The sequence below is a fragment of the Gossypium hirsutum genome, chromosome D05 (assembly GCF_007990345.1).
Source record: "Gossypium hirsutum isolate 1008001.06 chromosome D05, Gossypium_hirsutum_v2.1, whole genome shotgun sequence".
Classification (NCBI taxonomy): domain Eukaryota; kingdom Viridiplantae; phylum Streptophyta; class Magnoliopsida; order Malvales; family Malvaceae; genus Gossypium; species Gossypium hirsutum.
In genome coordinates this window covers 558,437-680,332 of record NC_053441.1, presented here as the reverse complement: position 1 = coordinate 680,332, position 121,896 = coordinate 558,437, and the positions used below count along the sequence as shown (strand labels likewise).

The 121,896-nt window shown below is 33.4% G+C and overlaps 15 protein-coding genes, 1 long non-coding RNA gene, 1 other non-coding gene and 2 pseudogenes across 19 annotated transcripts in view; 3 read left to right on the top strand and 16 right to left on the bottom strand.

Moving 5' to 3' along the window:
- Positions 1–282: 282 nt before the first annotated feature.
- LOC107907470 (late blight resistance protein R1-A-like) lies at positions 283–2,957 on the bottom strand. The gene has a single exon (NM_001326995.2). The coding sequence runs from the start codon at positions 2,899–2,901 to the stop codon at positions 307–309; it is 2,595 nt and encodes an 864-aa protein (NP_001313924.2). The 5' UTR covers positions 2,902–2,957; the 3' UTR covers positions 283–306.
- A 1,453-nt stretch (positions 2,958–4,410) lies between these two features.
- On the bottom strand, positions 4,411–4,484 carry TRNAR-ACG (transfer RNA arginine (anticodon ACG)). Its single transcript has one exon. It is a non-coding gene; the product is annotated as a tRNA-Arg (tRNA).
- A 7,425-nt stretch (positions 4,485–11,909) lies between these two features.
- Positions 11,910–14,725, bottom strand: LOC107907471 (late blight resistance protein R1-A-like). The gene has a single exon (NM_001326996.2). The coding sequence runs from the start codon at positions 14,723–14,725 to the stop codon at positions 12,140–12,142; it is 2,586 nt and encodes an 861-aa protein (NP_001313925.2). The 3' UTR covers positions 11,910–12,139.
- Positions 14,726–16,844: 2,119 nt separating this feature from the next.
- LOC121217416 (uncharacterized) lies at positions 16,845–17,819 on the bottom strand. The gene has a single exon (XM_041092985.1). It carries the CDS (start codon positions 17,634–17,636, stop codon positions 17,211–17,213), a length of 426 nt encoding a protein of 141 aa, XP_040948919.1. The 5' UTR covers positions 17,637–17,819; the 3' UTR covers positions 16,845–17,210.
- A 4,955-nt stretch (positions 17,820–22,774) lies between these two features.
- LOC121217980 (putative disease resistance RPP13-like protein 2) lies at positions 22,775–24,505 on the bottom strand (annotated as a pseudogene).
- Positions 24,506–25,621: 1,116 nt separating this feature from the next.
- Positions 25,622–29,069, bottom strand: LOC107907472 (ADP-ribosylation factor 1). Its single transcript, XM_016834870.2, is given in 9 exon segments — positions 25,622–25,908; positions 26,244–26,374; positions 26,489–26,536; positions 26,902–27,013; positions 27,897–27,915; positions 28,564–28,626; positions 28,800–28,838; positions 28,947–28,961; positions 28,964–29,069. Coding segments are annotated over 9 exon segments (546 nt in total). The 5' UTR covers positions 29,049–29,069; the 3' UTR covers positions 25,622–25,874.
- Positions 29,070–30,932: 1,863 nt separating this feature from the next.
- Positions 30,933–32,083, bottom strand: LOC107907475 (uncharacterized protein At4g14100). The gene is made up of 2 exons (XM_016834872.2): positions 31,298–32,083; positions 30,933–31,222 (listed from the first exon to the last, which is right to left on the bottom strand). Exons 1-2 carry the CDS (start codon positions 31,773–31,775, stop codon positions 31,113–31,115), a joined length of 588 nt encoding a protein of 195 aa, XP_016690361.1. The 5' UTR covers positions 31,776–32,083; the 3' UTR covers positions 30,933–31,112.
- LOC107907474 (pentatricopeptide repeat-containing protein At5g04780, mitochondrial) lies at positions 32,045–34,318 on the bottom strand. 2 transcript variants are annotated; one of them, XM_041092984.1, is made up of 2 exons: positions 32,212–34,318; positions 32,045–32,111 (listed from the first exon to the last, which is right to left on the bottom strand). In XM_041092984.1, exon 1 carries the CDS (start codon positions 34,316–34,318, stop codon positions 32,576–32,578), a length of 1,743 nt encoding a protein of 580 aa, XP_040948918.1. In that variant the 3' UTR covers positions 32,045–32,111; positions 32,212–32,575. The 2 variants fall into 2 exon arrangements, with proteins under 2 accessions (XP_040948918.1, XP_016690360.2); XM_016834871.2 differs by having other exon boundaries at positions 32,216–34,318.
- Positions 34,319–38,508: 4,190 nt separating this feature from the next.
- Positions 38,509–40,207, bottom strand: LOC107907476 (transcription factor MYB36). The gene is made up of 3 exons (XM_016834873.2): positions 39,950–40,207; positions 39,695–39,824; positions 38,509–39,498 (listed from the first exon to the last, which is right to left on the bottom strand). The coding sequence occupies exons 1-3, from the start codon at positions 40,083–40,085 to the stop codon at positions 38,685–38,687; spliced, it is 1,080 nt and encodes a 359-aa protein (XP_016690362.1). The 5' UTR covers positions 40,086–40,207; the 3' UTR covers positions 38,509–38,684.
- Positions 40,208–44,259: 4,052 nt separating this feature from the next.
- On the bottom strand, positions 44,260–51,745 carry LOC107907477 (uncharacterized; annotated as a pseudogene).
- Positions 51,746–53,801: 2,056 nt separating this feature from the next.
- LOC107907478 (FGGY carbohydrate kinase domain-containing protein) lies at positions 53,802–61,352 on the bottom strand. Its single transcript, XM_016834874.2, has 15 exons — positions 60,976–61,352; positions 60,087–60,166; positions 59,782–59,899; positions 59,481–59,659; positions 58,632–58,714; positions 58,344–58,528; positions 57,389–57,450; positions 57,092–57,185; positions 56,882–57,001; positions 56,444–56,563; positions 56,250–56,370; positions 55,997–56,153; positions 54,810–54,882; positions 54,387–54,514; positions 53,802–54,127 (listed from the first exon to the last, which is right to left on the bottom strand). The coding sequence occupies exons 1-15, from the start codon at positions 61,235–61,237 to the stop codon at positions 54,005–54,007; spliced, it is 1,905 nt and encodes a 634-aa protein (XP_016690363.2). The 5' UTR covers positions 61,238–61,352; the 3' UTR covers positions 53,802–54,004.
- Positions 61,353–65,589: 4,237 nt separating this feature from the next.
- LOC121217414 (uncharacterized) lies at positions 65,590–66,978 on the bottom strand. Its single transcript, XR_005913517.1, has 2 exons — positions 66,672–66,978; positions 65,590–65,782 (listed from the first exon to the last, which is right to left on the bottom strand). It is a non-coding gene; the product is annotated as an uncharacterized lncRNA (long non-coding RNA).
- Positions 66,979–67,514: 536 nt separating this feature from the next.
- Positions 67,515–70,665, bottom strand: LOC107915420 (chromatin modification-related protein EAF1 A-like). Its single transcript, XM_016844581.2, has 6 exons — positions 70,023–70,665; positions 69,567–69,832; positions 68,741–68,926; positions 68,463–68,543; positions 68,163–68,220; positions 67,515–68,092 (listed from the first exon to the last, which is right to left on the bottom strand). The coding sequence occupies exons 2-6, from the start codon at positions 69,699–69,701 to the stop codon at positions 67,530–67,532; spliced, it is 1,023 nt and encodes a 340-aa protein (XP_016700070.2). The 5' UTR covers positions 69,702–69,832; positions 70,023–70,665; the 3' UTR covers positions 67,515–67,529.
- Positions 70,666–70,991: 326 nt separating this feature from the next.
- Positions 70,992–72,402, bottom strand: LOC107914731 (xyloglucan endotransglucosylase/hydrolase protein 22). The gene is made up of 3 exons (XM_016843743.2): positions 71,979–72,402; positions 71,687–71,880; positions 70,992–71,592 (listed from the first exon to the last, which is right to left on the bottom strand). The coding sequence occupies exons 1-3, from the start codon at positions 72,249–72,251 to the stop codon at positions 71,187–71,189; spliced, it is 873 nt and encodes a 290-aa protein (XP_016699232.1). The 5' UTR covers positions 72,252–72,402; the 3' UTR covers positions 70,992–71,186.
- A 2,908-nt stretch (positions 72,403–75,310) lies between these two features.
- On the top strand, positions 75,311–81,517 carry LOC107907480 (probable xyloglucan endotransglucosylase/hydrolase protein 23). The gene is made up of 4 exons (XM_016834876.2): positions 75,311–75,520; positions 80,532–80,607; positions 80,694–80,889; positions 80,981–81,517. Exons 1-4 carry the CDS (start codon positions 75,311–75,313, stop codon positions 81,369–81,371), a joined length of 873 nt encoding a protein of 290 aa, XP_016690365.1. The 3' UTR covers positions 81,372–81,517.
- A 9,170-nt stretch (positions 81,518–90,687) lies between these two features.
- On the bottom strand, positions 90,688–91,921 carry LOC121217412 (nicotianamine synthase). Its single transcript, XM_041092983.1, has one exon. It carries the CDS (start codon positions 91,838–91,840, stop codon positions 90,977–90,979), a length of 864 nt encoding a protein of 287 aa, XP_040948917.1. The 5' UTR covers positions 91,841–91,921; the 3' UTR covers positions 90,688–90,976.
- Positions 91,922–100,903: 8,982 nt separating this feature from the next.
- Positions 100,904–102,786, top strand: LOC121217411 (CASP-like protein XL3). Its single transcript, XM_041092982.1, has 3 exons — positions 100,904–101,444; positions 101,526–101,655; positions 102,514–102,786. The coding sequence occupies exons 1-3, from the start codon at positions 101,290–101,292 to the stop codon at positions 102,760–102,762; spliced, it is 534 nt and encodes a 177-aa protein (XP_040948916.1). The 5' UTR covers positions 100,904–101,289; the 3' UTR covers positions 102,763–102,786.
- A 3,057-nt stretch (positions 102,787–105,843) lies between these two features.
- Positions 105,844–110,732, bottom strand: LOC107907481 (4-coumarate--CoA ligase 2). Its single transcript, XM_016834877.2, has 5 exons — positions 109,377–110,732; positions 108,143–108,341; positions 106,551–106,764; positions 106,356–106,458; positions 105,844–106,242 (listed from the first exon to the last, which is right to left on the bottom strand). Exons 1-5 carry the CDS (start codon positions 110,370–110,372, stop codon positions 106,132–106,134), a joined length of 1,623 nt encoding a protein of 540 aa, XP_016690366.1. The 5' UTR covers positions 110,373–110,732; the 3' UTR covers positions 105,844–106,131.
- Positions 110,733–119,162: 8,430 nt separating this feature from the next.
- Positions 119,163–121,896, top strand: part of LOC107907484 (pentatricopeptide repeat-containing protein At5g64320, mitochondrial) — a 4,175-nt gene continuing 1,441 nt past the window's right edge. Inside the window, exons 1-2 of one of the 2 annotated variants that reach the window (XM_016834881.2) lie at positions 119,163–119,346; positions 119,649–121,697. In XM_016834881.2, the coding sequence (XP_016690370.1) occupies positions 119,747–121,534 (1,788 nt within the window). In that variant the 5' untranslated portion in view covers positions 119,163–119,346; positions 119,649–119,746 and the 3' untranslated portion in view covers positions 121,535–121,697. Of the gene's footprint in view, positions 121,698–121,896 lie in introns of both variants that reach the window. The other variant, XM_016834879.2, reaches the window with a different exon arrangement.

The window sequence follows — 121,896 nt, the reverse complement described above, 5'->3', positions numbered from 1 at the left end:
CGATACAAATTGGTCATAACATAACCTATTAATATTCTAAAAATTGAAATTTATAATATATTATTTTTAAAAGGTTACAAATTTTTAATAAATAAATGTAATATATTTTAATTGATATATGAGATAAAAAGTTAATTATTATTTATAATAGTGATCTCTCATACACAAAAATTATTACATAATTAAGTACACAATCCAAACCATGCTTTAGAAACCCAAGAAATATATATCAGGATCTAACATCAAAATAAAAAAGAAAATTAGAAAAAAAATATTAATTTCACAGTTTAGCCACTCTTCTTGTCATCAAAAATGTATTTGGACTTCACATTGTTGCACATTTAATTGCTCAAGCTCTCGTCTCAAGCAATGAGAGGGAGAATTCACCTTTACGTGGCGTATGTAGTGGAGATGCCTAAGCTGCTTTGGAAGTGATTCTAGTTCATGGCAACGAGTGATGGTCAACTCTTCAAGGCTGCCAATGGCTCCATCACCCATCCTCCAAGTTTTAACAAGTATTTCTTCCATGAAGAGGAATCTGAGTTGACGAAATGAGTTGGGTTTCATTTCCAGCTCGGGTCCCCTAATAGACCTTTTAAGCAGTTTCAACACCTGAAGGCGATCCAAATACTCCAACATTCTCATTACATCGTCAGCAACTAGGTCTGTTTTTACCAAGCTTACCTTAACGAGACTTGTTGGGAATGTCCTTGGTACTGGAAACACAGCACGGTTGATAATCTTTAGTTTCTGAAGACAACCCAGCTTGTAGAGCCTTTCCAAGCATCTCTTTGTGTTCTCCATTTCTTGGCTATTTAATGACAACTTAATCAAGCTTGGAAACCTGGAATGAAATATGAGAGCTGCCGTGTTTCCATCAGGAGTTATTGTTGAAAGAGTTTGGAGATGCCATAAACATTTTCGAGATTGATCAGAACGTTTAGGCAACATTGTGTAAGGAGGCAACAAAAGATGCCTTAAGTTTTGCATTCCCCAAATCCCACTAGGCAAGTATGGAAACATGACACAAGTGTTTTTAATATCAAGTGTCTGTAGATTAGGGAGACTAAACAAGGTACGAGGAAGACGGTTCAAGGAAGGATGATTGAGCTTCAAATACTTCAAAAGACATGAACGCTTTATATTTTCATCAACCTTGGAAACACTCGTAGACCCTACATCCAACACGGTCAGACATGGGGAGCGATCGAAATCCAATTTAGATCCTTTCGAATCATGGCTATCCCTGTCGTGAAAACAAAGCAAAGTGCATATGTCGGGTAAATAATCCTGATTATTAGACAAAATGCACCTCAACTCGTGATGGATGGAAAGCCTCCATGGCCTCCATGGCGTGTTATTACTTGAACGTGATACGAACTTGGTGTGAACTTGAAGAAACCCGGTGCGTTCACTTTTTAAAACGCAGAACATCCTCCAAATTTCATGGATTCGAAATTTTCTTATACCACCGTCTGATCTCTTTCTAACAACCTCTATCAAGCTTAGACTAAATAGGTCTTCCAAGTATCTCCATGCAATTTCCTCTGCTTTTGATTCACCTTCATCCTTTACGAGTTCCTCTGCTACCCAAAGGTTGATGACTTGCCTTGCAAGAATTTCAGATCCACTAGGGTAAGCACCCAAATAAAGCAGGCACTTCCTAAGGTGTTCTGGTATAGTAGTGTGATAGGTCAAATCTAATATCCCAAAACATGGTGGACTGTCTTGTTGATTAAGGTACCAACTGACGTTGCTAATTATATCTACCCACTGCCCATATCTTTTATCTCTGTCTAGTAAAGAAGCCAAAGAGACAATAGCAAGTGGAAGCCCATCACACTTGGTGGCAATCTGCTTCCCGAGGTGCTCTAATTCTGGATAGCACCTTCCATCTTTGAAAACCAGCTTTTTCAAGAGAGTCCACCTCGACGTCTCGTCCAAAGGATCCATTTTATGAACGTGATCACGTGATGAACTTGCTAGTGAAGCCACCCTTGTTGAACGAGTAGTCAACAACAATCTACTTCCATGATTTTCGTTAGGGAATACCTTTTCCTTTCTTAAAGTCTCCCATAGTTGAGTTTCCTCTACACCATCGATGACAACGAGATATTTCTTGCCTTGCAAGAAATTCCTTAGCTTCTGAGCCAAACTCACATCATCCAGTTTCAACGTCTCCTCCCCAAGTGGCATCAGGTCCTTAAGGATGTCCAACAACAGGTCCCTCATGCTATATATACTCGGCACAAAGGCCCATGCAGGATGTTCAAACTGCTTGCTCATAGTCCGATAAATCTTTTTGGCTAGAGTCGTCTTGCCGGATCCAGCCGTCCCAACAATTGAAACAACCTCACGCGTCAATGCTTTAGTCAGCAACATACTGGTCACTTGTTGAATCGCAACCTCGAACCCCTCCACGTTTTCCTCCTCAACCTCCCTCCTTTGCCTCTCCAACCACTCTGAATTGCGCTTGGGCCTGGCTACTTGGCTTTCAAGGCAATACTTGTTTTTGTAGCTATTAATTTCTTCAATTTTCTTCTTCATCTTCCTAACTCTTTTTCCGATATCACGAAGCTCTAAAACATGAGGAACAGCATTAAGCCACCTGTTGGGCCATTTCCTTTGGTTTTGGACATGTTTTGCAGTTTTATATGTGTTGAAGATGCCCTTTGTCTCGGGAACTAAACTCCGGATTTGGATCAGCCACTCTTGCACCGTGTTATCTTCCATGAAGATGCGATCATATGATTCGTATTGCTTGAGGCTCTTCTCAATAAATTGCAGCTCACTATGAAGTGATCGGACTTGTTCAGGGGCTCCTTTAATCAACTGAACTTGTTTTATTAGGTATGGGATCACAAAATGTAAAAGCTCGGTTACAAGATGAATGGATTCCATCCTCGCTAATTTTTAGTCACTCAATAACAATTTTGCCTCTGCTATTTCGGAAACTGGACCTTACCCTTGCAGTGCATTTATAAAAGGTTAAGATTAGGTTAAAACATGACATTAGTCCCTATATTCTTTGTAAATTTAGAATTTAGTCCCTATACTTTTATTTCTAGGAATTTAGTCCCTCTACTTCTCAGATTTCAAAGTTCAAGTTCATTTGTTAAAATTATTTTATTAAATTTATATTCATTACAATGTTATTGTTTTAGTTAGATGGCTATTAAGTAAATATTTTTTTAATTTTAAAATATCACATCAACAAAGTACAATACCTAAATTTGAAAAATAAAGAAATTAAATTTCTAATAATAAAAGTACAGGAACTAAATTTTAATTTAAAAAAGGTATAAGAACTGACGGCATATTTTACCCTTAAGATTAATATTCAAGTAATTAAATCTAATCATATCAAATGAAGCTTCTACGAAAGGATAATTAACATTTTATATATTAATGTTAGTGGAAGTGTGAATGCATAATCTTAATTCTAGTCGAATTAATTTATTTTATTTATAAAAGTATGTAAATTCATTTCATATTTTTAAAAAATATATATTATTTTAACTTACATCAGTGCTGTTATCATCTAACTAAAAAGTCAATTTATCTCCACAAAAAATTGCAATTTAATAAACTTATTGAATTTTCAATTTAGTCTTTAAATCGAGAGTTATTTTATTTCTTCATAATCAATTCTATATTTTCATTCAATTTACACTTTAAACTAGATTTAACTCTCTAATTTTACTTAAATCTCTAAATTTTAAAATTTTCACAATTTAGTCCCATTACTCAAAATTTACTATTTGTTCTACAATTTAATCCTTTTTTGTTTCTAACTTAAAAATCTATCAATTTAGTCTCTAATACTAAAATTATTCAACATAGACAACACTTAAAACCTCAATAATTTCTAAAATTTTGACATGAGTCGGGTAGTATTTAACACCGAGATTCAAAAAACATAAAAATTACAAAAAAAAAGACTAAATTGACTAATCAATTAAACTTTGGACAATGGCTTTTTCTTTCCTTTTTCTTTTCTTTCTAAAGGCCGTGGCTTTTTCCTTCCTTTCTTTCCTTTTTCTTTTCTTTCTTTCTTTCTTTTATCATTATAATATAATATAATATAATATAATATAATATAATATAATAATTAAGATATAATATTATAATATTATAATATATGTTTTAACTTTAAATTTTATAAATATCTTCATTCTTATGCCGCCTCATTTAATGCCAATGACATAATTTCTTATTTAGTCCCTTAAGTTTTTCTTTAATCTATAATTTAACTTTCACCCTATATGCAATTTAGTTCTTATACCTAATTACTTTTAATTCGAGCAAATTCACTTAATTAAAACCTAATCAACTACACAAATAGTCCGCTATCCCGATCATGATTTTCCTACCCCCAGAGGGAAAGGTCCTTCCCTTTTGGGCCGGTTGTGGGCGAGGAGGGATTCGAACCCCCGACACCGTGGTTCGTAGCCACGTGCTCTAATCCTCTGAGCTACATGCCCCACCTCGTCTCCACTGGATCTGTTCCCAGGAGTACCCTAAAAAAAAGGAACCTTTTCTCTCCCCAGCCATTTCGGGTTAAGAAGATGTGATAAATATTTACGAGTTTGATTTACGGGAATAGAGTTTCGGGAATGCACTTTTTTTTAAAATTTGGTCCTTTTCTCTTAATTAACTACGGAAACGTTAAAATTTTTTAACAAAAATTTAATACCACCTTAATAACACTTCGTAAATACTTATAAAAATATTTACGGCTTAGTTTATAAAAACTAGGTCTCGATATCTCATATTTCTAAAACCACTTGAACTTAATAAATCACTTATATAACATAAATTATCAAATCAAAAACCTTTTTAAAAATTACATTTGACTCATAAATATTAAATAATAATATTTACGAACTTACTTGTTGAATTTGGTGGCCCCGAAACCACTGTTTCTGACACCACTGAAAAACAGGCTGTTACATGACGTGTCACGTGTACCTCTTATTGAAGTACAGGAACTAGTTTCAAACAGTAGAAGTGAATGAAATTTTTGACAAAAGGACCATTTTGTTGTTTGAGCTAATGTACATGGATCAATTTGTCCATTTGTTGAGTAATTGAGGCAAAATGTAATCTCACTTTTAGTGCAAGAACCCGAACGGTACTTTGACCAACTAAAGAGATGAAATTCGAGAATTGAGTATGCTTAAATGCTCACCAATATTGTCCTATTTCACAGATGAAATTAATTGGGTGGTAATCATGAAATTGAAAATCATAAAACTTTCAAGGACCTACACATTTGGAAAAAAATTTGCATTGAGTACAATATTGAGTATAGCCCACTTTCAACTACAATCATAAATGCAATTTGGTTCACGAGTCATCCTTATCTTCACATTTAATAAATTGAAGCATTAGTTTTAGGTGGTGATTAAATGCCCATTGGGAACATTAAGAAAGACAAGGGAATCATAACTTTGATAAATATGGTCATTAATTTGACAGATCTTGAATAATGTAACACTACACCAAAACAGGTCTTTAGTGGCGTTTTTTAACGCCACTAAACGCCGTAAAAAAGGCCGCTAACGAAATCGTCGCAAACGTTTGCAGCGTTTACAAACAAAAATGCCGCTAAAGACCATGTTCTTTAGCGGCGTTTTTTTATAAGCGCCGCTAAAGAACATGATCTTTAGTGGCATTTTTTATTAAGCGCCGCTAAAGAACATGCTCTTTAACGGCGCTTTGTATAAAAACACCGCTAGAGATCATAATCTTTCGCGGCGCTTTTGTACAAAAACGCCACTATTTTTGGGTTTTTATTATATTAAATTTTTCATTTTTTCAGCCCTCTTGTAGCAACAAATCAAAAGCTACCACATCTAAACCAGCTAAAAGCAATAAATTTATATAATATTTCAAATTAAACGAATAAAATAATATTAATATCAATAAATAAAAGTGAATTCATATTATTTTTGCAAAAATGTTAAAAGTTAAAATGATAAAAATATTTATGCAATACACTATGACGGCGGAAGTTGCGACTGAAACATCTTCATCATACTCTGAAGCTGCTGCTGGAGTTCGTCGTACTTTCTGCTCTGCTCTGCTTCTCTCGATGCCGCCTCAGCTTTAAGTCGTAGCTGAAGTTCTTCATATTTCTTTTGAACTTCTGCTTCTCTCGCTGCAGCCTCTGCTTCCCTCGCTGTCGCCTCTGCTTTAAGTTGTAGCTGGAGTTCTTCATATTTCCTTTGAACCTCAGCTGTGGTCGCTTGCATCTGAGTCATCTGGTCTTTTAACCTCTGAATTTCAGCTTGAGCCTGACTCCCCAAAGCCATGTATTGCTGCGAGCTGGATCCAAAATATTGGGTTGGGCTAACAAAAGATCCTTGAAATCGAACCCGACCATACCTTTAGGACCCAAAACTTTAGTAATAATCCGGTTATCAATGTCTTCAAGATGAACAAAACTATCACTAGAAGCAATCGCTTCGTACTCCGCCTTTTTTTCCTAATAAATAAATCACATAGTTAGGAACGCAATATATATTAAAAAACATATGCAACATAACAATAGTCGCATTACAACCAATGAATTAAACCATTAGAAAATAAACACTATAAATAACTAAAACAAGTCAAATCGTATTAAGTAAACATACCATTACTTCACCAGCTTCAGGAGTCATGGGAGATCCATCTTTCTTCCTATGTGTAATTTCAAAAAGTTGAAGGCGTCTAACTTTTTGACCGGACGACAGTTCCTACAATATAGTAGTAAAAATATTATTTAATGGAAAGATATACATATTTGACAATATTAAAAAATTAAAAATACCTCCGCCTCAGCTACACATGCAAAACTTCTCGACCCGACTGTGTGAGTGAATTTTTGTTTCTGCATGATGCTTTTTCCAACTTGTTCACGATCCTACGTTATGAAATTTTTAGTACGTAAATAGTAAATACTATAAACCAAAATAATTACAATTGTTTGGAAGTACGTCATACCTCGCCTTTCTTCGAATGCCAAAATTTAACCGCATCTTCCCATTGGTACCTCAACATACCCGGCGGGACATTTTGCAATTTCTCATTGAGGGTTGTTTTTGTCTTATAATAATTTTTCTTCAAAGTACTTTTATTGTCTCTCTATCTTTTTCCCAATGCCTTCCTTACATAAGCATCCGAGACCTCTAAAGCAAACCTCGCCTACAAAAAACACAAGTCAATAAAGTAAATAAAAATGAAACTATTTCCCAAGCATTACAGATGACATTAACATTTTGTTACCTTAATATTATTGAGGGTTTGGTTTTTGTTGCTATCGGCATTTGATGCCATAACTCGTAGTTGATAGGCAACATATTCGCATTTCGTGCTAAAATACCTATGTATCCTGCTAAAAGTCGAGCTTCTGATCCAACAGGCTGACCAAAACTGTTTCGTCCAACTTTGACATGCTCAATTGGATCTAACTCGTACAACTCTCTAAGTAGCGTACGTCCTCGACCTCTGCGCGTCCCACTATTTTCAGCTACAAATGGTATATTATAATATAAGAATTTGAGAAATAAATCAATTATAAGTCAACACACATGTAAATTAAATGTAAAATTACTTTGAACTTCTGTAGGATCCTCAGGTGTAATCAGAACATTCGAAGATCCAATTAATATAGAGAAAATGCTAAGTATTAAAGCGTGTACAGAGACGACGCCGTTTAACAAAAATTTTAAGACACTTTCACGGTGTTTATTGAAAAAACGCCACTATAGCTTGTGTATTTGCGGCGTTTCTTGACAAGTGCCACAAAGAATGAAGGTTCTAATCTGAAACGGCGCAGTTTTGCTCAGATTTAATGCACATTTCTGGCGCTTTCCTTTAAAGCGCCACTAAAAATTAATTTCCTAAAGTTAGACGTCGACGTTTAGCCAATATATCAAGTCACTTTTCACGCGTTTCATAAACAAATGCCACGAAAAATTAACATAAACGGCGTCGTTTAGTTAATATAGAGAAAATGCTAAGTTAAAAATCGTGGACAGAAACCGCGTCGTTCAACCAAAATTTTAAGTCACTTTTGCGGTGTTTCTTGTACAAACACCGCTAATTGTTAAAGTTCTAATCGAAAACTGTGCCGTTTTATTAAGCTTCAATGCAGAGTTCTGGCCTTTTTTAAAAAAACGCCACAGAATAATTATTTTACTTAAACCAAACGGTAACGTTTTAAATAATTAATTCTAAACTTTTTAAGTAATATTTATAAGAATTATATAAAATTATAAAGTTTAGGTTTTCTTGTCTTTTTTGTTTGTATTTTTATTTCATTTCTTATAATTTGGTCCTATATATATATCCAAAATAATTAATTATACCTAAATATATATCCATCCATATATATATCAATACTTTTTTTAACTTATTTATTAATTCTATTTAAACTAATATTAATTAAATACATCAATTGGTTTAGATTAAATTTTTAAAATATATTTTAAAAAAACTAATTACTCTAAACCCAAAACCCTGATCTGACCCTAAAATCCCTAAACCTTAAATCCCAAACCCTAAATCCATACAAGTGTCCACCAAGCATTGCTATTCCATTAACATATGTAAGTTTAAATAGAATTAATTAATCTGTTTTTTATTCTATTTATTGATTTTTTTCTATTTCTTTAAGAATTATTGTTTTATCGTGCTTTAATGTGGTGTTTTATTAATTATTTCAGATTTTGTTGGTTAATAATTTTTATTTATGTTCAAAAATATAAGAACATATTTAAAATATAAATTAAAAAAACTAAATAAGATCTAAACCCTAAGTCTCTAACTGTTAACTTTTAACCCCTAACCCTATAACCCTAACCCTAAATTCATACAAGTGTCCACCAAGCTTTGTTATTCCATTTACATATGTAAGATCTAAACCTAATACCCTAACCCGACCCGCCTAAATCCCTGGCTAAACCATAAATCCCTAACTCCTAACCCATAACGTTTAACTCAGCTCCTGACCCCTAAACATTAAATCTGATCAGCTCTTACATCATATATATACACTCCTGATCAATTACAATAACCTTAAAATAGCAACCCGGCCCTAAATATGACCTAGCTAAAATCTTAAATTAATAATCATATATATATTATACTAAACCAAGCACTAAAAATACTGAACCGAGATGGGATAAGATGGGGATATCCTTTTGGATATAGCTTATATCGATTTTGAAGAACCAAATCTTCACACAATTTTAAAGAACCAAATTAATATTATCTCTTTTACAATTATATAAGAAATTAATTAATATATAAATTACAAAACACTAGTTAATCTAAACTGTAAACCATAAACCCTTAACACATAACCTCTAAACCTTAAACCCCAGCCTTTAAACTATAAACCATAAACCAAATACGATAAACTAAATATATAATAACCTACATTATATAGTGCATGGTTAAGACCAAAACTCTGCGTTTTGGTTAAGATATTTTCCGGCGCTTCTCAAAAAGCGCCGCTAATACTATGCTTTAGCGGCGATTTCTCGTGGACGCCACTAATTCCAGTATACATCAAGACTTAAACGCTGCGTTTTGGTTAATATATTTTGCGGTACTTCTCAAAACGCGCCGCTAATAGTATGCTTTAGCGGCGTTCTCCCGTAAGCGCCACTAATTCTAATATACCTTAAGACAAAACTCTACGTTTTGGTGAGCATGCTTTAGCGGCGTTTTCCAGTATGCGCCACTAATTATTGTATACATCAAGACAAAAACGTTGCGTTTTGGTTAAGAAATTTTGCGGCGCTTCTCCAGACGTGTCGCTAATAGTATGCCTTAGCGGCATGTTCCCTTTGCGCCACTAATTCTAGTATACCTCAAAACCAAACTTTGCGTTTTGGTTAAGATATTTTGCGGCGCTTCTCACAAAATGCCGCTAATATTATGCTTTAGCGGCGTTTTCCCTTAAGCGCCACTAACTGTAACATACACCAAGACCAAAACGGTGCGCTTTGGTTAGGATTTTTGCGGCGTTTTCCCATAAGCGCCACAAATTCTAATATACCTCTAGACCAAACTCTGCGTTTTGGTTAACATATATTGCGGCGCTTTTCGTAAGCGCCGCTAATACTTGCTTTAGCGGTGGGTTTTCGTAAGCACCACTAATGCTAATATACAGCGAGACAAAACAATGCGTTCTCGTTAAGATTTTTGCGGTGCTTTCGACAATGCGCCGCTAATACTTGCTTTAGCGGCGTTTTATCATAGTCGCCACTAATTCTAGTATACATCAAGACCAAAACGATGCGTTTTGGTCTTGAGATTTTGCGGCGCGTGATGGTAAACGCCGCTAATGATGTTCTTTTACGGCGTTTCGCAAGAAGCGCCGCTAATGCCTGATATTTAGCAGCGTTTTATTTTTTGCGCCGCTAATGCGCGATTTTTAGCGGCGTTTGTCGTCCAAACGCCACAAAATATGCCGCTAAAAGCCTGTTTTGGTGTAGTGTAAGGTTTTCCTAATTTATTGCATGCTACCCATTTTTCTGTTTTATTTGATAAATAATTTTGTTTTTTACACACACATATATATAATTCTAAAATTTCATGTTTACGACTTGCCTTTATATGATTTCACCTATAATGAATCAAATGCAGTAAAAAACAATATAAATAGTGAAATTTACAGGACCAGACTGCTATTACAAGATTTTGGAACTGTTAACATAATGAAGCAAAATAGGAAAAATACCAACTTTATGAATTAATGAAGGGTGGGTATGGTGCATACTTCATGTAAAAATTGTAAAATAAAATCAGAAAATATTGCACTAAATATATATATTTTTTCATATGATATATAATTTATGCATTAACTGTGGGTATATTTACTATTTTAGGGCCTCCGAAGTTGGTAACATGTAGACCTCAAATGCGTTAACGGAAGGATGCTGTGTTCATATAAATAGGGAGCTAATTAGCTATAGTATCATGAGATAACATTAGCAAAATTAAAAAGACTTTACATGTTTGGAGACTAAAAGCTACTCTTGGAGTCCCCTAGCTAGCTTGGCAATAATGTTTAAAATCCACTTAATTTCAATTTTTTCTACCCTAAGTTTACATTTTAAAAAGTTATAAAATAGTCATTAAATTATTCGAATATTTTCTCTTTCGAGTGGTGCTGGAGGTGAGAATAGAAAAAATCATACAACAACGATTTTAACCGTTTAATGACTTCAGTGAAATCTTTCAAATAATTTAATGACCATTTTATAATTTTTTAAAGTTGGTGACCAAAATATAAATTTGCAATTTATTGAAGTGAAGTCAATAATTCATACAATCATGCATGACATGAGATGCCGATGATCAGCCCCTCATTAATTGAATTATTAAACAATATTAAGATAGAATCAATTGGCATGCCTTTTTAAAAATCGAAGATGATGTGTTGAAGGTGGTTGTACTAAATTATAAACATTGGTTACTCATTTAAAGTGGACTTTCGCAACTTAATTAGTTGAGTTAACCTTGTTCATATTTCTTAATCAGTAAAATATTGATGGCTTATAAAAATTAAAAATTAAAACCAGACTTTCGCAACCTGCTGCTGCCGGCATCACATTGCACTTCAAACTGTGTTCCTTTTCAAGGGTGTTGTGTGACACGTCCATCCACCCCTTTCCTTTGATTCTCAATTTCCATTTATGACTACTTCTATATTTCCATTCATAACTGTTTTTCCATTTGTGATAGAGATTTTACACATTTAAATGATTGATATTAAGTCTAAATTGTTTAGGCATAAATCTTTTTTCTCTTCAATTATCACTAATGGTTTTTTTTGGTAAGTTTTAATTATTTATAAATCATATTAATGATATATTGACATGCATAACTTAAAATTGATGTTTTCATCGTACACGTAAAAATTATTGTATAATTTAGCTTACTTGAAGATTAAGTTCATCGCTGTATAAAATCTATTCGATTAATTGATAATCGAAACAAAGATAAATTAAGTAGACAATCCAAACCACTCTTCGATAATATATATCAGGATATAACATACAAAATAAAAAAGAAAATTAGAAAAATGATTAATTTGACTGATTAGATGCCTTCAATAAAGAAGCCACTCTTCTTGTCATCAAAAATGTATTTGGACTTCACATCGTTGCACACTTGGCTGCTCAAGCTCTCGTCTCAAGCATTGAGAGGGAGAATTCACCTTTACCTGGCGTATGTTATGGAGTTGCCAAAGCTGCTTTGGAAGTGATTCTAGTTCATGGCAACGAGTGATGGTCAACTCTTCAAGGCCGCCCATGGCTCCATCACCCATCCTCCATGTTTTAACAAGTATTTCTTCCATGAAAAGGAATCTGAGTTGAGGAAATGAGTTGGGTGTCATTTCCAGCTTGGGTCCCCTAATGGACTTTTTTAGCAGTTTCAACACCTGAAGGTGATCCAAACACTCCAACATTCTCATTACATCATCAGCAACTAGGTCGGTTTTCACCAAGCTTACCTTAACAAGACTTGCTGGGAATGATGTCCTTGCTGTTGGAAACTTAGTTAGATTGATAATCTTTAGTTTTTGAAGACAATGCAACTTGTAGAGGCATTCCAAACATCTCTTTGTCTGCTCCATGTCTTGACTATTTAAAGTCAACTTAATCAAGCTCGGAAACTTAGAACCAAAGATGAGTGCTGCAGTGTTTTCATTAGGAGTTATTGTTGAAAGAGTTTGTAGATGCCATAAACGTTTTTGATGATCAGGACATTTAGGCAACGTGGTATGTGGAGGTAACAAAAGATGCCTTAAGTTCTGCATTTTCCAAATCCCACTAGGCAAGCATGGAAGTATAACACAAGTGTTTTTAATATCAAGTGTCAGTAAATTAGGGAGACTAAACAAGGTACGAGGTAGACTGCTTAAATAAGGACTATTCAACTTCAAATACTTCAAAAGAGATAAACTTTTTCTGCTTCCATGAACCTTGGAAACACATGTAGATCCTAAATCCAACACTTTGAGTCTCGAGAAATGTTTGCATTGTAATGTCAATCTATTTGAATCAAGGCTAGCCTCGTTGTGAAAACAAAGCAAAGAACATAAATGGGGTAAATAATCTCGATTAGACAAAATGTACCTCAAATCATAATGAATGGAAAGCCTCCATGACCATTGCCCGCTAATAAATGGATGTGATCCGAACTCGGTGTGAACTTGAAGAAACCCAATGCTTTCACTTTTGAAAACACAGAACATCCTCCAAATTTCATGGATTTGAAATGTTCTTACACCACCGTCTGATCTTTTTCTAGTAATCTCAATCAAGCTTAAACTATTTAGTTCTTCCAAGTATCTCCTTCCAATTTCCTCAGCTTTTGACCTCATTGTGTCTTCTATAAGTCCTTCTGCTACCCAGAGGTTGATGATTTGCCTTGCATGGATTTCAAAGCCACTAGGGAAAACACCCAAATAAAGCAGACACTTCTTAAGCTGTTCTGGTATTGTAGTATCATAGGTTAAATCTAATATCCCAAAACTTGGTTGACTGTCTTGTGGATTAAGGTACCAAGTGACCTTGCAAATGATCTGCAACCAGTTCCCGTATGTTTTATTTCTGGCTAGTAAACTAGACAAAGAAACAATAGCAAGTGGGAGGCCAGCACACTTGGTAGCAATCTGTTTCCCGAGCTTAACCAGTTCTTGAGGGCATTTTTCATCTTTGAACACCAGCTTTTCCAAAAGTTCCCACCTTGCTTCATCATCAAGAGGTTGAATATTATGAATACGACTGCCCGATGAGCTTGCCAGTGAAGCCACATTCTTTGAGCGAGTAGTTAATAACAGTCTGCTTCCATGTTTTTCATTAGGGAATACCTTGTTCTTTTCTAAGGTCTCCCATAGTTGAGTTTCTTCTACACCGTCCATGACAATGAGATATCTCTTGCCTTGTAAAAAGTTCCTCAGCTTCTCACCCAACTTCACATCGTCTAGCTTCGATGTTTCCTCTTCGATCGGCATCAGTTCCGAAAGGATGACTAACAACAAGTCCTTCATTTTATATTTGCTAGGCACAAACACCCACGCATGATGTTGAAACTGGTTGCTAATACTCCCATAAATCCTTTTAGCTAAAGTCGTCTTGCCGGAACCAGTCGTCCCAACAATTGAAACAACATCACGCTTTAACGCTTTAGTCAGCAACTTATTGGTCACTTGCTCAACCGCGACGCCGAATCCCACCACGTTTTCCTCCTCAACTTCCCTCCTTTGCTTCTCCAACCACTCTGAATTGCGCTTCCGCTTGGCTACTACTTGGCCGTCATCGCAGTACTTCTTTCTGTAACCATCAATTTCCTCGATTTTCTTCTTGATCATATCAACTTTTAAAGCGATCTTACGAAGCTTTGTGCCGTGAGGCCAAGCGTAAAGCAACCTTGCCACCCGGGTCCTTTGGTTTTGGGTATGTTTTTCAGTTTTAAATGTGTCGATGGTGTCCTTTGCTTCGAGAGCTAAACGATAGATTTGGGTCAGCCACTCGTTCACCTTATTATCCTTCACGAATGCGCCATCATATTGGTTGAGGCTCTTCTCAATAAATTGCAGCTCATCCTGAAGTGATTGCACTCGTTCAGGAGCTCCACGAATCAACTGAACTTGTTTTGCTGCAAGTGGGATCCCTGCCCGTAAAAGCTCGGTTATTATAGATACAATGGCTTCCATCCTCCCTAACTTTTTAGTCACTCAGAAAACTAATTTGCCTTGTTATTTCAGAAACTGGACTGCTTGCATTTATAAGAATTTAAGACCTACCTTGTTTTTTTATTATAAGAAACTGGACTGCATTTATGATCTATTATTAACTATAGTTGAATTTATGAAAGTATGAATGAAAAAGAACTCGAGGATTTCATTTTCTGATTTTAAATTGCAATTTTAGCTTACATAAGTGATGTTATCATCCAACCAAAAAGTCAATTTTCATTTATTATTATATATATTTAAATCAAATTAAGCAATCATGCTTGACATGAGGTTGATATCCTAATGCTGATGGCAACTAAACATTTATATTTGATTTTTTTTAAATATAAAATCAAATTCATTAAATCAGTAAAACTGATAAAAAGAAAACAAAATGAAAATAAGTGGTACAGATTAAATCCAAATCAACCGGCTTACCCAATACACCCTTTTCTAAGTCCTATCTTATTTTCATCCTGTTGTAACAATTTATCAACATTAACAGTATGAATGATAAAACAGGATAAGAAATACATTCAAAGTAGTTTGCTTTCAATAAAGCAATGATGAGTAGACATGACTTCCACCGCAGAAAGATGGACTTTGCGATCTTTATAAAACTCGAGATGCACCGCACAAATTCACCCCGAATACCCACTGTCAACAGAGAGGGCCCCATCAAAATTACATTTAAACTTATTTGCATATTTGTACGGAACCAAATGCCCTATAGCATGCCCAAAAACCGCCTCCTTTCGATTTGTTGCTCGAACTTAATCGTACCACATCAATTACATGGCATACTGAATTATTATTTTTCTTACACTAAAAATAATGCATTTAATTAAATACTTATTCTATCAACACCTTAGTTTTAAACAAACCGATTTTTAAAAAATAAATTTAGGACTTTCAACTAATTGAAAATGATAAATGATTTCAATAAGTTGTTCACATGCTCAAAGTTGACTTTCACATGGCTATCCTTTTTTAATCAAATTCGCTTTCGAAATGCTTCATTTAAAATAGATGTTTTGGTTGTACATGTTTTTAATATTTTTTAAATTTATAGTTATTTTTTTTAATAATATCAATAATTTTTTTCAAATATAAACCAACCAAAGTTCTCAACATACAGAATCTTAATCTTGGTTGAGATAGATTAAAGTACAAGAATGAAGTAAAGAAAGACAAGTGAAAATGTTCCCAAATGCAGGAAGTCTTCACCGTGCATGTAACATAAATATGGATAAATTACATCCAAGATCACTAAATTAACAGTAAATTTATGTTTTAGTCACTTAACTTTAAAATGTTACAAAATGATCACTGTTATGGGAGGTGAATGGGATGCTATTCTTAATATTAAAAATCAACTTTTAATCAGCTTTATATGAGGATTGATATTGACGTTGCATGTAAGTTGGGAGCAGTCGAATCTGATTCCTTCACGCGTGGTGGAACAAATCTTTGGAACCTGCTGTAAGTAACAATTAGGCATCGCCATTGACGTTGCATTCCTTTTAAGTGTGTCGTATGACAGGTCCCTCCATCTGTTCCTTTCCTTTGATTCTCCTTTGATAATGGGGCATCTTATTCATTGATGGAAAAGTAGATATGCTGACTGATATTTCCTTACAGATGAGGAGGAGGATGAAAATAAAATAAAAATAATGGGAGTGAAATGGGTACTTTGGGCCCAAATCATACAGTTTTAGACAGCCTCATTTGAAACCGAAACTGAAGCTTCAAATTTGGGCTTTATAAAAGGAAAAACCACTCAATCATACCAGATTGGGCTGCAGATTTTGTGATCTTTCAATAAAAAAGAAATATATATATTCATGCAAATACTAGCAGTTTTTAGTGTTTTTTTCTTAGTATTTGGTACATTAATCACTTACAAAATTTTCATGTGCTTCATTTATATATTTACTAATTACTACATTTGTCATCATTCCAATCTTAAACTAATGTAACACATTTTCCCATTTTAGCTTTTATTCTTAAATACTTTTTAAAATGTTTATTTGACGTAATCCAAAACAGTGAAGTGAATTTCTTTGTGTGCATTTGACCAACGAAAATGAAAGGAGATTTAACATACATAATGTAAAGTACAAAATACAAGTTGCCATTCTTTTCATTTGATGAGGGAAAAAACTTCACTATTCGACTGTCTTCAATAAAGAGGCCACTCTTCTTGTCATCAGAAATGTATATGGACTTTACGTTGCTCCGCTCTTAATTGCTCAAGCTCTCGTTTCAAGCAATGTGAGGGAGAATTCACCTTTATCTGGTGCATGTCATGGAGTTGCCAAAGCTGATGTGGAAGCGATTTTAGTTCATGGCAACGACAGAGGGTGAACTCTTCAAGGCTGCCCATGGCTCCATCTCCCATCCTCCAAGTTTGGATAAAATTTCTTCCATTAAGAGAATCTCAATTGAGGAAATGAGTTGTCTGTCATTTCCAGCTTGGCCCCCCTAATGGATCTTGTTGCAGTCTCAGCACCTGGAGATGACCCAATTTCTCCAATGTTCTCATTACATCATCAGCAACTAGGTCGGTTCTCACCAAGGTTACCTTAACCAGTCTTGTTGGGAATGTCCCTGCTATTGGAAACACAGCACAATTGATAACCTTTTGTTTCTGAAGACACTCCAACTTGTAGAGGCATTGCAAGCATTTCTTTGTCTTCCCCATGTCCAAGCTATTTAAGGTCAACTTAATCAAGTTCAGAAACCTGTAATGAATGATGAGAGCTGCAGTTTCTCTATTAGGAGTTATTGCTGAAAGAGTTTGGAGATGTGGCAAACATCTGTCACAATTATCAGAACATTTAGGCAGCGTAGTTTGGTGAGGCACCGAAAGATGCCTCAGCTTTTGCATTTCCCAAATCCCACATTGCAAGCGTTTTACACAAGTATTTTTGATATCAAGTGTCTGTTGATCAGATAGGCTGCATAAAGAAGAAGGAAGACGTTTCAAGGAAGGATGATTTATTCTCAAATACTACAACACAAGTGAACCTTTTATGCTTCCACCAAGCTTAGTAACATACGTAGATCCTAGATCCAGCGCACTTGTTGGAGCAAGAGGCAGCAGCAGCAAGCTTCAGCAGAATGCTTGTGTAGCAAGTCTCGTGACTTGTAGAAGAAACAAAGCAGAAAACTCAAATGGATTTTGAAGCAAAACTAAAAATGGAGAGCATATGGATGAAAACTTGTTGAATTCATTCATTAAACTTCAAAAATGGCCCAAAGCCAATACATAAACAAGTTTACAATCTTGACAAAACAGTAGGTTGACCTAAACTTCACCTACTACCACTAATACACATGGTAACTTGTGCTAATTAGCTTGAACAAGTAAACAAAGCTGATTTATCAGCTCAATCAACATCAAAATTACATCAAGCATAAACCTAACATAGTTACAAAGCAACTAAGTTACATTACACTAACTTAAGATTACAAAATGAAACAAAACAGCTTGCTGACTAGGTAAACCAGCAGCTTCTGCATGTAGTGCCTTTGACAGTCTTGGTTACTGCATGCTGACCATAACTTCAATACTCCTCCTTGGTTAGCATGTTGCAAACTCCCATATTAGCTCTCAGGTGTTGAAACTTGGAAACACTTAGAGCTTTTGTTAAAATATCAGCAATTTGCTCTTCAGAACTGCAATGTATCAGCTTAACAACATGAGCTTGTTCCATTTCTCGAACTGCATGAAGTTTGATGTTGAAGTGCTTGGTCCTTCCATGAAAAACAGGATTCTTTGCAATAGCAACTGCTGATTGGTTGTCACACATTATCTCAGTTGCTTCCTTTTGTTCATGATTGATATCTTTCAAATTTTTCTAAGCCATATGGCTTGATTGACTGCTGCAGCAGCAGCCACATATTCTGCTTCTGCAGTCGATTGAGCCACTACTCCCTGCTTCTTTGAGCTCCAGCAAATCATAGCAGAGCCTATGTTAAATGCATAACCTGTAGTGCTCTTCATGTCATCCAAGGAACCAGCCCAATCACTGTCACAATATCCAACTAGCTTCAAGTTCTCAGCCTTGGTAAACTGCATTCCATAGGACAAAGTTCCTTTGATGTATCTTAGAACCCTTTTTGCAGCTCTAAAATGACTTTCATTTGAACAATGCATAAACCTCGAGAGTAGACTCACAGCATACATTATATCAGGTCTAGTAGCAGTCAAATACAACAAACATCCAACTAGACTTCGATAGGTTGTTTCACAAACCTTTTCATGCTTGTCTTGGCTCGAGAGTTTTTCTCCAACAGCAACTGGTGTGCTGGTTGCTTTGCAATTCTCCATTGAGAATTTGTTGAGAACCTTCATAGCAAAGGTCTTTTGACTTAGCCAAATCCCATTCTTAGCTTGGTTTACTTCCATGCCTAAGAAGTAAGACATCAATCCCAAGTCTGACATTTCAAAGTGCTGTTGCATTTTGACTTTAAAGCTGCTTAGCATCTCATGATCTCCTCCTGTCACCAGTAGGTCATCGACATATATTGAGACAATGAGCTGAGTTTCAGCACTAGTTGATTTAACATACAGAGTTGGCTCGCTAAGACTTCTTTCAAATCCTTGACTGGTCAGATAGCCATCTATTCTGCTATACCAGGCCCTTGGAGCCTGTTTCAAGCCATACAAGGCTTTGTTGAGCTTGTACACCATTTCTTCCTTGCCAGACACCTTGAAACCTTGAGGTTGCTCCACATAAATCTCCTCTTCAAGGAATCCATTCAGAAATGCTGATTTTACATCAAGTTGGTGTATCAGCCACTGTTTTTGTGCTGCTAAGGCAACTAGCAGTCTGATAGTGTCTAGCCTGGCCACTGGTGCAAAGGTTTCCAGGTAGTCTGACCCATACCTTTGACTGAAACCTTTCACAACCAATCTAGCCTTTAACTTGTTTAGGCTACCATCAGCATTGTTCTTTACTCGATAAACCCATTTGACACCAATAATCTTCCTGTTTGTTGGTTTATCAACCAGACTCCAGGTCTGATTCTTTTCAATCATTCTGATTTCTTCAATCATTGCTTGCTTCCAGTCCTCCTGGTTTTCTGCTTCTTCAAAGCAACTTGGTTCAACAGTAGCCACTTGTGCTCTTTCATAAACATCAGCCAGTGATCGAGTGCCTCTGATTGGAACATCATCTACATCCATTTCAGGTGTGTTTTCATCATTTTCAACTTGGTCCACTGCGAGATCTTCAGCCACTGCCTCTGGTTCAGCCTTCTCCCAATTCCAGTGTCCTTTTTCATTGAAAACAACATCCCTGCTAACCAATATCTTGTTTGTAGCAGGTTCTAGGATTCTGTAGCCCTTCTTAACCAAGCTATAGCCGATCAGGATCCCTGCTTGAGCTCTTTTATCTAGCTTGCTTCTCTTCTCAGCTGGAACTTGTGTGTAGCACAGACAACCAAAGGTTCTGAGATGAGCCAGTGATGGCTTAAACCCAAACCAGGCTTCAAATGGAGTCTTTTCAGCCAGAGCCTTGGTTGGGAGCCTGTTTTGGAGATAGACTGCTGTGTTAACAGCTTCAGCCCACAGAGTTTGGGCAAATTCTTCTCAACAGAAGACATCTTGCCATGTTCATCAAGCTTCTGTTTTTCCTTTCACTGACCCCATTCTGTTGGGGTGTATACACATTAGTCAACTGGTGTTTGATACCTGCTTCTTCACAGTAGGCTTGGAACTGAGCTGAGGTGTACTCAGTTCCATTATCTGACCTCACTGCTCTAAGTTTGCAACCAGACTCAGTTTCAACAGCAGCTTTATACTTCAGGAACACAGATGGAACTTCTGACTTCTGTTTTAGAAAATAAATCCAGCAGTATCTTGTTAAGTCATCAATAAATAAAATAAAGTACCTGCTTCCTTTGAAAGACTCAGTCTTCATTGGTCCACACACATCTGTATGCACAAGCTGGAGCTTCTCTGATGCTCTCCATGTTGTGCTTGTTGGAAATGGCAATCTTGCCAATTTTCCTTGCTGACATATCTCACAAACCTCATCATTCTTCACTGAATCGATGAAATTTTCTGCCAGACCTTCATTGACCATGCGGGCTATGGATTTGTAGTTTGCATGTCCAAGCCTCTGGTGCCAGAGTCTCGAGTCATCAGTGGAGGCTATGCAGGCTGAATGTGAGTCATTTGGCCAGTCTACTTCAAAACATTTATCAGTCATGGTGACTGTTATGAGATTTGATCCACTTGGATCAAAAATTTGACATTCTTTCTCCTTGAAAACAACTGAGTAACCTTTCTCAAGTAGTTGAGTTATACTGAGAAGGTTCCTATCAATTTCAGGTACCAAAAGTACATTTGAAATGATTTTGCCACCTGTGGAGGTATGGATCAGCACATCACCTCTTCCTTCAGCATTGATTAACTGACCATTTCCAATTTTTACTTTGGTTTTGCAGGTTCTATCCAGGGTTTTGAAGATAGTTGCATCTGGTGACATGTGGTTTGTGCACCCACTATCTAGAAGCCAGCCCTTTGAACCCTTTTTCAGATTTGCTGCACATGACACAGCAAAAACATGTTCTTCTTGATCACTGCTTTCTTCAGCTACTCGAGCTTCTGCCTTTTGTTGCTGAAATTGATTCTGTCTTGGTTTGCTTCTATTCTTGCAAACTTTTTCAGCATGGCCTTTTTTCTTGCAGTGTTGGCATACTGCATCTGGTCTAAACCAGCATCTATCTTCTGGATGACCAGCTCTTTTACAATGTCTGCAGAGTTGGTCACTGCTCCTAGCAGCATCAGGCTTAGGCCTGTTTTTCCAGAACTTTTTGCCTTTATGAGTTTTGATGCTCGAGGCTTCTTTGGCTTGAAAAGCCCCTTCCTGGTGCTCCTCTTGTCTGCTGGCTCTTCTTTGCTCTTGTGCATACAAGGCATTGATTAACTCAGTTAAGGAGATAGTTGTCAAGTCCCTTGAGTCTTCGAGGGATGAAATTTTGGCTTCATACCTCTCTGGTAGAGTGGACATGACTTTCTCAACCATTCTAGCTTCACTGAATTGCTCTCCTAGGAGCCTTATACTGTTTACAACAGCCATAATCCGATCTGAGTACTGCTTAACTGTTTCTTCCTCTTTCATTCTTAGATTTTCGAAATCTCTTCTCAAGTTGAGCAGCTGTTGTTGCCTTGTTTTCTCAGTCCCCTGAAATTCTTCTTTCAGCTTGTCCCAAGCCTCCTTTGGTGTTTCACAGGCCATGATCCTCATAAAGATCACATCTGTCACACAGTTCTGTATGCATGACATGGCCTTGTGCCTTTTTGTTCTTTCATCAGTGTGTTGCCTTATTTGAGCAACTGTTGGATTAGCTCGAAGAGGTGCTGGCTCAGCATCTGAGTTGACAACTTCCCATAGGTCGAATGCCTGCAGGTAAGTCCTCATCTTAACTGCCCAAATGTTGAAGCCCTCTCCATTGAAGACAGGTGGTGAAGCTGGTGAAAAACCTGATGATGCCATCGTTTTGATGTTGAACTACAACAGGTCCTCTAAGAATACGGCTCTAGATACCAATTGTTGGAGCAAGAGGCAGCAGCAGCAAGCTTCAGCAGAATGCTTGTGTAGCAAGTCTCGTGACTTGTAGAAGAAACAAAGCAGAAAACTCAAATGGATTTGAAGCAAAACTAAAAATGGAGAGCATATGGATGAAAACTTGTTGAATTCATTCATTAAACTTCAAAAATGGCCCAAAGCCAATACATAAACAAGTTTACAATCTTGACAAAACAGTAGGTTGACCTAAACTTCACCTACTACCACTAATACACATGGTAACTTGTGCTAATTAGCTTGAACAAGTAAACAAAGCTGATTTATCAGCTCAATCAACATCAAAATTACATCAAGCATAAACCTAACATAGTTACAAAGCAACTAAGTTACATTACACTAACTTAAGATTACAAAATGAAACAAAAACAGCTTGCTGACTAGGTAAACCAGCAGCTTCTGCATGTAGTGCCTTTGACAGTCTTGGTTACTGCATGCTGACCATAACTTCAATAGCACTAATATTTGGGAGATGATCGAATTTCAACGTAAATTCATCTGAATCAAGGCTACCGTTATTGTGGAAACATAGCAACGAGTGTAGGTGGGATAAATAATTCGGATCAGACAAAATGTATCTCAGCTCGTGGATGTGATCCTACCTTCATTTGAACATCAAGGAACCTTGTGCGTTCGCTTTTCGTAATGCGGAAGTTGCGCCAAAGTTTATGGATTTGGAATGTTTTAACACTCCGTCTGATCTTTTTCTGGCTACCTCGATCAAGCATAGATCAATCAGTTCATCCAAGTATCTCTCCGCAATTAGCTCGGCACTTGCTTCATTGTTTCCCTTTGCAAGTACCTCTGCTATCCAAAGGTTGATGATTTGCCTTGCAGGGATTTCACAATCACTAGGGTAAGCACCCAAATAGAGAAAGCATTCCTTAAGGTGATCGGTATGCTATCATTGTTCAAAGCTAATATACCAAAATATGGTGAACCATTTGTTTGGTTAAGGTATCAAGTGGGGTTGGTAAGTATATCTAACCAGCCAAAGAGACAATGGCAAGTGGGAGCTCATCACACTTGGCTGCAATTTGTTCACCAGATGTTCCGGGCAGCTTCCGTCTTTGAACACTAACTTCTCGAGGAGTTCCGACCTCTCCTTTCCACCCAGGGATTGGAGATGATGAGTACGAATAGGTGATGAGCTTGCTAGTAAAGCCACACCATTTGAGCAAGTAGTCAACAATACTCTGCTTCCATCTTGGTGGTCGGGGAAAACCTTATTCTTTTCAAATTCCTGCCACAGTTGAGCTTTCTCCACACCATCTATGACGACCAGATATCTCTTGCCTAGTAACAACTTCCTCAGCTTCTCGGCCAACTTCACATCATCCAGCTTCAATGTCTCCTCCCCAACAGACATTAGATTCTCAAGGAGACCCAACAACAGCTCCCTCATTCTATATTTGCTAGGCACAAAAATCCATGCCCGATTCTTGAACTTTTGCTCACTGGTCTGATAAATCGCTTTAGCTAAAGTGGTCTTGCCTACACCAGCCATCCCTACAACTGAAACTTGGCCTTTTGTTAAGCAGCATCTCACTCACTCGTTTCGTTGCATCGCCAGATCCCACCCCGTTTTCCACTTCCTCCACTTCCCTTCTATGCCTCTCTAACTAATTTTCCGTGTTTAAGTTGCTCTCTTATGCTTGGCGCTCAACGCAATACTTGTTTTTGTAGCCATCGATTTCTTCCATCCTCTTCTTGATCGATTTTACTTTTGTGGCTACCTCCCTAGGCATTCCGGCATGAGGCAAACCATAATACATCTTGGCTGCCCAGTTCCTCCGCTTGTGGAGACCATATTTAGTTTCAAATGTGTCGACGATATCCTTTTCCTCGAGCGCTAAATCTTGGATCTGGCTCAGCCATTCCTTCACCATGCTATCGTCCATAAATCTGTCGTAACATGTTCGGAGGTGCTTGTCAACGAACTGCAACTCAGCATGAAGTAAGCGCACCATTATCCCTGGCTTCCGAAATCAACTTAGCTTCTTGTTTAACTAGTGGGGTCACTGTCTGTAAAAGAAAAGTTATTAGAGGAAAGGGGTCCATCCTTTCTATTTCCTTTTACTCACACAAAAACTAATTTGCCTTGTTATTTTGGCAACTCGACCTTCCTCCCCTATTTTTATAGAACAGCCATCGTCTACGTCTATGCCCAACTTAGTAAGAGACACAGCAACAAGTCAACAACAACCGCGTGACGAGCTTCCTTGTGCTCATGTATGCTGTAATAACAATATTTAAATTAAGTCAACCCCTGCCATTAGCTTCAATTTAAGTTTTATTATCATTACAACTATGGTTATGATTTTTCAACTTTACCAAACAAAGAGACAAAGAAATTTACTTTTTCTTTCAAATTCTTCATCTTTCTTATCATATGACTTCCTCTTCTTCTACCTTCATTTTTTTTCATCTTCTATCAAGTAAAACCTCGTATACTTGAAATCATCACTAGAACAACAACATTTTACTGAAATCTTCAGCAGCTTTTAGGTCCGATAATATTAGATTGATTAGAAATCATTTGGGTTGGGTCGACTATTTATTAAAACCTTTTATATATATTATTTCAATCATAGGAGGTTGGGATGGAGTTTGTTTGAGATTACTTTTAATTAATAAATATTTTTTATAATCAAAATATTTTTCATACTTGTTTTACGAATTAATATTTTCAGGGCTTATAGTTATTTCTTTCAACAATTTTATTTACATGATTTGGATTTGAATTTTTTTCCTCATCACTTGTTGATGTAATTAATAAATTTTATTTATTCGAAATATAAGCATCTTCAGATGACAAACCCATTAAACACGAAGTATAGTGATGCTATAAAGACTAGACAATGAAGAAGTCAAGAAATAAAGAAAGACCTGTGGAAGTCTCCTTTACTCTTTGCAGAATTAATTGCATGGTAAAGTTGAAATTAATACATGTAATAACATGTTTTTATTAATTATTATTACTTGTCTGTTTGCATTTTCTTTTGAGATTACAAATGTTGGGGGTTCAGATTTCACAATGAAATCAAAGTTCTGCATTGTAAAAGTAAATTGTGAGATTTTCTTTTCCTTTCTTTTTTTCCCTGCTATATTTCATCACATAAAAAGGAGCTTTGGATCTGGCTCCGGATTTTCGGCTCCAAAAAGCATGATGGGGGTATAATTAATATGGATATGGATATGGATATGGATATGGATATTGAAATCATACTTGAATGAATATGAGTATTTATAAATATATTTCTAGAATGTGAAATGAAAAACTAAAAGAGAGGCTAACATAAAATAAAAGGAAATGGTTAAATGTTTAACAAAAATTTTACATGTATACCAGATGTTTACCCCAAAAAAATAATAATAAAAGCAGAAATTTAGGAAGGTCAATTGACACAACTTTTCTCATGGCTCAAATTTCTATCAGATCATAATACTAAGCAAAACACCATTGCTCGTTCCCCACTCCATCTGGATCACATAGCAGCAATGCTTCAAATTCTTCATGCTAAGAGTTAGCCGCTTCCGGATTTAAGTGTATTACTCAACCTACAATGATGACCAATAAATTAATTTCCTTTAGGAGTTACAGAGGATGATCAAATAGGTTCACAGATCCCTTACTTTGATGATGAACGACTCGATGTGCATAAACAAATGACTCAGCATTCTACCACTTAAAAGATGATTTGTTCAAGGAGTTGATAGATTTACTTTAAAACTAGTTTCTATTGTTGAAAGATGCATAGAACACGGGCATAAATCACTTTGAAGTTCTTACTTATAAATACATGCAATGAATCTCATCATCGCATAGGCTGCAAGGCAATTTTGCCAAGTATATTCAAGGATAACATGAATTACATGTGAGACATGAAACTTACCAATCCAAGCCTTCAAAAAGACCTTCCCCTTTTATTGCTGAAGTTTTAAAAATAGCCCATTGTCGGTTTTTTATCTTGTGTAACTCCAAAGACTCTGTAACTGCAGCGTCATCAAGTGCACCTGGAAGATCCTGTATACACCAAGAATGTGCACATGATCAGCTCTTGCGCAATGCCAATTGGCTAAAATAAGATGAAGAAAAAAGTTTCACGATACTTGAACAAGAAAAAGGAAATGTACCAACCTGCTTATTTGCAAAAATAAGAACTGCTGCTCCTCTCAGCTCCTCTTCCTGTAAAAGATTCACACTTGAAACTTGTCCAGAAGAAGCATTAATGAAATACATAAAACCAGCATTGACAAATGAAGTAGGATATTGTAAACACCAAGTAAGCGCTGTTGGTTAAAGACATATAAACAAGTCATCATCACATTCTAGGGAGCAGAAAGAAGATTTTCATGTAGCATTCTTTCTTTTTATCAAACTTCTAAAATACAAATGTTACTACAGTGGACCATGAGATCAATGTTACCGCCTGCAAAGTAATCTATATATCATCTTCAATGCATGGAATATTTACAAGATATACCATAGCAAGGTTTTAGGAAGTTTTTAAGAAAGAGGAAAACTAGTAAAATACATCTTGATGGGTTTACCTCCAAGATTGCATGAAATTCTTCTTTAGCTATCACCAGCCTATCTGTGTCACTTGAGTCAACAACATAGATTATAGCCTGAGTATTTGGAAAGTAGCATCTCCAATATGGCCTGTAGAGCAAAATGAAATAAGAAACTAGGCTGGTCTATACTAGAAGCACCGTTTTATTGAATATGGGAACAAAATATGAACCATATACTAAAATTGAATAGGATGATTAATCTTTTCGCCTGTCATGAACACACGAAAGCATAGATGTAAACTTTTATTTTATTTCAACACTTTTAGACATTGAGATAACCTGGAATAACGCTAATAAATTAAATCCCAAGTCCTAATTATAAAAGTGGTACAAACAGTGGCATCCCATGAATACAACATTGAAATGCTATGACAGACTCAAAGTTAGTTTGTTCTAAAGGTAAAAAGAAAACGGAAAATCACTTATTAGCCATGGGATTGTTAATAACAATAGTTATAAAATCTAGGCTCATATTCCTGGTTTCCCTAAAACACAGAGTGAATAAGATAGTCTAATTTGTGGCTTTTTCAAGAAGTTCATTTTTAGCAATAATGCAAAAAAAAAAAAAAATCCTAGTTATATCCAGTCACAAAATACCTTCTTTTTTTTTTTGTTGAAAATCCATAAAATACCCTTGAAAGTCTATGAACTAACTTTGAAAAAACTTACAACCAATGGATTAAAATGATCCTTTATTAAGCAGACACCTTAACTATAAGAAGTTTGGCATGAACTGAATAAAGACATACACCTCTTTTACAACTTAAAAGAACTTACGGATGTCATATAAGTTTGAGAGCAAAAACTGTTAGCTTAATTAAATTTCTAAGCGGCCAGATGCAGACTCATAAAGACAAACTTTACATAGAGCTTCTAGAAACCAAACATCTTATTTCGAAGTTGCCACTGGCCAGCAGAATATTAGCAAATAATGAAGGAATATAAAAACAAAGAATGTTTGTGAAAGTTACCTGATACTTGTCTGTCCACCTGCATGAGTAAATAAAGATGTTATCAAGACAAGAAATTGACATCACTTGTGTTAAAATATTAAAGCTCCAAATGATAAAAGAAAGCAAAATTGCAGAACAAGGTATTAAATTAATACATTTCAGTCTAATACTAAAGCATTAAAATTCCACAACTTAATACTATTAGTTTTGACAAAGTTCAGTGGCTTTGAATAACAGCAAACTTGGAATCAGAAAAGAACCTTAAGTTTGCAGAAATAGCTTTTGGATTGGCAGCTAGAGACAGAATATCCCATATAATATCATATTTCATCCAGTAACGGAAAAGTAAAGCTTTGATGATAAAGAGTGATCAGTGGTGTAAATTTGCTTAAAGCTGCTACTATGATGGTTTTACGGAAGAAATACCAAGAACAGATATATAAAGATATCGACAAGAGGCAAAAGAATCACGTAAGTTGTGGATTAAAGCTACTTTATGCAGTTGAGATTTACAATAACAGGCATTATCTCAAGCCTTTGATATAAGAAATTATGAACTTCGCCATCTCTTTACCTTCAAACAATCAAATCGATAAGAAAATATTATCAAACTTTTAAGGACATTACTATAAAAAATCTACTATACATGTTAAAGATCCAGATCAAGAAGGAGTGATCGGCATACCTAAATCCCACACTTGAAATTTGATGTTATTGTACTGCACTGTTTCGACATTAAATCCAATTGCTGCACCATCAAGAACAAAGTAAATAAAATAACAATTCTTAAACATAAAGAGAAACCCATTGATCTTCTTAATTGCAAATATTAACTTACTTCTCCCTTATACATCGAAATGCTAAATAATTCCCTTTAAAACAAACAAAATTGAAAAAAAAAAGAAAAAAACGAAGACTAACTTGGAATTGTCGAGACAACTTCACCCATCTGGAGTCGATCTGCAACCAAAACCATGAAATTATTAAAAAAAAGAAAATGGAAAATGCCCATTTAATAAAACCCAATATAAAAGTCACTTAAAACATAATAAGGAAGCGATATAATACAGAGAATGGTGGTTTGCCAGCATTGTCAAGGCCGAGAACAAGGATCCGAGCCTCCCTGTTTCCAAACAGATTAGAGAACATTTTTGTAAACAGTATACCCATATCGTTAAATATAGAAAATAGGTCTCTCAGTGCATGAAATTTGGATCCGATCTGCAAAGCAGCACCCCTTCTTTTTCCTCCCTGTACAAAGGAGAGGGCCTGCTTGCAAGAAGAGTTGAGATCCCGAGTGCGGTGAAATTGAAAACTCGAGAAATAGACAGGGGGAATAATTGCAAAGACTGTAAATTCTTCTCTCTTTTTTGGCGCTTTTCTAATTTATTTCCTGGGAATCGATCGAAATGGAGACAATAAGGAGCGAAGCAACAAAGAAGATGGAAAAAATGGGGTACTATACTATGCGGTGATGGAACTGGTGCATCAAATAGATGATTGGGCCACGTCATTTCTTTTTGGGAATTCATCGTAGTTTGTAAGTTACTGACGCGGTTACAGCTAGACTGCAGTCCTTGAAATTTGGGAGGGAAATATAACGGCTGCGGTTGGGCAATATTAGGGTTAAAGTACTTGAGAGATCCTTGTATTATAGAACTGAATCAAATTAGTCCCTCTACTATTAAAAGGAATCAAATAAGTCCAAATTGCAATGGATCTAACATTTATTGTATAAAAAAAGTCTTAAAAAATATTTTTTTCAATTGCAGTTCAATTCCAAATAAAAGATTCCATTTATAAAATTATAAAAACTTTAAAATTATTAATTCTGTTAAACAATAAATGATATTTTTTAAACATAAAATGTTAACTTCATTCTGATTTGACTTTATTTAGTTCTTTTGAATAATACAAAGACTTATTGATTCATTTAGTAGTAAAAAGGTTAATTTAATTAGTTTCCCATAATACAAGGATCTTTCACATACATTTGCCGTATTATTAGTTACAACCGTTATTTTTAAATAATATATCTCCATGAAATGAAAAACAACCATGAATCCTTTATGTGAGGTTAATCTATCTTTTACGTATATAGCTTATTTATACTAGAAATTCCATCACACGTATATTTGTGTGGAAACCATAGATTTAAAGTATAAAGATATGTTTAAAAATAATACACAATCAACAATGAAATATATTGTTTGAAATATGTACGGTATTAAAATAAAAATTAGATTAAACTGTGGGTAAAACTAAATTTAAACACATAAATACATCAGATAAATAACACTAAATGCACTACAATTATTAAATAATGAAATATATGATTTGAAACTAAATAATCATAATAACGAACGAAATATGTACGGTATTAAAATAAAAAATTAGATTAAATATGAGTAAAACGAAATTTAATCACATAAATACATCAGCTAAACAATATCAAATGCACTACAATTTTTTATCATGATTTTACCATCAATCGTGAGTTAGTGTCGAGTTGATTTGTGACACCAACTCAATTAACAATATTATTAATATATATAACTGATAAAGATAATATACTGTGCATATCAAAATAAAAATGTATAAAACATAACAAAATGAAGCTTGGTTGAGTAGTAAATTTAATGTTTTACTAATAAAATTGGTGCTGGTTAAAATTCCACCATTTGTATATATTTTTTTAGTTTTTGTTGAAATGAAAAAATTAAAATACCCTAAAATAATATGACTTATTTTAATTATTGAAGGGTATTTTTGCAATTTTACTAATCGAACTAGTGTCCGGTTGACTTGTGACACTCACTCAATCAAAAATTTTATCAATAGTATAAATTATAGAACAATTTAGTAACAGGAGTCAAAATCACATTAATTCAATTAAAAGATTTTAAAAAAATATTTTTATAAATAAAATTGATAAGTTTTAGAATGATAAAATTTTTTTCGTAATTAACGAGTGATAATTATTTAGGAAAAGCTTATCGAAGTGCCTTTATAATTCTTGATAAAGCGTAAATAAAACACAAGCAAGCCTGTAAATACGACCGGTGCAAAGACATGAATTTTCTTGATTGATAGACAGACTATCATTAGTGATTTAGTTCACACAATTTAATTGTACGTATAATTTTGAGCAAGAAATTCTAACCCTATTCTCAAGATATCGGATAAAGTCATATATACATATCAATTACTGAATCGAGTTCTGGGATGCAAAATTTACACATCTTCCCTTTTGGGCTTGGCAGTGAAACAATAATGAGGTGCTTGAACCACTAAATCTGGCAGTGTTGCACCAGCTTCAAATGTCATCACGTGTGTAATTATTCCTGAAAATTGTCCATATTGATTCAGTCTATATCTCGCATCAACTCTGAATAAAACTAATAACCTTATGTACTTACCATCATAGAAATCCCATCGAACAGGCCTCTTAGTAGCAACATCTTCATAGTACCAAATAAAATCTACTTTCTCCCACACATTACAAAGGAACCCATCCTTGACTTGTGTCCCCAAATAGTTAGCTCCATCGAGGAAATCAGGCCTAGGAATCCCAACTCCAAATTCAATGGTCTGGCATGTTCCATTGATGCCCTTTGTGTAGTAAAAGGAGGTTCCATTGTTCCACTCTACATCGTACATATAAACCCCAAGCTGCTTCTGCTGCAGATTTACATTGCGACCTTTTGGCCAGTCATACCAGAGATCAGTGATCTGGTGAACCCCGGAGTACAATTTCATGCAAAGAAGTGCATGGAATTGTTCGGGCCATGGTGTTGGTGTTGGTGTGGGGATCGAGTTGGACTCAGGCCATTCGACTGAAGGGTTTATAAATACAATGAACCAGGTTGTGTATAAAAGGAAGTTCTTACAACTCATCTCACACTTTCGACTTGTTCAGCTAGATTTTCTGTTTCTTCTTCTTCTTGTTGCTGTTTTCATTTTTCTCCCTTATGGATAAAGGGTGTTGGTTAAATTAGAGGCTGAAATTAAAAGATAGATAGTAGATACCCCAAGGAAGACTCATCCAGAACCGGTGGCTGAAACTAAATACTATTGGAAGGCCATAATGTGAGAGTGGATTTGAAGCCCATTTAGGCCCAAATTAAATGAAGGGTTACATAAACATTACCAATTGGAGATGAACATACACAAACATTATCAAAATTCCTTTATGTCTTGCATTTTGCATAAGAAGCAAAAGCATGTAATAACCTGCCAAAGAGAGGGATATGGCAACAGTAAGAAAAGAGACCCTTCTGAAATGATTTGAAATGAAAATAGAAATTCAAACGACAAATAAACATTATATTACCTACAGGTTGAATCATGTTGTAGATATTTATGATAACCTTTCACCAAGTCAACCAAAGTCATATTGCGCCACAGCCGAGAAGGTTCATAGCAAGGAATTTCAATTGTGGACGAATTTTCAGTCTCTTCGGTGCTTGTGGACATAATGAATGTTATTAAAGTCAATTGCGATAAATATTGACCAAAAATAACGATGGAGGAGAGAGCCAAAACTGCAAAATAGCAGTCCTATTGCACCAAAACGCTGCATATATGATGAATGGCCGGATGTTGTCTCCCATACTCGTCTCAAAACAGTAGATGGAGTGTCTAAACCAGTAAACTTGTTATATATCAGAACTGGCCATGACACTAGAGAATATAGATCACCAGAAATCACAACAAGAGCAACGACCTTTTCTAAAATGGTGAAACCTGTTTATATCCCTAACAATGATTTCCCTCTGCGTGCTGCTAGATGCATGTTTCATAAAAGAATGACAATCCCCACAAATCCTGAGATTCTTCATTATTCTTATTGGGGCACTAGCAGGTAGGCTAAGCAGCCCAAAACTAAGCGCTAGTTTCTCACTATGGTGCTTCAAAAGTTCTTGCTTTCTACTCTCTTCCACATCATGAAGTTCATGTTCAGTCTCAACTTTATAACCAAGGATTTTCACCTCCTCCACCAAACTATCTAATTTGGAATAAATTTCAGCAATTCTTGGGTGATTTATCTCTCCAACCATAAATTTATGGACCTTGTCTTTGACTGCAATCCAACTCTTACCCTTTTCATTTTTCACCACATTTTCTTTAAGAAACTTCCTTGCTCTTACAACTTCCTCCCACTTTTTATTCGCAGCATATATATTCGAGAGCAGAATATAGTTTCCGGCATTATCAGGTTCCATCTCAAATAAATGCTTAGCTGCTATCTCAGCTATTTCAAGATTCCCATGGAATCTACAACAAGCTAAAAGTGAACCCCACATAGAAGCAGTGGCAACAAAGGGCATTCTCTGTATCAAATCATAAGCTTCAGAAATCATTCCTGCTCGACCAAGAGTATCTACCATGCATGAATAGTGAATGACATTGGGTGATATATTGTGCTTTGTTATCATGAGATCAAAGTAGCTCTTTGCTTCATCAACCAAACCCATATGACTAAATGCAGATAACACAGAAATATATGTCACTTCATTAGGGTAAAGACCCATCTGCTGCATTTTCTCAAATGAAATCATTGCCTCCAAGGCACGCGCATGTTTAGCGAAACCAGAAATCATTGCATTCCAAGAAACAACATTTTTGTCTTCTACATTAGTGAAGACGGTGTAAGCCTCTTCGACGCTACCACATTTAGCATACATGTCTATAAGAGAGGAAGCTACAAATATGTTAGAACAAAATCCAGTTTTAGATATAATGGCATGTACCTGTTTTCCTTCAATCAAAGCAGCTACGCCTGCACATCCACATATAATGGAAGAGAGTATAAAATGATCATGTTCTACTTCCATTTTCTGAGCTCTATGAAACAACAATAAAGCCTCCTCAAAAAGCTCATTTTGAACGTACCCAACCACCATACAACTCCATGTAACAACACTCCTCTCTTGCATGCTCTCGAAAACCCGACTAGCTTCCTTTATCAAGCCAGACTTTGCATAAACATCAGCCAATGCAGTTCCCACAAATACGTTTGAATCAACAGCAGCCTTTATAGCAAAACCATGCAGTTGTTTGCACACAAAAACGGCACAAATTGCAACAGAGGCGCAAACAACGCTTGAAATGGTGAATTCACTAAACGAGCTTCCATTCCTTTGCATAAGCTTGAAAAGACTTAATGCTTCATGGGCTTCCCCATTTTGGGCGTATGAACCAATCAAGGTATTCCAAGAAACCAAGCTTCGTGCAGGCATTCCATCAAACACTTTGCGGGCGCTGGACAAAAGACCAGATTTACAATACACGTTAATGAGAATGTTGGATGTTGTAGTGTCTTCTTGCAACCCAAAACGGATTGCCCGTGCATGGCATGCTTTGCCTTGGATGGATGCTTTGTTTCTTGCACACAACTGTAAAACGGCATGCAGATATGAAACCCACGTATTAGACATTCTTCTCCGTGAAAGTGTCACTGGAGTCGGTGTCTCAAGTTGAACAGCGGCAGCAACTCCTACTGCAGAAAACTTCTTACAGTGGAGAATACGAGTACAGCAGAGATTCCGGCTATACCCATACAAGGTGTTTATCTATAAGCTTGCAATATGGTAAAAATGCTATGAAATTCAGGCCTCACTCTGGGATCTTCCTCAACTATATAATGTTCATAAGAACAAAGATTAATGATATGTTTGAGTGACTCTGATGTTTATAACAACACTGTTTGACCGGACAAACCATCCATTTTATTTAATTAATTTAACAGGGTGATTTGCTGAAGTGAATGATTGATTCACGTAACGTACACCTTATACATACAATGATTATGGGGACTGCAAGCCAGATGTCTTACACCCGGCCCCTAATTTTGTATTCATACATTGAACGTTTATAAACATTGAATACATAACTTTGATACTAATGTAACTCTATTTTTTTTTTAAAGTGATGTAATTGTAATTATCAATATTTTGTTGATACCAAAATTACCTATGAACTTGAAAGTATATAATTGATAAGGGGGTAATGCAGTAATTACAATACGTATCTCTAATTAATCATAGTTTAATTGGAGAGTGTTTGAGTGTATGTTGAAACCACGCTCATCACAAAATCAAAGCCCACTAGGACTGGATCAACTCATTATATCAAGGTATTTGCTTAAGCGATCCTTATGGGTTGGTGTTGGGTGGCTTGCATCTTAGGGCTAAAAGAAATTAAAATTTAATTTGAATTGAGATGTTTCAACAGTTTTTGAAATATATCCAAATTATAATTTTTATTTACTTTAAAAATAATTTATTATTTATGATGTAAGAATAAAAATTTTATATTTAAAATTGTGAAATTTAATTTAAAATGTCTATATGAAATTTAATTTTCAAATAATAATATATAATAATTTTTCTTTACTTGAAAATTTAAATTTTTAGTAATATTTACGAAATATTTTTAAAATTTTACTGAATAAAGTTTAAGCTCAAAATTAGTATGAAAAAAAATTACTAAACTAAGGGTGGGTTTGAATGGGCAGTGCGTTTACCTGCGGTTAGTGTAAAAACAGCGGTGGCAGTGAGATTAGATACTGTAGCGAGAGATAAAAAGTAAGCTAAACGCACCGCACCGCACCCAATCGCCCATCCAAACCGACCCTAATAAATTATTATCAACGATTTGAAATTTGTAAAATTCCCACCAACTAAACCGAAATCACCAATATATATAATTATATTGCATTTGAAATTGCGGGGTGATTGATAATATTCAACAACTCCCATTTTTATGCCACATATCATGTTTACCATTTTTTATATTGAAGTATATATGTTATGTTTATGAATAATTATATTTATATTTTAAGATGTATTTAAAGTACAAATTCTAAAATTTATTTTTATTAAAATTAACAAATGTAAATATATTATAGTTACAAATATAATATAATTATATATATATGTTGAACCAAATCAAAATAAAGCAAAAACCAATAAATTTTTTGGATATAATTAAACAAAATTCACTCATGATAAATGGGCACGGTAAAACTAAATGACAATTACGCATAATGCAATTCAATTTTAAATATTATAAAAACTAAAAACTTTAGCCTTTACCAATAATATCAAAATCTCGTTGCTTGTATGTTTAAAATATTATAAAACATAAAAAATACAAGAAGGAGTATTTTAACTATCGTGTACCGTATGTACAAAAACAAGGAAACTTTTAAAAATTGAAGAATCATAAAAATGGATGGATATAGAAGGTAAAAGTTATGGTAGATAGTAGAGTGTTAAATAGGGGAAGATGCATGTTGGATGTGCAAGCAACAAGTTGTTTGTTTTCTTCTTTGTGAATAGCAGGGAATGGAGATGGTCGCTTCAAGTTATCTTTTTTACTATATGGTTTGCCGACCAAAAAGTTATTAAATTAAATGAAATTAAACTACCTTTTTGCGCAAATAAAACCTAGTTCTCCCTCTTACTACGGTCGTTTTTTTGTATTGGTTTATGTAGGTTAAATTAAAAAATAAATTGGTCTTTTTGATAAAAGTTTAATATATTTTTATTGTTAAAAATTTATTTTTATATGTCAGCATATGGTACACATGACACATCATGTGTTATTATCTGATTATCCCATCAACCACGTTAGTTTTTAACAGTATAAATGGAAAGAAAATTTTATATTAAAAAAAACTAATTTACTCTTTGATTTAATGTATAGGGGCTAATTGATCTATTTTTAGTAGAAAAAAGAAAATAAAATATAACTCCTAATATAAGGACCTTCATGATAATTTTACCCTTTATTGATTCATGTACTTATGTAGTAATAATTTTTTACAATAGCATTGCACTATGTGGTAATGTTTATCGTAAAATTAAATTTTTTTCATATTTATTTTTAAAAAATAATTGTAAGGACAACTTTTACAAACTATGAATTTTTTTCATTAATTAATAATAATTTTATTGAAGATGTTATCTAAATATCATTAATTAATATGTCACTAATCATTATTAATATTATTAATATATGAATATATTTTAAATTTAAATATATTTTTTAAAAATCTAAATATGACTTGGAGTGTTATAAAGAAGACTATCTGTATTTGAAAAGGAGGAAATTACACTGAGAATCAAAGAAACGATTACATATGCTGGAATTCCCATGCTTATTAAACTTGTCAAGCGGCAGTACTTAATTTCCTTTTTTTTTTCTAATTATGGAAGAGGCCTCTAAAGTTTTGCTTGGTATAAAAAAATGGAAAAAAAAACCCCATTAATATAGCAGCTAATCAATGGTTACGGTACTAATTATTTCTATTCTTATTCATTTTCATCTTTCTTAACATGCGACATTTCTAGTAAAAATAAATAATTTTTGTTTCAAATATTCCATTTAATGAATTAATCAAGTAAAATTATCAAACTTGGATTACAATATTGCTCGTGGCTTGATTAAAACTCATTTAATGCATTTATATTTAAATATATATATTAAAATTATATTAATGTGACGTTTAAACATATATTTTTCTATCAATTTAAGAATTGGAGAAAGATTATGAGTAAAAGTAAGGATGATGAGGCCTTAACTTAATTGGCAAAGGCTAAAACACTATATACAGTTAAGTGCGTAGATCTTTAAATCCCATATTAATTTTAATATCTACTCAAAAATGAATCCCTAAATTATTTTTTCTACTTCTAGTTAAATATTAAAAAATTATAAATTTAAATATGGATGAGCTCCCAAATGCAAATATTTCTTAAACCCAACTATATTTAAGCCCAATAGCTTCTTTAACTATATTGTTTTTGGACGTAATATATCATTTTATCGATAACATGAAGTTTTTATTTTAGTTTTTAACTATATTTCTTTTGGCAACTTCCAGCAGCAACATGAACTCCTTGTCCCATGTTTGAAGTATCATGCTTTAGAAATTAAAAAGAAAAGCTGAAGTGGTGAGAGGAATAATAGAGTGACAAATCGTGATTTTAATTTTTAATAGAGGATATCTTTTAAATTTTTAATTACCATATGTGAATAAGTTTGGATGGAGGTGGTTGCCCATATCATTTAAATTATTTATTCAGATGTTTTTCTATCTCATATTGCTTAATTGGATACATTACATCTGCATATTAATAAGTAATATATTTTAAAATTAAAATTTTAATAATAAATGTAATTGCGATTATAATATAATTTAAATTTGACGCGTTAAATAATATAAACCTAAAATAATCTTATTTCATGAATGAACAAACAGCTGAACAGGTCTACACCAAAGTTAAAACGCGAATTTTGTAAGAACATTACCATGCATGTGCATGATAAGAAACTTGTTGAGGCAAATCCAACAGTAAATATCGTCAAAGTGAACCAGTTTATATTCGTCATTTCCATTCCAAGGAAGATATATATTCGTCAGAACATATATATATATATGATGTATTGGTTTTTTCTTTTCTTTTCCTCTTGGCAGAAAGAAGTGACAAGAATGTTATTCGGTTATCACAAATGATTCTCAAGTGGCATAGAATATAGGTTACTATATTGTTTGAAGCTCTAGCACAAAGGTAAAACAAATGCAGTTATAATAATCAAACGATCTGCAGATTTGACAATATACTGAGAAACGAAATTAACATTATTATTCACACAATTTACATGGTCTTTCATATTAAATCCAACAGTCTTCTTCCCCCATTTTATGTCTATCACATACTAAGCTCAAACAGTAGTAAACCAATCCCTACATTATTCTTTTTTCTTTTTTTCTTTTTTTGATATCTTTGTCTCTTGCTACATAGGGTAACCTAATTCAAAATCTTGAAACATTCCATTGGATTGAAGAACAGAAGTTGAATCCCAAGAGTTGGATGAAGCTGATTTTGCATCGAAATCAGTAGGCCACCAGATCAAGCTGTCTTTTGAACCATTGATGTCTCTGAAACAATCCAGTTGGTTAACCATTTGGTCTTCCTGAGGATACCCACCTGTAGTACTACTTTTGTTATTGAGAAACACATCCAGCTCGCCCTGGAAGCTGGAAACTTGTTGAACAGCAGCAGCAGTACTGGTTGAGTCCATCAAATTGTCTCCGTTGCCAAAAGGAACTGAGCCATCTGATGGAGATATCCCATCTAAACAATTATCAAGCCCTTCAAGTCCCTTAGTGTTGCTGATTTCTGGATAATCTTGTTGATGAACAGTACTTTGTTCATTTGCAGGTTGAGGGTTTGGTGGCAAGAGAGGTTGCATGAGAAGGTTAGGGTTTCCATTAGAAGCCTGCATGTTTTGGATCATCTTTTCTTGCAAGGGGTGAATCTTAGGCCATAAAGCAGGGTTATTATAGAAAGAGAAAGGGTTCTGAAGAGTTTGGAGCTGCATATGAAGCTGAAGACGTTCCATGGCTGAGTTACTCAAACCCTGAGAGAATTGATTATCATCTGAACCAGTAGGTTGATGAGGATCATTAGGGTCTTGATTCGATAACCTATGGATGTTACTAGGTTGTTTGCGCCTCCCAAGTAGTTTCTTCTTTAATTTGGTGTTCCAGTAGTTTTTGATATCATTATCAGTTCTTCCAGGCAGTTGTGCGGCAATTATGGACCACCTAAAAAAGTAGATCCCAACTCAGTCAAGAGAAGAAACAAAGAGATAATAGCAGAAAAAGAATAAATAACTAAAGAAGATCTGACTGTAAAAGATGCAGTTTTTGCATATACTTTTGTGAAGGGTATCCAAGACAAAGAATAAGAAGACAAGCAATCCAAGCCTAAAAGTTTGAGAGAAGAAGAAAGAGGATTTACCTGCTTCCTATACTTATATAGAGACTGCATATGATGTTGTCTTCTTCCTCAGAGAATCCACCATGCTTAATGTTTGGCCTCAAATAATTCAACCATCTCAACCTGCAACTCTTCCCACATCGCTTAAGACCTATCAAATATTACCCAACAAACACAAAAGGTCAAGTTAATCAAAATCTTATAAAACAACATGCAACTAAGTTTCCACCATATATATATAAATGATAGTTTTTTATGTAGGTAACCAGGGTATACCAATTTTCTGAGGAAGAGCAATCCAGTTGCCACCAGTGCCATACTGTTCGATATAAGCCTTAAGCTTAGCATCTTCTTCAGGTGACCATGGTCCTTTCTTCACGTTGGCTTTGTCACAGCAAGGAGCTCGACCCATGTTGTCTTCTGTTTTTTGTTTCTTCAAGGCAAAGGAAAAAGCTGGTTTTAGAGAAGGTTTTGGGGGAAAATGGGGAAAGGAAAGGGCAAAGATTTATAGGTAAGAATAGTGGGTGACGTGAGGCATTTTGTTCCCATAAAATGTTTAAATTTTATCAAAGGCCCTAACTATTACAAGTTGGCTAGCTAGGGTTGCTGAATAATGAATTGAAAATTATAAAGGAAAAACTATACTTTAAAATAATGTATAAGAAAGAAAATGCCAAAGGGAAAGAGGATTATTGAGTATTCAAAACCTTTTTTATTACAAGTATAGCACCATTCATTGACCTTGGTTTGCTTACTATAATATTTTTCCATGCTTATAAGAAAATGGGTCTCCAAAACCCCTACATAGAAATTAACAAAAAACAAAATTATCAAAAATTTCAAAAGCGCTCTCACCCTCCAAACACTAATTTCAAAAACTAAATTTGTTATTATATCCATTAAAATTATGTACAATTGATATAGATATTAATATATCATGATTAACAGTTCTTAGTTGCTCACTTTCAAAATTGATATAGATTAAATTATTTTAAATTTTTTAAAAGGACAAATTTGCTCAATTTTGAAATTGAAAAGAATAAAGATATTTTTTATACACGTAAACGATAACAATCATCAAAATAATGATAGTAAAGATCAACAAATGGAGTCAACTGGAGATTTAAGAATAAAAAAGAAACATGTTTATGCTCGTCTTTTCTCTTAACCCTAGAATCTATGCATTGACATATAAACACTAATGCATTTTCATTTTTCATTTCGTCATCAATAAGACCAAAGCTTAAGAGTCCTTGAGCGAGAGCTGGTGAAGATAAGCTTAGAAACTTTTTGATTACATACTATATTAATATGGTGGAATGATTGAGGCTAAATGCAAATTAATTGTTTGCTAGTCAAAATTTTCTATTATATCAGTTAGACCAACTTTTGGTTAAACATATAATATATGTATATATAGTATAATATAATAACAAACTTACAAAATGTTGGTTGACTTTTGTTTGTGGGAAACTAATATCTTCGTGCTTGGCTTTGTTACCTATATATAATTGATTCAAACCCAATGGATAATCCACTTGTTTTGGTTAATTAGCTTCAAGGTGGATCTGTTAATACTTCATCAAAGTCTACATATAGAAACGTGTATTTTTAGGACCAGGCATTCGCTCTTAACTCAATACTTTGCCGTTTTCTCTGCTATTTACAGATAAAGATTATGTTGAACTTCATTTAAGTGGGTTTAGTTTGGTGTAATTACACGTGTATAATATGTTTGGATAACTGGCGTTATTATTTATTTCTATTTTTACGAGTAAATTGAGAATTAGAGGAATTGCACAAATAATTAATCCAAATATCATGTTGAATAGTTTATAGCCAACTGATATTTGGGTGTATACTTTATTAATTTCACGCAGGGTAAATTAGTTCCTCCTTTTCAATGGAATAGTATTAAGTTTAGTCTACAGATCCCCAGACAAAGGACCAACTTAAAGTTAAATGTACTTTCTTTTAGGCCTTGTTCTTCTTTATCTAGGGATTGAGTCTTCTATTTTGCCTTTTTGACCACTGCTTTTAGGGGCTATCACCTAATATTGAATACTTATTTTACAAATTAAATAGCTGTACATATGATTGGGTTTAAGCTTTTCTTTTATTAACCCTTCTCGTAATTATTAAAATATATGGTTATGCTTGGTTAATTATTTATTTTTAACTAAATTACAGAGAAAAAGTTTAAAAGGTACAATATATTCAAAAAAAATTATACTCTTTGTATATTTGGAATAAATCTTCATACTTTTATTTTCAAGAATTCAATCCCTCTATTTTTTAAATTCAAAAATTTAGATCTATTTGTTAAGATCGTTAAATTTCTTTTGTTAAATTTGCTCATGTGACATTTTGAAATTAAAAAAAAAACTTCATTTGGCATCCATATAACAAAAAAATGATACTATAATGAACACGAATTCAGTAAAGAATTTTAATGGTATTAGTAACTCTTTAAAGTTTACAGCAACCTTTTAATTAGAATAAAGTATTTAAGCTAACTAATGAAATTATAAAAGTTAAGGTATTTAATTATGGTAAGACTAAATCTTAAATTTGAACAAAATATAAGGATCAAAATAGGAATTAAACCATTTTTATATAGTCTTAATTAAAAGAATAGAAAGATTAGAACAGGTTCTCATGTAAAAAGAAAAACAACAACAACAACAATGGACAGGTGTCATGTAAAAATGGCTTAATATCTATTAATTATACTTTTCCTAGGTAAATGTAGTTGATAACAAACTGGATTAGACTGAATATTACATGTGATGTTTAAAGACAATACCTAAGTTGAAAGAAAACTATTAATTTATTAATTTTGATGAATAATCTTGTTATTTTATTCTCTCTAAAATCACCAATAAATAATTAATATAGAATTTAATTTAATTGGCAAAATAAAACCCAGAAGGAACTGAGAAATTAATGAAATGCATGCAATTACTGAACTTTCATACACATATATACCATAATATTTGTTTAATTCGCATGTCATATCTGCTGACCTTAATTTGGCTATTTTCCATCTTTACCCTCTGCCTCAAGTTGCCAACACGAATATAATACATATTTAATAAATAAATAAAAAGGAGTATAATAGACACGAGTGTATGCACAGTCATTAAGTGGGAGAAAAAAACAATATAAAAATAAATGGGTACGCTGAGAAAATTTTAAAAAATAATTAATAATGGGAGAAAAATATACTCACTATTAAAAAAAAAACGTGAACAATATAAAGAAAATAACTGCAAGAATGTATGAAAAGCGATTTTTAAATCAAATAACTGCAAGACATTGATAGTGTTGAAGACCAAATTGTGTGTTCTAACAATCAAGAGACCACATTGCCATATTTATGAAAATTTTATTAATACAAAGAATCATATTTATTTATAGTTAAATATTCAAAATAGAATAAGGAAAATAAAGTTCAATAACTAATCATCCAATGACCCTGTAATTTTGAAATGTATAAGGGTGGAGAAGTCAATGATACATGAAAACTTTTGACTTGTAAATAAAAAGTCTTCTCCGCGTGTTAGGTGCATGAGTCATTAGAATAAGATGTAGCAAAAAAAGAGAGATTTCTACAGAATTTACCAGAATAAATGCATGTCATGTTACTTGTTAGCAAATCTTTTTTAAATATAAATTTTGATATATTACTAATTATTATTTTATAAAATTTAACACATCATCCATATCCAATTTGTATTATTTTCGTATCAAACATAACATAATTCTTTTTGTTGATTAAAAAATGCCATAATTTTGAATCTAGTCTCTATACTTTTTTTTTTATTTTTAGAAATTCGAACTCTCCACCATTCAAACTTTAAAACTCAAATCCAATTGTTAACATTAGCAAAATTATTTTGTTAAATTCAAACTCATTATGTCATTTTTTTATGTTCATTGTTAGTGAGTATTTTTATTATTTCAAAAGTTCATACCAACAAAATTAACAAAAATAAAAATATTAACAATTGAACTTGAATTTTGAAATATAAAAAAATAGAGAGAAACAAAAGTATAGGGACTAAATTTTAAATTTGTGAAGAGTACAAGGACCAATGATGCATTTTAACCATTTTTTGTTGCACTTAAACTATTTGGGGACTAAAGTAGATAGCGTCACGCTATTTGACTCCAATGGGAGCTTTGGTTGGGCATGCAACAAAAGAGTTGGTGATGCCATGCTAATTCCTACTTAATTCATTCACCCTATTTCTTTAATCAATATCAACAATATGAGAAACTCTTCTTGCATTAACATATCCATGCCACGTTAATTTCATGCATATTTTATATATATATGAAAAAGAACTCGTAGCTGTGGAATAAAGTCAAACAAATGTTTGAATATAACAATAATCTTGGTCAGTGGAAGTGGGGCATTCAGACCATACAGATATCAAACAAAACAGGATTAATTCTGGTAATGGATCCTAATCAATATTCCATGTAATGTTTTAGTTATTTTTCATAGTAGAGCAGGTAGACCCCCCCAACAAAGAACATTGTTCTGTTTTTCTTCGGTGAAACCTATAGGAAATCAGATATATTTGAAAACCCAATGTACATTTTTATAAATATGAACACTTAGTTTAAAATAATAATGGCAAAATGATTGAATGCTAGTTTATCTGAAGCTCTCAATATGTACTATGCATTATTGATTACTATAAACTTATATACAGATGTTCAAAAGAAACAGAGTCCCACCTCAAATGATAAGATGCATTTACCCGTAGTACCACCGTCTAGATCGTAATCGGAATAGCAATGGTCCTGAGAGAAGGAAGGTCAAAACCCATTAATGACAGAGAGAAACCATTTTCTGTAAGAAGGAAGATTAAATTGTAGTCAGTAAAACTCACTTCTCAAGAACTTTCACGGCTCTTCTTTGTGTATTATGCAGTACCAAAATGTATAACTTAATACTCCTTAAAGAACTTATGGCAGTACTACACCAGATGTGAGAAAGTGAAATCGTCGCTTCGGCATTGGTTTTTATTCTATATTTATCGCAGCAGCCATGTTTCTTAGCTTCTGAGATATTTCTGAAAAGGAAGGTCTGTCTGTAGGATCAGAGGCCCAACACTTTTCCATTAAAGCCTTCCATAAAGGATCGCACCATGATGGTATTTTTGGACGTAAGGTGTTGTTCACAATTCCTCCTACATGTTAAAAGAAGAATTCGTAGGAAGAACCCGTTAACAGGGCAAGCTCACATCTAAACTCTAATCAGAATGAGAGTCCAAAAACATGCACACTACTAGAACAGCAAAAGCTTAAATCAGAAGAGGTTTGAAGCTCAAAATCCAATTACTGAAACTGGTCTTTTAGTACGAGATCAACTTCAAAATATGCACGTCATTTTGAATAAAAGTTCCAATAATCTGAAAGAACAACCAACCCTGAATAGAAACAGTTCAGGTCATTTCTACTTGTTGGGGATCCAATTATAGTAACAAATACATCCATTTCTATCATGACTCTGTTACATTATTCAATTTTGTCAAGAAAGGCTATATTAACACGGAGCAAAATGGTGCCATTGGCCCACCCTCACTGGAATTGGTATTTTAGTATGGGATTAACTTCAAAGTATGTCAAGAAATTGCACAAATTCGCTTTCCCCCAAAAACATAAGAGTGACAATTCTCCCAGACTCTTTTTTTCTTATTTTTTCTCCATTTTTTCCAGCTATCAAATGAAGATTGATAAATATATTTATATAAGAAATAATCATTGCTACAGTGGATAGGCCAAAGTTATGAGTCAGGCATTGACCCAGATCTGATAAAGGAAAGTTTAATCTTCAGTAGGTCCTTGTAGCCAAGTGCATATGCTGATGGACGTGTCCAATATGTATACCAGACATTTTGTCAGTGTAACGTGAAGATGTTAAACATATGAAGCTTACCAATTATAGAAGCACAATGAATATCTGCATAAGGTTCTTCACCAGTGAGTAACTCCCACATAACGATGCCAAAGGAGTACACATCAATCTGAAGTGCAGTAATTGATGAAACATGAATAAAATCAGAATCTGGCCAAATAAAAAGAATAATGTCTTGAGAAGTAAAGGAAACAATGAAAACGTGTTGTAAACTTATCTATGCACTGATACTATTACCTTTTCAGATACCATGTCACTTTTACCACTCAAAAGCTCAGGTGCCATCCATGGTAGAGTTCCACAAACACCTCCTGAAACTAATGTATGCTGCCTGACCTTCGATAAGCCCAAATCACCAATCTACAAGGGTGTGCATGCATGCAATGAGTTCTAATTCCATTGACCATTAGAAGAAAACTAAAAGAAACTGAAGAGCATGATAAGAGCATACGCTAAAGAAACAATCTCAAGCTGAAGCTATTACCAAGATTCAACTATTAAAGAAATCACCATAGGCTGATCAACACCAGCCTGCCCTTTCCCACACCGAAAACCTTAAATTTTGAGTTCTGGAAACAATATCTAGAACAGTATACCTTGCACACTGGACGCTGCAGATCTCTCATATTTACCAACAAATTTTCACATTTCAAATCAAATGTACAATGTTCTTCCCATGCAAGTATTCCATCCCAAATGCAACATCCATAGCTATGATGAGTCTCTTACGACGATCAATAGTCCTGTTCAATCACATTGTTATATCACAAAGATCACTTAAGAAAATATTGCATTCTAGCTTGTTTAGTCTACTATGAAACAGAAAAGGCACATGCTAAGAGGCAAACAACACTTCTAAAACAAACTACTGTGAGGATGCCCAAAAGGCAACCTGTTCACAGAGTTACTAACATGGTTACCTGTCCTTCTTCTGTAAAAACTGCTTCAAGGATCCATTAACCATGAATTCAGCAACAGTAGCTAAGAATCCGTCAGGACTATCACGAACTATACCATAGAAAGAAACAACATTTGGATGATGTAATGAACTCAATATCAAAGCTTCTTTCCAGAAATCTGCAATCTATGGCAGCACAGAAATAAAAAATTGCAATTAATCAATATATGAGAAGCATAGAAGTATCATATATATATGATCATGAGGCTCTTGAAGATTGAATCCTTGGGAGGGAGTTAAAAAAACAAAAAATTGAACTGTATCCCACAAAATATCCTTTTGCTTTAACAGCTACCACACACGGCCATCAACTTGAAGGGGTAAAAACAAAAGACTAGGTCTGAATGAAAATACAAAGATGTAAAAAGCAAATACCAAAAAGCTGGTCTTCCAGAAATATATGGTAGGACAATCATAATAACGTTAACAAAGAATTCATTAGAGTGATAAACAAACCTTTCAAGAAGAGTAGCCAATTGGCAGGATGAGCTCTAGAGAGTTCATAAGCATAACTGCTAAGTTATTATTTACCACTCTTTTATGATGCCATAAATAGAAACGGAAAATTTCCAACACTTAAATCACAAGCTGAATTGCTTACATTTAATAAAAAGGTTAAGAGAATTTTTCTTTCCCTTTTGCTAATGATCAAAACTTTATAAGCCATTACATGCACTGAGTGTAGGCAGAGAAAAGGCAATCATAACCTACATACGTTCTTTTTGGTAATAAAGCACCGTGGTTGTTCTATGTGTAACAACATGGTAGTTCATTCTTCAAGTTATATAAGCACTTATTTTTAGTCTTTGTGCGATAAGTGGGGGAAAAAAGCTGCCCCCTTTCACTTCTAACCAACTCATGCTCTTTTTACTGTGGAATACCAACTTAAAAACCTTCCTACACGGGTAAACAAATACCATAGTATCAAGTACCATGGCATCTGTGACATATCAGGTGAATAATTTTTTAACCCTTTTGATCATCAAGCAGCCTAGTATTATAAGGATAAGCAACCAAAGCTTCCCAAAGGGAAGTGCTAATAGTTATTACCATACGTTCTCTTTCTGCAGGCCTCCCTGCAAAGCAGCTAGCTTTGATTCTCTTGATTGCTACAACAGAACCTTTCCATTTGCCCTGATAAACTGCCCCATATGTTCCAGAGCCCAATTCTCGGATCTCCTCCAGATCATCATTTTTTATTGTCTTAAGGCAAAATGCAAATACCATCAGAAACAAAATGGAAACAAACGTGTAAGAAAAGTAACAATTTGGGTTAAATATTGATTCTCTTTTTTTTTGTTTTTGGATGGCACCTAAACAAGCTTGACATATAAAGTTAGATTTTTTTATGTTACCGCTAAAGTTAGATTATGGACCATATATAGATATTGATTTGATCCCTATACTCACTATCTCTCGTTTGCACCATTAAGCATTTGAACTTTCATTTTGTCAAGTAGCGTAAGTTAATAGGTTGATGTGACTAAAAAGCTAATCAAATCAGGACAAAAGACAAAAAGTGCCATGTCATTATGTATAATTAGAAAATGAAAACGAAAATCAGAAAAAAAAATGGAAATTCTGTTTTTGAAATAATAACCGGGAGGGGGGGGGCTGAAATGGGGAGAGTGTGAAGGGAGAGAAAGAAGGCAGCTACCGGTGCCAGTTTGAGGCAGACCAACCTGCCCAGGACTGGCAAAATCTTAAGAGCCAAAGTACTTAGAAGATGAAAGTTAAAGTAAGTAACTAATTGCAATTTGTGAAGTTTAAATTTTTAGGGTCAAATAAGCATTAATCCTAACAAAATGAATGATTGCAAGAAATAATAGTGACAAAGAAATTAAAGTTAGTTAAATGAGGAAAAGGGAGAAAAAAACAAAGACCTGTAACCCTCTTGCAAAAGCTTCTTCCTCAGCCTTTGTTGGCTCAATTTTTGCAAGGGTTATGTTGTCATTATCAGAATCCCATTCCAACTCGCCATGGGGATTCTAAAGAGAAAATGTATTATTAGAAAGAGAAAAATATAATATTGCAAGATGTTCTTTAATATAGAAAATTTTCTTCAATCTCACCATTGATTTTGATTCATCGGCAGCTGCTTCTTTTTCAATTGCATCATGCTTGATGGGGGCAACGCCTTCAACTTTGGCTTTCACTTCTTCACCCTCTTCCAAAGCTACTTTTGTAACTGAAGCAACAAACTCCGGTATGAAACTCAAACGGTTTACAGATAGCTTTGAATTTTCAGCAGCACTAGGATCCTTTTCACCATGTTTTGCCTGGTCATCACCCTTTTCAGCAAGCTTTAAGCAAATTGGAATGCTAGACTCACAGGTGCTATTTTAGATTCGTCTTCAGGAATTTTGTTTTGCTCTGGACTGCACGTGCTAGGAACATCAGATTTTTCCATCTTTGCCACATGATTTGCTTCATCTTCCAAGGGAACAATTTTGTTCTCAATCCCCCACACTCCAATGACACTAGAATCATACGATTCCAGATTGCTGCTGGAAATAGATGTATCATGGATTAAAGTTGAAGCTTGATCTGGCAACTGAACAGGTTCTGTGGCAGTGGCAAATTTTAGCATGTCTTGAGGGGCTACGACTGGTTTCATAGTGACAGTGTTTTGAGTTTCCTGACAATGAGGACCAACATCCACCTTGAGAACTTGGGCATAAGCAATGTCTGGAACAGCGGTCCCATCAGAACTCAGTAACTTTTGAGGAGACTCAACCCAAGGGTTTTGACCATCTGTTGCAACAAAATGCATTGCACTACCTTCTGCTGGATCCTTCAAAAATGCAAAGTTAACTGGAGAATTTATTTGCTGAGGTAAACCATATGCTTCATAAGCTGGAGCACCATGAGTATGATTCTGAAAATTTCTCAGCAAAGACTGCGCACGTACATGTCCTTGTGAGGCTTGGTAAGCATTATCTCCTCCATGTGGATAAGGATAATTCCCATAACGGGGCCCACGTTCTTCAGGAGGAATGTGCAAGTGGGCTGAAGCAACCATGGTTTGATCACGAAATACTTCATTCCCCAACTCAGCTCCAGCTCGCTGATGAACATAATTTGAAAGCATATGATGGCCATCAGCTAAACCAGCATGCTCAAGAGGTGAATTCATGCCAGCACCATCTAGAACATTGTGGTCATTCAATCTTCCAAATCCATATACATGATTTCTCGCTTCCTCAACACAAGGATTCAGTTGGTGCTGCAGAATGCATCCTCTTTCATGACCATGTGTTTCACCGTGAGCAGAAGAGGGATCAGTTTGGTCTTTGGAAAAAAATCCAAGATGCAATTTTCCATCTGCATGCATCATGAATGCTTCTTGGTTTGGGAGGCACTCAGCGGCAGCGCATGAACTATTAATCTGAGGAACAGCATTTCCAATGTTGTGGTGCTCCAAATGTGGTGACTGGTTTCTGCAAAAAGTAGCCCTGCAGTGCTCATAGTTGTGGTTTCCTTCATGCACACCTAGACTATGAAGGATGTTACCAGGAAAACCACAAACCTTATCACCAGACATAGCTCCATTTGGCATCCATGCTACATTATCTGGAAAATGAGGCTGATGTTCATATTGGGGATGACGATTTAATCGCTGCCGAACATATTCTTCTTGCATTCTATAGTGAGCAGAAGATGGTGAAGGTGGAAACCCCGATAGTGTTCTGGGAGTAAGGTATCCATGGTGACTAGGAGAATAGCACACAGGACTCCACTGCCCAGAACCCATATGAGGAATAGTATGACTATGCAAGTTAAAAGATGGTGTTGGCATCACACCGCTCCTCTGGATATGAACCCAACTCTCGTCAATACTCATACCATTAAAGAATTGTTCTGCTAAATGAATATCATCAGAAACTGTAGACGTCGCAGGTGAATCACATTTCCTAAAATCAGAACCCTCATTTAAACTTTTCAAAGCATCCACATACCTCCTCTCATTCCCATCAACATAATACGATGAACCATCTTGGTCAGGATGCGAAAACAAGAAAATCCTAAGCCTAGTGAACCCATCACTCGAAGCCAACTTCTCATACTCTTCCATCATGTTAACCATATCATCATCATTCACAACTGACACTAAAGCATCAAGATCCTCATCTGGCTGCTGATATTTCAACACTGCTGCTCCATCATAAAGCTCCCTCATCTTACTCATCAACTCCACATAACTAATATCTCTCGGTACACTCACAATTCGCGTTTCTCCACCAACATACCTCAATTTCCCATCTTGGGGTCGAGGCAAAATGCTACCTAAGAAGCTACATAAGAATTTTACACGCGGGATTTCATCACAGGAACCAGGGATGGAGGAAGGCAAGGCAGACACCGGACTTAATGAAGGTGAATTCATCAAATACACAGTTTGACTCTTATGCTGCTGTTGATGATCAATAATTATTTTATTACACATGGGAAGGTTTTCAGCTCACACCATGTATTTCAACAATGCCGAAAACTCTACCAAAAGTGGAAACTAATATATAAGTCCACTACTTTTAACACCAACAACAGAATGATTCTCCATCAGGTAACTCAAAAAGAGTACCAGAAATTATAAAATCTCTGAAATTCTCAAACACCACGAAACCAAAAAAAAAAAAAAGAGAAAAGAAGATAAATAAATAAAAAGTAAGTGGAAACCTAAATCGAATCCAACTAAGCAAAATCTACAACTCAACTAAATTCGTCAACAAAACAGCTGAAATAAAACCCAGACAAGCTTCCAGATATAACAGTTTCCATATTCAATTAAAAAAATCTAATTCAGGTTTAGTAATTTCAATTTTTTTCTTTCGGAAATAAATTAAAACCAAAGCTTAACCAAAAAAAAAGAGTACCTGAAAAACGGGAATTGTCAAAAGAATGATTCATTTTTCCTCTCTGGTTGATTAGGTAAGGCAATATTTTGGTCAAATGAAGAATGGGGATAATATGAATATGGGATTGATCTAAACAACAAGAGAGGGAAAAAAAAAAGAAGAATTAAAGAAAAAATAAACAAATGGTGAAGGTGAAGGAGGAGGAGGAGGAAGAAGAAGAGGAGGAGCGCCACGGCCACAGCCATTCGAAAAAAAAAAATTGGGACACTTTTGGAATGATGCCAAAGTAGCGTCCCACGTGGCAGAATCATTCTCTTATCCACTCTTTTCTCTCCCTCCTTTCCTTTATTTACCCCTAATTAAAAGTATATAGATTTTTATATATTTGAAATTAAAATGTTTTATTCTTGGTTAAATACTTCTATTAATCTCTGTACTTTGAAGAAGTTATGAATTTAGACCTGATCAATTTTAGTAATGTACTTTTCTAATTTTGAAATTTTAGTCCTAACATAAATAGTAGATGTTAAATTTGTTTTTGTTTAAATTCAATTACTATTCTTGCACTATATGTAAAGTTGTAAATTTAGTCTATATTTTTTAATTGAATCGTTTTAAGTCATAAATTTTGAAATTTCGTTCTTGACACAAACTGACCATTGTTAATATATTAATTGAATTTTGAGTGAGTGATATATGAAAATAATAAGTTGATATGATATTATATGTATGATAATATGTTTGACGCATCAGATTTTGAAAATAAAAAATCTAATTTAATGAATTTATCAATTATCATTTGTTGATTTTAGAATTTAAAAGTATAGAGATAAAAAAATAACTAAATTAAAATATAAAGATTAAATTTATAATTTTTGCAAAGTACAGGGACTAACAGCAGAATTTAACCTTTATTATTTGTCCATGTTATACTAGTTTTAAGCCATCTGATGCACGTTGTAAAAAAAAAAAAAAAAGGCCGTCTAATGCATGACTTATACAATTATTTAAAAAAAACTAATTCTAATGTGCCTAATAAACTTTACTAACTGCACCACTTTTCATTTATTAAAAATAAAGGATGTAATTTTTTTTTATAAAATGCCTAAAACTATTCATAATTTCTCCCATCTCATAAATAAAAAGATAAAATATTTCAACACACTTGAACCTACATCCTCCTATATTGACAACAATACACATACTAATCAAATTAAGACTCAATCAATGAAAAATGGTGTTACTTAGACCTTCATTAATCATCAACATTATAATTATTTGTCATATTTTAACATAGATCATAGTTATTAATAGTAGTATTTTTAATGTTGATTAAACTTTAATTCGGTTGGTATTAATATTTTTACAGCAATTAAGAAAATATGAATTCGAGTATATTAAAATATATATTATTCTCTATTTTGAAGATTTGAGATGAGTGTATTAATAATAATAATAAATTGTATAAAAAAGAAATAATAGTATTTTTAATACATATTTAAACTACTGAAAGAATCTCATGATTGTATTTTTGAAAGGGTTAATATATACCCCTAACTTGTCTAAAAGTACTTATAACCTAATTTTTTTTGTTTTGTATCTAGTTGGCACCTGAATTTGTATTACGATACACACATTGCCCCAATTAATTAAAATTAATTTTTTAAGGGTTAACATGTAATTCACTCCTTAAGCTTGTCCAAACTTGTCCAAAAAGTACGTAGTTGGTGCAAACTTGTCCAAAAAATTACTTTTTTTAAATTAATTTATATTTTTTTTGAAAGATTTTAAATTTTTTAATTTATGTCCACTTTGTCATATTGAGAGGCTATCACATGTCAGTGTAGGTTGGTCATCAATGCCACATCAGCACAATCTAACAGTGTTAGTACGGAGATACCAACCTAGGTGATGTAATACAAGTTCAAGTGCTAACTATATACATAAAAAGTTCAAATATCAACTAAGTACTTTTCAACAAATTCAAAGCGCAACTACATATTAATCTTTCTTGAAGTAATTTGGTTTCCAACAAAATAAAAATTGTTTAGAATTTTTCTCTAACCGGCTCTAAAAATTTTTGTTATTATTCCTATATTAATATTTGTTTGTTGGTTACATCATTTTTCTATTTAATTATAACAACTCGATTAGAAAAACTATTTCAATCACTTAAATTCATTAACAAGTGTTGGGTGTAATGATAACGCATATTGCGCTCTCAATGAAAAACCCGAGTTTAAATATTGAAGACAACATTGTTGAGAGCAACAGTCACAAAACTCAAAAAGAATAATTTATATGAACAGTAAAACAAGATACCTTGGTAATACAATTCATAACATTCCCCAACTCAACCAAGAAGAGGCTAAAGGAGTTAAATATGTGAACTCACCCACTGATCTTTTATTCCCTGTTGTTTGTGTTAGTTTTCAAATGCATAACCGAAACCAAAGATCTATAGCAGATATTTACAAGTAATAGAGTAACACTTACAGTGTCCAACTTCTTTAAAGTTCAGCTCATTTTTTATAAAAGCAAACACCCAATAGAAGTTCACAAGTTACAACCAGGTACCTCATAAGCTATGCCAAAGCTTGAGCCATAATTGAACGCTGCGACAGCTGCTGCTGATAAAGTTCACGGAAAATACAGTATTTGGCATCATGATACTTCTTCACCCTTGAGTCTGTTGATGGATGAATGACCTGCATGGTGTCAAGAGTTGAAAAAACCAAATATATGATGACTTGCTACTCAAAGATAACCAACGACACATAAAATAAGACCTCCTTCCTACGCCAGGCATGCATTGCCATCAGTTAACCTGTCTAGGTTGAACCACTTTATATAAAGGTTTAAAACCAAATTACAGCTCAATTTTCAACTGAACCTTCAACTTGTGCTCAACACATTTCATGATAAAAGCACGATACCAATAGAAGCAAATCAGGACAGCTAGCATACCTGACCAGCTGCATTAAGTGCTTTCATTGCCTCACTGAGACAAGTATACTTCTTTGCTGCAACTGCACCAAGAATAGCAGCCCCTAAAAGCACTGACTCACTTTCACGCGGAAGAATTATAGGGCAACCTGAAATTATGAGAAAATGGTCACCCACCAATAAAAAGAATAAATAATAAGAGGGAATTGGCAAATTATTAGCAAGAAAGCCACAAGTTTTAATCAGCATGTTAGCAGCATAGAATGCAGCATTCAAATGCGGAGGAAAAGAATCATTGGTCCAAATAAAGGTTTTATGTTGCTATAGACTATAGGGATAGTAAACCTTAATTACAAATTTAGATGGCAGTTACTAGTCAGCATGCGGGAACATGCACGCATGAAAACACATGCATGCAGAAAGGAAGAAAGCAAATGCACAAACCAATAATATCTGCATGCTCTTGAATGAAAAGGGCATTTTTTGAGAGGCCACCACATGCAAGCAATGTATCAATCTGCAAAAAGGGAGAGACATATTAAGGAAGGATTTCAAGGGTAAGTGAAACGAATTATAAAGAATCAATGCCCCAAGGCCAAGCAACCCTATTGGTAAGTCAAAACAGCAGCAGCAACATATTTAATCATCAAGCAATAATTAGATGGCTTTTAATTGGAGCTTCATTGTAGTTGATATGTACCTGAACATCAAGGTCAAGTGACATTGTTTGGGAAACCAAGATTTATTGATAGGGTCCAATCAAAACCTTATTAGTATCAGGCACAAATTACTACAGATATTCAATAGGCAGGTGGCCTATTTATTTGGACATTTTGAACTCTGCAATATATATTAGGTGCTCTTGGTGCTAAGCTCAAATTAACCTTTGCTTAATTCTTCATTATGCAATCACTTCATTCCAAGTTCGATTGCTTCTGAGTAGACCTGTCAATTGGACGGCTCAGGTTGGTTTTGCATAGGCCTAATCTAGCTTAAGTTAGTTCAAGCTTTAAAATTTTCGAGTCATTTCAATTCAGGTCAATTTTGGGTTTGGATCATTTGGGTTTGAGCTTGGGCTTTTCTGGGTCGAGTCATTATAGGTTCTAATCATTTCATGTTTTAATAACTTCAAGTTCGGGTCATTTCTTCTTGGAATCAGCTTCGGGTTCAAGTTGTTGACTTTTATGGTGAAATTGGACCTGGTTGAGGTCTGGGTTGATCATGCCGGGTTTTCAAATTTGGATCAGAATTGGCAGCAACCTGGTTTATTTCATAATTGTTTCAACCAATAAGAACATAAAATGGAACTTGTTACCTGAAGGGAAAAAAACTCGACAAATAAATATTTTCAAAATTGACACGTGAATCTGAAATACCACAGAGAGCCACTATAACTTTTCCATCAAAAAAATTAACAATGCAAAACCTTAGATAAAAAATACTAATGTACAGAGAAATTGCAGCATTCAGTTCATAATAATTGGAACCTTAAATCCAGAAAGAAGATCAGATTGCTTAAAGGACATGGGACTTAAAAACTATTATTGTTATAAAGCTGAAACAAACCTTTCTGTTTAATATTAGTATAAAAAGAAAAAGAAAAAAAAAGAGAAGAGAGGCGCATATCTTGCCTTGTGACCATTAGCATTGTAATGCTCCACAATATGACGTGTACCATATGCAATAGCCTGCACAGCGGCAAGGTATAGACGAGCCAACTGTTGCTCACTAGGGTTGAGGGTCAATCCAAACACTACTCCTTTTGCTTTGGGATCTGCAATGGGAGACCTGTGCATCACAATGGCAGAATCTTAAACTCATTTATAAGGATATGCAGGCAGTACAAACTGGAAAACTCATAACCCAATTCTTTAAATGCTTTACCTATTTCCATGGAAGTCAGGAAGGACATGTGTATCTTCAGTCAAAGCAGCAATAAATGGACACTGCAGCTCACGCATCATTGATTCCAAAATATTGTTCAGTAGATGAAACAGGGAAGTTTCTGCAATGTAGAACAGAGAATAGAAAGTCAAGTCAAGAAGCAGGAAAAGGGGGGATAGAAGTCAATTTCTTACTTTGGGAAGCTGCATGGTTTGCAAGTCGTGGAGAAGCAACATGGCTTTCAATTATGTAATCCAATAATGCACCAGTAGCACTCTGCCCCCCTTCTGTGAGCCAGTACTCAGGTATCATCGCTAAATTCAAAGGGAAAAGGAAACACCAAATAACCATTAATGATAAATATCTGCCATAAGTAACCTTACATGATGTAATATAAAATCATTAAAATTATGCAATTGAAATTAACCAAAGTGACAAAGAGGAAGGTTAAAGAATGAGTGAGCTTTGAGAGAAGTCCCAATCAAACATTATGTATGGGCATGAGTGTATGTACATGCTTACGAATGAAATATATATATAGATGTCTAGTTGGCCCGACTTGTATGATAATTTTTAATAAAGACAGTCTCATAGACTGCCCAGTAACCATATCATGTATTTTGAGATTATACCTGACCAAAATGGTCCCCAGACCCCAGGAATAAATAGCTTGTCCCGTGATACAGCCATGTGACAAGTAGAAGTTCCGCAGACCAACACCATACGATGGCATATAGCTTCATTATCATTCTCTGAGCATGTACCACTTCTCAGAAAAGTTAAAATATTCTAGTTAATAAGGAAAATGAAGAAAAAGGCAAAATAGTTCTCCATTAATAAACCTTTTTCAGGTAGACTTTCCATTACCCCCACACCACCAGCATGTGCATCAATCAGTGATGTCCCCACAGGTGTTCCGGCTACAAGACCAAGTTCCTGAAAACATAAGTTATCATTTATAAAAGAACAAAAAACAGCCAAAATCATTGGATAAAAAGTGAACAGAACTACCTTCCAAGCCACAAAAAAAGGACTATGTTAGCATTCTTATATCTAAATAAGTACATTGACTTTATTAATCAACCTCAAGGGAGCACCACTTGAAATCAATAGCAAATCTACAGTACAAAATTTCTTGCCTTTGCAGCAGTAGGAGTAAGACCAGAACCCAGAGCATGGCCTGGAAAAGCTACACTTCGTCCTGTCATTATAATATATGTCAGGTCGTAAAACTAAAAGGTTAAGTTTAAAATTACAGAAGAGGTAAGAAAGTGTTTCTTTCACTCATCGATTTCATTGTTTTTTGACACATCCAAAATACAGCTGCATAACCAAAGTAGAAGAATCTATAACGGTTAAAAAGCATTTCTACATTGAATGTCACTGTCAAAATTTCTTTTGTATTTGAAACTTGAATGGACAGTAAAGCAACATAATAAGTGGGTGCTTGTGTAGAAACAGAGCATTTTTAACAGGTCTACACCAGCAGTCAACATTGAGCCTTACCTTTTTGCACTAGTAATAGAGGAATTTACTAGATATACTCAGAGTATTGTATGCTATTGAATGAAATTTTGCGGAATGGCAAGCTATGGTTGAGAAAGAAGGAATGCTTGCTGCCAAACTTGAATTATGGAAGAGACTTTTATCTTATGTTCAGTCACTCTAGAAGACAGAAACAAAGCATTTAAAATGCAAATTCAAAACGGGAATGGAGAGAGAGAATTGTTGATTGATGCACTGCTAATTTAATTTCAGTATCTAGGTTCAGTAACAAAAAGGATTTGAGATATTGCTGGAGATGTCGCCCACAGGATCCAACTATAGTGGACAAAATAGAGAAATACATCTAGAATCTTGATTGATTGCAAAATTTTCATTTTATAAAGGAAATTACAAGTATGGTGAAATGATGGGTTTAGAATAGCTGAGTTTCAATCTGTTAGTGGTACTTTTGTAATTTTTTATATTTCCTTTAATGGTTGTGAACTGGGAGCAGAGATACGTTTCCTGGTTGTTATTTTGCTCTCATGATCTTTCTCTACTCTCGAGTCCAACCAAAGGAGATCAAGAAATGAAATTCTTAAAGCATACCAATCTTAGCATGATGGCCCTCAACAAGATCACCTAAGCCAATCTCCTCCCAAAAATCATCATCCCATCCACAAGCTTCCATATCACGAGAATCTTTCTCATTAATATGCTGCATGTGTGCATGACCAAGATATGTCCATTTGCATACTGTGGTGCATAGACTTCGAGTACCATCTCCTGTTGCTCTACAAAAGAAAGTACAAAAATAAGGTTGAATTCATTAAAGTAAGAAATGAGCATGATGTCTTGACATCAAGAAGCTTATGAGATAGATGAGCAGAAGAAGACCTATATGACAACCAATCACTCAAGTCCATCCACCTAAATACCATTGACCAAGACTCTTGCAAATTTTCCTTCACCCATAAAAGCTGCAAATGAAAAAAAAATAAAAGAAGATATCAATCATTGTCCCCATAGCACAAACATGGATAAACTAGTTTCATTTAACAATCACAGGTGAATAATAATAATAATTGACAAGTTCCATACTTATTTTTGCAGCTAAATACGTTGCTCAGGAAACTCAAATTTGCAGACATATAATATTATAGAAGTTAGATATACTGCTCTAGCCCCGCCCCTTCTTTTACCATCATTCTTTCCCAGAATAATTGCCCATTTATCCACAAGCACTTCCTGAACTACTGTTATCCTCCAAAGTAGTCATCCTTGTTTCATTGGCTTAATGCCGTGAACATGCTATATCTTAGGATGCTTATGTTATCATCTTAAGTACAAATACACTGAGGAGCTTATTTTAGACTGATCTGTATCAACAAAAAATGCACCTGCAAAATTCATGGCTCAGAGTCACAAATTCAAGACAAGTACAAATACTATATGATCGAGGATTATTTTTCAGAAAGTATTTGACAGAAGAAAAAGAAACCAAGGCATTATCCTTTAAGTCCACACTCCAAACTGTGATACTATGGCCTACTTGAAATGGGATAAACTAACTTCAAATTCCTTTTTTTTATTATGTATATCTGAAAATGGGATGCTCTATCTTCCCAACACAAACATTCAGAATAAGTTGGTTGTGTGACCATTTTTCTATCAAAAGATTATGCATATTCAGGGTAGATTTACCCTGGGAAGTGTCTTGTATGACTAAACTCATTAACTAGGTACCTTTGGCGGCTCCATTTCTGGTGAAACAGATCCACCACAGTATTGTAACACCGGTGAGTTACGAGAATTAATCTTCTCAGCTTGTTTCACAGCCCGATGGTCCATCCAGACTATGATATTTCTTCTTGAATCACCACTCCAAGAAACAGTAACTGGAGAGCCATCTGCATCCACAGCCACTGCAAGAAAAAGCCATATTTTCCTTAACATTATGTTTACCTTTTCAGTTCCTTACATGGCATACAGAAAATGGAAGTTCTCATTCAAACACCGCATTCAGTAAATGTTTGTAAATACAAACCAAGTGAACAAGTAGCTGCAAATCCAATGCCCTTCACCTGTTCCCCATCAATTTTTGCAAGTGAACATGCTGCTTTCACAGCTGAACAGACTGCATGCCAGATATCAGTTGAAGATTGCTGATATAAAAGAAATAGTCATGATTAGCCCACAATTTAATCTCCCCCACCCCTAAAAAGTAATAATAATAAATATGGTAATGTTTCTTCCAATCAAGGAAGTTGCAGCAAAAACTCCACTAACAAATTAATAGGATCACAGAATGCTAATTCAGCAACTAAGTTTAAAATTTTTATTTCTTTTTACCTCAATACAGTCGCCTTCTTTCCATATTTGTATTGGGCTACTAGCAGATCCTAGAAGCTTCCCTTCCTCATCAAAGAGACCTGAAGCAGGCAGTTATATATAATAAAAAACGCAGCAATAAGGTTTACCCTGTAAGAAAAAGGCAATATTGCAAAAGAGAAAAAAAAAATGCATGATGTGCCTTTTTGCCATACGCGGGAAAAAGAAAGAAAGCGCACGTCATGTTTAAGTTGAAGTTCAATCAAATTTTCATCTCATAACTCTTAGCTCAGTTTCAAATGTTTACTTCGCTATTTTCTTTTAGCTTAATCAAAGTTGATATAAATTCATAACGAAAGTTATAAAAAATCAAGATTCACATTTGAATTTCTTTTTCTTTTAAAAAGCATAAACACCGAGCAAACATAATTTTACCAGAAAACAGAAATATGAAAATCATCATTTCATTATAGATAAACAAAGTTGCATGGACTCAGCTATCAATTAACGAATTTGACCAATCAACATTCCATTTTCAAGTCTAATTACTACCCCAATTCAAGTTCAAACAAGGACTAACTGTGATGTTCATAAGAGAAGTCAAGTATTCAAGACATAGAGATTAAAAGAAAGTTGAAAGGGGATAACAGAGTGGATGTATCGGTTTAAAGTTTAAACTGAGAAAAGGTGAGAGTCAAATCCTCCTACTTCAGTTGCAGCAATCACAAAGGGCAATGTCAACTATTGTGATGAAGTGTCAGACACAAATTCTATGTCGAATTTTAAATTCACTTTCTTCAAAAGATTAAGCAAACAAGCAATCAAGCAGTAAGCATTCCAATCAAAATCATAAATAATCACGCGAATTCTTATTATACGAAGAAAATAGAAGGAGAGAAAGAAAACAGACCGGCGCGTGCACTACCGGTGCCGACGTCAACGCCGAGGAAGACGTTGCAATGGGAAGTAGGGGAGGAGGAGGCGGAGGAGATAGCGGCGGCCATTTCGAGGAACAAAGGGGAGGAGATGCTGTGAGAACAGGCGGAGGGAGAAGAATGGAACCGGTTTTTTGGATGAGGTTGTTGATGTTGTTGTTTATGTTTGCCGAGAAGCGGCGTCGTATCGGACCGAGTTCTCCCTTTACCCAATATTTCTTTTCCTTTCATATTCATCAACTTGTAATTTTTTTTCCCTTTTTGACAGGCTTTTGGTTAATCCGTGCTTTCCATTTTGTTAATCTTTTTCATTTCTTTGCTTTGGTTTTGTTTTTAAGCTCTACTAAAAATCACTGGATGCTGAAAGCTAGATAAGTTTTAGTTTTGTCCTATATAACTAAAACAAGTAAAAGATTAATTTAACATTGAATAATTTTACTTAAAATAGTAAAAAGTGTAATAAAATGCTTTTTAATATTTTAATTTTAATAATATGATAAGGTTAAATTTGAATAATAAGTTTTAGTGTTGTTTTCTTATTTCATAAGTAATTTTAAAAAATTATTACATATTTTAAAATATTTATTTTTTAATGTTTTAAAATTTTTATTGACGGTGTACCAAATATTATTATGATATTTTTATTAGGGACAACACAAAAAATTTTCCTGTTTTTTTGTAATACCAAAAATTTTCTTTAATTTTCAAAATAAATAAATATAAATGTCATCTACCTAATTGTGTTATTTTCAATCGATCATCAATTCAATAATGAATATATCAAATGCATAATGACTTTTTTATCTTCTGCCCTATAGATCTCCCCGTTGTTGATTGGAAATTTGAAATGGATATTCAAAAAAAAAATGATTGCTTAATTACAGTATTGATTTCGAAAATTGTATATTTTGTGGTAAATGCGTTGAGTATTGTCCAACAAATTGTTTATCAATGACCGAAGAATATGAACTTTCTACTTACGACCGTCACGAATTGAATTATAATCAAATTGCTTTGGGCCGTTTACCAATGTTAGTAATTGACGATTATACAATTCGAACAATTTTGAATTCAATTCAAAGAAAAACTCAGTTAAAGTAAAGAGAAATTTCTCATTTATTCTTTTAATGTTCTGGTTTGGAACTTTACAGGAAAAAAGTTATTTTAGTCCTCCATTTAATTTTTTTTTATCTCTTTTAGCTTTTTAACTTGCATTTTTTGTCAAATCATTTCAAAGTTAATTTTTGTTAACATTATTGATGTGGCATGCACATTGATTGCCACGTGGATGAAATTAAAAAAAATTATAATTTTTTTATGATTTTTATATTTTAAAAAATTAAATAAATGTTGATGTGTCATCCCCGTGGCGATCCATCCACATGTATGTCATATCAACAAAGTTAAAAAAAAATGTTATCTCTTCCATCCATTTTGGAGTGAATTAACAAAAATTAAATTACTAAAAGACTAAATTAAATTAAAGCTGAAATGTCAAATAAAGTCATTATGTCTTTATTAAAAGACTAAATTACTAAAAAAATGTTTTCAGGTGATTTGCAAAACAACACTTCCAGTTGGAAGTATTTTCTGTCCCAATATCTTTTTCTTTTTATGTTTCTTAGTGTCACCTCTTGTGAAAATAAAACTTACAAAACAGGTTTTTATATAGACCCCAAGTCACATTTATCTTGTTTTCTTAAGCGATGTAAGATATATGATATGTGATATGGGTATATACAGACTCATAATCCATTTGCAGTTTATTATTAGACAATATAGGAATGCTTACTCTTTTAACTAATAACATAAGATTAAAAGATACACTTAATTTTTAAAAATTAAAAACAAAACTTTTTACAACATTAAACTCCAACAAAATAAAACATTATAAACTCTTATACAAATATTATTGTTGTAAAGAAAGTCCAAAAATACAAATTCTTTTATTTTATTTTTTATAGGTAGAGTTGTTTCATGTTTGAATCTAAAATTATGTGTTAATAGAAGACTAAATAATAGTACAAAATTTTTGTCACCGAATTATTTATTGACTAATGTACTTTTTATTTTTAGAAATATAGAGAAATGTAAAAACAAATGTATCACGCTAATACAATAATATTTATAATTATTAACAAAATAATATTTATATTTAACATATTTAAAAATAAAAACTAAAATATATGTCAATATATTATTTTTATTAATTTTTACACTTTAATATTTTTATATAAAATATTATGTGTTACTATAGTTGGACTTATTATATAGTCCCATGCCAAATCTATTATTTTCACTTTATGATGTTTTATATAATTAAAATTCAAAATTCCCTCGAAATTTTTCATTCGTCTGCTCAAACACATCTTCATGAAACAAGTTATGGGTGGTTAAGTGAACAAACAATGGTGAATTAGAGATTAAAAGATATCAAGAATGTTTTAATACTGTATATTAGTTTAATAAAAGGCGAGGGTGGTTGAGATCAAAATTTTAGAGTTTAGAAATTTTATTTTTATCATATCATCAATGTCTCTATCAATTAAAAATAAGTATATATATATTTTACATTATCTATGATCTCTCTTTATCAACTGTACATATAATGTGGAGAAAAGATAATGTATTTATTTTTAATTGGAAGAAACCATGAATGATGTGGTAACGAAGGTTAATAAAATAAATTTTCCAAAGATTAGGTTAAGTTTATATATATATAGAGCTTTAATGGAATTGTGAGGCCAAGATAAAGAAATGGGATATTGAGTTCTTTTAGTCATAATAACAAACTCAACCGAGTTGATTTTTCTTTGAAAGTCTCGTATTCTTTTGCACCTATAGACCAACCAAGAACTCTAAATAAGTACAATAAATCAAACTCACCCCAATATCAACTAGACAATTCCCAAAAGCGATTCAGACTATGACCCAAATCCAGTTTTAATTTCGATTTCAACAGTTGATGGTCCAACATCAACGACTATAAACTCAACTCCCTTGATTAGATATAGAGAATGTTTGAAGAACCACCCTACCAACATGAGCAGCCATGTCATCAATGGTTGCAGAGAATTAACACCAAGCAACGAAGACAATAACTTAGGAAACCTTTTGATTCTACTTTTAGTTCTTGTACTTCTTTAGACTTTTTTATTTTAATTATATAAAAAACCCTAAAGTGAAAAGAATAGATTTGGCATGGAAGCTCAAATATGAAATGGGACTATATAAGGTCCTGCTTTGAATAAAACTCAAAGAAGAAGATGAGTTTGTGGGTTTTTTTAATTATTTAATTATTGTTTTTTTTTTTTGTTAACAATTAGTATTGGGAAAATTAATTTTAATCCTTTAGGGTGCGTTTGGTTCGCTGTATTGGATTAGAGGTGTATTGGATTAGAGATGTATTGGATTAGAGGTGTATTGGATTAGAGGTGTAATAGCAAATCAACTGTTTGGTTGAATGTAATGGAATAGAGGCGTAATAGTAATCTTGTGTTTGGTTGAATGGAATAGAGGTGTAATAGCATAATGGAAAAAACTAAAATGACTAGAATACCCTTAGCATAAATTTGTTTTGGTAAATGATTATTGTTATTGTTATTTAAATTATAATAAGATTATTATTATCAATAATAAATAATTTAATCATATTTAAACATAATTATTATTAAATATATTTTAATTAAAATATATAATTTAATAAAATTCTTAATAATTAATATTCTTATATTAATTTACTGAAATCATAATATATGATACTGTAAAATATAAATTAACATAATTATTATTAAATATATTTTAATTAAAATATATAATTTAATAAAATTCTTAATAATTAATATTCTTATATTAATTTACTGAAATCATAATATATGATACTGTAAAATATAAATTAACATAATTATTATTAAATATATTTTAATTAAAATATATAATTTAATAAAATTCTTAATAATTAATATTCTTATATTAATTTACTGAAATCATAATATATGATACTGTAAAATATAAATTAACATAATAATTATTAAATATATAACTTGAAAATTATATTCTGCATAAACATAATTAACTTATACTAAGAAAAAGTTAGATGAAAATGAAATTGTACATCATAATCCATATGTTCAAAAGTTTTACAACATCAAAAAGTTTGAACATTGATATTTAATGGTAAGAAAAAAATTTTAATTGTTATGCCATGTTTTATTTATATTTTCAATTTAAATGTATAGTTTTATATTAATATTATATAATCAAAATGATTTTAATTATATTTCAATTAAAAATATTAAATAATAAATAATGATTTTAATTATATTTTAATATACCTTAAATAACATAAATAAAATTTTTATTTCAGCTTAAAGTTAGCACAATTTATTTTAATAATGATTAAATTTGAACGAGATCTTTGAAAGTATCAAAACCGTTATATTTTTATCATAATTGATATTAATACAAGAATTGGTACTAAAGTTTGATGTCCTTTTTAAATTATAACGAAGAATTGGTACACCATTATCTTTAAGTATCAAAATATTTATCAAATACAAATAATAGATTAAAAAAAGAAAAAACACAAGTACCAAATTATATATTGCTCCTTTTTATAACAACATTTTGTCCATGAATTTCCTTTTTAATACAAGAATTGGTATCAGCCTTTGTGCCCATAGATGTACTTAGGGAAGTAGACTTTGGAATCAGCCTTTGTGCCTCCAATGCCTCGCGTGCCGCTTGCTCTTTGGCTCTTTTTGCTCTTTCCAATACCTTTTCCTGTGTGCATGAATTAAAGGGGATGTCATATTTTAATAAATCATCAAAATGGAGTAGTAAAATGCAGCAAATTTGCAGATGAACGATTTCAATTCCAACAAAAGAAGAAAAGATCCTGATGGCCAATTTGTTATTGCATTTACTCAGAAAATAATGGTACATCCCTATGTAAACCGACACAGGTCAGTTTCAAAAATGCTGTAGTAGAAGTAAAGTTGAATCCTAGCTTGAGCCTCCAATAACTAACTAGAAGTGGAATTCAGATAATACAACTTGCTAGAATTTAAGTTGGTGTGAAACTATGGCCATGCAGTTCATGATGAGGTTAAGGGAGAGGGTTGGTTACTGGAAATGCCATTGATACAGTATATTTGAAAACCTGAACGCCATAATTTTCCTCAAAAGAAAGAAAAGGGGTCTCTTACATTAACTCTTCCTATTGTAAATGAAGCAAAAATAATACCAGCATCAAAAGAAGGCATTTAAAACAAATGATGACTGCAATTTCGTAAGGCTCCCAAGAACAGATGTCAAGAAAAGAAAAGAAAACCTTTAGCTCCTCCCATTTAAATACCTTCAAATTATTGTTATTTTTCCAGTAAGGTTTGGTTTGTAAGCAATAGAACCAATCACTTTGGGCACCATAACATTAGGATTCAGAAACACACGTAATGGCCAAGCAGAACAGAAGTGTATTAAAGCCAAATTTCAAATTCATAAAACTCTCCACTGGTGGCGTTTGTGCATTACCAAATAAGCTATTCCAAGAGCTATGAAATAAACCCAGCAAAAGTGGACAACCCCCCTCCCCCCCCCAAAAAAAAAGAAAGGGCCATGACATGAATCATGAATTTATCAAGGATTAGATTCAAGAACAAAATCTGGTTACCTGGAAATCCTGCACTTGCTTTTGTTGCTCAGCCTGCAACCTTCCAACAACACTCAAAAATTCCCCAATTGTGGACTCGATTCTCTCATTCAATGCTTCGGCTACAGCCTTCCTTAAGAAAAAAGCATCCAGCACATTCCTGCTTCCATTATCACCTGCAATACTAAGTATCCCACTCAGTTTCACATAAAAAGGAAGAAAAAAAACACACAGCTACAATGTATTATGGGGTTGGGTTCATTCCTTCTTCTCAAGAAACACTCAATTTAACCTTAATCCCACAGGTGCACACAATTGTAACCATGTTTATACTATTAGGTATTGTCAATACTTATTTTCCAGCAAGATAAAATCCCTGCTTCATTACTCCAACTATAACCAGCTTAATGATACTATCTTGATGAGCTCTTCTAGCATTTCGACTATCTTAATGAGCTCATTAATATTATCATGTTGTAAATAGAAAAAAAATTAGGGATTTATTCATGTATAAATACACCCTCTACTGTATATTTCCACTACAAACATACACAGAGAAATTCTCGATTAAAATCAAAGTTCATGTGGCAAACACAAAATAAACCCAGAATAGTTGGATTTTTGAATCTCAGAAGCCACTTGGCAGTGATGGATTTGAACACCAAATAAAAAGAAAAAGGAATTAACACCAAGAAACCGAAAGGAACCAGACCTGAAAAAATGAACACAAAGATTCATACCTCACGCCGAGACCGAGAGAAAAAATGAAGCAGTGGCTTTCAAACGTGCTGCAACAAATGAAAGGGAAAAAATGATCGAGAGAGAGAGAATCGGTAAAGGCAGACGAGGAGAAATAATGAGGACAGAAAAAGGAGAGGGTCAGGTAGGGAGGGAGGGTAAAACAGAGACTTGGAAAGGGAAGCCGGACGTAATGGGTAATCCTCGATTTGGGAAGGGAATAGAAAAGCAGAGAATTTGGGGATTAGGTCGGTATTGTAATACGCGCGTAATACCTATTACAACCTCCATGCTTTTCTGGATCTGGAATCCTTCATTCAAAGTATTCTGATCATCCTGAAAAGAATTAGTATCCCCACTAGAAGCATCTGTTTTTGTTGGACCTTGTAAACTCCCAGCAGCAGGAGCACTGCTAAATGGACTTAAAACCCTCTGCCTGGAACCAGTACGCACACATTTCATTGGAATTGGATTGACATTTAGACTGCTAGCAGGCCTTTTCCTTATCAACATCGACTGTTGGGCACAGTGTCTATGTGGAAAATAAGCACCCATTTCATAAGGTCTTGCAAGATATGATTTTATTTTCTTCCACTTTTTCTGGTTTAATTTCGATGATTTGCTATCTTCAAAGGCTCCAGGAAAATAGTAAGTACTTGTTTCTCGTTCTTCCTCATCACACACAAAGTCATCATATCCAAACTCTGAATTTAAAGAAGAAGTAAGAACAGAAGACCATTGAATGACAAAGAAAGGGAAAATACAAATTATTACCAGCCCCAGCATCATAAACAGAAATTTCAACCTCCTCTTGCTTACTACTGCCAGTTTTCTAGGGGTTAAAAAAAAACAAAAAAAAGAAATGAAGAAAGAAGAGTGTTAGTAAGCAAGATAGATCAGAAGTTCCAACAGCTGCTCTCTGGTAAATTAGCATAGATGTATAGTTCCATGATAACTTTGATGTATTTCCAGATGAACAACATCAGTTCAGTCAAGAAGTACGTGCCCTTAAGTATATATAGGGGAAACAAAACAAAGGACATGTATAAACTCATTAAAAGGACCTATATTTACCTCAGTCTGTATCAAATAAGATTCAATAGATCTTCGGTAGGTTTCCATGGCACCTAAAGGTACTGGATAGAAGAGGCTTTCCTAAACATGAAGTACATAAAAAAGTAAGAGCAAAGAATGTAAAAATAAGAAAACATTTCCACAAGATAAGAACAGCAGAACTGAGTGTGCAGATTTAAACATTTACAACCGATGAAAAGAGAAATCAAAAAGCAATATTTGAAAGGCAACTATAATGAGTAAATAAACATGAAAAGCTAAGAAAAATTAAGCCATACTTCAGTTAGGTTTTCATCCCAAGAAATGTCCATAATGCCCGAGTCAGATATCATGTCAGGAGTTGCTGGAGCTTCAGCTTGAGGTGAGGAAACAGAGGAGCTGCTATATTTCAAAAATCTAAGAGCATATGCCTGAATAGCAAGTTTACTGTTATTTCCAAAGTGCTGCTGGTCCTCATTCATATCCTGCTCCATAACGTGTTGCACCAAAAGATGAGAAAGAAAGTACAATATTTCAAGGATCTGATACAATATAGAACATGAATATGACGGAACTATTTGGCAATTTTTACAGGATAACCAACTGAGACATATAACCCAATTCCAAATATTTAAGTATATACTTGGATTGCAGTTCCGGAATTCAAAGGCCTTTACGCATTTGAATTTGAATTTAACTTATCATCCAGAGCCTGTGAACTCAATCATCAAATAGTCCACCAACCTCAGCAAGCCAATACACTTAAAAAACCATGGAGATCGTATTTACTAGAAATCACAATGAAGGTTCATAAAGGTTACAATTAAAAGAAGACTAAAACCCACAACCCCCATATTTAAAATAAGTCACTTCCTCCCAAATTCAAGTGAAATTACCTTCCTATCAAGAGATTCCATGTATTGAAGAATATAACTTATAAGCATACAACTGATATGAATGATCATAAAAACCAATTATTGAAACTGAAGATTTTAAAAGAAACTAGCACAAAGCTTTCCAGAAAATTAAATGTGAAAAATTATAATCATTACTATCATCACAAGAAAGACATGCACAAACTGATTAAAATTAAAGACCAATTGAAGTCAACACTATAATCAGTACCATATCAAGTTTTGCAGTCATGTTCTTAGGAACTTCATTGGCTGGTAAGTGCACTAAATCATGGCCACTTTTCTTTGGGCCAAGACTTGCATCTTTCCTATTTAGAAGCACCTCTGCTGAATGCCAAAAGTACATGACGGCATTAGCAAGGCTTAATGCTACTTTTTGAGTTCCGAATATTGATGTTGTTCTTCAAGTTTCAATCGCGAAGTAAAAGCAACACATCGAGATATTTGAGCAGCAGCCGTCATCTTCCAAAGACACTCCTATAAGCACAGAAAGAACAAAAAGGGGAAGATTACAGGCAAATTTTGTCAATATGTTATCTAGTCAACTGAATACAGGTACATTGATTGAGTAAAGGCAATAAAATTAAAAAGCTCTTAATAAGAAAGAAAAAAGGAACAAGAAGGATGCATAAATAAATCGAACTTATATTCTATACTAAAATAATACCTGAGCAAAATCATTTGTGGAGTTTCTTCCAATGGGTTAACGCCGTAAATAGTGGCAAAACCAAGGGTCGTCCTACGAAACAACGCTGCTAGGGTTGGTTAGATGAAGAAAAAAAACCGGTTAGATGGGCAATTTGAAATGAAAATGGTGGGTGCTGCTGCGCAGATCTATTGAGAAAATAATAATACAAAAAAAAACATATAACAGGGAGAAGGAGAAACGGCGAGGAGAGTGGAGAAGAAAGGTAGAAGGAAGAAACAGAAGACTTTGGGTAAGACAGAAGCGTCAATCGGGAGGCTAAAACAGGGAAGAAAATTGAATCAGGACCTAAACTGAGAAAAGGGATGTATTACAAATCGGTGGATTTCACCGATTAAGTAAGTAACGTATTACACCCGTAATAGCATTACCATGAACCAAACAATGGATTAAAGGGGGCTTAAGTGGGGCCCACTGATTAGGGCTGTTAAAGTGATATGCAACACATTGTGCCATGTGGCATCCAATAATTGGTTCACATGTCAAAAAAATGTCATGTCAGATTTTCATTAAAGTTTTTAAAAGGAGTGATAAAAATGAATAAAATATGTATTGTAGGTGTTTAAATTAAAAACTTTTTATTTTAAATTGAAAACTTTTTATTTTGAATGCTTAAAAGGAAAATCTTTTATAAATTAGGTGACTATTTGTATAGCTTATCTTTTTCATATACAATATAGAAAAAAAGGGTAAATGATTCAAATCTAAAATATTATTATTTTTTAAATTATAATTTTACCATTTCAATCAAAACTATTCTTTTATTATTATGTAATTTTTATTATTTAATTTTATCCTTGTCACCAATCTTTATTGTTGTATGGATTTTTTTTTACGTGATGGATGTATGGAAATAATAATTATAAGGATATAAAACAAATTTTTTTTTCTATGTGAAAAGCTAGGAACGAAGGAGACTGTACACCACCATTCTCTTTAAAGGACATTAAAATCCTTCTAATTTTTCGTATCTTTTTCATAATAACTTATCACATACAGAGTGATGGGAAATTTCAAAAGATAAAAGAATCATGACCTCGTTTTGAATAAAGAAAAAATAATAAAAGAATATAATTGAATATTAATCTCTAAAACAATTTGATCTAATAGGCTCTTTTAAGTCTTTTAAGACATATTGCACTCTAGAGGTAGACCTTGAGGAAATCTCTTAGCATCATTGCAGTAGTTGTATATCATGTAGTTCTTTTGCACCCATTTCAACCTTTGCTGCTTAGCTGAATCCATTTCTTGAGAGAACCATGCACTGTTTGTCGATGCAGAAGATGGTGAAGCATTCGATTTACACGAAGAAGCCCCATTGGACCACACACAAGCATCAGCATTGAAGTTCCTGTAAGAGGCAGTGAAAGGAGCTTGAGTCCAGTCGGTCTTAACCAAACCACCCCTTGTGGCCCAATCATCAGCATTCCACAAACTAGAGTAAATTCTCATCGGCTGGTTCTTAGGAAACGGGACACCAAATGATTCCATGTTTTTGAACTCTCTAATGGGTGTACCGTCAACAGAGAAGCTGGAGCATAACAATATCAAAAACTTAGTCAATCAATCAATTTGAAAACAGAAAAAAAAAATTCTAATGGATGGTTTGTTTTATGAATACTCACATTATACGTTGGGGATTCCAAAGGATTGAATAAGTATGGAAATCTGCAGTTGGGTCAAACCAGAGGTAGAATTGTTGTTCTCTGTTACCCTTTCCTTGACTGAACACATTTGTGTGAAGAATGTAAGGGTCACCACTTAAATTCCCAAGGAACTCGAAATCAATTTCATCCCATGTTGATCCTTTCGAAGATAGCTGCAAATCCAAAATATGGATAAGTATATATACCACAATACTATAAACCCGTTGCCGTTTATTGTGACTTGATAAAAAAGAATGGAATATTAACTTACATAGTAAGCAGTGACTGTGCCAGCGGAGTTTCCAGGGACAAGCTTGAGCTGCATATCAATCTTGCCGAATAGGTACTCGTTCTTGGATTGGAAACCAGAACCAGAAGCTTTATCGAGGGAGAGAGTGAGAACCTCTCCATTGTTGACGATTTTACCACGGCCATCTCCCCATGTTATGTCAAAATCATTGTGGAAATTTCTGGCTGATGATGCCATGAGACAAGCAACAATAAGAGGAACAAGCAAGGTAAATTTGAAACCTGAAGAACTCATTTTTGACTTTCGATTTTTTTTGCAGAGCAGAGGATTTATGTGATGATTTGGTGTGATGGAGAGGAATGGTGGAGATTGGCATTTTTATAGTGAAGAAAAAGGGTCAAGGAAGGAGTCATGGAAGCTGCTCCCCTTCAGCTTGGTTGTAGACAGTTGTTATTTGAGTACCAATCATTTATATATAAATAGCTAGCTGTAAAAAAGAGCACCAACCAGGAACCAACAAAAACACAATTCATGATATCACGCGGCTTTAATGGAAAAGTGAAGTGTTTTGGGCCAATTGCTGCTGAGTTGCTGTCGCCAGGTTGCCTATACGATAAGACGATGCAGCACAACTAAAAATATCCGAAGTGTTACTAAGGATAAGACAAAGTGGTCACTGTGCCGATGGAAAATGATTTGTACCTTTTTTATACCAACATCTATTCTCTTCTGATTTACGATTTCAGTGTAATTTGTTTTATGATTTAACTGTAATTTTGTTTACAAATAGTATTACGACTTCAAAATTAATTTTTTTGAATGCAATAATTTTTATTTAGTTTAAGAGTGTAAAAAGTCTTTAAATATTTTTAAAATAAGTAATTAAGTCTCTCTTTTTTTTTTTCACTCAATTGAGCACTTTAACTTTTCAAATATATAAAAAATGCCTTCAAACTTCTTAAAGAAAAAAGTAATTAAGCTCCTAATTTTTTTTACTCAGTTGGGTGCTTGAATTTTCAAATTGCATAAAAAAGCCTTTAAATTTTTTTTAAAAAGTAATTAAGCCTCTGCTTTTATTAAAAATTTTAAAAAAAATTATAAACAATAGATTTTAGAAAAATTATTAAATTTTAATAAAAATATAAAAAATTAAAATTTGTTGAAAATTAGAATTTTTTTATAAAAATTGTAAAAAATAAAAAAAAAATATAAAATTTTATAAAAATCATAAAAAAATTAAACCCCTAACTTTCCCATGTCTGGCATGAAAAACATATTTTTATAGGCTAAAGGCCTTGGATACTTAGTTACGAAATAGCATATATCAATCAATGTAACTTCCCAGAATATAATCGAAAATTAAATAAAGAAAAAGTTTGTCAGAGGTTAAGGAGATCTAGAGTTATCATTATTTGTTTATAATATAATATCCTGGCATGCACGTACTCGTAATTTATTATATATTTCAGTATGGGAAGGAACGTGCAACAAAGATACATACGACAGATATCTGTCATAAGTGTTGCCTACTGCCAGTTAGCAAACCAAGCTGTAAAAAGGAGAAGCATTAACTTTATGTATACTTTATTTTGCATGTCTGTATTTCCAAAGGTTGGATACTCCTTTATTTGATATGTATTTATTATATATATAATAGCTATTTAATCAAGTCATAAAAAAGCTCCATGTCCTTTACATAAGATTTCAACTACCCTTTTAGGGGTCACTCATTGTGAAGCTTTCATTATCAAAATTGCTTTATAAATTTACTATTATAATTTTTTTTGTCCTGATAAGATTATCTAATTTACAAGTTAAAGAAACTTTAGTTAATATATAGTTGGTTAGTTTTATTTAATTTTAGAATGAGTAATCATATGGGATGCATGAGATTTCAGTAATCCACTTAACTTTCCTTTGTAAGGGATTGAAAACTAATGGTAGACTGTGACTAATGTTTTTAGGTTCAATAATCGACTAGCCCGGAATATTTTTTGGGCCTACCTTCAATGGTGGACCGAAATCGTAAGTTGGCCTTTCAAAGTTTGGGTGATAGATTTAAGGAACGAATAGGGAATTGGGCTGTAATCTTATAGGCCTGACGCCCATGTCCTTTTTGCAATTTCATGCTATTTATTTGTTTTTAATAACTACAACTCAAATATATAAAAGAAAAGTATAATCTGGGACAGGAGACCATGATAAATTTAGACGTGCTCATACCATGAGCGGACTCAACCGGCATCGTGCCAGTCAAACACTGCGCCGTTCCATTTCCAGGCTTCCCATTTTGCCACCACTAGTTTTTGCATATTCAATATTCAATTTACGTTGTAGGGTGTGTTTGGTTATTGGTTTAACGGAAAAATGGAATGATAGAATTGAAATTGGTAAGCAAAAAAAGGAGGGGCGAATTTTTACTCAATTTTATACCTATTATGTTGATAGAAATATCATAATTTTATTATACATTTAATATTGAAATTCAATGTTAGTTTAAATAAATAGTTAAAAATAAGATTGAATTATATAAATCATATAAAAGTTATACATTAATTTACACAAATATGAACCAAAAAACTACATCATTAAAAATGAAGTGAATTTAATTTTTTAAATTTTTTATGGAATAAATGCATTCATATAAATATACATAATGTCTCTTCTGGCAATCTCTGTATATCAATTAGTCGCAGAGCATTTCATAGACCTTAAATTGATATATTAATAGAAAGAAACCATAATATATATTATGGAGTTGACCAACAACACATAGGTGAGGGGAGGAGAGGTTGGTAACTCTCAAGTAAACGCGACAGTTTAGATTCCTCAGACCCTTTCTTTGTAAAAATGAAAACCGCGTTTGCTTATTTCATACTAATTGATTATTAATGGATTTATTTTTTATTTAAAAAAACGTAAGTAAGTTAATTTTGGTATGTTAAATAAAAGAATAAATTGATTTTTTGTTAAAAATTTCATCTATTTGTACATTAAATAAAAAAAATATGTAATAATAGATATGGATGAAATTTCTTAACTGTGACTAGTGCTTAAATTTTTTTTTAATTTACCTATTTTTAAGTGAAAGGAGAAAAATGTAATTTAATTTTTAATACAGGACCTCTATGATAATTTTACCGCTCAGTGCGTATAGTAGTTGCTGCCACATCCAGTTATTATTCTACTATTATATATCAATTCATTTTGACCTAATGAACCTCACAAATCTCGCCTGCCTGCCATCTCTATGCCCTCCCTTCCATATAAATACTACCCCAATCCACCATCAAGTTCAAACAACAGCAACAACCTGAACCATAATTTTCAAACGAGAATTTACATCAACCAATATGGCTGCATTTCATTCCCCTTCAACTGCATCCATTGGGATGGTTTTGTTGTTGCTCATCGGTTTCTCGATGGCTGCTTTTGCTTACGGTAACTTTTACCATAAATTCGACGTCGTTTGGGGAGACGGCCGTGCTGTGATTCAAGAAGGTGGGGACCTGCTTACGCTGTCTCTTCACAAAACATCTGGCTCTGGGTTCCAATCCAAGGATGAATATGTTAGAAATCAAACCCACTCCAAGCATAATCTAGAAGCATGAGACGTGGAGCAATTTTGTGCCATGCAAAGTGCTGAAATTTTAGCCATACAAAGTGCTCCATTATTGAGATGTTTTGTGGCTGGAAATTAAGTGGATTAATAGCCACATTTGTTGTCACTTTATCAGCCTATAAATAGAGGCTTGAACTTGTGTTGTAATGAAGAAAAATGAGAAGAAAAAAGAAATAAGAGAAGCAACGTGAGTGAGAGTGAGAAGGTTAGCAAACCTTGAGTGAGTTAAAATCTAGCAGCAGCTAGACTATCTAGTCATTGAGAAAATATTTGTAATCTTCGTATTGTAATATATTGAGTGTGTAATAAAAAGTAAATCTTCGGCCCATCACGTTTCCAACAAGTGGCATCAGAGCTACGGTTCGGAGCTTGGTTCGGAGCTTGGTTCGTGTCCGGTTCGTGTCCAGTTCGGAGTACCTTTGGTGTTCATCTAACAAGTCGATATGGGCGACGTAATTCAGCTACAAGTTCCACAATTGACGAAGACAAATTATGGAAATTGGAGCATTCGAATGAAGGCTTTGCTCTGTTCGCAAGATTGTTGGGAGATCGTTGAAAAAGGATACATCGAGCCCGGAGATGCCGCTACAGAAGCAGCTTTATCAAATGACGCTAAGAAGGCGTTACGAGAAGCACGAAAGAAGGATCAAAAGGCCTTGAATAGTATCTTTCAAGGTATGGATGAATCAACCTTCGAGAAAATATCAGATGTGAAGAACGCGAAGAATGCATGGGAGATTTTGCAAAAATCATTTCAAGGTGTAGAAAAAGCTAAAAAGGTACGCCTTCAATCACTTAGAGCTGAATTTGAAATGTTAAAAATGAAGAGCTCCGAGAATATCGATGACTATGCCAATCGTGTAAAATCGGTGGTAAATGAAATGAAACGAAATGGAGAAACTCTTGACGAGGTAAGAGTGATGGAGAAAATTCTACGGTCACTCACACGCAAATTCGAGTACGTAGTCGTTGCCATCGAAGAATCAAAAGATTTGTCAAAGATGTCGCTCGAAGAACTTGTAGGTTCTCTGCAAGCCCATGAGCAAAAGATGAAGCTAAATGAAGATAGTGAAAATCTTGATCAAGCCTTGCATAGCAAGTTGTCCGTCGACGACGGAGAAACAAGTAATAATTTTAGCCAAGGAAGAGGAAACCGCAGAGGATACCGTGGAGGCTACCGTGGTGGAAACAGAGGAGGAAGAGGATCACGAGGACGTGGAAATCAATCATATGGGAGATATCAAGAAAATAAAGATTATCAAACATCCAACCGTGGACGTGGATCTAGAGGTCGTGGCCGAGGCAGATTTCAAGAAAATAAATCTCAGGTACAATGCTACAACTGTAACAAGTATGGACATTTCAGTTACGAGTACAGATCAACACACAAAGTGGATGAAAGAAACCATGTAGCAGTCGCAGCAGAAGGCAACGAAAAAGTGGAATCAAGTGTCTTTCTCACTTACGGAGAAAATGAAGATCGCAAGAGAAGTGTGTGGTATCTCGACAACGGTGCAAGCAACCACATGTGTGGAAGAAAGGAGCTGTTCACAGAATTAGATGAAACAGTTCATGGACAAATAACTTTTGGAGACAACTCACATGCAGAAATCAAAGGAAAGGGCAAGGTTGTTATAACACAAAGGAATGGAGAGAAGAAGTACATCTCAGACGTTTACTACGTACCAGCTTTGAAGAGCAACCTGATCAGTCTTGGTCAACTCCTAGAAAAAGGATATGAAGTTCATATGAAAGACCGCTCACTCGCCATCAGGAACAAAAGTGGAGAATTAGTTGTTCGAGTTGATATGACGCGAAATCGTCTTTTCACCCTCGACATCGAGTCTGGAGAAGTAAAATGCATGAAGACGGATCTGAAGAATGAATCATGGTTGTGGCACTTAAGGTACGGACATATCAGATTTTCTGGCTTGAAGCTGTTGTCGAAGACAAATATGGTGAATGGATTACCAAGTATTAATCATCCAGATCAACTGTGTGAAGCCTGTGTCAAAGGAAAGCAGCATAGGCAGAAATTTGAAGTAGGAAAATCTCGAAGAGCTAGAAGACCATTGGAAATTGTACACACCGACATATCTGGTCCGTACGACATTGAATCACTCGGTGGAAACAGGTACTACCTAACTTTTATTGATGATTATAGCAGAAAATGTTGGGTTTATTTTCTCAAAGCAAAATCAGAAGCCCTAGAAAAATTCAAGGAGTTCAAAGCAATGGTGGAAAAACAGAGTGGTCGATATTTGAAGATACTCAGATCCGATAGAGGAGGCGAGTATACTGCAAAGCTTTATGAAAGTTTCTGCAAGGATCATGGAATCATTCATCAGTTAACAGCCAGACGCACTCCACAACAAAACGGAGTTGCAGAAAGGAAGAATCGGACAATTCTGGATATGGCAAGAAGCATGATAAAAGGTAAACACCTTCCGAGAACTTTCTGGGCTGAAGCCGTTGAATGCGCAGTTTATCTGTTGAATCAATGTCCAACAAAAAGTGTAAGACACAAGACACCAGAAGAAGCATGGAGCGATCACAAGCCAAGAGTTGGACACCTCAAAATTTTTGGATGCATTGCATATGCACACGTTCTTGAGCAACAGAGGAAAAAGCTTGACGATAGAGGAGAGAAGTGTATCTTTATAGGCTATGACAAAAGAAGTAAGGCCTACAGACTTTATAATCCTCTTACTAAGAAATTGATTATCTCAAGAGATGTCGAGTTCGATGAAGCAGATTACTGGAGATGGAGTGAAGAAGAAAAGAAAGTGGAAGGATTATTTTTCAACGAAGACGACAATGATGTCATCAACCAAGAAGAACAAAGCGATGATCAAAGTCCTGGTACAACAGCCCCTTCGTCACCAACCAGCAGCAGCGGAAGCAGCAGCTCAGATGAAGCACCCACAAGAACACGGAGTTTCAACGACATCTACAATTCTACGGAACCTGTAGAGACGCAGTTCGATTATTCACTATTCTGTCTCATGACAGAATGTGATCCAGTGACATACGAAGAAGCAATTGAAGACAATAAATGGAAGAAGGCCATGGACGAGGAGATTGCTGCAATAAGAAGGAATGACACGTGGGAGCTAACAAGTCTGCCAGAAGGACATAGCCCGATTGGTGTCAAGTGGGTGTACAAGACGAAGACCAACAAAGAAGGAAAAGTAGAGAAATACAAGGCAAGACTAGTCGCCAAAGGCTACAAGCAAAGACAAGGAGTGGACTATGATGAAATATTTGCTCCAGTCGCAAGAATAGACACAATTAGGCTTCTCATAGCGGTCGCAGCACAATACAAATGGAAAATCTATCAGATGGACGTCAAGTCTGCATTCCTGAATGGCTACTTGGAGGAGGAAGTCTACATAGAACAACCACCTGGATATAGCATACAAGGAAAGGAGGACAAAGTCTACCGATTGAAGAAAGCTTTGTATGGATTGAAGCAAGCCCCAAGAGCATGGAACACAAGGATCGACGAGTACTTCCGAAGAAATGGATTCATCAAAAGCCCGCACGAGCACACCCTGTACACAAAGAAGAATGGATATGGAGATATCATGATCGTATGCCTATATGTGGATGACATGATCTTCACCGGAAACAATCCAGGTATGTCTGATGATTTCAAGAAAGCTATGACTAAAGAATTTGAAATGACAGATATCGGTGAGATGTCATACTTTCTTGGAGTCGAGGTGAAACAAATGCAAGATGGAATTTTTGTCTCTCAAAAGAAGTATGCGGAGCAGATTTTGAACAAGTTCAAAATGAAGGATTGCAAGCCAGTAGTCACGCCAGCTGATCCAGGGATGAAGCTAAGTGTTGATTCGACAAGGGAGTCGATAAATCCGACGTTGTTTAAAAGTCTCTTTGGAAGTTTAAGGTATTTGACAATCACACGACCAGATATTACATATGCAGTAGGATTGGTGAGCAGATTCATGGAGAAGCCGAAGCAAGACCACTTAATTGCCGCAAAAAGAATTTTGAGATATATCAAAGGTACGATGAACCATGGTTTATTCTATACCCACTCACAAGATTCAAAATTAGTTGGCTACTCAGATAGCGATTATGGGGGAGACTTGGATGATCGGAAAAGCACTTCCGGATATGCATTCCACATCAGTTCCGCAGTTTTTTCATGGTCGTCAAAGAAGCAACAAACAATTGCTCTCTCAACATGTGAAGCAGAGTATATGGCCGCAGCAACTTGTACATGCCAAGCAATGTGGTTGAAGAATATTTTGGGAGAAATAGGTGTTTCAAATGAAGGTCCAATTACCATCTACGTTGACAACAAATCCGCTATATCACTTGCCAAGAATCCGGTGTCGCACAGCCGAAGCAAGCACATCGATACGAAGTATCATTTTATCCGAGAGCAAGTGAAAAACAAAAACGTGGAGTTGGTCCATTGCAGGACAGAAGATCAACTGGCAGATATTTTCACAAAGCCGTTGAAAGTGGAGACATTCAACAAATTCAAAGAGAAGCTCGGTATGAAAGTTGGGTTTGAGGGGGAGTGTTAGAAATCAAACCCACTCCAAGCATAATCTAGAAGCATGAGACGTGGAGCAATTTTGTGCCATGCAAAGTGCTGAAATTTTAGCCATACAAAGTGCTCCATTATTGAGATGTTTTGTGGCTGGAAATTAAGTGGATTAATAGCCACATTTGTTGTCACTTTATCAGCCTATAAATAGAGGCTTGAACTTGTGTTGTAATGAAGAAAAATGAGAAGAAAAAAGAAATAAGAGAAGCAACGTGAGTGAGAGTGAGAAGGTTAGCAAACCTTGAGTGAGTTAAAATCTAGCAGCAGCTAGACTATCTAGTCATTGAGAAAATATTTGTAATCTTCGTATTGTAATATATTGAGTGTGTAATAAAAAGTAAATTTTCGGCCCATCACGTTTCCAACAGAATATCTATATGGAAAAATCGATATGCAGCTCAAGCTTGTCCCTGGCAATTCAGCTGGCACAGTTACTGCCTACTATGTAAGTCTTCAAGTTTCTTTTCTTCATAATATGATTTAAATGGCACTAGTTATTTTGCGAGACCAATATAAACATGTGTGCTACGGTTATCCTCCAAAGGTGAAGCATGGGATGAAATAGATTTTGAATTCTTGGGGAACTTAAGTGGACAACCTTACATTCTCCATACTAATGTATTCTGCCAAGGCAAGGGCAACAGGGAGCAGCAATTCTACTTATGGTTTGACCCCACTGCAGATTTCCACACCTACTCCATCCTTTGGAACCCAGAGCGCATTGTGTAAGCAATCGAAATTCGAAACCCTCGATTTGCATTATATATTTCCTGCAAAATTTGTTAATTTCCATACCTTGTTTACTGTATATCTCAGGTTCTCTGTGGATGGCATCCCTATTAGAGAGTTTAAGAACTTGGAGTTTCTTGGCGTTCCATTTCCTAAGAATCAGAAAATGAGGTTATATTCTACGCTTTGGAATGCCGATGACTGGGCAACTAGAGGTGGACTTGTGAAGACGGACTGGAGTCAAGCCCCTTTCAAAGCTTCCTATAGGAACTTCAATGCCGATGCTTGCGTTTGGTCATCTGGTTCATCTTATTGCAGCTCAAACAAAAATGCATGGTTTTGGGAAGAGCTTAATTTCGCTAAGAAAGGACAGATGAAATGGGTGCAAAATAATTACATGGTCTATAATTACTGCGAAGACACAAAGCGATTCCCCCAAGGCCTTCCCACAGAATGTACCTTTGCCGACATACTCTAAGAACATATAATCTACGCGGAATTTGAATTCCCAGGAATTGCATTTCCTGTGTCGATCGGTTAAATAAGTTCACTTCTTGATGTGTGTGTTTTTTATTTTTGTTTCTATACTTTTTTCTGCTATTACTTATTATTTAAAATTTTGAAATAAAGGCTTTGTCAATTATTTAATATTAATTTAAATTTAACATTTTTTAATATGATATTTATGTTATTTTTTGTGTTCAATCTATTATGTATATTTGACAAAAATTATATATTTTGATACGACATAAGATTATTAGAACTGTTACTTCTTTGTGGCCCTATAAAGGCTTATTAAAGCTTGAATTCGCCAAATTTTTATCTGAAATTCTCCGACCTTTCAAAAATCTCTTTCTCTTCCATTATTACAACAACTATGTGGAAACTGGAGTTAGCCCGTTTGGAATATAGAATTCTCAGCGACAATGGTGTGGTGCAACCGAAGAAAGTAGCGTTCGTTGGTTCGGGTCCAATGCCGCTCAACGCCTTTGTAATAATAATTATGGCGGAATTGACCAAGTCAATAATGTAAAGTTATTGGAATTTTTCGAGTCTCTTACTTGAAGATAAAGAAACCCAATTTGTTCTAAGCAGCAAACATTAATTGCAAAGTTAATAATAAATAATCGAATTACCATATAATGGATTCAGTTTCCAAAATTGAGACATCATTTATAAGCAGTATAGAACTATACTGAATTATTTATAGTATTGCATCTCCTCTTACTTTCTTTAAGCTCTCCTCTTCCCATAAATCTCCCCTTCTCTGAAAACCCTAATATTACTGTTATTCTTAGCCAAACCTTTTCGTAAGATTAAGTTTTTTATTTGGTGAAGAGAAATCCCCGTATATTTTTCTTTTTCTTTCTTCTCTATTACTTATAAGTTATAAATAAAATGGAAGAGATATTTCTTGAAAATCTGATTGACCCTCAGATTGATGATGATCATACCCTCAAGGAGTTAACAGTTTTTGCTTTTAATACTCAAGTTCTTAGCCTTCAGTATCTTTGTGCTGTGCTCCATAACTGCAACTATAAAGGTTTACTCTTACTTTTGAGTAGCTCTGCTGGTTTGGGTTTTTTTTTCTTTTTTTTTTCTGTATGTATTTATTGTTGAGATTTCAATAACTAAAGAGTCGGGAAAATTGAGGTAATTCGATTGTTTCAGTAGACGAGAGCATGGAGTTTAGGGTCATGCAAGAAGCGTCTCCTATATATTATATATATATTGCTCATCCTCAGCGACAGTTTTGATTATGATAATGAGCATTGGATCCTGCTTTATAATATGATAGTTAATTATTTTCAGTTTTATATATATACTTAGATTAAAAGCACCAAGTCTTGGTTTGATGAAGTTCCTTGAAATACGGGATTTAGGGTTTTTAGGGATGGTCTTGACATGTAATTATTAAGTTTTATTACAATCAATTTTCTGCTAAATTTGATTTGCTTGTAGTTCTTTTCGCCGAAAGATAAACATTCAAATTGCTTTTTTTTGTTGTTCTTCGCTCAATCCTATAGAACTATAGGATTATATTATTTATTTTCAACAAAATAAGATTATATGATTTATTCATTACTTTTTTTTTATCAGTACGTAACGATTATGTCTAAGTCGGTTGTATTTTTTGTTAAATTAAACGTTGATTTGCCGGTCGGTTTTATCAGTTTGATTTGAATCTTGCAGTTAAATCAGCATCATCCGCCGTTGAAGTTATAGAGATACTGCGTACAAACAAACATGGAATCGACATTGTGCTTGTCGACGTCGATACTGCTGACTTGAATGCTTTTAAAGTTATGGAGACTATTGGACTTGAAACGAACTTACCGGTGATAAGTAAGCTTTTAGTTTCCTTCAAATCAAACCATCTAGGACCTGATATTTTGTTTGCTTGCAGTTCTAAGTAGTAATCAAGTTGGCCGTGGTGCATATTTTGTAAAAATGCAGTGGTAACAGCAGATAGCAACCTGGAAAACATAACCAAGGGATTAGCTCATGGGGCAGTAGATTGCATCATTAAACCCTTTGAAATGGAGCAAATCAAGAATACTATTCAGAGCCATGTTGCTTCTAATAAAACAAGGGGCCAATATTTAAATCCTTTACCAGTTTCCAATGCTCGTATGGCAGTTAAAGATGCCTGTTGTTCTAGTAAACTGAAGAAAAAGAGATTGGCATGGAGCAGGGAGCTCGATGCAAAGTTTGTAAAAGCTGTTCAGATATTGGAAAAAGGTAAGTACCAGTTATAGCCAATAGTTTCCCGAATAAGAATATTTAAGTATATTCCTTGAAACTGAGATTGTTTGTTTAACTAGGATCTGAAAATGTGCATCCAAAGAGGATACTTGATGTTATGAATGAACCAGGAGTCACTCGGGCACATATTTCTAGTCATCTTCAGGTAATGTAGAATGTTCATAATATTGTTGGTTGTCCCATATTTATATATATGTTCCAATGATCCTGATATTTTGTTTTTTCTTTGGTTTGGTTTTTTACTAGAAGTATAGACTAGCGTTGAAAAAGCGCAAAGCTGACACGAATAAACAAGGCTTGGAAGTGGAACCAACTAATTATTGTCTTAAAAAAAGGGAAGTTGGCAACTTTAATGCTGATCGTCGTCGTCTAGCCGTTCAAAGCTTTAATGGGGTAATGTCACCGTCTAGCAGCTCGCCGGATCCGAAGAAGCAATCTCAATCCCTTGTTTATAGTTGCATAGATGGTCATGGCCCAGAGTTTCAAACGCCAGATTTTTACTATAATAATCACTGCTTAGAAACGAATATTCAGCCTCATAATGTTGAATCCGAGCATGTTTCAGGGACTACTACTCTGTCACCATACTTCAATGGTGTGGACACCAAGCCTAGTATTATTAGCAGTGCGGCGGTTTATCCATTCCCAAATGCTGTATTTCTGGAACCTGAAGCAAATATAGCTTTCCATTCCCATTTCGATGCTATTTCCGTCCCAAATCCACTTTATGGTACTAAATTGTCATTCAATTATCTATTCCCATCACTTGGCTCAATCGTTAGTTGTTAACATTGGTATCTCAAATCCATGCAGGGTTTACAATAGACTGTTCAACTGATGTGCAATACCCAAGTTCCACGGTTTTTGCCAGAAATAGCGAGACCCATGCGGTGCAGAATGGCACAACGATATCAACATCCGATACTAGTTCCTACCATTATGTTAAACCTGAAAATGAAGTCTCTGAGACGTATAACAGCCAAATCGAGTGTAGTTTGTTCGAGGAGGAGAGCTTTGATTGGTATTCTCTGTTAGATGATCAGTACCTTTCTAGTTTAACATAAACTAATATAATTGTCAAAATGCGATCAGTAGCTACCTACCATGTTTATAGTCTATACATATAGGACAAACTTCAATATGTATATAGGCCAAAGAAACTCCCCTTACCCTTTTCTTGTATTTTTCTACAATTATATAACATATATATACAAATACTAGTTATGCACCTTTACTGTTTTTTTTTCTTTAATTTCCTTAACTAAACTTATAATGTGGACATATATTCATATTCAGAAGTGTTAGCTATTAGACAGTGGAGATGATGCCACATGGCAACCATATAACGGAGGTCCATCATCCATGAAGAGAGTACCAACATGCATGTATTAACATGTCTCCTGTATCTAAAAACTTTAAAAAAAAATAAATAAAACAGATAACAAAATTTAACCCACTTGTAAAATAAACTACTTATATTCCATTTCCAAATAATAACACAAAAAATTGTGCCCTTTTAAAACCGTGTAGTCAGAGGAACGTGATTTCCGTAAGCCAAAATTATATTAACTAATTATTAATTAGAATATGTTTCCCTGCCTTTTAACAGTTCTTTTTTATGTCGTTTTACGAACCGAGTATTATACTAAACCCAATGTATGAAAATGACGTAATCCATGTTAAGAAATGGCTTAAAATTGGTAGTGGATTGTTGTTGTTGGTAGTGGGTTGTTGGTGGTAGTGGATTAGTGGATGGTTGTTGGTGTCCATTTTCAACCACAAATCTTTGCCAAAGTTTTGGACAATTATGTCCTTGAACTCTCTTATAAATAGAGAGGTTCATTAGCCATATTCATTATCCCAAACCAAGAGAGAGCAAAGCTTGTTCTTTGAAAGCTAGGATTTTAGCTTTCGGGTTTTCTATAGGGGTTGAGAGTTGTGAGGTTCTCGGGTTGTGTCTTGAGTGTAAAACACTTGTAATCTTCATCTTGTTATAGTGAAATTTCTTTTCGCCTCTGCCCGTGGACGTAGGCATTAAAGCCGAACCACGTAAATCCTTGTGTTCACTTTATTTTTCGTTCCGGTCAATTTACTTGTAGTCATATCGGAGTTCTCGAATCGATCCTTTCCGCAACAAATTGGTATCAGAGCGTAGTTGAAGGAGTGATAATATTTTCTGAATTGCCCTGTGACTGCAGCTTTGTCTGATCTTTCACATCAGGAAGAAAATATTATCATTCATTCAAAGGTTCCAAATTATGGCTACAAGTGTTTCATCGACTAAGTATGATGTCGAGAAATTTACCGGGAAAAATAGTTTCAGTTTATGGCGCATCAAGATGCGGGCAGTGCTGGTTCAACAAGGATTGCTAAAAGCATTGTCTGGTAAAGATAAATTACCAAGCACGCTTTCGGAAGAGCAAAAGGATGACATGCTAGAAAGAGCACATAGTGCTATTCTGCTATGTCTAGGAGATGAAGTGCTACGAGAAGTAGCGGATGAGAAAACCGCGTCCGGTTTGTGGCTCCGGTTAGAGAGCAAGTACATGACGAAGTCATTGACGAACCGGCTCTACCTCAAGCAAAGACTCTATGCCCTGAAGATGGAGGAAGGTACACCTGTTTCCCAGCACCTGGATAAATTCAATTCCATTATCATGGATTTGAATAATATCGATAACAAAATCGATGATGAGGACCAAGCAATAATTGTTTTGTGTTCTTTGCCTCCCTCGTATGAGAATTTTGTTGATACAATGATGTACGGTCGTGATGACCTGACTCTAGAGGAGGTGAAAAATGCCTTAAGTTCCAGTGAGTTGAGGAAGAAAATCACTGGTAAGGTGGTCGAAAACAATGAAGGCGAAGGCTTGGTTGCTCGAGGAAGATCCAAGGCAAAGGGTGGAAGTTCAAGTAAAAGCCATCCTAGATCGCAGTCCAAGAAGAGAATACAGTGCTACTACTGTAAGAAGTACGGGCACATGAAGGTAGATTGTCCGAAAAGGAAGGAGAAATCAGAATCACAGGAGCAACAAAATGATCGTGCGAATGTAGCTGATGCAGATTCTTCAAGTGATGCCGAGATCGTTCTTGCAGTATCCGACTCTTACGCTGGTGGGAGATGGATTCTTGATACGGGAGCTACATTTCATATAAGTACTTCGAAAGATGCATTCTCAACATACGAGAAGCATTCTGGATCAGTACTAATGGGAAATGACCACGCATGTCAAGTCATGGGGATTGGCACAGTTCGTATAAAGATGTTTGACGGTATTGTTAGAACTCTAACTGATGTTCGGCACATTCCAGAAATGAAGAAAAATTTGATCTCTTTGAGTACGTTGGACAAGAAAGGCTTTCGGTACTCTGCTGAAGGTGGAGTTCTCAAGGTATTCTCGGGTGCTTTGACTGTGATACGTGGTAATTTGGAGCGGGGCCTTTACTTCCTCGATGGTTCCTCGGTTATAGGTGTTGCGGGAGTGTCATCATCAGATGATCTAGATTCTGACACCACGAAGTTATGGCATATGCGGCTCGGGCATATGAGCGAGAGAGGCTTATCGGTGCTAAGCAAACGAGGATTATTGTCTGGGCAGTGTACAGGAAAGTTGAATTTCTGTGAGCACTGCGTATTCGGTAAGCAGACTCGGGTAAAGTTCAGCACTGGGATTCACAAGACAAAAGGCACAGTGGATTACTTCCATTCTGACCTTTGGGGGCCTTCTCCGACAATTTCTAAAGGTGGTTACAGATATCTGCTTACCTTTATCGATGATTACTCGAGAAAGGTTTGGGTGTATTTTCTGAAGAGCAAGTATGAGGTTCTCATCAACTTCAAGAAATTTAAAGCTTTGATCGAAAATCAAACAGGAAAGAAGATCAAGCGATTCCGGACGGATAATGGCTTGGAGTTTTGCTCAGGTGAATTCAATGAGTTCTGCAAAAATGAAGGAATAGTGAGACACCGCACTGTTCGTCGAACACCACAACAAAATGGAGTTGCAGAACGCATGAATAGAACTCTCTTGGAGCGAGCTCGTTGCATGCGATCAAATGCTGGGCTCGGTGAAGAATTTTGGGCTGAAGCTGTTAATACTGCTTGTTATTTGGTTAACAGATCTCCGTCAACAGCTATTGAGCTGAAGACTCCTGAGGAAGTATGGTCTGGTTCTCCTGCTGATTACTCTGGTTTAAGAGTGTTTGGCTGCCCTGCGTATGCTCATGTAAATGAGGGAAAACTCAAACCGAGGGCGAAGAAATGCATATTTCTTGGATACGGCCAAGGGGTGAAAGGATACAGGTTGTGGTGTCCTGATCCGGTTTCGTCCAAGTTCATCATCAGCAGAGATGTGACTTTTGATGAGTCATCCATGCTTCGATCCACCACAAATTCCCGGGAAAAGGAGGAGTCAGATAGAATGGGAGATCACGGTGTTGAGAAGCAGGTGGAGTGTCAGGTGGACGCTCCAATTCCTACGGAAGGTACTTCAGTCCAGGATGATCAAGTTGAGGTGCAAGATTCCGATGAAGATGAGTCACCTCAAGAAAAACCATATAGCATTGCCACTGGAAGAACGAAGAGACAAATCAAACCAAATCCGCGTTACGCTAATCTGGTGTCTTTCGCGCTCAGTGTGGCGGAGTCCATTGGTATAGAACCTTCCAGTTATAATGAGGCTGTCACGTGTGATGAGTCGGCACAGTGGGCAATTGCTATGAGTGAGGAGATAGAATCTCTTCACAAGAACCATACTTGGGAGTTGGTTAAGCCGCCAAGTAACCAGAAGATAGTTGGTTGCAAATGGGTCTTCAAGAAAAAGGAAGGCATCCTAGGGGTTGAAGCAACTAGATTCAAGGCACGATTGGTTGCTAAAGGCTTCACTCAGAAAGAGGGGATTGACTACAATGAAGTTTTCTCCCCAGTCGTAAAGCATTCTTCCATTCGTGTATTACTTGCCATGGTGGCCAAGTCTGATCTAGAACTTGAGCAGCTTGACGTAAAAACGGCGTTCTTGCATGGTGAGCTCGAGGAAACAATCTACATGCGTCAACCAGAGGGTTTTACAGTTCCTGGTAAAGAAGACCATGTCTGTCTATTAAAGAAGTCTTTATATGGATTGAAACAATCCCCAAGGCAGTGGTACAAGCGGTTTGATAGCTTCATGATTCAGCATGGTTACACAAGATGTGACTATGATGCTTGTGTCTATCATCGGAAGCTCTCAGATGGTTCGCACATTTATTTGTTGCTGTATGTTGATGACATGTTAATTGCTTCCAAAAACATGTCGGAAATCAACAAGTTAAAGTCGCAGTTGAGTGGTGAGTTCGAGATGAAGGATCTGGGTGCTGCCAAGAAAATTTTGGGCATGGATATTCACAGAGATCGCAAGGCGGGCAAGCTTCGTGTGTCGCAGAAGAACTACATTGAAAAGGTTCTTCAACGCTTCGGCATGGATAAAGCGAAAACTGTGAGTACTCCGTTGGCACCACATTTCAAACTCTCTGCAGAGTTGTCACCACAATCTGATGAAGAAAAGCAGCAAATGTCTCACATTCCATACTCGAGTGCAGTTGGAAGCGTGATGTATGCAATGGTTTGCACTCGTCCAGACATTTCACATGCAGTTAGTGTGGTCAGCAGATACATGAGTTGTCCTGGCAAGGAACACTGGCAGGCCGTGAAATGGATTCTCAGGTACTTGAGAGGTTCTGCAGATTTATGCTTGGTATATGATCAGAGTGACTGCACTAGCAGTGTCACGGGCTATGTGGACTCTGATTATGCTGGAGATCTGGACAAAAGAAGATCTCTGACGGGTTATGTTTTCACTTATTCTGGAGGAGCCATTAGTTGGAAAGCTGTGTTACAATCTACCGTAGCCTTATCTACGACTGAGGCGGAATATATGGCGTTAGCAGAAGCAGTGAAAGAAGCATTGTGGATGAAAGGTCTAGTAAGCAGTTTGGGTTTACAACAGGATTTCACTGTTGTATTTTGCGATAGCCAGAGTGCCATACATCTGACTAAAAATCAGATGTTTCATGAACGGACCAAACACATTGATGTCAGATATCATTTTGTTCGGGAACATGTTACGCAAGGTGACATTGTTATCAGCAAGGTTGCTACCGAGAAGAATCCTGCAGATATGTTAACTAAGGTGATCCCTGCATATAAGTTCAAGCATTGCTTGAACTTGATAGGTATTCGGGATTGATTAGCGCCAGAGAGGCGTTTGGAAGAGGTGATCCAGTTCGAGGAATTCACTATGATGTTCAGCTTGGTAAATTTCAAGCCAAGGTGGAGATTTGTTAAGAAATGGCTTAAAATTGGTAGTGGATTGTTGTTGTTGGTAGTGGGTTGTTGGTGGTAGTGGATTAGTGGATGGTTGTTGGTGTCCATTTTCAACCACAAATCTTTGCCAAAGTTTTGGACAATTATGTCCTTGAACTCTCTTATAAATAGAGAGGTTCATTAGCCATATTCATTATCCCAAACCAAGAGAGAGCAAAGCTTGTTCTTTGAAAGCTAGGATTTTAGCTTTCGGGTTTTCTATAGGGGTTGAGAGTTGTGAGGTTCTCGGGTTGTGTCTTGAGTGTAAAACACTTGTAATCTTCATCTTGTTATAGTGAAATTTCTTTTCGCCTCTGCCCGTGGACGTAGGCATTAAAGCCGAACCACGTAAATCCTTGTGTTCACTTTATTTTTCGTTCCGGTCAATTTACTTGTAGTCATATCGGAGTTCTCGAATCGATCCTTTCCGCAACAATCCATGTATAAAAGAAATATGCAATCCCCTTCCCTTTGCATTATTTATATTTATATATTTATCAAAAATTAATTCCATTTTAATTTTGTAAGTCAACTTATATAAGTTAATTAAAAATTTTAAAATTAATTCAACCATTAGAACCAATTTAATTATCAGTTCGAATGAATAACTTATTAAAAACATTAAAAAATAGAACAATCAGTTCAATAATCAATTTAACTAAATTAATTAATCTGAACTAATATTTTATTTCCTGGTAAACTACGCTGGTAAATTTAAAATTATTCATGGAAAAAGAGAAACATACATTGTTAAAATATACTAAGAAGACATATCAATTCCTTTAACAAAATGGAAAAGGAAAAGAAAAAAAAAGTAGGAAAATAAATACAAACACACCATTCTTGAAAACAAGAAATTAAAAGAAAACCACAACATCAAGCACAGGAAACAAGAAAATTTAGAAAAATCACAAACATAGTCTCCACGCCACAGTGCCCTAATTATTCTTGGATTACAGAAAATAGAAATGAGATAATTAGTTATCAAAAAAGGGCTTCCTCACGAGTACAACCGAGTTGATCACTTCATTTGTGGGATGAAAAACTGAAAGAACCTCAAAACCAGGCAAGTCCACTTCGTCCACTTCAGGGTATAAAAATGCTCTAGCTCCATTAGCACTCCTCACAAGCAAATACCCTCCTGCTTTCATGTGCTTCCTTACATGCTCTATAATCTTTAATTTCCGGTCTTTCCTCATCCCAACTAAAGCTGCCAGAAATATACAGTCATATTCCATTAGCTTCTCTTTTACCTCCATTATGTCACTTGTCACGAACTTCATCCTCTTCTCGAACTCGTTATCCGAAGCAACAATCCGACGAGCCACGTCGTTCGCCACTTCATCTATGTCATAGTTGTCGAAATGTGTAGATTTCATGTGATGGGTTGCCATTACAAAGGAAGTGAGCGGCATTGGACCCGAGCCAACGAACGCTACTTTCTTCGGTTGCACCACACCATTGTCGCTGAGAATTCTATATTCTAAACGGGCTAACTCCACGTAGTTGTTGTAATAAGGGAAGAGATCGAGATTGTTCAATGGTCGGGAAATTTTGGATATAAATGTGGCGAATTCAAGCTCTAATAAGCCCTCTGCATGGCCACAAAGAAGTATGAGATTCTCACGCACTGCTTGTACGTCCTGGGGTATGGCTTTAATGTCTATATTTGAAGGAAGGGTACATAATTTGACGAGGTGAGAGAAGAGGGTATTCACTTGCTTTGATGGCCTCAATGACTCGAGCTTGGAAATCCTATCGTGAATTTGGATGACCCGAGCGATGAGGATTTCAGCCGGAATCTTAGTTTCAAAGTTGGATTGATTTTGAAGAGAAGCCATTGATGAACACACACACAAAAAATAGTGGATTGGAGATTGGATTACAAAGAAAGATTTAGACAACTGTAGGTGCGTAATTATTGTCTCGTGGATAGAGGGGCTAGCCGTTTCAAGTACTTATAGAGGAAGAGATAGTTAGCTTAGCAAGCCTAACAAAAAATATAGGGTAAACTACAAAAATGGTCACTTTTGTTTGCCTTAAATTACATGTTAGTCACTTATGTTTGAAATGTTATGTTTTAGTCACTTATGTTATTGTTTTGTTACGAAGTGGTCACTCTACCGTTAAACTCCGTTACCTCCTTAACGACAGTCCTACATGGCAGTCTAAATGGGTTTTAAATGCCAACTTGGATGTCTAGTTGCTAGGATAAAAATAGGTTTTTAATTAAATAAATTTAATTTGGACTACCACGTAGGAAATCCAATTTGGCATTTAAAACCCATTTGGACTGCTACGTAGGATCACTGTTAGGGAGGTAACAAATCTTAACAGTGGAGTGACCATTTCGTAACAAAACAATAACGTAAGTGACTAAAACGTAACATTTCAAACATAAGTGACTAATATGTAATCTAAGGCAAACAAAAGTGACTATTTTTATAGTTTACCCAAAATATATTAATGTGTTGGTCAATACCGGCCTCATGCTTCATGCCATCGTATCTAAAATAGCATACATTATATGATGTGGATAATAAATTATATTAGTAGAGATTATTAGTTGTAAAATATATTTTCAAATGTCATAATGATAATTTAAGTTGGTAACATTTACATTTTTTTAATTTATATTTATTTGATTCTTTTTGATATATTGATGACCAAATTTTGTTCAAAAAAGAAATAACCGTCTAAATGATAAAAAAAAAATACAAACATTCAGAGTTAAATTTATGTTGATGTATTTTTAAATAAAATTTGAGATGAATGAATTAGTGAAACTAAAAAGAAAAAACACTTTGATGGTGATGACAGTGGATGGGATGATAAGTTATGATAAAAAAGGGTCAACCTCATAATTTTTCAAAAGATATTGGGATTTAAATTTATTTAAGTGGCAAATAGATATTGGGATTTAGATTTATTTAAGTGGCTTATCAGCATATTTGTCAAAATGAGAGCTCACTACCTCCTTCTGAATCAATACATAATTAGTATTTTAGGGAAATAGATACCAAATTGGGAGCATGTTCACACTTAACAAAAACAGTACGTACTAATTTATTTCCCTCTTTAATTTTATTAAATTTTTTATTTTAAACCTACATTTAAATTTTGTCTTTTTCAATTCTTAAATTTAAATTTTTTATTAAATTATCTTAAAAAGGATATAGAAAAGTTAATATTTGCTAATTTTACTAACATGTTATACACATGAATTGTCATGTAGACGATACGTTAACATTTAATTTTTTTAAATATATTAAATATATATTTATAAATTTTTAATAATTTTAATGATTTTTAATTTTAAAAAATATTTTTTATATTTTGTAAAGTTTTTTAAAATTTAAAAATTAATTAAGTACTGACGTGTCGTCCACATTTATGTAACGTCAACAAAGTTAAAAAAAGTTAACTTTTACATTTATTTTGAAGTGATTTGACAAGAAAAACAAGTTTAAAGACTAAAATATATGAAAATTTAAATGAATGACTAAAATACCTTTATTTTTACAGAATTAAAAAGACTAAATAAATCATTATACCTAATAAAATAATAAAATTTATACTTAGATTCAAACATATTATTTAAGGCATGGGAAATGTCTCAATTTTTGCCACGTGGTCAAAATGCTGCACAATCTAAATATTCAAACAGTTGGACCGGAACATGTTTTTTTTTAATTTCTTTGTTCATTGGAACATATATGGTTCTAAGGCATGTCTATGTCAATGTTATTGTGTTTAAGTTTTACTCATCGAATAATATATGAAAATTTGAAGGTTTGGATTATTTTAATGAAATTTGACTCTATTTGGAAAAAATAGATTAAAATTTATGTTAAAAATAAATTAAATTGTTTGATCTTTTAGATAAATTCTAACAAGTAATTAAGTTTTTTGGATTTAAATCGTGTTGAAATTTTCACAACTCCAATAATCAAAAAATTAATTAATGATTTGATTAAAAAAATATCACTTTTGAGTCTTGTCAATTTCAAAAAAAAAAATTGGTCTTTTTAAAAAAATTAAAATATATTAAAATTAATTTCCAAAAGATAATAATACATATAATATCCTAAAAACATTCTATAAAAAAGTAATCTTTCCTAAATGATAAATTCGAGGCCTCTAATAAGTAAATTATTGAATTAAGTTTGGTTAAATTTTTTTTCACATATATATGCTTTTAACTTAAAATTTAATTAGAACAAATCTATTCCACTTAAATTTCAATTTAATTAAAAATTAAAATTGAATTCCAGTGATGAAATAAACCAACTTAAAATTATTTCACTCTATTTTAACCCCTGATACTCTTCATCTAAATAACCATCAACGCAGGTACCTTCGTTTTTCCTATGGGTGGTGTTTGCATGTACATATGGCATCGTAAGCTTGAATAGTTTTTCATAATATATAAAATATATTATAGCAGATGAAAATTTAAAAAGTAAATATTATTTATTAATAAAAAGAAGAAAAAGAAAAAGAAAAGCAATTATAAAGCCAAGCATAAGCGGAGCTCAATACTAACATAATAAAACTGCAATAATGATTTTGACCCATGCTACCAACAGATTTGGGATTAGGCTCATAGTTTTAAAAATGTATCCTTGGGTAATAACACAAAATTTATCCCAAAAGAAATGAAAACCAATAATCATGAGTCCATTTGCTTATTTGGTTGGCCTAAAGCCCAAATTTTACAATAAAATTCAATTTTATTTATTGTATATTTGTTGAGACTCAATTTCATTATCCAAACTCCTTCAACTTTATAAAAAATTATTTTAGCCTTCCATTTATTTTTTTTATCTTTTTTAGTCCTTAGACTTGTATTGTTTGTCAAATTGTTCCCAAAGTAGTCCATTAACTTTGATAGCACGACTTCCATATAGCAGTCGCAATTAATTAATTATTCAAAAATTCAAAATTTTTATATCTTTTATGCTCTTCAGTATTTTTATATTTTGAATTTTAAAAATTAATTAATTAATGACATGACAATCCATGTGTAGTCCATGTCAGCAAAATTAGTAAACATTAATTTTTCCATCTATTTTGGGAAAATTTGACAAACAGTTCAAGTTTAATGATTAAAAGAAACGAAATTTTAAATGGAAGACTAAAATGAATTTTTTATAAAGTTGGTTATTATACCTCATCCAAATAAATAATTTTAAAATTCTTTATATAATGGGATGTTCATATATTTCTTATAGATATTATTTAATTTATATAATATTTAATTAGATTAAAAATATTTTATGTAAATATATATTTTAAATATTTAATAATAATCATAGGTGAAGTAGTAAAAAACTTGTGTTGGATTGTTATTTTTAATGGTTTTATATAAAAATTATATAAAAAATGAAAAGAAAAATGCATCGTCATAATAAGTGTAGATATATATTTTAACAAGTGATATCATATAATTAATTGTCTATGTATAAATTTATGAAATGTAAAAACACATCAAGATCTCATTCACTATAATTCATCCATTTAATTTACTCATATTTGACATATATGTAATCACCATCAAATTGTTAATCAAAATATAAATTATATAATAATATATGCATAACAACTTATTTGATCCTCTAATTTTATAAAAAAAAAGTAATTTTAGTCTTTTATTTTATTTATCACTTTTTTAGTTCAAAATATAAAAACTTGTGTTGTTTGTCAAATCACTCTAAAATAGATAAAAAAAAACATTGACAGTTTATTAACTTTACTAACATAGCATCCACGTGTATGCCACATCAACATTTAATTAATTTTTTTAAAATTAAAAAAATTAATTAAATGTTGATGTGGCATACGCATAGACTGCCATGTTAGCAAAATTAATAAATATTAACTTTTTCATCTATTTTTGGATGATTTGATAAATAACTCAAGTTTAAAGATTAAATAAGATCAAAAATAAAATGAAGAATCAAAATAATTTTTTTTATAAAATTAAACAACTAAATAAATCACGATACTAATAATAAAGTTTTAAATTAGAAAGCATATAATGGAAGCAACTATATTTATTGATGCAGTTGGAGGTTCCAACGAGCTTGAGAGGCTATTTATGATGTATGTATATAGGATTGTCTCCTTCTACTTAGGAAATCCGGAAAAAGAAAGAATGTGGGTACAATTAAAATATGAGAAATGAAACAATAATATTAGGGTTTGGAGCTGGAGTCTCAATCAAAGAAAAAAAACCTTAAAGTTTCTTACAGAAACACTGAAATCACTGCCAATTTCTGTTTTTGTGTGTTTAAATATGAGCCAATCCCCAAAAACTGCATTAGATGCTTACTTAACACAATAGACCCAGGATTAGATTCCATGTTAGCTGAAAAAATTAAATGCTTAAGCTTTGTGAAGCGATATTATCGATGCATAATCAATGGATCAATAACTCAACTGTGAGTAGGCCCTTGATATTTAATAATCAATTTATTTACGTTGTTTGTAGGGCTTCATGTATTACTCCCATCAAACCCAACTTAAGTCGCATCAATATATCATATACGTAATCTATGAATACGACAATTGGTTTTCCAAAATGTTGAAGTAGGACGACACGTTGGTGGAGGAATTAAGCTTTCCTTGTATACAACACAAATTAATTGTTAAGTACGGCTCATCTATTAGCCACTGGTTGGTACGTCAATTATATGATTTAATGGGTTTTTTTTTTTACTAAATTAGTCATATGTCAAAAAGAAAAATATTAGTTAAATAAGTTAATTTTTTAAAATTTTAGTAAAATAAATATTTTGAGTGGGAAAGCGTGTCCAACTAAAAAAAATGTCCTGTTAGATATGCTTTCACTTTAAATTGCATTTTTAAATATAATTAGTTTTTTCTGTCATATGGTTAAGTATTAAGGATTTTATCCTTTGGTTAAATTGTTAAATAATAATTTCATGATTGAGACCTAGCTTCAATTCCCCTCTTTTAAATGCATTTTATATCATGTTGTTTTAATATTTTTATTTTAATTAATAAATATATTGTTTTCAAAGAAAATATTTCTTATTCATTTTTTAATTAATAACTCTTTTATTCATAAAATCAAATAAATATTAAAAATATGATTATTTTTAGTAAATATAATTTTTATATATGCAATATTAATTTTTTTAATCCATATAATGAGTGTAATAAATTTTCGTATTATATAAACATGATGATATTTGAAATATCATACCAAAATGTAGATGAAAAATAATTATATTTGAAATATTTTACATATAAAAATAATAATTATATTTAAAATAATTATTTCATTCTATAATATTAAAAGTCACCATACTCACAATATAGGTGGAGAAAATAAATATTTGACATATAAATACTATATATAAAGAAAAATATATAAAAGAAATAGTCGATGTTTATATTATATATAAAGGAATTATTAATTTCAAATATTTTTGATATAATGATATATGTAATGTAACACCCCTAACTCTCATCCGTTACCGGAACAGGGTTACGGAGCATTACCGACTTTACGAATTAAATACGGACATTTCCCAACTTTTGTTACACATATTAAGAATAAATTATATAACACTCATTGTCCCTTAGATAGACCTTCGAGGCCCAATATTCACCTTAGAAGTGAATCGAGACTAAACCGGGTAATCAGGGAAATTTTCTCAAAATTTCAAAAATTTTCTTAGAAGTAAGGGACACATACTCGTGTTTTTGCCTGTGCGAACGAAAATAGGTCATTTTACAAGCCATATTTCTCATCCAATTTTGTGTCTATCTACAATCAACATTACATATATCAACAAGCCATAATTAGACATTCAGAACAAGCCAAAATAAGTGGCTAAACTCAACACGCTACATATAAGCCATCATTAAACAAAATACCTATACATGTCATTATAATCAAAATCACAACATTCGAAAATACCGATAGAACCAATGGATAGTGTGGTATATCTCCGAGAAGCTTCCACCCCAATTGAGCTTTCGATAATCTGAAAAGTAGAAGAAATCAAATACATAAGCAATGAATGCTTAGTAAGCTCGTATAAACTTTAATCATAATACTTCCTTTTCAAATATGAAATTTATACTTATCAAGAATAATCTAATGTTGCTATCACAATACTCATGAAGTTATATTTAACAACTCACTAAGTGAATAAATCTACAGTATCACTTATACATAATATTCCCAGAATAGTAGGATTTTAAACAACTTTAACTCTTCCAAAATTTCTTTATTTTCATTTGCGTTTCTTTACTTTGCACACTCATTTCATATGCATAACACATCAGTCATAAGCATATCATTCAACCATAGCTACAAGCTAATGTATTTAAACATAAACTTTTTTAGAATTAATCACACGATAACAATGAGCACAAGTATATTTTCATTTGAGCACTTACCCTTTCAACGCTTCATATAATTAACCTATTACCATTTAACCAGTAACTTGACACTTGTCTAAGCGTCAACAATAACACTTGTTAAGATACTTGAACATATTTCATATAAATGCAACTTTGATAAACTTATTTTATCAACATATCACACTTGAGTTTATTACTCATCACAACTTACATAGTTTCCATGTATACATATCATGACACATATCATTCCCTTTTTTTTCTTCATATACATATATCATCCAAAAACAACTCATGTTATTTTACCATTCGAAGAACGACTTACGGATATGAGTACATCGTTTTCAGAAGCCCGAAGGCTGAACAGAAGCTCATGAGAGCTAAACAGAAAGTAAACAAGAAAATTTGCAACAAATGTTGAACCTCGGTTTACTTGGGTAATTTATCATCAATTCATCATTTACATTTTCCGTCAATTCATCCTTTACATTCGTAGTGCCATAAACCAGTTATGGTCTTATCATCAAAATGTCATAGCCCAGCTATGGTCTTACATATAAACACTGCCATGGTCCAACCATGGTCTTACGTTCATCGTGCCATAACCTAGTTATGGTCTTATCATTAGAATGTCATAGCCCAACTATGATCTTATATATAAACACTGCCATGGTCCAACCATGATCTTACTTTCATAATGCCATAACCCAGTTATGGTCTTATCCGTCAATTCATCCTTTGCCACAAAACGATTGTACTCAGTCCCGCATTCAATCCAAACTGAGTATTAAATTCGATAATATATTTCTAATAATAATTCAATTCCGACAATAGAACACACACATATATATAATATCCATCACCAAATAACATACAAATTAATCAAAATTATACATAATATAGTTCATACGAACTTATCAGGCTAAATTGCATAAATACCAAGATACAAGGGCATTTTGGTAATTTTTATTTCCCTCGATTTTCTACCCGATCTTGATCTAAATTAATATTTCATTCAATTTATGAATTTAAATAATAAAACAATTCATTTCATGCAATTTGGTCTTTTTGATATTCTTACAAAATTCCCCTTAAAATTTTACTTTTATTCAATTTAGTCTCTAAGCCCAAATCATGCAAATTAACCATTTTTAATGCAAACCCATGCTATCAGAATATTCATGACATTCAATACAACCCAATTTTGCAATAATTTCACAACAAAACCTTGTATTTTTACTATTTCAACAAATTAATCCCTAATCAAAAAATTCATCAAAATTACTTAATAAAATACTTTTAAATATCAACCAACATCTCAAATTCATCATTTAATAACTAAAATCATATAGATTTATTAATGGAAACATTAAAAATCATTAACAAAATAAAAAACTAGAGTAAGATTTAGTTGGACCTAATTGTAACAATCTCAAAAACATAAAAATTACAAGAAACGAGTAAGAATTGAACTCACATGAAGAAAAATTGAAGAACTAGCTCAAGGAGCTCTCCCATGTCTATTTTTGAATCGAAAATTGGGAGAAGAATAAAAAATTGCCTAGAAACTTTCTAATTTCACTTTTATTTTATTTTAATTACAATTTTGCCAGCTTTATTTTATTATTTTTTCCATGTTATGCCGCATCATCTTTTCATTTAGGCATAATTTCTATTTAGGTCCTTCTTTATTTATTAATCAAGCCATTTAGTCACTTTATTATTATAATTAGCAAGTTTTGCACCTTTTTCAGTTTAGTCCTTTTTAATTAATTAACTGTCGAAACGTTAAAAATTTTCAATGAAACTTCAATAATACCTTAATGAAACTTCATAAATATTTATAAAAATATTTACGGCTCGGTTTATAGAAACGAGGTCCCGATACCTCATTTTCTAAAACATCTTGAACTAGGGTTTTATCACTTGAATCTAATAATTCATTATAAGACATAAATTACTAATTCAAAATTGTTTTTTAAATCATATTTGACTCATAAATATTAAATAATAAAATTTACGAGCTTACTCGTTGAATTTGGTGGCCTCGAACCACTGTTTCTGACATCACTGAAAATCTAGCTGTTACATATAAAATATATTTTTATTATACAATTACATATTTATTATTTGATTTTATGAATAAAATAGTTATTAATTAAAAATATGAATTAAAAATAAAAAAAATTGAAAACAATATATTTATTAATTAAAAATAAGAAACCTTTAAACTTGAAGATAAAACTACTAACATTTAACCATCTAACAAAAAATTTTGATTATATTAAAAAAGTTAGAAAATGCAACTTAAAGGGAAAGTATGTCCGGCTGGTCACGCTTTTCCACTATTTCTTCAAAAAATGACTTATTTCCTTAAATTAAAAAAAATTAAATTATTTAACCAATAAACTCTTCTTCTTCTTCTTTTTTGGCATATATGATTTATTTAGCCATCTTTTTCTAACACACTTTATGTATATATATATCTAATAATAAAAATTAATTTTACCAATAATCTTTTAATCTAGCGATAAGAGTATTATGTTGTAGAGATAATAAATTTCATTTATCTAATTTAAATTTAAAATATAATTAAAAATATTGAATTATTTATCATTGCATCCCATAAAAAAATAAATCTCATAACATCCTCTTAAATGAAGGGTAATCAAAGCTGGTGACAATTAACTAGACAGATGAGAAATTGGAAAAGTATGAATCCTTTAATAGGAATCTCCCTCAATGTCTAGGTAGCACTTATTTTATATATAAGCCGTAGAGAACTCCAACACCACAAGTTTGCTTTTCTCCCATTACTTGGTTTGGCCACTTTGATGGTAAAAAAGAAAAAAGAGGCAGAAATTTAGAGAAGTTGATTCAAACAGAAAGGGTGATGGAACTGAGCATTCAGAAAACAGAAGCCTTGATTAGGCTGAGTACGATAGTGATGCTGGTTTTAACAGCTTGTTTAATTGGGTTGGATTCTCAAACAAAGGTCATCTTCTACGTTCAAAAGAAAGCTTCTTTCAAGGATTTGCGTGCTCTTGTGTAAGATTTTAGTATCGTTTAATTACCCCCAACCATCCATTTTATCTATATATTGTATTACTTAACTCAGTTTTTTTACAGTGGATTGCTGTATGTCACATCATTGGCTGCTGCTTATAATCTACTTCAACTATGCTGTTCTTCATTTTACAAAGGAACCTCGCTGCAATCTTACGCATATCTAGCTTGGCTTCGTTATATTTTGGATCAGGTATGCATTTACTTATAGGAATATTAAAAAGAAAATGAAAACCATAATTAGATTGTTATCAGGGTCAGGGTTACAATTTACAATGGGTTCATTCCTAGTTAAAGGATTATTATTTTTGTTAATTTCAAATTTAAAGACGAAGAAATATAACTGCTTGGATGCAATTTTTTTTATATAATTATTAAATTATTCAAAATGCTCCTTTAATTAAAAGAGAAGATGTAACACCAAAACTAGCGTGAGACTTAATTAAGCTGAGATGTAAATTTTTTGTTTTATTGGCTACAGATGAAATCACATTTATTAGGCGCAATTGCATTAAATTCCATAAATGATACAGGACCACAATGTTGGTTGATTATAATAAATACAACAGTCTAGTCCAATATCCTCGTAAATCATTATTATTATTGACAAAAGATATTACGCATCTAAAAGTGAGAGTGAAACACTTCGAGTTGTAATATTATTTATTTTCTAAAAAATTAATTTAAGTTTAAATTTGAAACTTAGTAAAATTTTTAAATTTTTGAAGAGTTTAATGAAGATTTTTTTAAAAAAATTTTGAAGTCTAATTAAAATTTTAATTTTTGTAAAGAATAATGAAAATTTTTTAACCTAACTAAATTTTTCTAAAAATATAAAAAAATCAAAATATTTTTAAAATTTTGGAGAGCCTTGGCCTCTCAGCCCTCATAACAGTTCACTCATAATTGTATTAAAAAAATAGAATAAAACAGCGAAATAAAAATATTTTCATTAATCGAAACTTGAGCTCTGTTTATATTGTTCAGTAATTAAAAAAAAAATTTCCCGTCCTACGCATCTCATTTATCTGTTTTGGATTGCTTTTGTTAGGCAGTAGTGTACGCAGTGTTTGCGGGAAACCTAGCGGCAATGGAGCATTCATTTTTGGTATTAACCGGAGAAGAGAACTTCCAATGGCTCAAGTGGTGCAATAAATATACTCGATTCTGCACCCAAATCGGAGGATCCTTGCTCTGCGGCTTCGTTGCAAGCTTACTAATGTTTTCCATCGCTTCCATCTCCGCATTCAACTTGTTCAGGCTTTATTCCCCCACCAAGTTCATGCACTTGAAACTCTAATCGTAAATTATGGTTAATGTGGTATTGAAAATTTTTTAACTTCATAATTTGATTGATATTTTGCCATATAATTTAAAATTTTTAAAAATAAACTATTTGTGTTAAAAATTTTCATGCCAAATAATTACTTATGTTAATATTATTATTTATAAAAGAAATGAAAAAGTAACAAAAAAAAATGTAGCATTGGATTTTTATTATTAATAGATTGTCTACGTAATAGTATTTGTTCATAGAAGCTTAAGTTGTCGGTTTTTTTTTTTTGAGTAAAATCCCTGGATTCCATTACTCGTAGGTCGTACATCAATTCCCAAAAACATCACAGCAGTCAAAAGCAGTAAATACATCAAACCAAATAAAAGCGCAATAAATAAAGCAGGAAAATTAGCAAAAAAAAACCCTGAAAACATCCCATTAAAACAAAAAGACACAAAACCCAAATGAAACGTCTTTATAGAGTCACGGGGCTAGATCTTTCGTCTTGCGATCCGTGCGGTCTTAAGTAATCCGTTCGTCCAAATTCGCCTAAGTCAGCCTTTACTCAAGTGAGGATTCCTTAAGAACTCCTCCAATGCACCAAGTTGAAGAGCGGAAGCGATTTATGCCAAAAGAAGCTACAAAGAACAACAGAAAGCCACAGAAAATAATACACACAAGGTGTTTGAATAAATGCTCTCTTTCAGGATTCTATTACTCTTAAGAATACAATATACAATGGAATGAGTACAAATGAGGGGGAGGTTCTCTATTTATAATTGAGCTCCCCCAAAACTAACAGTCAAGATACATTTACATCGACGGACGAGATTAACCATATCCCTTAATTTTAGAGATTTATAAGATATGCCATAGCAAATCTAATCTAATCTTTACAAGATATGGTTCCCTCAACCTTCTAAGCTTGAAAACCCTAACTATGACTTCCCCTTTGCTATATTCAGCCACCATGGAGAAGATGAGCACATTTTGCCATCCTCTTTTCCCTTTTTATTTCTTTTTATTAATAAATTACTAAATTGTCTCAAACTTAAAAATTTCCTATTTCACTTATCTCATATCCATTTTTGTCCATAACTTAACCAATGGTCTAATTATCATATAAAGACCTCCATTTTAAAATTTTATAACAATTGGACACCTCTAACATGTAGAACTTAACTTTTATACTTTTTACAATTTATTCCTTTTTACTAAATTGAGTGCCCAAACGTCAAAATTTTCGAACGAAATTTTCACAAAATCATTTCGTGAAATTATATATCATAAAAATATAATAAAAATAAATTTTCCTTCGTCGAATTTGTGGTCCCGAAACAACGAGAGCTCTACGAAATACTTTAATGTTGCTCGACTCGATGCTGATTCTGCATCCTTTCAAGTCTAAAATACTCAAGGAGATGAGATTCTTTCGTAAATCAAGTACATACTTGACATCTGAGAGTGTCCTAATCGTCCCATTGTGTATCCTAATTTTAACAGTACCAATATTAATTACCTTACTAGATAAATTGTTTCCTATGAGCAAAACTCCACCTTCAACCGAAAGTGTATGTGGAGAATCATTCTCTATTGGGACATATGTGGAAAGAACATCTCGAATCTAGGATCCACTCGGACGTGAGCTTGGAGTTGTCACTCATTGACACTAACAAGAAATCATCACCACTTTTATTGGCCAAATTAGCACCACCTACATCTTCCTCTTTACTCTCAACAGCTTTTTTATTTCGCAGTTTATAACAATCTACTTTGACGTGACCTAACTTTTTACAATAGTGACACATTTTGTCTCGTTTCTTTGATGCTACCAAAATGGAAGCTTGCCTATCTGCCTTGCTATCCAAACCAAACTCATTGTCGAGTTTGTCTCTACTCAACAAATGACTCTTCACATTTCGAACAAGAGTTTGTCTCTGCCATAAATCAGGGTCTCCTTGAAAGTCTTGTATAAATGGGGTAAAGAGCACAATAATAGCATAGCCTGATCTTCATCGTCAATACGAACCTCAACGTTCTTTAAATCATTTAAAAGAGTAATGAATTGATTGATGTGATCTCTAAGAAGCTCACATTCGTTCATGCGAAACGTAAATAGATGTTGTTTCAACACTAAATGGTTAGCCAGAGACTTAGTCGCATAAAGAGTTTCTAACTGTTTCCACAATGCAGATGATGTCTTCTCCATCAATACCTCCTACAATACCGTATTCGCGAGGCACAACTGGATTACAGAAAGGCCTTTTCATCAAGCTCTTCCCATTCTGTTTGATTTAGATTCTCAGGTTTTTCCCGGTAACAACCTTTTTCAAGCCGGTTTGAACTAGAATTATCATCATCCGAACTTACCACAGATTGAAATTTGTCTCACCATCGAACTTCTAAATTTCAAACCTTGCTGCTGTCATCTCTGAATTGGCTGATCTATGAAAATTAAACTAGCTCTGATACCACTTGTTGAGGATCGACCCGATTAAGCAATAAGTAAAAAAATAGCGGAATAAATTGAGAAATTGAACACACAAATTTAACGTGGAAAAATCCCTCCAAAGAGGATAAAAAAACCACGGGTAAAGATAATTTTACTATAATGGCAAAAGAACGAAGAGTACAAAAGATGAAGATAAAAATTAAATCCCGAAAACAAAGAACCCTCAAAACGTAAACACAAAATTCTCTAAATGTGTTATAAGTTCTAATCTCTAATGAGTGTATTTTCTAAGGTTGTAAAAGAGTTTATTTACAGGCTAAATTCATAGGTCAAATAATAATAAAATAATCTAGATTAATTAGAGTTTGATTGAAACAAATAAATAGAGTCTAACTGAAAGATTATTTCTCAAATTTGACTGAAATAGAAGTCATACTCAACAGGCATCTTTTTAACTTTTCAACAATATATTAATTTCTTCTCAAATGGACTTAAATGAAAGCGAAGAAAGGTGTTTCCTCTTTGCCACTGCATTTTAAACCAATGATTGGAGCACATAGTTGGTATGGGATTATTTCAAACCTAAAAAGATACAAATTTAGAAATAGAAAAAACCAAAAACAAAGGGAATAAAACTATAGAAAACAAATATATAAAGCACAACAAATGTTTGAGTTTCAACTTTGTCAAACAATGAAACACATGTTGTACAACATTGGTTTTTTTCGAGTTTGTTCACAAAATAATACAAATTTTACATTGAAAGCCCAAATGCTGTAACATTTTTCTCTGATCCTCCATTCTTGGTTCCCCAAAAGTGAGAAATTCAATTCTTTGGCATTAAAAGATCTCCAGCGCCCAACACATTTTGTTCCCAGGTTGATGGAGGAAAAAGAGAAAAAAAAAGAACAACAAATCCACATCTGTATTGATAGCATTTTCTAGATGGTAGCGAGCTTTGCTCTTAGATCTTTCCGCAATACCTTACCTGAAGGAGATTTAGGGATTGCATCCGTGAAGAAAACCCGGCCAAGCCTCTTGTAAAACACAACCTGCAATAATAATAGTAATAAGCCAACCATTGGATCAATAGTTTTTGATAACTTAATCATAAGTTTTTGAGATAATTAGTTGAGCAGCAATTAAACAAGTTATTAAGATTTACCTGTTTTGAGATGAATTGCTTAATGTCATCCTCAGTGATCTTAGAACCATTGGATCTCACAACGAAAGCAACTGGAACCTCTCCAGCAGCTTCATCTTTCATACTGAAATGCATATATGGAATTGCATGTCTTACAGTTGTCGTTTGCTAATGCAGAAATTTAAACATGGTTTGGTTATGTCGAAGTAGACTTACGGTACAACAGTAGCATCGGAGATGTTGGGATGGGCAATTAACATTGCTTCCAGCTCAGCAGGTGCGACTTGGAACCCTTTGTATTTGATCAGTTCCTTCAATCGATCGACAATGAAAAGCTCATCATCGTCGTCAATGTAGCCAATGTCGCCGGTGTGCAACCATCCATCTTTGTCTATGGTTACCTTTGTGGCTTCCGTATCATTAAGATAACCTGAAATAATATTCATGCGTAAATGTCATAGGTGAATTTTTCTCATATTTTGATTCGAGTTTATGCTTTAAAATAAATTTTTTTTATGCATTTTTAAATATTTTTTAAAAAGTTTTAAAATGATTTTAATTTTTTTAAAACTATTTTATTTTATGCTCAAAAATAAAAATTATTTTTAAATACAACATAAAAATAATTTATTAAAAGTTTTATTCATTTTAAAAGTTTCAAAACTTTGAAGTGTTATTTTTAAAACAATTTTACAAGCTTTGAAGGTTAGAAATATTGTTAATAAAAGGTTTTAAACAACTACATAAAATTATCTTTATCAAAATTTAAATAAATTATACAAGTTTTATGATTGTGACTATAATTTTGTTTAATGAATTGTAGAGTTTGGTTGGCAATTTCAAAGGTTATTATTTGCAACATTGTGGTAAGGCTTCGACTTTTGGGTCACCAAGACATGCATCCCACCAACCAAAGGATTGCTTTATACAATTCTCTCACTCCAGCTATTATACCCAAACAATGAGACAAATGTTGGCCCATTAAAACTTTCCACACCTACTATCTTCGGAATCAATCAAACAATATATATATATTTCTAAACTTTTCCTCTTTCAATTTAATCAATCTAAAAATTCATTGATTAATAAATGATTTAATGATTAATTGATATCTAAATTTGATACTTTTTTCTAATATATTATTTATATTATTTTTTGGCCCAATATAATATTTATATTTGATAAAAGTTAACGTCGTTACTTTTAGATATCAATATAAACTTTGTAGTATTTAATTCATGTTTTAAGGAAAATTTGATGAAATTTAATTTCTACTATTATTATGTTTGAATTTTTTTTATTTTGTGTTTAACTTGTCAAATACAATTTGGACATGATTTAATCCAGATTATAGTATTAAATTTATTAAAGCTAATTACTAATATTATTAGCTAATATTGATTTTTATCAAATCAACTTTAAAGCTCAAAACACTAAAAAGTTAATAGAGTCACTTTTAGATACCAAAATATATAACTTTTATAAAATATAAGGACCAGATTAGATAAAAAATTAACACAAGTACCATATTAAAAAAGTGTCAAACTTAAGTACCAAATTATGTATTAAGCTTAAATTAATCTAAAAACATATCAACTTTATTATTCTATTTAAATATATATTTTTTAGAAGTTAAAATAAAATTTTAAAATCTAAATAAAATCCCATCTTTTGATTTATTTTAAAGGTTTTATTTTAGGTATATATATATTGAGAAATCGGTATACTTTTTTGTGATATACTTAAATATTTATTAGAAGGAATAGAGGTTAGGGGTTGACACTAATTAAGATTTAAAAATTGTATACCTTTCATAATCTGGGTGCCCCGAATGCAAATTTCCCCCGATTGGTTTTGTGGAAGCGACGCCCCAGTGTGAGGATCCACGATCTTCATCTCCGCGTTCCGTACGACTGTGCCGCACGCACCGGATTTTGTCTCCCGGGGTTCCTTCGCAAAAGCCAAGTTCATAGCCAGCACTGGCCCTGCCTCAGTCATGCCATACCCCTGCACTCAATTGATTGCACCGCCACAAACACATAAAAACATTACCCAATTGCATATTAATCGGAGAGACATGCACATTAATTGGAGACCCATCGATTTTTCTCTTTGTTGGGTGGTGCTGGATTAATTGAATCAAACTTATCATGTTTTTGCATTTAATTCAACTTTATGGTAGAAAACAACAACAATAAAATTCATTGCATCTCCTCCATTTATTAAAGGCAAGTACTAGACGTGGCAGAGCCAATACCATATACATATAAAATAATGTCAATTAGTTGTACCAAAACAAAATAGAAATAATGTAAATTGGTAAGAAAATTTTCCAAAATATGCATCTTGACACTTAAGTTTTTTGTCATATAAGAAATAAAAATGAAAAAAGTTGCCATCATAAATTCATTCCAGTCCTTCAAGGTCCCACCAAAACAACTAGAATGCTAGTTATCAATGCTTTGCCGGTTTTAATTGCTTGTTGTTATGATTTATTGTGGAATTTATTATATTACAAGTCAGACTTCCTTCATGATAAATTAGATTTTGTATTATACATTAAAATGTAAATGTAACTGTAAATTTTTCTTTTTTCTTTTTAAATTTTATTCATTTTTATTATTAAAAATTAACATAGCTAATAAAATAACCATACAATTACATTCGATGTATTACATGTAGGACTTTGTGCTAATACACATGAATCAATTTTTAATAATAAAAATTTATAAAACTTTTAACAAAAATATTAATTTACTCTTTAATCTAATATACGAAAAATAATTTCTATTTGTTAATAAATAAAATAAAATATAGCAGAACTTTTAATATAATAAATTTCAAAATACTTTTAACTATTTTTATTTCATAGGTTTGTCGTTGCACATGAAAACCCAATCTACAACTCTCAAAACATAAACCTCAGCAGACCAGAGCGTGTTATTGTTAATCTATCATCAGTGTATGTCTTCTTTTTTCTAAGAATAATCTGTATTAATTAAATAAACATATTATTTATCAAACCGAGTCAATTCATCGTACCTGTCCTAATTTTGCATTTGGAAGCCTATCTCTAACAGCATCCTCTAGCTCCTTCCCCATCGGTGCACCACCGGACATCACCATCCGAATAGAGGAAAGGTCATATTTATCAATGACCGGAGACTTAGAGACGGCCAAAACGATCGGCGGCACGAATGGGGCAATGGTTACCTTGTATTTCTCGACAAGCTCCATCAATGTCACGATCTCAAACTTCTGCATAATCAAAATTGCAGCTCCTACTCTCAAAGAACAAAGCAACACCGAATTGAGTGAATATATGTGAAACAAAGGCAACACACAGAGAATCACATCTTTCTCGTGGAAATAAAGATTGGGATTCTCTCCATCAACTTGTTGAGCAATGCTCGTTACGAGACTTTTATGAGTCAACATCACTCCTTTAGGTAATCCCGTTGTTCCCGATGAGTAAGGAAGGGCTACAACGTCGTCGGAGTTGATTTTAACGGCCGGGATTTCGTCTTCGTTAGCTTCAGTCAATTCCGAGAAATGTAAACAGCCTTCCGGTGGTGCATCTATCGTTACGATCTTGATGTCGTTGTCTTTAGCGAAACTCTTCACTTTCTCCGCATAAACTGCTTGAGTTATAAGCAGTTTAGTCTTCGACGCCGTCGCCTGTTTCGCAATCTCTGCCGGAGTGTAAAAGGGATTAGCGGTGGTACTGATAGCTCCACGGAACGATGCACCGAGGAAAGCAAAGATAAATTCCGGTGAGTTTTGAAGCAGAAGCATGATGACATCTCCTTGTTGGATACCCAAATTGTTGAGACCAGTAGCCACTTTACGAGCAGTGAGATGAACTTCGGCATAAGTATATATCTTACCAGTAGGACCATTGATTAAACAAGGACGATCTTTAAACTGGGAAACATTCTCAAAGCAGTATGTATGTAAAGGGAGGTGATTTGGGATGTAAATATCAGGGAGGGTGGAGCGAAAGATGAACTCAACATGCTGGTGTTGATCGGCCTCCATTAATGGCGAAATTTAGAGAAAATAACCGAAGGGTGAGAACTGCGAAAGGCAAAAGAAGAAGGTGAGTGTTTGGTTTTGTTTTTGGCTGGTCTGGTCTGGTTGGTTTATGGTTTGGTTGAGGGAAATAAACAAGTAGGTAATGGTAGAGGAGCCGCCCTCATCGCCAATTTAAAACAAAGTCCCAAATATGTATATTCATTTGGGCAACAAGTCATATGTATTAGTTCATTGCTTTATGTATTGATTTAGACATTTGGACGTTGGCTATGTTGTTGAATCCTTCACCAAACCTTAATTATTGGAAATTAATTAACGTGTATTATGTATATTATCTGGAAAAGTAAATACAACTTTTTTTTTTGTTAAAAAAAATTAGTACATGCTAATAAAGCTAAAGCCCGCTATTTAAATTGAATTGTCTATATCATTTTTCAGAAGTCTTCGTACATGTCACGATGAATCAATTAGTCATTTCATCTCATGCCGTTTTTGCTAAGCAATCAACAACCTTATTAAAGTAAACACATTTTCTATAACAAACCAATCATACATCCTAATATTTTTGAGAGAGAATGAGATATCGGCAATACAAGGTTAAAATATAGATAATATAGGGTGAATTTGACAATAACTCTCACATTGTAATATGAATTTTTTTGTCCAATTTAATTCCTGAACTTGATAATTATTTTCACATCGGGGTCTAAACTAACCAATTGTTCCAATATTAGGGCTTGAACATTTTTCTTGTCTAAATTAGCCTATAAACTTGTCAATTGTTCTCATATTAGGATTTGAATTTTGGGTTTTCAAGTAAATATTAACTTGGACCCAACAAAATTTAATCCCTACTAATGGAACAATTATCAAGTACTAAGATTAACTTGAAAAAAGAAGAAGTTCAGACTCCAATTTAAAAACAATTATAAAATTTAGAAATTAACTTAAACAAAATAAAAATTCAAACCTGTATATGTAAAAATTAATTAGTATAGTAAAGAAAACACCTAAGGACATTGATTGTTGGAATGGGACACCCTTTAAACAGTAATGTTTCAAATCTGGATAACTGGACAACTAGCCGTCCCAAAATTTAAATCCACATATATGTTCATGATCCAACAAAAATTTCTCTTTCAACCAAAATGTGATCCTTGGCCTTCTTTTAACCTTTTCTACCTATTTACTTGTCTGTTCGGATTTTAAGTTGTTCGTTTTTTTAATATCATTTGAGACATTTTATGTTTCTATAAAATTATAAAATTTTGGGGCAAAGTTAAAATCTTTGCGTTAAAAAATTTTAATTTGAACTGTTAGATTTTTAGAGAGATAATTTTATTATTTAATTGAAATCTAAAAGGGCTTATTGGGAGGGGCTTTAAAAAATTTCCCCTTCAAAACTAACATTTAAGACATTATCAAAATTCAAATCTTTGGTAAAGTCAAATTTAAGAAAATTAGTATTGATTTTAGAAGTTTCAAAAGAAATAAAATGCCATTTATCTTGGATTAGTTGAACCAAAATCTAAGACCTATATCAAACCTTGATATATACCTACACAATTTAATATTTAATTATTGACTAATATATAAATATATTTCATAACTACTTTGATGATAATATTTGATTCATTCATTTATAAAATAATATTTAGGTCCGTTCTTGACATTTTTGGGATCTTAGAAAAAATAATAAAATGAGGTTTTAGGTTCTTTAAAAGTTGAAGAAAAACTTTTTTTAAGTCCTTTAAAAGTTGATAAAAAAATTTTGAGCCCTTAAAAGTTATTTTTTTGAGGCCCCTTAAAAGTTAGTAAATTTTTTTTTACATTTAAAGTTAAAAATTTTTTTAAACCCTTTAAAAATTAAAAAATAATATTTTGAACTCTTTTAACCTTGGCCCCTGAACAGTCGCACTACCATATAACCTTTAAGATTGGGCCTGATAATATCATCTATCTACGTACCATATATAAATATTCATGCAATGATGAAGTATTTTGAGTTTAAAAGAGGTGTTTGGTGAAATCTAAAGATAGGGAACAAAATATACATTATAAAATGGGACAATGAGGTCACATATATATTTGAAATTGAAAAGAAATTTCACCTAATGAAGCCATTAGGGGTCGTGTTTTAGTGGAAAACGACGCACCTTACCTACTACACTGCTTGCTAATATCACACAGCTACATCACCAAATCAAATTAACACGAAACATAGATACATCTCTTTTTATATTATAAGCTGTGGTTTCAGCATAACATCAAAGACTCAGCCTGACATTTCCTTTTTCACAATCAATTGTTTAATTATGCCTTCTCCTTCTTTCCCTTTCCTTTATTTGGTACCATACATTTCCGACTACACTAATGTACGTTTTGACACATTACAATTTTGTTTTTGTATACACAATGTAAAAATAATTTAAATTTTGACTTATCAAATTCAATATTAATGTCTCAATTATAGGCTTCATGTATTGAGATAGATTTTTTTTTGTTAAATTTAATTTTTAACATTTATATATTTTGTTAAATTAGTTTAATTTGACCATTAACTAAAAGAATATCTCACAAATGGTAAAAACAACTACTCAAAATCACTCATGATTGAATGAATATTTTTAGCTTGATTATTATTGACGATCGATAGGAAATTTATACACAGGGAATGAGATACATCAATAGCTATAATTAAATAACTGTTTCTTGAACTAATCAATAGAATTTGTTACTCTAATATTCACCCTGCTACGACATCGAAACCTGAAGTTTCTCTCAAAATCAGGAAAAAATAGAAACAAACAATGGTTTGGTGAGTATCTCGGCAATCTAATCATACGCTAGAATGTCACCAACAACGAGAGACCTATCAACAACCTTCTCTCGAACATGTTTGAACTTATAATGAAGGACGAGATTGGCCGCAACAGCCACAATACTAGAGTTATTGCAAAATTTAATTTTTAATTTATATTTTTTGTTAAATTAATTTTTTTGTGGTATAATATTAAATTTAATTTTTAACATTTATATTTTTTGTTAAATTATTATTTTTAGCTAAATTTGATCATTATCTTTCGAAAAATAGTCAAATTTGATCATCAACCTTTTAAAAAAGAATCGAAATAATGTTTTTCAAGAAAAATACTGATTAAAATGTTAAAATTTTAAATATAGCAACCTTCATGGTAATCCAAGTATATTTTATGTTATTTTTTATGAATTTTTTATAATTCTTTTTCAAATTTGATTTATTTATTTTTATAAATTTAAATTATTTATTGACTCAACCTATAAGAGAAATAATGCGAATTTATATAATTAAATAATATGTCAAAATCTACATATAATATTTTAAAAAGTAATAATTTTTAACAATATGAGTGAAAAAAGTTCTATCATGTACTTTTGGTTTTTATTTTTTAACCCTTAATTTGTTTGTTTTTACCTTAAGTTTGAATCAATTACTTTTTATATTTTGTTTATGATAATATAAAACGTCTTTTATATATCAAAGAATATATTTTTTTAGTGAATCCGATTTTTTCTGAATTATATTTGTTTTTATATTTTACATAATTATAAATTTAGTCTATAATGTTTAATAATTTTGTCGTTTTGATCTTTATTCTTTTTTAGGTAGGTATCAATATTGAAGTGAATGAAATTAAGATGAAGTATGATTATGTATGAATATTTGATAGTATATTGTTGGAAAGTGGAAAATTGTATCGAATTGAATTATATATTGAAAGTGAAATTGAAATTGAGAAAGTGATTTGAATACCCTATTAAATAATCGGGCTTAGTCGTATATAGTTGGCATGCCTTAGGATTGGAAGAGTACGATAATTTATCGGCTTTGCCGATCAGGCACCACGTGTGTCGTTTCAGGCACTTTATGTGTTGTATACTGTAACACCCCTTACCCGAGACCATCACCGGAATCGAGTACGAGATGTCATCTAATTTAACTTACCAATTCGGAGCATAAAAATTTGCTTTTAAAATTAAATTCACTGTTCACAACAAAACTGTCCACCTGCGTGACTGTCACTAATTTAATTATAACTCGAGTTACGACACTCAAAATTTAAATCCGTAAATTTTCCCTGAAACTAGACTCATATTCCTACTTACCATAAAATTTTAAGAATTTTTGACTTAGCCAATTAGTACAGTTTATTCATTAAAGTATCCCCTGTTTCACAGCTCGACAGGTCTGACCTCTTGGCACTAAAAATAAATTATCTCATTGCACAGAATTCATATAAGGTTATCATTTGTTTATTTTGAAAATAGACTCACTAATAAATCTATACATATAATTTATGACTCATAATTCTTTCTGTACAATTTATAATGATTTTCCAAAGTCAGAACAGGGGACTTCAAAAACCATTCTGACCATGTCTCACTAAAATTCAAATATCTCAAAATACAGAATTCCTTTGCCTACACCGTTTCTTTCATATAAAAATAGACTTGATAATATTTAATTCCATATATAATTCACTCTCTAATTCCCTTTCTAATATTTATGGTTATTTTTCACATTCACGTCACTGCTGCTGTCAAAGAAACTGCTTCTTTGTATTAGCTACCATTTACACATACATAATACCAAAACATAATCTTTACTAACCATTTCAATAGCTAATCTTAGCCATATCATATGAACATACTCAAAATGATTAAGACTCTATACATGCCATAGTTTAAATATTTTGAAAAGCACATAATACCGAGATGATTATGATAGTGTGATACGAGCTCCGACGATCCCCAATTCGATCAAGTTCAAATCACTATAAAACAAAGGAAATGAGAAAATGTGTAAGCTACAAATAGCTTAGTAAGTTACATGTAAATAATAGGTACTCATTTAATAAATAACACTTTTAGCATATAACAATCAAAACATTCCTTAGCAATTTCAATCACTTACACATGCACAATCTTACCAATTCACTTTCATATACATTTTCACACTTAACATTTATCACATATGCTCATTCTTCCAATTGTACCTGCATACACACTTCATTTCATATTCACTTTAACTCATTATTAATCCCGTTGAACACTCGGAATATACACAGATACGTAGAGATTTAGCACATAAGTGCAACACTGATATGTAGCCGAAGCTACCACTGTTATGTAGCCGAAGCTACCACTGATCAATAACACTGGAAATGTCCACGGGTCTGCTCACACAAGCTGTCAGGTGTCTGCAACACATACTAGATCACCCAGCACCCGGGACTCACTGTAACACTGTAACACTGGTCTCTAGTGACATGTCACTTGTATCCACTTCTATTCCTAGGTTCAACCGGGAATTTACACTTAACACTTTATTTCCAACACTTTAACACTTGAATAATTCATGAATAATTTTCGTTCCACATTGAATATTAATTCACATATCAAATATAATTCACAATTTATAAAAATATAACTATTATTTACACGTAACTTATCTCGGATGCTAAACGACTATTTTTGTAATTTAGTCGATAACTTTCTCTTTTCCCCGATCACTTCCACTATTTCTTCTTTCTTGATCCATATTAACACAATTTAATACATTTTATCAACATTTCATTCAAATACAATTCATACACAACATTTTGGCAAATTTACATTTTTCCCCAAAACTTTTCAAAAATTCCACTTTTGTCCCAAAGCTCGTAAAAATAAAATTCACTAAATTTTTAAATTTCAAACTTCACTAAATCATATTTCATGCTCATAACAGCCCTCAATTTCACAAAATCACAACTTTATGCACACTTTACCATCTTTCACAATTTAGCCCTTTTTCAACATTTTCATCAAAATTCATCTAGTAAAACTTATAATTAACACTTCAAATATTCATTATCTAACATCACTAATCAATTTACAATTATATCATGAATGGGTCAATTTTTAAACTTTAATTTCATTTAAATTAAATAGTAGAAACATGAAATCCAAGCATCAATAAGCATAAAAATACGAAAATAATTAAAAACGGGGCAAAAAATCACTTACAATTGAGTTTAGAAAAATCAAGAACCCTAGCTATGGTAACATGAAAATTTCGGCAGCAAGCTTCAACTTTTTAAGAAGATGAACACTTGTTTTCATCTTTATTTTGTCTTTTATTCAATTTGGACAAAAATGCCCTTGACCCATTACTTAGATATTTTTCTAGAAATACACTTTTGTGTCCATAACACTAATTTATGGTCTAATTCCACATAAACACTTCCAATTTCATGCAATAATTCAATTAAGTCATTTAATCACTAATTAGACACAATTTGCATTTTTCTCGATTTAGTCCTAAAAATTCAATAAATCAGTAACTAATAAAAATTTATAAAATAAAACTATTTCACTTCGGATTTGTGGTTACGAAACCACTATTCCGATTAGGCCCTATTTCGGGCTATCACATATACTGCTTCTGATATGTTGATTAAGTACTGAGTACCGTTTTAGGCACAATGTGCCATAATGGTGTGTTTGGTTGGAATCCATGTATCCGCCAAGGTTCGGGTTTGTTAATAGGGTGAATAATCGAAATGTGAGAATTAAATAAATTTGATTGATCGTACGACTGAAAGCATAAGAAAGAAATTGTTAGTCGAATTGTGAGATTTGAAAGCATGAACCTAAGGTTCATGAATTGATCAAATTCAAGTTATTAATATATGACATTATCGATGAATTATTATATGAAATATGAAACTAAATGTAAATTAGTATGTTATAAAATTTACATGTTTAATGTTATATGATTAATATTTATAATTCATTAAAGTTATATAGTTTGAATTATGGCCGAACCTTATAGACTAAATTTATAATTATCCGATTTTGGCCTATTAACAAACCCGAACCTTGGTGGATACACGGATTCCAACCAAACACACCAATACGGCACATTGTGCCTAAAACGGTACTCGGTACCTAATCAACATATCATAAGCAATATACAACACATAAAGTGCCTGAAACGACACACGTGGTGCCTAATACGATACATATAGTGCCTGATCGGCAAAGCCGATAAATTCTCGTACTCTTCCAATCCTATGGCATGCTAACTATATCCGACTATGCTAACTATATCCGACGAAGCCCGATTAGTTAATAGGGTATTCAAATCACTTTCTCAATTTCAATTTCACTTTCAATGTACAATTCAATTCGATACAATTTTTCATTTTCCAACAATATACTATCAAATATTCATACATAATCATACTTCATCTCAATTTCATTCATTTCAATATTGATACCTACCTTAAAATTTTACTTGCCATACACATAAATTTAAGTATAACATTTAATAAATAATAGTTTGAATTATAGTAATACAAATCGTAAATTTCTCGTTTTAGTCCTCGATAGCCTTCTCCTTTCCTTTGTGTGCCGATGCCTCGGGTTCTTTGTTAGCTACGAAAATAATAATAATTTTTCATTATTAATACAAAATTAATTTACAATAATTAATTGAATTTCTTTTCAATTTATACCCTAATTCCAATTTAATCCTAATTAACTCATTACTTTTCTAACTCAACTCACACTTCATTTCTACTTAATATTTTGTCATATGCAACTTAACTATATAATGTTCATATTAAAACCCTAATTTTAAACTTCTTTCAATTTAATCCCTACTATGTAAAACTTATAACCTAGTTTACAATTTTAATCTTTTAATCAATTCTAACTTGAAATTCATTCAGTTAAACCACTAATTCATCATTTTGTTCAACATGAACTATGTTAAAAAACCTAAGAACTTTCAAAACTTCAACTTAATTTCAACAAAACTTTGTTCTAAAGCTTCTAAAACATCAAAATTAAGAGAAAAGGACTTAATTGACTTACCTTTTGTTTCTTTTGTTATTTTACTTTATTTTAGATATATATATTAGTTAATAATATTAATAATAAAATAATAATAAAATAATAATATTTAATTCATAAATATCTTTTACTTAAATTTTAAGTAAATAAATAATTATAATACAAGTGTGTATATATTATTACACTTGTAGCATCTTATCACCATGCACTTGTCTTAATTTATTTTATTTCATAATATAATAATATTAATAATAATATTTAAATAAAAAACCATAATAATAATTAATAATTATAATTATAATTATAATAATAAATTAATAACAAAATCTCAAGATTTAATACTGATTAACCGTCTCTTTAATCTATAATTAAACTTTTACCCTTTATTCAATTTAATTATTTTTTGCAATTACTCTTAATTAAGCTAAATTCACCTAATTAAAGCTTAATTAAGCTCACTACTAGACTCATAAATATTTTTAATAATTATTTACGAATCCATATCATTAAGACGGAGGCCCGAAAATGTATTTTTTTGACGCCCGTGAATTTTGAGTCATTACAAATGCTATTAAAATTTTATCAATTTAATCAGTTTTTCTTTAAGCAAATAAGTAATTTGACTAAAATTTAAAAGTTAAAAGCCAAAATGATCCAAAAAAACAAGGTTGAAATTGACAAAAATAAATTTATCTTTATGCCTTTATATTTTGATATTAATTTTTTTATTGTGTTTTGATACTTAACTTATTATTTTCTTTATGCAAATTTCAAGAGAAAAAAGTTATCAATAAAAATATTAAATTTATACATGAATTTTGATTAATATGTAATTTAATATATAATTTTTAATTTGGTGTTTTAAGTTAAATAGATTAATTAATTGATTTTTAACAAAAGATAAAACTTCCATTTAACGCTATGCTCTGCCCTTTGGTTCTTTCCCTCTCTCGCTTGTCCAAACCGGCAAAACCCCAAAACCCCGCCTCTTAAAGCAGCTGCTCATCGTTTGCCGCGGAAGCCAAAACCACACCTCTATCTCAGGGCCTGAGAGGATTACAGCAATGTTTTTCCAGAAATTTTCATCATAAAAGAGGTAAATTTGCTGATTTTGGAGCTACCCATTTATAATAATGTTAAGAAGAATGAAAATCCCTGCATTTCATGTCAGAAAAAGCCTGCAATTTGTTTCTAAAACCCAATGCCCGGTTTTCTCATCTGGGTATCATTCCAATAGCAATCAATCAGATTCTGAAAATGAATGGCAGAGATTACTCAAACCATTTGACCTCGATGAACTTCGAAAATCATTCAATAAGATTACTCCTTATCAGCTTTCTAAATTACTTGAATTGCCACTTGATGTTCCCACATCTTTGAAGTTGTTTCAATGGGCAGGTTCCCAGAAAGGCTATTTCCATACATTTGATGTGTATTTTGTTCTTATTGAAAAGCTTGGGGCAGCTAAAGAATTTAAGGTCATAGATAGGTTATTGATGCAAATGAAAGAAGAAGGGATTGTTTTTAAAGAATCCCTCTTCATTTCAATAATGAAATATTACGGAAGAGCTGGTTTGCCGGGTCAGGCTACTAGATTGTTATTGGATATAAAGAGTGTTTATTTTTGTGAACCAACATTTAGGTCCTACAATACTGTCTTAAGTATTCTGGTAGCTGGGAATTGTCATAAAGTTACGCCAAATGTTTTTTATGACATGTTGAATAAGGGTATATCTCCTGATGTTCATACGTTTGGTTTGGTAATGAAAGCCCTTTGTACAGATAATGAAGTAGATTCTGCTTACTCATTGCTTAGGGATATGATGAAACATGGATGTGTGCCGAACTCGGTCATTTACAATACTTTGATGCATGCATTGTCAAAAGGTAACAGAGTTAATGAAGCAGTGAAACTTTTGGAAGAAATGTTTCTGATGGGTTGTGCTCCTGATGTTCAAACTTTTAATGATGTTATATATGGCCTCTGCAAGATTGGCCGTGTGCATGAGGCAGTGAAAATGGTTGATCGGATGCTTCTCCGAGGCTTTATTCCCGATGCATTGACTTATGGGTTGTTAATGCAAGGGTTATGTAAAACCAGCCAAGTCGATGAAGCAAGGGCGTTGTTAAACAAAGTGCCCAGCCCAAATGTTGTTCTTTTCAACACCTTGATAAATGGATATGTGGCAAGCGGACGTTTTGAAGAAGCTAAGGCTGTTGTATATGATATCATGTTAAGTATCGGCTGTAAGCCTGATGTTTTTACATTTACCATTCTGATTCATGGACTCTGCAAGAAAGGGTGTCTAGGTTCGGCTCTTGAATTGGTTTATGAGATGGAAAGCAACGGATGTAAGCCTAATGTGATAACATACTCGATTTTGATTGATGGGTTATGCAAGGAAGGCCGAGTAGGGGAAGTTGGTAATGTTCTGAATCAAATGTCGGCAAAAGGAGTTAGCCTGAATACTGTTGGATATAATACCCTAATAAGTGCATTATGCAAGGATGGGAAGATCCATGAAGCACATGAATTGTTTGATGAGATGTCAAGCAAAGGGTGTAAGCCTGATATATTTACGTTTAATTCACTAATATCTGGTTTATGCAAGGTCAATCAAATGGAAGCAGCATTGGGACTGTATCACAATATGATGGTTGAGGGTGTTATTGCCAACAAAGTAACATACAATACTTTGATTCATGCTTTTTTAAGGTGGGGTGAGATCCAAGAAGCACTGAAGCTTGTAAACGAAATGTTATTTAGAGGATGTGCCCTTGATGAAATCACTTACAATGGCCTAATAAAAGCACTTTGTCGAGCTGGGGCAATTGAAAAAGGCCTGGGGTTGTTTGAAGAAATGGTAAGGAAAGGATTTGTTCCAAGTAACATTTCTTGTAATATATTAATAGATGGCTTTTGTAAGGCTGGGAAAGTCAATAATGCACTCGAATTTCTAAGAGAAATGATTCATCGAGGTTTGACGCCAGATCTAGTAACCTATAACAGTCTGATAAATGGTCTATGTAGAACTGGACGTATAAGGGAGGCTTTGAGTTTGTTCGACAAATTAGAAGTTGAAGGAATTTATCCCGATGCTATTACTTATAATACTTTGATTAGTTGGCACTGCAAGGAGGGCATGTTTGATGAGGCCTGTTTACTTCTACAAAGAGGTGTGGAGACTAGCTTTGTACCCAATGATGTGACTTGGTTTATATTGGTCAGCAATTGTCTCAAAGACTGTCAAAAGGAGAGTTTTTCAGCTCCATTTAATGTCTAGAAAGACATTTATGCCGTTGAAAGACGTTGTCTTGTTTCTCCCTGGAGTATGTTATCAAGTCGGAAAGAGTTGGTCTTCAAAATGGTCCGGTCAATGTCCATATTTTTTTCCCTCAATTTGGATAAATCAGTTGTTGTATATTGAAGCCTTGCAATTTATGAAGGTAACCTTCATGGTGTCTGTCAAGCCTTAAATTGTTTCATTCTGTCATTTTTCTTTTTTAGGGCCTACAGATTTTGAAGAAATCTTTCAAATAATGATAACATTTAATGAGTTAAATAACATTTTTTTAAACTGTTTTAAGAATATTCTGAGACTGCAATTCTCCATTGAACTGATTGAGTCAAAATTGAAGAGCTTGC

Coding starts and splice junctions, on each gene's coding strand:
- LOC107907478 (XM_016834874.2), bottom strand. CDS start 61,237: ATGAATATGAAAGGAAAAGAAATATTGGGTAAAGGGAGAACTCGGTCC. Junction 59,900..60,086: donor AAGAAGGCGACTGTATTGAG/GTAAAAAGAAAT, acceptor CTTTTATATCAG/CAATCTTCAACTGATATCTG. Junction 58,715..59,480: donor CAGAAATGGAGCCGCCAAAG/GTACCTAGTTAA, acceptor TTTCATTTGCAG/CTTTTATGGGTGAAGGAAAA.
- LOC107907475 (XM_016834872.2), bottom strand. CDS start 31,775: ATGAGTTGTAAGAACTTCCTTTTATACACAACCTGGTTCATTGTATTT. Junction 31,223..31,297: donor TCGATGGGATTTCTATGATG/GTAAGTACATAA, acceptor GACAATTTTCAG/GAATAATTACACACGTGATG.
- LOC121217411 (XM_041092982.1), top strand. CDS start 101,290: ATGGAACTGAGCATTCAGAAAACAGAAGCCTTGATTAGGCTGAGTACG. Junction 101,445..101,525: donor AAGGATTTGCGTGCTCTTGT/GTAAGATTTTAG, acceptor GTTTTTTTACAG/TGGATTGCTGTATGTCACAT. Junction 101,656..102,513: donor TTCGTTATATTTTGGATCAG/GTATGCATTTAC, acceptor TGCTTTTGTTAG/GCAGTAGTGTACGCAGTGTT.
- LOC107914731 (XM_016843743.2), bottom strand. CDS start 72,251: ATGAGTTCTTCAGGTTTCAAATTTACCTTGCTTGTTCCTCTTATTGTT. Junction 71,881..71,978: donor GCACAGTCACTGCTTACTAT/GTAAGTTAATAT, acceptor TTGGATTTGCAG/CTATCTTCGAAAGGATCAAC. Junction 71,593..71,686: donor TGGAATCCCCAACGTATAAT/GTGAGTATTCAT, acceptor GTTATGCTCCAG/CTTCTCTGTTGACGGTACAC.
- LOC107907480 (XM_016834876.2), top strand. CDS start 75,311: ATGGCTGCATTTCATTCCCCTTCAACTGCATCCATTGGGATGGTTTTG. Junction 75,521..80,531: donor CTGGGTTCCAATCCAAGGAT/GAATATGTTAGA, acceptor ACGTTTCCAACA/GAATATCTATATGGAAAAAT. Junction 80,890..80,980: donor TGGAACCCAGAGCGCATTGT/GTAAGCAATCGA, acceptor TGTATATCTCAG/GTTCTCTGTGGATGGCATCC.
- LOC121217416 (XM_041092985.1), bottom strand. CDS start 17,636: ATGCAAAAGCTGAGGCATCTTTCGGTGCCTCACCAAACTACGCTGCCT.
- LOC107915420 (XM_016844581.2), bottom strand. CDS start 69,701: ATGTACTTTTGGCATTCAGCAGAGGTGCTTCTAAATAGGAAAGATGCA. Junction 68,927..69,566: donor TGACTGCAAAACTTGATATG/GTACTGATTATA, acceptor GTTATGGAGCAG/GATATGAATGAGGACCAGCA. Junction 68,544..68,740: donor GGGATGAAAACCTAACTGAA/GTATGGCTTAAT, acceptor CTTCATGTTTAG/GAAAGCCTCTTCTATCCAGT.
- LOC121217412 (XM_041092983.1), bottom strand. CDS start 91,840: ATGGCTTCTCTTCAAAATCAATCCAACTTTGAAACTAAGATTCCGGCT.
- LOC107907476 (XM_016834873.2), bottom strand. CDS start 40,085: ATGGGTCGAGCTCCTTGCTGTGACAAAGCCAACGTGAAGAAAGGACCA. Junction 39,825..39,949: donor TGCTCTTCCTCAGAAAATTG/GTATACCCTGGT, acceptor AATATTTGATAG/GTCTTAAGCGATGTGGGAAG. Junction 39,499..39,694: donor TATATAAGTATAGGAAGCAG/GTAAATCCTCTT, acceptor CTACTTTTTTAG/GTGGTCCATAATTGCCGCAC.
- LOC107907474 (XM_041092984.1), bottom strand. CDS start 34,318: ATGTCTAATACGTGGGTTTCATATCTGCATGCCGTTTTACAGTTGTGT.
- LOC107907470 (NM_001326995.2), bottom strand. CDS start 2,901: ATGGAATCCATTCATCTTGTAACCGAGCTTTTACATTTTGTGATCCCA.
- LOC107907481 (XM_016834877.2), bottom strand. CDS start 110,372: ATGGAGGCCGATCAACACCAGCATGTTGAGTTCATCTTTCGCTCCACC. Junction 108,342..109,376: donor CAAATGCAAAATTAGGACAG/GTACGATGAATT, acceptor AATTGAGTGCAG/GGGTATGGCATGACTGAGGC. Junction 106,765..108,142: donor GGGCACCCAGATTATGAAAG/GTATACAATTTT, acceptor ATATTATTTCAG/GTTATCTTAATGATACGGAA.
- LOC107907471 (NM_001326996.2), bottom strand. CDS start 14,725: ATGGAAGCCATTGTATCTATAATAACCGAGCTTTTACGGGCAGGGATC.